At 38.2% G+C, this 122,405-nt stretch overlaps 1 protein-coding gene and 1 long non-coding RNA gene across 3 annotated transcripts; both read left to right on the top strand.

The window, feature by feature from the left end:
• Positions 1-41,883: 41,883 nt before the first annotated feature.
• On the top strand, positions 41,884-54,014 carry LOC121912402. Of its 2 annotated transcripts, XR_006100055.1 has the most exons (5): positions 41,884-41,923; positions 44,286-44,391; positions 51,602-51,730; positions 51,827-51,982; positions 53,334-54,014. It is a non-coding gene; the product is annotated as an uncharacterized LOC121912402 (long non-coding RNA). The 2 variants fall into 2 exon arrangements; XR_006100056.1 differs by lacking the exons at positions 41,884-41,923; positions 44,286-44,391 and adding an exon at positions 46,654-46,739.
• A 7,106-nt stretch (positions 54,015-61,120) lies between these two features.
• LOC121912494 (CMP-N-acetylneuraminate-beta-galactosamide-alpha-2,3-sialyltransferase 1-like) lies at positions 61,121-122,133 on the top strand. The gene is made up of 9 exons (XM_042434629.1): positions 61,121-61,411; positions 89,315-89,389; positions 89,614-89,676; positions 98,867-99,554; positions 102,672-102,865; positions 116,200-116,379; positions 118,436-118,481; positions 119,671-119,790; positions 120,018-122,133. Exons 4-9 carry the CDS (start codon positions 99,264-99,266, stop codon positions 120,189-120,191), a joined length of 1,005 nt encoding a protein of 334 aa, XP_042290563.1. The 5' UTR covers positions 61,121-61,411; positions 89,315-89,389; positions 89,614-89,676; positions 98,867-99,263; the 3' UTR covers positions 120,192-122,133.
• Positions 122,134-122,405: the final 272 nt, after the last annotated feature.

Here is a 122,405-nt window from a genome sequence, read left to right as displayed (position 1 = left end):
GTTTTGCAAGCCACCTTGCAGTGTGTCAATGTTGCTCTGTCAGTTTCTTGGTCCATCACTTTGGTCTAGACTGAAATGAATGCAGACATCCACGGTCTTTGTGAACTTTATAGCATTATAGCTTCACAAAGTGTGGCTGTACATTCTCCATTTTGTTTAAGCATTGCTGTGATCAGCAACTCAAGTTACAAGATTGTGTTAAAACATACCAACCATTCTTGATGCACATGATAATATCCCTAGTACTGTGCAGATGAACAACCTGAAACCTGAGGTGGGAAAACAATTGAAAGGTGCAGAAGGAAGAAATACTTTCAGAAAGTAGCCACTGACAAGTTGACCCAGAGGTAGACCTTCAGTAGCTACAATGGGTAATCCAGGGGGTTACTTTCTGTGTTTACTTTTGTTTGGACTCACAGATAGTTTCATAAGAACGCATAACCCATAGTCAAACTGGACATAATTGATAGACTAACCTGCTCACACAAGTTAAAAAAATCTATTTAGAGCTGTGTTAAAACAGAATGGTATGCAGTGTATATTGAATACATGTTTAATATTAATTGTGCCACGGTGATAAAGGCTGCTGCAGTTTTAAAAACAAAGGGAATAGATTGTTTATTTAAATTTTCATGATTTTATTTTTTTCTTTTGATCAACTAATCGATTAATCAACTAACTGCAGCTCTGAACAGATTTAACCTTTAATGGCCACAGGAATAAAAGATGTGCAGATTCAATAAAACACAGATAAAACAAAGCCATAAGAGAATTCCGCACATTAAAAGACTTCATCATTATGAAGAACGATTAACGCAGCTATACCTTTTTATTGACAGCATTAGTATTTGAAAAGTAGTACAGGAGGGGAGCATTAGACACTGCAGTGGTATGATTTGCAATGAGGGACCTGAAACATTTCCAGGGCCAGATGCAATAAACCTTGTGTGTTAGAAATTTGTCTAATTTAATATCAAGTTTAAAGTTTACGGATAGCCCATACCCCCAGAGACTGTGGCAGCCCCAGGCAAACGTGGGCAAAGCAGCTAACTACAGCTCAGTGGCATCAACAAACAAGCAGTTTTGAGGTTTTCTGTTCATTTTCTCTTTTTGGAAATAATCTTTTTTCATAAGATGGAAATGTGCTGAAAGGATTGTAATACACCATTTTATGTTGTTTTAAGCATTCAAACTCAATTCATTCAGAAAGATGGAAATTATATTTATGTGCTGTGTTTTTTTTCTCTATCAACAATGATGCAGTGGAAGAAATTAATTGACCGCTGAGAAACAGATTTTACTTGGGTCACTCAGCTTTAAGTGGGCAGCCCAACATAGGTCACTATTTGCATATAGGGCAGGGCACTGCAGCAAAACACTTTCCATGGAATCTGCTGTCATGGCCTGACTGCAGTGAATGAGTACAAGCCCTGGTCATGAATGACAATCTAAGCCTCTACCTGAATGAGAGGTAATGTAGATTCTTTGGTGAGGTGAATGATAAGGTAATTATTCACTACTGATGGATGGTGATGCAATCGCAACGACTGATGGAGTTGTCAGTGTGGTTTAGTGAATGCAGCCATTTGTCAGCCCACCACAGCAGAGCCCATTCTTCACAGACATACAATGACATCTTTTTATTATAAACAGGCTTTTCACAGTGTTTTACTGGGTTGAACATGCTGGCCAGGTTAACATCAGTATACTAACATTCTCACAGTGACAATGCTAATATGCTGATGTGCAGCAGGTAAAATATCCTACAGTACATTCACAAACCATTAGTTTAGCCTGTTAGCAAGTTAACATTTGCCAATTAGCTCTAAATACAAAGTGTAGCTGAAGCTGATAGGGAGGTATGGGATGATATGAAAAGTGCATGTTACGATCAAAATAATTGTGATTTATGATATTATCCCCATAATCATCAAAATATACTTAAAACTCTTAAAATGGTGCTAAAACATACTGAAATCACTTCACCTTACATTTTGTTAAGATAAAAAAAAAGCTTTTATTGCATTGTAGGACAAATATCTTTTTTTTTGTGAACATCCTTTTCAGTGAAAAACAAACAAAGACAGATTCGGATTCTCACCCACACCCAGCAGGTACAGTAATCACAATGAGAGACAGAAATGCATTAATGAAAATAATCTACCTATCAACCTGGTATCCAAGAATTCACATTTCCAGCCTTCAGCCATGATGACAAATGACTGGAAAGATGTGGGCTCCCCCTTGTGGCAAATCGCAATTCAGAATGAATCAGGAAATCAATAGGACTGTAAATTAGTGAGCTAGACAGCTTTTTCAAGTCACTCATAAGAGGATATTCATGCTCATATGAGGATAATCACGATTATCCCAATAACGGAAATTCACCGCAATTAGTGTTTTTATCCCAATATAAGATAAAAAAATCTTTTATCCTCCCATCCCTACTGACAGGAATGTCATTAGTTTTGCAGGTATTTGGTCATGAACCAAAGTATTTGGAAAGTCAATTTTTGACCTGATGATGGCACTAGAAGAAAAGTCAGGGGATCACCAAAGTCACCAAAGAATTTATCCTCTGAGGACCTTGAATGTCTAGCAAATTTCACTGCAATCCACCTCATACTTGTCAAGATATTTCTCTCAAAACCAAATATGTCAACCTCATGGAGGACATAGAGGAAAAGTCGAAGGGAAAGTTATTAGGATTCATCCTATGGGGTACTTGAATGTCCGTACACAATTGTATGGCAATCAATCCAATGGTTCTCAAGACATTTCACTCAATACTACAAATATCAACCTTGTGGTGGCGCTAGAAGAAACATCAAGAGAGCACCAAAGTCATTAGGAATACATCCAGTAGTTATTGAAATATTTCAGTGGTGGAACAGCTGTCCAACTGAGCAACCACCACTGTCATCCCTAGAGCCACACTGCTAGTATGGCTCAAAATTATTATGTACATTATTACACATGTTATATTTTCTCTAAACTGTGGGGGGAAAATTAAAAACTCAGATGCATCACACAGATGGAACCGAATAAAAGGACACAGTGAAGCCCATGATGTTGCTGCACATATGTCTGCCACTGCCATTCCTCTGAGAAGAGCTATGGAGGAGGACAAAGCTCTTGGAAAGTGGGCATGAATACCCAGTGGGGGGGTCTTCCCCTGTTGTGACATATAGTATACCTGTGTGAAAGCTTCACACAGCCAGTGGGCCAAGGGCTGTTTCATCAGAGACTCTCCCTGAGAATGTTCTTTGTAATGCACATCATGTGTTGTGCACTTCCATTGTAGGTCTATAGGCTACTGTCTGAATTTGCTTAGTGAAAAGCAAGTTTTTCTTTAATAATACACTGAGCAGAGGACACATTTTTTTATGCTAAAATCTTGGTTTCCCCTTTTTTTTCTAAGGTTACATTGTTCTGTTGTCTTACAGAATACATTTACGTAAAAATCATCTAACTGATATTTCTCATCTTTATTTGCATATTTGGTATTGTGGTAATCCAAAAGTAACAGAAAGTTACATTACTTTAATATTGTGATACTTGGATTAGGTTACTGACTTGTTTTTTAACAGGTAATTAATAATTGTATCGGAATACATTTTTAAAGCCTCCCAACCTGGACATGTAATGGGTGAGGTAAGCTTGTGTGCCTGCATGACTCAGCATCCTGGCAGAACTTGTTCCATTGTTTACAGGCACAGTACAGGTTCCAGTTTTTAATTATGGTAAAAGAAGAAGAGTTTTTTGGGGGGGGTTTTATCGCCAGGTGAGAGAATTTTTTTTTTTTTTTCAAACAGGACTAAAAGCATTCATGTTTTCTTCCAGGTGAGTTGTAATTTCTCCATGCACTCTAAATACAAGCTACATATATTGTGTGTTAGCAAATTATGTAATATTACTGTTGTCTCTTTCTTTTGGCTAGAAATATATTTTAATCAGTGCTACTTCACATTTCGGAAGCAAGAGTTTAAAGATTCAGAACAATGAAAATTGTGTTTTTCAATCTCATTGCATTTTTTAACAGATGGTATGTTGATGTAAAATAGCCCAAAATTTTAGATGAAAGCTTCATGTATTATGATACTAACTTGAAATCTTTTTTCAATAAACAGAAGGCCCTCGACATACTGAGAGTTTGCTGTGCTCAGAGAAGATGCACCAATACATTTATAACAATTCAAATGATTAATGATCAAATACATATGAAGCTGAAAAAACATTAACATTCCACAATAATCGTTTTTCAGACTGAATTAACAACGTTATACTAAGTCTGTACATTTGAAAATTATTTACAATGAAACAGTCTTAAAAAAAGCACATTTTCAGTGTCTCAATCTGAAAGCATCCAATAGCATCTTTATTGGTAGCATAAGACAACCTTCTTCTGGGTGAATCAGTTGTTAGAAAGCCTCATTTACAAAAGTACAGGCCATTTGGCAAACACTTGTGGCAAGATTCTGGTGTTGTTGCAGCAAACTCCTATTTTCACATGCAAATCAGTTTTGTGGCACATTTCTGGCAAACAGTTTCAATGTGTGATTACACAAGCATATCACACAAGCTTTTCAGTATATCATTCAGCAATATTCAACATTTAATTTTAATAAAACAAAATGCACAATTCATCAAACAAAGGTAAGAAACAAAACTAGGGATATTTAAGTGAGAATTGCAACATGGAAAACAGCAAAAAAAAAATGTAATGTACTATGGTTAATGCTCAAATGATTGGTAAAGTGGTATTATAAAACATACTTGCTTGATGTTTTACTTGCCATTAATTCTGGAGCAGTAAATAGACAATATATTAATGTATTAGTAATGTATTTGGGATATCTTAATCTTCTCTAAAATCAACTATGAGGATGGATGGTAACCACAGACCTTGTGGCAGAAACCACTGGGTGATGCATGTGTAAAAGCCAAACTGAGTAGAAACATTTTTTCTTTTAAATTAATGTATTGTATCAAAATTTACTTATATATTGGTGATAGGAGTCTTTTAAGTCTTCAGCTTACTGCCTGGCTGACATTACCAATATGGAAGCAACTTGTCATTAAACAGAGTTTTAATGAAGTGATATCTTGTCTACAGAGATTGCATGGAGTGAAATTAATCAGGGTGTGTAAATGTCTGATTATGTCCTCCGAAAATATAGGTACAACTCTGACACAATACTGAAAAGCTGGAAACTTGTCATGTCCTCATCTGATCAGGTTCAGGTACTTGGCCAACAATGGAACCTTCAGGTGTGCTTGAACATTTGAGTTGTGCACACATGATTCATTTAAATGAAAGGACTCCACTCCAATCAGTAATAATCTTAAATCATATATCATGGCAAACAAAGGGAAGGGTCTAAAAGTACAAAACAAAAGGGAAGGGGAGAATCCACTACTTAAAGTGAGAAGTATAATTATACTGTATTGAGAGAGTGAACTGAAATTGAGTCTTTTTAATGCACTGCACGTTGTACAATCATTACTGTGTTTCACATAAAAGTATTCATGAGGTGAGACTAACAACACACTCTTATTTTCTCTCTGAGCACTTTCATCTGCCAACAAAATCAAGTTCAGCTCACTGCTCCAATATGCTTGGATAGCTTGGGTCATGCTTTATAACACTGTACCTACACACAACTGATCAGGTTTACATTTCTCCCCAGCAGTGTGTAAGTCTCATTCTGCCCTCTGTGAAACAAGACAGAATCATTCAGAGTCATAGTTGCTGTTACTTAAGTATTTTATTCATTAATAAATAAACAAAGCTTATTAACCTTACATGGCCTCCTTCCTCACCAACATTGCTTATGCTGGGATCAGACTACACAATATTTTTGTCTTTCACAATGGTCACTGTGTCAGATTAGACAATCACAGTGCTGATTCAGTCATTCTTGCTGTGTCTTGGTTGGGAGACTGGCAAGACTACAAGTATTACCCCATTCGATCATCATTCACAACCTTGTGCGAGTTTATAGATCATCAGGGAGGAGGTTCAAGAAATTGTCAATCATAGCTACAGAGGCGCTAAGTGTGATGCTGGTGGTCTTGTGTTCCGAAAAGAAACAGAAAATAAAGAAAAAATGGTATGTATATATGGGCTGTCTATCCTTGACAGAGAACTTGAGATAACAAATGTATTAACATGTCAAGAACATTACATAAAGCTACCAGGTTCACTGTATGTAAACAGAGGGTCTCATGGAGGGAAAAAATGATTGGGTTTTGGGAATTGTATGCTCTGGTAAATGAAGATACAAAGATATGTTTTAATATCAGGTGGTTTCACAACATAAACACCGACACAGAACGTCAAAGCTATCCAGATGCTGTCCAGCCAAGCTGAGCTGCATTTAGTGTTTCAGGAGGTGGGGAGAGCAGTGGCTCATCTCTGCCTCCTCCACAGGCTGATTCAGGCCAGAAAACCTGCCGTCAGTTGTTAGTGGGCATTTTTTTAATTTCAGTTAATGGTCACAGATGACCACATTTAATAATCAAAAGTTGTTCTAGGATCAAGTGACTGAATGTGAGCACCCACCCATAGCCAAAATAACAATATAATTGCAATCTTATAAGGGTAGAAAATGTTATGGACCTTGAATTTCATCGTAAGTGGTTGATAGATTATTGTATTTAAGCAATGAATAACAGTGAAAATATTCTCCTTTCATTCATCATTATGGAAAAATTATACATGTCAACCAGAGAAATGGGGGCAGTCCTGCAACTGCATATGAAACATTGCATGTTGCCATTGTGAAAAATGGCTTTGGGCCCATTGCAAACACGACAGCCTACATGAAGTTTGGTAAGAGATGAGCAGACACATACACAATGCCCCTCTTTTCCTCTCACAAATTAGGTTGTGTAAACTCAGTTTCCTGTCTGTGCAGTATTAAAATGGCATCTTTATAAACTGATAAACTGTAGAATTTTATGATGGATAATGTGTCAGTGTTTACTCTGTCAGGGTTAAATGCCCCAACAAACTACAGACTCTTTGCTCTCACTTTGCTGTGTGATTTGACTGTATGATTTGGCTGGTAAATGTAGCCATTATCATTACAGATAAAACCTCAAATGTGCTGATTTGTCTTTTCTAGTTCTAATGGCCTGTGACAGTTATGTGGCTATATGTCAACCCCTTGTTATCACTCTGTGATGACTAAACAAAGCATTTGTGTGTTCGTGTTTTTTGCTTGGCTTATACCCCTTTATTTGGTGTTCATGAACACAATAACAATATCAAGATCAAGGTTATGTGGCTCACATAAAGATTTCCTGTGTTTATTGGTTAATTAGTAAAGTAGCTTGTTCTGTCTCTTTAGCAAGCATTGTTATCCCAGCTTTTAGTTATATTTTTTATTTTGGGCATGTTATTTTTATTGTCATGTCTGCCACATTTGTTCTGTTTAATTATCATCGTTGTGTTTGCTTTTTGATTTTTTGTACATGCAATTTGGCTCTGAGCAGTTATCACAAGCTGCCCGGAATTTTATGCTGATTGATTTTCTCCTTATTCCTCCAGTCCTCAGTCCATTTATATATGGATTCAAATGGACACAAATAAGAAACAGAATTATACAATTTATGTGTGTCAGATATCACGAAAATTTGAAAGGATTTGGCGTTCCACCAAACTAGAAGAATCTCGCTCAACCTGGCAAGATAGTCTTTAAACATATAGGAAGGCCCTCTGTAATGCCAGAGCCACCTATTACTCATCATTAATTGAGGAGAATAAAAATAGCTCTAGGTGTCTTTTCAGCACTTTGGCCAAGCTGACAAAGAGTCATAACTCTATTGATCCATGTTCCAATGGCTCTCGGTCGTAATGACTTCATGGGCTTCTTTAATGATAAAATTCTAACAATTAGAGACAAAATTCAACAGTCTCTGTCCTCAACAGGCACTGATTTATCCACAAACTCAAGAACCTTAGAAGCAGCCATGAAACCTGACATACATTTAGACAGTTTTTCTCCAATTTTCTTCAATCTGTCTCTTAGACCCCATCCCAGCTAGGCTGCTTAAGGATGTCTTACCCTTAATCAGCACTTCCTTACTAAATATGATCAATCTGTCTTTGGTAACAGGCTATGTGCCACAGTCCTTTAAAGTAGCTGTAATTAAACCTCTTCTTAAGAAGCCTACTCTCAATGCAGGCGTCTTAGCCAACTATAGACCCGTATCTAACCTTCCCTTTCTCTCTAAGATCCTTGAGCAGTCACCAATAAGTTGTGTGACTTTCTAGATAACAATAGTTTATTTGAAGATTTTCAGTCAGGATTTAGAGCGCATCATAGCACAGGGACAGCACTGGTGAAGGTCACAAATGACCTCCTGACTGGATCAGACAAAGGACTTCTCTCTGTACTTGTCTTGTTAAATCTTAGTGCCGCATTTGACACAATTGATCAACAAATCCTATTACAGAGACTAGAACATTTAATTGGCATTAAAGGAACTGCATTAAGCTGGTTTAAGTCCTATTTATCAGATCGATTTCAGTTTGTACATGTTAATGATGAATCCTCCATGAAAGCAAAAGTTAGACACGGAGTTCCACAAGATTCTGTTCTTGGACCAATACTATTCACTTTGTATATGCTTCCTTTAGGTAATATGATTCGGAAATACTCCATAAATTTTCATTGCTATGCAGATGATACCCAAATATATTCATCAATGAAGCCAGATGAAACTTATCAGTTAACTAGACTCCAAGCATGCCTTAAGGACCTAAACACCTTAAAAACACATTATCTAATGATTTAGCTAATCTAGATGGCATTACCCTGGCCTCCAGCACCACCGTAAGGAATTTGGGAGTTCTTCTTGATCAGGATATGTCTTTTAACTCCCACATAAAACAAATTTCAAGGACTGCCTTTTTTCACTTACGTAATATTGCAAAAATCAGGCACATCCTGTCTCAACAAGATGCAGAAAAAATAGTCCATGCATTTGTTAGTTCTAGGCTGGATTATTGCAACTCATTATTATCAGGCTGCCCTAACAAGTCTCTAAAGACTCTCCAGCTGGTCCAGAATGCAGCTGCATGTGTACTGACTAAAATTAGAAAAAGAGATGAAATTCCCCCCCATCTTAACTTCGCTGCATTGGCTTCCAGTAAAATCAAGAATTGAATTTAAAATCCTTCTCCTCACATACAAAGCCCTTAACGGTCAAGTACCATTATATCTTAAAGACCTCATAGTACCCTATTTCCCCACTAGAGCACTGCGCTCCCAAAATGCAGGCTTACTGGTGATTCCTACAGTCGCCAAAAGTAGAATGGGAGGCAGAGCCTTCAGCTATTAGGCTCCTCTCTTGTGGAACCATCTTCCAGATTCAGTCCAGGGGGCAGACACCCACTCTACATTTAAGAGTAGGCTTAAAACTTTCTTTTTTGATAAAGCCTATAGTTAGGGCCAACCAAGCTTGCCTTGAACCAGCCCTTAGTTATGCTGCTATAGGCCTAGACTGCCAGGGGACTTCCAATGATGCACTGAGCTCCTCTCTCCTCTTCTCCATCTGTATGTATTCTTTTACCATTAATGCATGTTACTAACTTGACTTCTTCTCCAGAGTTCTTTGTGCTTTCTCATCCGCAGGAAACCCCATGAACCATGCTCATGTGTTGACGTCCTTCTTCTGTCCTTCACCAGCTGTTCCTGCTGTTGTTGCTGTTTGTTGCTGCTAGTCATGTATCTATTGTTGTTGTTGTTGCTGTTGCTGTTCTGCCTCTCTGTGCATCATGAAATAAATGTTGAAAAGGTGAACAAATTTACTTCAATGCAGCACTTTGTAACAGAATCCAAAAATGGATGGTTTTGCATAATCATCATCAAATCAAATCTGTCTATGGGCTGAAACTCTCAAACATAGAGTACTTCTGGCCACAGTCCAGTGATGTTAATACAGATATTTGGCATCAGGTAAAATATCTGCTAATACAGAGCAATGCAACATTTTTTTCTCTCCTGTGTGATTCAGTGTTTTAACTATAATGTGTTTTAAAAGTTATTTCAATTGCAGCCAAATAATTACATGTATAAAAATTAAGTGATTAAGAGATGATGATGGGTGTTGAAATATGTTGTCTAAAATTAGTTGATGATAAGTCAACTCTCTTGGAGAGTTTAAAAAATAAAATAAAATAAATTTAAATAAAATCAGACCAACCATGCTTATCTAGCCTGACGAATTGTGGCCTTTTATCCTAAATATTAATTTATGTTGAAGTGTGGTTGCCATTACTCCATTAACAAATGGAGACTAGTTTTCGCTCCATTTAGGCATGCCTACATTCTTTTCTTTTTGACTTTACCCACATTTGATCACTTCAACATTTTACATTACAAACACCTCATAACTAACAGGGAAATGTCTATTTAAAAGATTTTGGTTGGAAACACAACCTTTCTCACAAAGCAGGAGTACTGAGTTAATTAAAGTTTTTCAAGGTTTTACCCAGTGCAGTTATCCAAACTCAGTAATCCTGCTCTGCAAGACAGGATCCATGTTTTGCCCTCACCACTGTTAGAACATATCTGTTATTACAGTAAATAGTCAACTACCATTTGTGGCAGCAGGTAGACACGATTTGTTTGAACACAGCTGTACAAAACAAGACGGCAACCTGTGCTTTTATTTGTAAAAAGCAGGCCAACTTTGGAGTACCTTCTTGTGTATGATTCACAGTCACTGCCAGTAATAACAGCAGACATGAGCAATGGGGTCCTATTCAATTATAATTTCTCAGTGAAAATGCAACTTTATGAGAACATTTCTTTTAATGTCCAAACAATTGTACTCCTAAACTGATAACAGAAATGGTGTCTTAAAGTAAATTTGAAGTACATGTTTCTCAATCATTTACAAAGGAAAATGTATGCATATGTACAGTATGTACAACATAAATTTTGTAAAAGGCTTAATATGTTAATATGTTCCGTTTTCTTTATAGAATCTCAGTGTTCAACAGAGACTCTCTAAATTATGGAAGAGGATTAGGGCCACATGTGAATAATTTATTTAAATTCTGAATTTAAAGTCAGAATTATGACTTTAAACTCAGCATAGTCTCCATTTCAGCTTGGAGCTCAGGATAGCTGTTGTAAGTTGATGACAGCTCCAAAGTTGGTCCTCAAGTAAGATCAACTCACTGCCATGCTACCCCTTCCAAGGGGTTAAACATGACTTTAATTTCTTTAAGGCAGATGACATCAGACCCTGTCACAAATCTCAACATCGTCTGGAGGCCTACTACTCCAATCCCCTTATGTATTGTGGAGTAGCTGGAGACCATGATCAACCTTTCATGTTGTTGGTTTAAGATCATCATACATCTTCTGCATATCCAGCAAACTCGGGAAGAACTTCCTGAGAGTTGGTCCTGCAACTGCTGCAATGTTATCCAATGCATATTTTGGTTGCTTATTTGCTTGTGGGCCACTTGGAGAAGCACAGCTTTCAAGTTCTCTTGTATTGGTGATGTTCTTACTCTCATGTGACCCATAAGATCAAGAAGCTCATCTTCATCATCACCGACAAGAGCCTCTTGAAAAGCAATAGACAAGAGATCATGTTCAGACTGACTAAGAAACATCAGGGAGTCGAACAGTAAATCAGGTGAGACAGAATGTTCACCAAATGTGATTGCTGCTGAAAATGGCCTCCGATGTATTACACAAAGATATAAGATCAATAAACTCAACAGCAGTAGAGACTAAAGCTGATATCTTGGTAGTACTTTGCTCATCATCTTTCATGGTGTATGTCTGCTGTTCACTGTCATGTGTTTTCTGTGTCAGCTGCTCATCATCTTCTGTTGTGTGTTTCTGTTGTCTGTGTTCTGTTGCTCATCTGACCTTGCTGCATCTATCTATCAGCTCTTTCCACCACTTCTGTGAACACGTCATCTCCATTGTTCAGATGCTCTGTGAACAACTAAAATATCATTAGCCCTAATTTATGTTTCTCATAGAGCTCTCCCACATTAACACCCTCATCTAAGTATGATTCCTGAAAGTCAACAATGTTGTGACTGAACTCTTCCCACTTTCCCTTTCACAGTTTCTCATTGGGGAAAAATAGCTTTTTAGCATGTCACAGAATCTCTGTGTTTGTGGTATTCCCTGAAATATCAAGAAATCTGGTTCCTCCACCACTGTGTTTTCTCACTTGTCTCACATGTATCCACCCTAATTCTATTTTTCTTGTCATCTTAAAGGCCCTTTTGTTATTTCTCAGATGCATCTTTGTTGGCTGCATAGAATACTCCTCCTCAAAGTCTTGATCTTTGTCTTTGTTGCTTTTTGTGCTGTTTTTCAAATAAGGACAGTCTTTTAGAATCATCTAATCCTCTTCTCTGTTTTTCGATACCGAAATGCCTTTTAGCAATCCTATCCACTAGATGCCACTAAATTCTACACACTGCACTTTTAAGTCTAAGAGAGGGCTCAGCTTAAAATATACTGCAACTATATTATATCCAAAACTACTTATTTCTGTGCTGAAATTGTGCTAAAATCCAGGACAACAAATTATAAATGCCCAATCCGGATGATAAAAGAATGGACTATATGAGTGAAAAGAACATTTGTAGCAGGCAATGCATGGCTATGATATAAACATCAGAAATTTATTTCTTCTGCTAAGCTTATATATAACAAGCTAATATAACAACAATATATATATAATTCTGTTCACTTCTTTGTTTATTTTAACTAGTGCAGTGCCCGTTCAAAATGTGCCTGTTCGGAACAGGCTGATTTCTTGATACCTAGAGAGAGTTGTGCCCATCCCCTAAACACCTCTCATGCAGACTATCAGCAGACGCTACAGTTTACCCGTGCTCCCCAAACACCTGTGATGCAGGCTATTGGTAGACACTACAATTTACTGATGTTCCCTGAACTCCTCACACGCAGGCTATCAGTAGACACTATTACCCATATTCCATAAACACCTCACATGCAGGCTATCAGTAGATCCTACAATTTACCAATGCTCCCAAAATGCCTCATATGCAAGATATCTGGGGACTACAATTTTTGAGTTGAGCTGAAGTTGATCAGATGAACTGTAGTGTCCATTCAAAATGTGCCTGAGACATCCTGCACTATGTCTTGAACATACATACAAAGTTCCCACATGTGAGGAACAGGAAAAGAGCTTAACTCTCTAAACTTTTTCAATTCATTCTCTATGGTAGTTCTTATCACTACGAATATAATCCCATCTCTGACCACAATGTGGGTTGCAATTGCAGAGTGGCACTGTCAGTGTTTCCCCTCATTGAATCCACATGCAGAAGAAGAAGCAGAAGCAACATTGTTTATGAGGTATTTTTATATATTGCTCGAGAACCGCTCATCCAAACAACTTCACCCATTGACATTGCACTTTCTCGTTTCCCCAGCAATCCAACTGCCAGGTATGAGGTAGATCAGATGAATGTTTCTCGAGATACACAAAAGACAAACACACATACATACATACAGACAGGCAGATATTCCTTGCTTTATATAGAGAGATGTCTTGCCATTGTTTTCACATGCAATCAGATGGGATTTATTGTCATTTCAACCCCTTTGTACTCCATATCTTCAAAGTGTAAACTAGACATGTGGGTTAAGAATATCAATGACAGAAATGTTTGCAATACTATAATATTCACCCCCCCGGTTTCACATGGGGTTTATTGGCTCACTGGAACATGTTGCTTCATTATTAATGCATCACTTAGACTTAATCAACAGGTTGTAATTAATTAAATCTTCTTGATAGTCTTTTCAGTTTACATCATGCCCAAACTGTTCTAGTTTTCTTCACTTGCTTTGCCTAATTTCTCTCAATGGAATGAAAAGGAGCTATAACAATTTAAAAGTCATTTAAAAAAATAAAAAATACTGTGTGCCTACATTAAAGGATATTTTGACAATTTTTCAAGTCTGTCTTAAAACAACAGTCAGGTGTCCATATGAACACTGAAAGAGGCTTTCCTCGCTTTGATCATTCCTCCTGTTCATACTGACTATTAAAAGCTCCCTTTCAAATGTGCTTTCAATGTAATTGAAAGGGCCAAAATCCATAGTGTGTCCACAGTCACTGTGTTCAGAAATGCATTTAAAAGTTGATCTGAAGCTTATATGAGGTTTCAGCAGTCTGAATTAATCATATCAAAAGGATATCTGCCACATTTACAATCTTTTTAGCATCAGATTCCCTCTTTGTGTTTCCTTGGACAGTGTTTCCCTGTTAAGCTGCAGTGGAAATATAGTGGAACAAAAAGAGGGACTTTAGTCTGTAGCCTTTTGACTGAGCTTCTAATTATTGTTGTCATTTCATGAATTATGTCCTCATGATAGCTGTGTTAGGATACTCCACCCCCTAACTGATCTTTGACTGTGAATTACCTTTGTCAAAGTGTGTCAAGGATATCTGGGGTTTCTAAGATACTGTTTTGTATTTTGGAGTTGTCCTCACAGTGTTCACGTGGCACACAGAAGTCATGTCATTCCCTGAGGAGCTGTGTAACTGGAAACTTGCCCAGGTTGTTTTCTAGCTTTCACATGAGATGCAATCTCCAGCCACCCCAACAAAAGAGCACAAGTATTGAAACTCAATAAATGACTAAATCCTTACATCAGCTACTGTTTGCTCCTCCTGGTTAGTGACGGTGAATCTAATCTTAATCGATCACAAACCCATTTGCAGTAAATGTGGTGGCTTTTTGCAGCAGTTAGTTTCTCGTGCTTTGTTATTTGTTGCTTTTTAAAAGCAACATAACCACATTTTCAACAAATTACCAGTTTCAGTGATCAGGTTTGTGACAATGAAACTTTCATATAATTCAGTAGCCTACTTGCTACTATAGAGGCTTAATCACACAGCATTCCCATAGGCATGAAGGAGAGTCCCATGTGTTCTCTTAAAGCTCTAACACCTGCTGTCCTCAGGATGATTAAAAAGAAAGCCATTATTTTTAATTATACTGGCATATATATAATCAACTGTTCAAAGACTCTTGTTTTACCTCTCTGGTATATTTACAATTTCTATTTAATAATGAGCCCACACTGTTTTGAATAATAATTTGTGTCTAATATATTCACTAACAAAGTACATTTATATCATTAAAATCCTTAAAATGACATCTACACCTTCTCTCTCATCAAAAAATCATGATTCTATGAATATGCAAATATGTTTCTTTTCAAGAGATGAACTGTTTGACACAAGATGCCTCTTACTTAGTGCATTCTCAGTGTGTGTGCACTGGAGGTTTCAAGTTCCACACATGTAAATTGCATACTGGACCACGATTGGCTCTAAACTAGTTGTGATGTCACAAATCATGCTCATACAGTAGATGCATGCTCACTGTCAGAGAAACAAAACAGAAAAATTCTCAGCTTTCAGCAGATGAATGTGAAAAACATGTTTTAGTGTCAAACTCTGCGCATCATTCTTCACAGTGAAGCTCAAACATCCAACTGAAGTAACAATAAGCAAAACACATTATTAACTGAAGGGGGACTTTAAGGTTAATCCAGCCTATATTTGCTACTCTGCTATTGTTTTAGTGAGCTTGACAATTTCAAAAGCAATTTTATAAATATCTACAGTATATTTGGAGGACCTTTTCTACAATAGTCTCTTTTCTTCCCATATAAATTCCATACAAAGACTTTAAAACTGCATTATTTTTTTTATTTTTTTTTTTTTGAGACAGTGAAACTTGAGACAGTGGAATAAGGTTATGTTATGTCGAATGTGTTGGAAATCAGTTGCCTAGTTATACACTCAATCGACACACAGCAATATTAACTGTCATTTACAATTTATAATTTACTAGCGACTAGCTAGCGACTTAGGGCCCTGTTGTGCCTTTCATTGGCAGAGCATGGCGAGCAAGAGGGAGCATAGACCTGAATGAGGGAGTTCAGGTAGTCAGGAGCTGTTTCAGTTGCTGTTTCAGTTGCTGTTTTGTATGCGAGTGTCAGAGTTTTCAATTTGATGCAGGCAGAAACTGGGAGCCAGTGGAGGGATATGAACAATGGACTGATATGTACTGTTTTGGGATGGTTGAAGACCAGCCATGCTGCCACCTATCACTTTATGCTTTTACTTTTACAACTCATCCAAATAGCACACATTCAAATAGCACACAGATATGAATTAGACATTTTGGGCATTTATGAACAAATATTTGTGATTGTGGCTGAGTAAACACTTACTGAGTCATTGAATTAAACTCTAGAGCTGTCATATTTTTGTTGTCTGAATGTATTCATCAGACATTCATACCAGGCACTCAAGGCAGAGGTTTGAACATTTCTTTGGTGAAATGATTAAAGTAGCACTTTACTGTGTGTTTTGCCCCTCAGCGTAACTCTGTTTAATTTTTTTTTAATATTCACACATATTCACACTTTTCCTCAAGCTGAGCGTGTGATCCAACAGATATTATTAGGCAATGTGATAGCAGCAGAAGGACCAGGCTCTTCCTCTGAGACACATCCATCAGTCATGGAGGGGGGAATCGCCTAAGTCCAGCAGGAGAACCAGCCGTGCACAATTAGTTCTGGCTCCAGCTCTGTCTACCTGATCTATGGCATCCATTTAGAACAGAGCCCAGCAAAGGCCCAGTCATTTCTTTCTGGCTTGCCAAGTGCATCAGAATGACTGCCTTATTATTTTTATAGTTGTATAGTGCATTTGGAAGTTCGGGAAAATTCCTCAATTAGAGGCCTCTGGTGACAATCAGGGTGCAATTAATCTTTCCAGTTCTAAATGTAATGTCGGATAAAATCAACTCTGAGATGCAGCTGACTAGCATGAGGGCAGAGGAGGTGAGTACACCTGAATGACAGAACTGGTTGAGCTGGATTGGCACTGTAATATTGTACAATACCAATGTGATGCGCAACAAATACTGTTCTTTTACCTCAATGATTACTATATTATAATCCCCACATGAATGACTTTGATGATCCCCTGACATTTCCTCTTGAGCCACAATGAGATTGAAATCTGTGGCTTTGAGTAAATTATCTCAACAACTATTGGATGGATTGCAATGAAATTTGGTAGACACATCATGTTCTGCTCAGGATAAATTGTAGCTTTTCATCTAAAATTTCAGTTTGTCCAAATCCCTGCAAAACTAAGCATCAGCTCCAGCTGTACCTTTAGTGCTAATTAGCAAATGTTATCATGATAACATGCTTACCTAAGATGGTGAACATGGTAAACAGTATACTTGCTAAACATCAGCATGTTCACATTGTCATTGTGCTGGCATTTCAATAAGAAGAGATCAGTTGGAAGTGTATGATATGTATTTATTGATGTCAGTGACAGAAAGATTTTTGGCGATTAGACTTTGGTGATGTGAAGCTTCTTCAAGCATAAGCCAATATGAAGATAGTAGATAGGACAGGATCCCGCCAGAGTCTAGATGCTAGTGATGGTGGAGCGGAGTCAGCAGGTGGTTGATGGAAACCTTTAGGACCCCCTGGATACCCTGGAGGTCATGGTGGTGATAGGGAGGAGGTGGGTTGTGCAATAGTAGGTCTGAAAGACAGAACACAGCAATATTTAAAGAACAGCATCTGGGGACTGATTGGCTTGAGGAACAGGGCCAGAAAGATCATTGGTCAGTTATGGTGACATCAAAATTGTGAATGAACGGATTTTGACAGCATGGAAAAACGGAAGTAACGGAGAGAAATAGAACAAAGGGAAATAGCAGACATCCACCCAAAGTGGAATAAAGGCAGAACAAGAGGGAAGAGATCTTCCCTCTTGAGCTTTCATCAAAGCTTCATTAGTATTTATCTCAAAGTATTAAAAAATTACACAATAAAGCCCACAGGCTTATTTCCATTGTGGTCTTCTAAGGAAGGACGGCGGTGGGGAGGTGCCAAGCCTGGCAAGATTGACAGGTGAACATACAATATCCACTTAATCACATAACAGAAATAATATAAACAGCCAACTCTGAGTTCATTTGTGCAAGGTCCCTATTCTGACAGACTATTTGTTAGCCATTTCTTCATCACCTGCTTAAAATTTCTCTCTGCTTTAATGAGTTTCAGTGCTACTGGAAATGTATTCCATTCAATTGCAGCTGTGTATAAAAAGGTATTTTTGCCCAGTGAAATTTGCCCTCTTGAATCTAAAAAGAGTAAATCTGTTGAGCTGCCTCTTGTTGCATAGTTGTGATTGTCTCTGAAGTGAAGCAGTTGGACAGATATTTGGGGACCTCATTATGAACAATTTTATGGGTAAATCCCATCTTGATTTGTATTAGTCTTTTTTCAACTGGAAGCCAATTAAGTTGTTGAAAATATGCTGAATCAAGATGTGTACAGGGAGGTAATTTTAACAGAACCCTAATTAACTTATTTTGGGTCATCTGGAGTTTATTTTTGATGAACTGTGGAGTACTGTTAAATCAGAAGGGTGCAGCATAGTCAAAGTGACATTAAGCCAATGCTCCAGCTAACATCTTTATCTATCCAGTAACCCAATTTTCTTTCCAAGAATTTAGTCTTTTGGCAGATGATTTTAGTAAGGGCTTTCAGAACCATGGCCTCCCCTGATAGATGATTATCTAATGTACATCCTAAATAGTTCAATGCTAAAATAACAGTTTCTCCTACCTTTACCTTCATCACTGGGGTCTTTCCTAGTTTCATTCTTGATCCAAATAGGATGGCCTCTGTGTCCCTAGGTGAAGAGACAGCTTGTTATCAGACAGCCAAGTCCCAACATTTTAAAACTCCTCACTCAAAGACTTTTCCACAGCTGCTAAATCTTTATGAGAGACGAGAATAGCTGAATCGTCTGCATAGAGAAAAAGGTCAGATGAATGGGCATTCTTCATGTCATTTATATATAATAAAAAAAGAGTGGCCCTAGGACACTCCCTTGAGAGACCCCACGACTGATAGTTTTAACTTTGGAAAATGTCCCAAAGACATCAACAATCTGTGTTCTTCCAGAAAGGTAAGAATTGACCCATTTTATGGCCAATTTGCTAAACCCTGTGGCCTTTAGCTTAAACAGCAGGATACCATGATCTAAAGTATCAGAGGCCTTTTGAAGGTCTGACATGACCATTCCACAGACATTTCCTGTATAAACCCCCTTTCGGTATCTCTGCTGCATTATATAGGAACCTGTCAGGTATATTATCTAAACCTGTTGCTTTATTGTAATTCAGTTCATTCAGCTTCTTAAGGACCGTATTCTCCATTACTCTGTTAAAAGAAAATGAGTCAGCTTGAAGCCCTTGTTGAGAATAAAAGCTTTGTACCTGCATTTCTCTATACAGACCTGAATGACAAGGGAGATCCTTTACCAGATTGTTTGTAAGTGATGAGTTCAAACAATCCGCCACTTCACTTTTAACTGATGTAACATTACCAGTAATATCCAGACTGCTGAGTTTGGTTTTTAGTTGTTTGCTATATCCTAACTCTTTTAGAGATTTCCACGGTTTGCATGAGTCATTTCTGTGTTCAATTACTTTTTCACTTTCACTATCTCCCTGTTCTTCATTTCTTAATCTCTTATCTTGCAAAAAAAAAACTGGACTCATCCCCGGTTTTCTTAAAAAGTGCAAAGCTTAAATTTCTTAACCTGATCATCTTTAAAATGTCATCCATTACCCAAGGCTCTGCTCTCTGTTTGATTCTGATAAACTTAATTGGAGCCATCATATCCACTTATTTTTAAAAAACTGATTTAAAATGTACCCAGGCTTTATCAAAATCATCACATTTCAATACAGTGGACCAATCTGCTTTGTTCATACTCTTAATGAGGGGAGCTTTGCTGTAGTTTTTCAGAGATCTTATTTTCACTGTATTGGCATTTAAAAACATTTTTCTGTTTCTCTCTAGTGGCATATATCAAAGAATGATCACTAAGACTATATTCCACCACTCCACTTTTGCTAATCCTGGTCCTATCTGACACCAAAATAAGGTCTATAGTAGTTTGAGTAGTAGATGTAACTCATGTGGGTTTCTTAATTAACTGATCAAACATTTTACAAAAATTTAAAAATGCTTTATAGATTGCAATGTTATTCTTGAGAATGTCCATGTTCAATTCCCCTGTAACCTCTGTCTTTGTAAAATTGTCACAATATGAACATGTGTCCTCAAGCAGTTCATAAAAGTTGCTCTGATTAGGAGGACGATAACATGTCCCCACTAAAATAGGCTTGTTTTTGGGTAAAATAATATCCAACCACATGGCCTCAACGAGCTCATTGTTTAAGTCTGTTCTGATGTTAAAATCAATGTCGGACCTCCTGTAAACACAAACACCTTCGCCTTTGCAGTTTCTACATCTCCTTATCACAGTGAAATGCTCAATTTCTATGTCAGAGTCGGTTATGGAATCATCAAGCCAAGTTTCAGTACAACATATGATTGCCACTTTACTCCTGTAAGAGTAAAGTGGATCTTGGGCAGGAGACTCCAAGTGTTCAGGTGCAGCAAGTGTAATCCCCTTGAATCAAACAGAAAGTCCAAGTTAATGGCATCCTTCTGAACTTCATTGTTGACAAGCTGGTTCTTAGATGAGCTTACAGTAGTGTCGACATCACTTCACTTACACTGGACCGGTACTCCTCTCCTCATCACAGCCAGAATTTCCACCGAGTGAAACCCAACTATCACACAGCCACACAGCTGGCACGAGCTTAGAGATGGGCCCCCTTCTGAGGGGCCTTATGAGGTCCCAGCATGAGGAGGTCATGTCCTCTCCACTACCATCGATCGAGATCCGTGAGACTGAGCCAGGGAGACCTTGCAACATCCCAAGAAACCAGTACTAAACCTGTGGTGATGACGTTAGTGTTTGCTCCTTGGCTCTCACTGGGGGGGGTTTGTTATTTGTTTGTCACTGTGGCGCAGGTGTTGCCAGGCATGTGAAATGAATGTATCGTAGATGATACTCTGACTGTGGCCAAAATGTTTACAAAAAGGATTTAAACCTTGCTGCTACATCATCGGAGCTACACCTTCCATGCCAATGTAGATATCTGAGAGGGAACTTGTTGGTTCCTTAATATAAAATAAAGTTGTTAAAAATGAACAGACAAACAAGTATTTAAAGTATTTAGCATGCCAATCTTGCCAGACACCATTTTGCCATGAATGATGTCATCTTGCCACAAGATGCTTTTGATGCATGTTGTGTATGTAAGGAGAGTAAGGTGCAAAAGAAAGTGTTTTCTGCTGCTGAACCTGGAATACTGGTTTATATGTGTTCAGCTCAACTACTTAGTAGCTATTACTGGCTGCTTCAATCATATTGGACTGGAGCTGATCTGAGTGATTATTATTATTATTTTTCCTGAGTTTAATGGCTCACAGCAGCTTTGAGGAGGAACCTGAGGGAATCAGAAAGGTTAATAGTAGCTTGAAAAATATCAAGTTGTTGCATTGCTGGTCTTAATTTTTGTTTCAGAGTGTGTGTAGTGTGATCCTTTAGTTCATACAGAAAATTACAGTTGGCTCGGGGCCTAAAAAGAGCCTTAATTTTGTTTTTTCTGGATCATCTACTACCCAATTTAACTGTGTGACACCTTTGTTCAAAAGCAATAACACCATACTTGGCAAAGGGTTCACGATACTCATTCAACTATCTGTGTATATATGTACCTAGTTTCACCTAATTCTAGGCTTAGTGGCATGGAGTCTTGATTATTATTCCATAAACAAGTGTAAAATGAGCTCAAATTAAGAGGTAATTGCAGTGCTGTTGAGCAATAACAAGATGCTAATGAAAATCCCAGGCTTATGATGTGACTGGGAGATTGCTTTTAAAATTGGGCTGCCTCACCAGTTTTGCTCTCTGTGGATGAAGGAATTAGACAGCCTGGGTATGGTTAAGGGAAGTCCTTGCTAATTACTCTCAAATCCCAGTGAAGTCCATTTGTGACAATAATTGCCCTGTGATTGCCTTTGTACCCTCTCATCTCACAACGCTGCTCATAATTTCTGTTTGAATTTCTTACAGACTGTGTTGTACTGCACTGATGGAGGTTTTGGGGATCTTGCTACATCAGTATTGTAATGGGCATATTAGTATGTTAGTCATTTGATAATAAATAAATTGATTGACAGTTGATACACAGTAGGTAGTGAAAATTAAAATTAACAATATAAACCAAGAGCCAAAAATGTATATAATGATGCTACTTTTATAGAAATAATCACATTCACAGTGCTTCCCTACCTACAAAGGTGGTAGACAGAGAAAATGGCTTCATTATATACAGTATATCTTCTTTATCTCCTGCACTCAAAGGTATTCTTACATTTTTAATGGCATCTTTCGATTTAATCTTAGCTCATGTGAAATCTAAACTTTTTTCATTATGTGAATGCTGTTGAATAGCAAAACTAATTTCTTTTGATTTCATGTGTCAATGTTATCATGATTTGATGTAGCAAGCACTTAATCCATAGCATATTGTAGTAGAATCAAGGTTCTAGTAGCTCATTACATCAGCTGACCCTGATTCATTGATTCAGACACAAGCAGAAAGTGAATATAAATTTACAATGACTGACTCAGAGCTCATTCGTTGGCCTGTCTTTGTCTTCAACTCAGAGCTGCAGGGAATTTCAACTCATAACAAAACAGTTTGTAGTCTAAAATTCAACTGAAATTCAACTGAAATGAATTATGGCATGCAGCCACCGGCTTTAATCAAACATTTATTCAAACCACACCTACTGTCAACCATCGCTCCTGCTGTGAGTCTCTCACAGATTGTCCTGTAAATGAGCCATCTGTCAGTCCAAATGACCTCAACTCCTGGTTCTCTTGCATCAGACAATGTGAACCCTAAACAGACTGTAAAAATAAGGCAACAACTGATTATTTTATTTCTTTGGTTTGGACCAAGGAAAGAAAATGTTCCCTCACATTGGTCAGTGATATAAAAGTAGATGTATTCTTTCGACACCTGATGATATAAGCCCAAGACTGTCTTTCCCAAAGAAACAAAATATCCTCTTCACCATTCAACGTGGACAAACATCCTTATCCAGAGTTTGGCTCCAAGCAGCTAAGTATCCATCATCCCCACTGAGTGGTGTTTTTGCCTGCTGAGTCAGTCTTTATCATTCTGTGTAGCGGTGCTTCTGGCTCAGAGATAAACTGATAAAGTGATGGGTTTAGGTCCTCCTGGTCTGCTGTCATAAACTGATAAATTGTAGCAAGAGTTTCTCGGCAATAGGTAAGGTTTTTCAAAACACAGTGTTTGAGGTGCAGTTATCTGATGTCATGCCACCACAATGTAAAACAATATAAATGCAACAAAGCTAACATATTTATGATCATCAAAATGCAAAAAAATCCGTTTTTTACCATTTTATGTTCATAAGTTTTGGTAAATGGTTTCCTATAAACATTTGAATCGTAGAATTCACTTACGTACATTTTCAAATGGTTTATGCTGAACTGTACTACAGCAAACATCATAAACTGTATGTATCAATATACAGCATGTTCATCTTTGGTTTGTGTATAAAATCATCAGCTTTGGATGAGATTTGAATTTCATTAATAGCATGGTGTTGTGTTGTAAATTGTTGTAAAACAACACAGTTTTGAAAAAAGACCTAATTATTAGGATAGACCATACTCTCACTGAGAACTAAATTACATGGAATTCTGGGCTGCAGTTTGTAAATCAAAAGATGCAAGAGACTTCTGATGCCAACGTGCCAAGATAATTATGAGTACTTCATGTAATGACTCAAATGACTCAAATGTGTAATTGAAGGATCCGAGCATCAATGTTCACTAAAAACAGCACTGGTTATCTATTTTCTAGGAACTTATAGGTGTGAGTCTCCTTGTTGTTTGTGATGTTTATGACAAAGTACCAAAATGAATGACATTCCCATCAGCTGTACTTTGTGTTTAGCGCTATTTAGCAAATGATAGCATGCTAACACGTTAAGCTAAGATGGTGAGCATGCCAAACATCAGCATGTTAGCAATATGATTGTGAGCATGTTAGCATGCTGACATTAGCATTTAGATCAAAGCACTGCTGTGCTTTAGTATAGCCTCACAAAGCTGCTAGTGTGGCTGTAGACTCTTAGCCTTATTATGAATATAATGAGGAAACATTCTCAATTAACGTATCTGCAATACATTCACCAAAATCATATTTTAAATATATTTTATATTTTATTTGTTTTCTTACAATATCTGCTCTCAAGGCAAGAAGACTTCAACAAAGGATCACTTCATATAATGACACAAATTCAGTTTCAAATTGGTACTGTTACCGATGCATCATCATCATCCCCTGTCAGTGTTACAACTGCCAAGAAACTGGACAATCAATAATAAAAGTGGCAGTTCCCTTTCTTATTTCCTAAAAAACATTGATGGCATAATTGGCATATCTAGTCTAGTTAATGTGGTCAATATTATTTGAAAATTCATGTGTTTTGGTGAAAATTTCAGTCAGTGAGTTCATACTTGGAGCTCATAATTTTGAATTATTGAGACAACACAATATCTTCTGTCACTCTATTCAGGCTACAGTAATTTGTTGAAACTATGTGTTAACACTAACTATCTATGTTATTTAATATTTCTGTTGGTTAAAGGGCTATTTTAACCTTTGATGGGTAGCCTAAGTGTATATCAGTAAACTGAGTGGGGTACTGTGCTGTTGCTCTGTTCTTTGAATAGGTAGAGTGAGTTGTTAACTGTATTATATTGGTACATTGAAAATATGGCATACGCTTGATTTTTTTCTTTTTGAAGGTGGAGAGAGCAGCATTGGTACCACAGTAGTAGTAGTAATGTCATCTCCCTCCTTAATGATATGTACATTTGGTTTTATTTGAGGTTCATAACACTACATTGTACTAATCAGTTGTTGGCTCATTAGTTTGTTATTCACATGCACTAAAAGTCACCAGAATGCAGGATATCAAGTCTTTGTAACTAAAATTTTCTTAGTGGAGGACCCGAGACCCCTCGCTTAAAAAGTGTCCTGACTGGGGCTATATTTCGCGCTTAATTTCCCGGCCTGAATGATTTTCCCAGTCCAGCCGTGAGGACAAGGATGAGAAACGTCTTGTGTGTGGGAAGACATTCAGCTCATCCTTGCCTGGGGAAGTGTGGGTGCAGTGTCTCTTTTGTCTGCACTGGTCCCACGAGGCATGTACTGAGGGCACAGAGCACTATATCTGTCACAACTGTGACAATGAATAAAAAAAGAGAATTTATCTTAGTAATCAGATATCTTAGTAATACAACAAATGAAATGTGTTAGTTATATTGTTAAATTTTCTTTAAAAGTTATACTGTTCATACTGTTGTTGTAAAATGATGAAACTGAAAATGAAATTTAATCACAGTTGTAACGCAAGTCAAAGTCAAATTATACCAAAGTCGTTCGACATTCATACAAAATAGTGCCTGAAAACACACATGAATCATTGATCACAACGAAAATTAGTTTCTGTCTCTAACAGTATCTTTTAAAATGACATTCATCTGAAAAGTGTTACTTTAATACCAGCTCTCCCCTATTCCAATGTTGAGAAAATACTCATTTTAATTCAACCATAACCAGTAATAAAAGAGGAAGGACATCTTTCTAGTCTCATTTTGCAGAATTAGAGGTAGAGACTTTAATTTCTCCCAAACCTTCCAGTTTGGTAAGTAAATCATAGTGCTTCTTTTTCCATGTGATACTCAAATTTGTACCAATAACACCTGTACCCATAAAATTTGACACTAAGCTCGCTTGTACGTGTTAATGCTTTGATTTAAATTATTTTAATTTGACAGAGTTTGATCTTTATTTCAACTCAGGCTGTTTTATTAATATAAATTGTTTGGTGTGTATGCAAATACTTTGTTTTGTATTCCTATCCGCACCCAAATACATCCTCTCTGACCTCTGATTACAGGTGCGTCTAAAAGTAACTTCACTTGAAAGTTGGCACTGCAATTTGGTTTGGAGTCAATGTAATCTTGGATGCCAATGAGTCAACAACCTGTATTAATGGTCAACAACATGTTGTACTGTATTTTCCCACAGGTAGGCTGTAGTACACAAGGTCATTTAGAAAAACAGTTAACTGCACACACAGTTTAATGGCTGTAATTATCCTTGGAGTTAGGTCTGTCACCTTCCACATTTGTGCATCTCAAGGGACTTTAATTTGTTTTGAGCTTTTGTTTGCCCTAATTTGGCTGACAAAACCAGTGAGACCAGTGAGAAAATGTATGTTACTTTTGGCCACATTTTAGTCACATTTTAGGTTTTAGTCTAGTTTTAGTCAACAAATATAGACATTTTAGTTTTGTTTTGTGAAATTTAAGTCTAATTTTTGTCATGTATGTTTAATTTTTATGTCTTCTATTCAAGGCTGGATTCACTCACTTAAATCTTTAAAGTTATATTTACTGTTTGGGTTTAGCTTGAGATGAGCTACTAAAATACTGGATAACCTTAAGGCATATTTCTTTAGCCAACATCTAGAGGAAGAGACGGATGACCACCAACAATAATCTTGTACTAAGTGGAAAGTAACCAAGTAAATTTACTCAAGTACTGTAATTAAGTACAAATTTGAGGTACTTGTATTTTACTTGAGTATTTCCATTTGATGCTACTTTATACTTCCACTCCACTACATTTCAGAGGGAAATATTGTACTTTCTGCTCCACTACATTTATTTGACAGCTTTAGTTACTTTTCAGATGAAGATTTGACACAATGGATAATATAACAAGCTTTTAAAAGCTTTTAAAATACAACACATTTAAAATACAACACATTGTTAAACGTTTCCAACATTTTTGGCTTTTGACATCTTACAAAAAGCATTGTGTAGTCAGGGTCACATTTCAGATGTCTCTGAGTTGTTAACAGCTCCACCAAATAGTGATTTTTCCCTCTAAACTTCTCATATGGTTTAATTTAAATAAATGCTAGAATGATCCAATATTTCACCAAAAAGATTAGATCTAAAAGATTAGAGAAAAAGTCCTAATAACTTTAACTTTGTTTTTTTTCTGTCCTCATCCCTTTGAAGGGACCCAACCCCTAGGTTGGGAACCACTGAACTAAATTATTTAACTGTATATAAAGTAGTGGAAACTAGCTCCACCTCCAGCAGCTACAAGAGTAACATGCTGCTCTAACACTGACGCTTCAGTATTAATAATCTAATGATGTCATATATAATAATATATCAGTCAGAGGGACCAAACCACTACTTTTACTGCAATACTTTAACTACATCAAGCTTCTAATACTTATACTTAAGTAGGATGCAGAGCTTTGTAGTATTTTTTATGTTGCTGTATTGGTACTTTTACTTCAGTAAATGATCTGGATACTTCTTCCACCACTGCTTGTACTCATTCCTACCACATGAAAGACAGCCAACTGAGCATATCATTATCCTTTGATAATACTATATAAATGTCAGTGTGCCCATTTTCATGGTTTGTCTCAACTGTTTTGGGAATTAGACAGGATGCGGCAGCATCTTGTCTAATTGCAGGACTCTAGATGAATTAAGTCCATAGATCTGTTCATTTCTTTCCTTTGCAAAAACTTAATGTTACCAAAATGTAAGGTGTGCATTTAAACTGCTAGTAAACTGCTACTAGTTCAATTAGTTCATCCATAGTTCATTATTATTTAGTTTCATTTGTATGTTCTCATTTTCAAAGATTACTTTTTATTTAGTTGTCAAATAATATTTTTACCCATGGTTTTGTTGATGTCATGTGACCACATCCTATGATTGGTATTCATTTATTTATAATCAGGAGGTTATCAATCACTTGTAAAAAAAAATCACTTGAACATGACCAATAAAAGAGCTAGTGTTGGATGTGCTTATTATCAGCAGAGCATAAATGTTTCTTCTTGTTAGGACTTATTGTATTAACCTGAACTATGCACAACGTATTGATGAGAAATTGAGGGGTAAACTTACTTATCATGGAATTTGCCCCACATTCACAGTGGTATGTATGCCTGAAATGAAGCCATGTGTTTGACAAGTCAAAATGTAGAGACTGCTATGACACTGCTAGAGGCATCAGTTAGAAGAAAAACATGAGTGTGTCACTTCTAGTCAGACTTATTACTCAGAAAAGATGTTCATTGCTTCATACAGTGCACTCCCCAGGAGTGAGATGTTTTCTACTTATGATGGGTTTTATAGGCTATTTGTAATAAATAGGTGCAACTTGTGAGTGTGTGTTGCACCAATAACTACAGGAGCTACACATCTAAACATGACCATGCTAGTAAATAAACCATAGGCTAATAAACATTAATGCCACGAATAGCCTGTATGTGGCTTGAATGTGAAAAAACTGTTACAGATGACAATGATTATACAGTAGTGGTGACTGTTTAAATTTAGAATTATTACCGTACAGCAGCACATAACTGACCTAATGTATTAACTGAGGTTTAGTGTGTGTGTGTGTGTGTGTGTGTGTGTGTGTGTGTGTGTGTGTGTGTGTGTGTGTGTGTTGTTGACCAGGAGACGATTGGTCTGGTGGCTGACTGTGCCAGAAGCTGACTTGCTCTTCTCCAACGACATCTGACCACCTTTGCTATGACTCACTGTGTGATTTGTAAGACTATGCCATGCTGATGGCTTTTGGAATTTGTACATTTTCATGCCAGTGTTGTTAATCCAGTTTAGCGCCTGTTTATTTTTAGGCTGGGAAGTTGTTGTTCCTTTTCTTTTCTTTTTTTTAGATTTCATTATGTTATATTTGTTACCTTCCTACTTCCATTTTTCCTACCCTGAGGCCAATTTTACTCCATTTTTTTCACCACATTGTGAACAAAAACATAAGTCGTTAGATTACACAACCTGTCATTTTGGCTGCTTGAGACTCGGGGAAGATGAGTTCATTTCATGTTGTGACTGAGCATAATAATCAGCATACACTGCTATGCTGGCAAAATGACCTTGAATGCTATCAATTTATGAAACAGGGTCTTTTTCTGCAGCAGGTATGGTATTACCTGTCCTGGCAGTGGGGGTGTCCTGGGAACCCCCACAGGTTCTTTTGATGAATGAAGTCTTTGTTCACTGAGTGTCGGTGCTCATGCGTGAAGGAACGTCTCTCTCTTCTCCTTGCTATTCAAGCAGGTGAAGAACGTGAGATAACCCTAATGCAACCTAACACTGTGTACATAAGGTTTTATTTTCCCTTCAGAGTTTTACAGATTTGTGCTTAATATATAAACATGTGGGTGATTGCATTCTTCCTACATTCTTCCTAACAAAAGTAGAGTTAATGTCTTTCCTTCCTTTCTTTACCCACAGTGGTGGATGTATGTGGGCAGGCTGACAATAGAAATATTGTACTGAAAAACAAGAAGGGTCATTTAAGTTCTATGTAAGAGTTATTGTGAATATAGTTTACAATAACAGTGACTTTTGTGAGGCATGGAAAATCACTGTATTTAAGATGGTTCTTTTAAATATAGAGCTATGAGTCAATTAACTAAACTTATGTCATTTTTAATAAAGCACGTCAACCATTTTACTATTTCAACATTAATACATCTGCATCCTTTTAATTTGAGTCTCTGTAACACAAGTGCTGGAACATTTGATGGCAGGCATTGCTTGTAGTGCCCCCAGGTGGTGTTTGCTACTCACAACATCAAGAAACCAATTGAATTTAATGACTCCTGCACCAGTACACAGCAATAATATGTTACAGACTCACAACATTACTCTCTCTACTGGGTAAATAGCGCCAGTTTAACTAGAACCCGCTGCTGATTTCTTGAAAAATGGAACAAAGTGATCACAAACAATGGATTGTTCCTGTCCCTTCTCTAGGGGTTGTTGAAAGGAATTTTGGGTAAATATACTTCATCATAACATGATCTGAAGATGGCATTTTCCTTTTTGTGAATTTACAATTGCATCTTTAATAATCTGTGGCTTGTCACTGATGAGCTTGGATGCACATGTTATGACATTTGACGGGGTATTTGCCTTCCAAATGTCAGCCAATCATGCAGTTTACTCTCTGGAACGGCTACGTGCACTTCAGCATCATTCGCCAAAGGAGACTTCAGGAGATGTTGAGAGCAGATTCTTTTATTCAGACTCTTACACAAGAGGCAGCGTGGTTACATGAACATTGATTTCTGGGTCTGTGGTTAACGCTCCAGACATACAGAGACACAAAATACAAGTGATAACACAAAAGGGCTCATAAAATGTGTCTTATTTATCCAGATAGGAGTGAAAACACGCCTTTATTGGCACAACATCATTATAGATTTTTCCAGACATTCAGATTTTCATGATTTTCTCTCATCTCCTTATTTTCCCTCATTTTCTCCACTCCTTTGAGCATGCTTTTGTAGCCATTATCATCATTGTGACATAGAAAAGTGGCCTCAAAATATTCACATTTACATACGACAACACATAATAAACTTCACTAATGGAAGTGAGAATATTCTGTTGTCGTCCATACTAAGCAGGGAGTGTTAATTTAGGCAAAGCTTGATGTCTAAATAAACAGGTGGCCTATCTGTGGCATATAAAGAGTTAAATTTCTAATTAAAGTAGTGTGAGGCGGCGTTGATAGTGGTGTCTGAGAATTACAAAGCGCTGGAACTTTTACTATCGCCATTTAAAGTGCAAGTCTCCGCTTAAACCCTGGATGTGTTTAATTAAATAGCAGTCAGGAACTCATCACACTAATGTTTAATTTTTTTTTTCTTCTTCTTTTGTAGTCAAGGTGATGACAAGCAGAAATGGAAAAAAAGACAAGAAAATTATTAGACAGGCTGCTTCTTCCTCCTTCCTGTTTTATTAAGAAACAATCAAGTGAACAATCAAGGGAACTTGTGATGTATGTAGGCGCAGTGAGTGCTTGCAGAGCTAATTTCATCTCTCTGACTGAACACTTGCCTAATTTAATATCATTTAACTGACAGTTGCTTGTAAGGATTATCATATTCATTAAAAAGTGAGACATTTTTATCTCTCCTCAACAGACTGTGGATACATTCGTGATGGACATCTATATGCAGTAGCAACTGATGCTTTTTGTGTGAAAGGCATTTACACCCAGTATTTGTCAGTTTATTTTTTATGTTGCATGTAAATTTCAGTGTTTTTCACTTATTATTTTGCCAAGAAAAATCCAGGGAGATCTGTCGAACTGCATGTAAGGCTGCATGTATATTTCTGGTGCTTTTTTATTGCTGACAATCCTGGATTAGCAACTTGGGGTCAGGATCAGCAAAGCGGGTAGCTGCCCCAGAGGGCAAGACCCTCAGGAGCCCAGGTTCACTGAGTGCCAATTGGTCTGTGGTAATTTGATTAATTGCAAAATTGTTTGGGACTATGCACCACTAAAGCACAGAATCAGCTGAAATGATAGGAGCCTTCAGATAGGTCCTTCGTTTCCAGGGAACAAAGTGCTGCGTTACTGTTCTGCACAGAAGTTGCAGGGAGGTGGTCAGGGTTGATGGTGGGCGTATGAAGTGAAAAGCTATTACACCGAACATCAGGGTTCACATAAATGTGTGGTTATGTTTATTTAGCCAAGACCTTGACCCCAACCTTAACCCAAAGTGTTGTGAGTGCCCAAACATAACCGTAAAAAGATGAATCATGCTTAAGTTGCTAGCAGATACTGTAGGAAAAGGAATAAAATACATTGTCAGTCAACATTTTGCAGATACTCTCAGGATCAACATTTTGCAACTTGACCGATATGTTCATTACAGCTGCAGGATGTGCATTTTTTTCTTCATTCTTTGGTTGATATATCTTTCTTAGCATATCTTAATATGGAGAGGTGTTGTCAAAGGCAATATAATAGTTTAAGAACAATTTCAAGGAGGGTTAGATATTATTCTTATATGGTGTCAAACTACTACACTGAAATCATGTTTTAAACGTGGTCAATGTCCAGTGCAACTATGAACATGGCAGTCTCATCAAGTAATTTACATTGGAAAGAACAATAACATAGACATCACATTCACCTCGGTCATATATACAGTATGTAAGGAAATGAAAATGGGTCAGCTTTGACTAATGCTGTTGTGTACTGTGTCATCTGTGCATTCATGTTCATATGAAGGTCACTGAGGCTGAAGAGGTAAAAGAGAGCCAAGATTTTAATAACTGTGCAGCAGCGGTAGCAGCAGCAGTGGCCACTTTTGTGCAGCAAGACACTCGATGCAAGGTCAGAGCCAGGAGTGGTGTGACCGTTACATCTATGGCTTTACAGAAACTGAATTAATTCAGAATTTTCAAGGGCTACTTTTAACTGTTTCTGTTTAGAAGTGCAGGTCCTGTGATTCAGACTGAGGTCACATTGACACAGATCAGCTATGTGTGTTTTGCTATAGGAGCACACATAAAAGTGGCCTGAATTAGAATGAAAAAATGTCAGATTCTGTATGTTCTGACTGCCAGGAAATTAAATGTACTACAGAAATGTATTTCTTTCCTCCTTTTAATGATCAATCAACATTTAATGGCAAATAAAAATGGACAATACTGAACACAGTGTTTGTTGTCAAGACATATTAAGTGAGATTGAAGGGAAATCGAACTCTTCGTCTCTAGACGAAAGAGCACACGGATGCAAACACGTGTTGTGCACAGTTACAGAGAGGAAGCAGCTCTTTGATCAGTCCGAGACCAGAAAGGAGGATGAGAAGAGAAGCAGGTGATACAGAACGAGAGAATTACTCATGCAAAAAACAAACTAAAATTCAAGCCATGTCTCTCTGCTGGAAATATTAAGTGACAGGAAGACCTTTACTTTCTCATTTAGCCAAACAGTTTTGACACATTGTTCCATGGTCCGTCACAAATGATCATTTCATTTGTGATGAGGCTGGCACGAGTCATAAATCAGTATTTATGAATGTGCCATGTAGCTGCAAGGAGACTGCAGTCAGGCCTTATGAATGTGTTAATCATCAGGTTATTAAGTGAGCAAGTTTAATTCCAGGCTCAAGGGACATTTAAAGCACTCTTGCTTCACTGTCGCGTATTATTTATAACTGTACTCTTAGAATTACATACCATCCACATTATATATCAAATGGTGTTTTAAGGGTGACTTTCCGCTTTAGCACTAGATCGTCATTTTTCATTCAGCTCACCACTGACATGACATGAACTTACTTGCTCCTAGAGGGTGGAATTCTTTCCCTGTGGTCAGCTGTTTTTCCCTTCTACATCTAGAGCAGTCAAATGAAAATCACTTTTTTGTTTTCTGGTGCTACTCATTTATTGAAGAAAACACTTCCTTATCTTGTTGATGTTTTTTTAACAAAGCTCATTAATAGCTGAAGGAAATAGCCAGTCATCTCTGTTACAAATTGTACTCCTCATGGCCAATTCTAATACAGTGAATTGTGAAATCCTCCAGACTGTGAAATGTTTAATTGAACATTTGCTCCTCTAGAGGTAAGTACTTTTTTTTTCAACAGAAAGCATTTGTCATGTCCATTATGAAAAATGTAACAGCTGCAAAGCATGTCATAGCATAAAACCATCAAACAGCCCCGGGATACTTACACATGATAATGAAAATAAATAGCTATACTCACTATAATAGCTACACTCAGTCCAATAGCGCTGCTTATATACTCGTATAATACTATATGCTCTGATGAAATGAAATCAGGAACATAAGAAGTTAGATTGTTTCAGAAACATTTTGGTGTTTTAGTCTATCAGTGTGTATACAAGAGCACACACACACACAGTATCCTCTGACCTCAAGGCATAAAAGATGTCAAGAAAAACATGAACAGAGCTAAAAAGCCAGCCTTCCCTACCAAGCATGAAAGGAAATGGTCAGTATTGGAATTAACAACCTTGTTCTTTCTTCAGATACTAACAGACTGCACCAGTCTGGAGTTCCCCTGGCCGTGCTCCATACCTCTACATACTCACACTATCTCTAAGGTCATAAATGTGTGGATGGGCCCGCATTCCTTAATTAGTGTCTCTCTCTCTTCCTCTCCTTTTTATTCACGAGTATCTGAATAGTCAGAAGTGCCTACTAAAATGGGTGAATATATGTATCTTGACTTGCCTAACCACTGTTAACCTTTATTGTGTTACAGAACCCTTTCGTTATTCTGAAAGGATAGGAAAATTCAGAATCTGCCTTAAATCCTGTTAATTTACAAGTTACCACATTGCCACCTAGTGACCATTTCAGAAACAACTTTCTAAGATGATATAAGTAACACCATATTATTGAATTGATTTATTTGATATTAACCACCATGTGTATTGTTTAGTTATGGTTTCATTGCTAGGATCATATAGACCTTAGATGTGTTCAGCTGCAACATAGTTTTAGCTACAGATTAGAAAATTAAGATTTATTCTATACTTATTTGGTTAATCAATATTATGCAATTTCTAAGTGTTTTCCCTCTGGTTTTCATATGTTAACATTGATGACAGAAATGAGTGAGTATCCAATTGCAGGCGCATAGCCTTCAAATATTCTCCCTAGATAGGGTAAGAATAAAATTATTTTCCCTTTTAGCTGAAGACCAGTTTTTCTCTTCACATAAAGAAATTAATTAATAATTGAGGCATTCCCTCCAGAAGAGCGCCAAGGATCTTCTTTCCTCCAAAACATGCCTATTAGACTATAAAAACTTTTACAACTCTATGTCTGGGCTTCTTCTGTTTTCTCTGGGCCTTGCCAGCTGTTATGGCCCATTCATTGCGTTTCATGCTTGTCTTTTTCGCTTTTACTGAAAGCTGAAAGCTCTATAAAGAAACGCTCAACTAAGATAAAAGACTGCAAAGATGCCTAAAGCCACAAGCCAAGTATCAGTTTAGCCATTGCACGCCGTTAGCCATTTGGATATCTATTTTTTTTGTAATCTCCTATTTTTATCATGTAGTTAAATTTTGTTTTTCTACTATTGCAAATTGTTTTTCACTTTAGGCACTTAATCCTCATTTCATGTCTTCAAGTCAAGTCAAGTCTTCAAGTCAAGAACCTTTTTATTGGTAAGAGCTCCATCATCATACTCTACAGACTGCAACTGAACGCATCAAAACCGAAAACACACTACCCTACTGTGTGTTTAATATGTGGTCTCAGCTAGTCTGAGCCTAAGTGTTGGGTTAACTCTCCTGAAGAGTCGTGCTTCACTAAACCTACAGCGGTTCTCATCTGGCTGTCACCTCGGCAACCTGAAGATCACCAAGTCTGCCTCGCCATGCTTGGCACTTGTTGGAAAGTTCACCTCGTCATCAGCCCTCCATCACTATGGAAACAGTAGGAACCTAACTATCTTTCATGTGTTCTGTCTGAGAGTTGATGCAAAGAGCTAGATCCTGAATAATCTTTTTTTTTATTGGCTTTAGTTTGATCTATTTGCCCCTGACTGTGCTTTAACTTGTTTTTGATTATCCTCAATTTCATTCATTAATTCTGTCAACAATAACTTGTTAGTTTTCATTGATTGATTGATTGATTCATTCATTCATTCATTCTATTTGTATGTATGTGTATATGTTCATTTGTTCCCTATTCATCCCTATCCCCTGGTAGTTCAATAAATATCTTGATTTATCTTGATTTAAGTCATGGTATTTGTGTATTTAGATAGATATTTAGACAGAGATCTCTGTATCCGAGTTCACAACTTTCAGATATAAGACTGATTGATTTGGTTTAATTATTTTTCTTCAATTAAAGAGTGGTGCCCCTATAATCTTATGAGTGCATACTATTCCAGGTGTAGTCATAATATTGCTACACCACGTTGGCTTTGGCTGGGTTTTTATAACCTTATATACCAGCCAAGTCCCCTCTGATAGATGATTAATGATCCACTGGCTTGCTTTGCCAGAATGGGGCCATCTACATAGTGACTTCATCACTTTAGACAGTGAAGGGCAAAGCCCAATAACATAGGTTGTAGTATCAATGAAATGGGATTTGCAACGGGAGGATTTGCTTGCCATCATATTGAATTTTTGTTAATACTCTCAGTGGACATGCATATGTGGAAAGCCAGCAACACTTATCTGGCCCATTTGAAAAGTCTTTTAGTGTAAAGAGACATTAAAGCTGCACCAATCAATATTTTTTTATTAGCAATTGATCAAATGACTATGTGTAATGTGAAAAGGGGTCACTCGTGGTGAAGAATCCACAGAGAATTACCACCCATTTCTGTGGTTCCTCTTAGCTCTAAAGAGCTTTTAAGCCTCCTTTATCTCATTGTTTTGGTTTTCCAGCCTTCAAACTCTGTTCTCATCAATCCTGTTTCCAGCCAAAGCATATCTTTTTCAGCAAAAAGCTTTGATAAACACACTGTACACTACCTGTTCAGGCAGCACCAAATGGAAAAGACAAAGTTAGCAACTAAGTGGTGAATAAAAGTTGAACATCTAGCAGTTAAAAAGTTATACATTTTCCTATCAGTAACAAAAAAGTTGCAGACCCATTGTGTCATTTATAGTTACATTTCTTGAGATGTGTTAGATACACTACCATATATCCAACAGAAATTTATCATAATCCTAAATTCCATGGGAACAACACAGCTGTCATTTCTGAACTGACTACCAGATACATGTTTTAGCCAACTCAGACAAAAAAAAAACATGAATGGGGGTCCTGCCACCATGCGCTGCATTCACTGATGCGAGAGAATCCATTAAAAATTGGCCCATGTTGTGCTAGTGCATGCTTTCTGGGCTCTCTGTCTTCTCTGTCTTCTGTTTCTCCTCTGTTTCTGCTGCTTAGTGAGTGCTTTCACCCAAAGTGGCTTTATACTATATTATAAGGTATATTTCTGGGAGAATCAGCGTGAAATGATATGAAATGACCTGTGTCCATTGTCTGCCTCGAAAATTGCTCAAGTAATTGGTTTTGTCTTCAAAAGGCCTTTGCCTTACTTCATCTTTATGTATTACGTGCAGCTGGCGGCTGATGCTTCCTGCCATTCCATTGTATTCTCAGGTGAGCGAATGAGTTATTAAGTCTGGTAAACATGTCCCACCTCCACCAAGATAAGGGGGGGATTTTAAAAATGATGGATAACAAAGGAGATTAAAAATAAACAAACCTTGGCGGGGGAGAATATAAAATTTGAGAGGTGGGTGGACTGCATGCTTAAGAATGTTTGTTTCATTTATGGAAATCGTTCAAGGCCTATTTGGTTCCTCTCAAATGGAAAAACGCCTCACTATCCGTTTCCTGCTGATCAAGCACTGATTATGCAATATCCTTGAATATCAGTGAATTCCAGGCAGTGATTTGAGACATGGATTACACCTACCGTGTCAGTCACAGAATCTGCTGTTACAGGTAGGACGTATGTCTCCTTGCAGCGCAGTGGGAAACAGCGTGGCATTGACTGCTTTGATCATGATGGCTGGTAAATAAATTATGCACATGCTACACATCAGTTATTCCTCTTGGCCCTCCAACCTGTTGTACTGAAGGTTTTTCAGGCACCAATGAAAAAAAAAAACACAGTAAACAATCTTGAGCTGCAGGATTTCACCAGCCAGGGGCCTTGCATGTCAGCTGTAACACAGTAGCAAGGACAGAAACCCATCTGCCAGAACCATCACAGCCCAACACTGCAAACTTCTTTCACTTGTCAATTGAAACTATTTTTCACTCCTGACATCTGTGTTGGCTTTCCATCTTGTCCGTAAATTGAATCTCAGATCCTCCTCCCCCTAGTTTTCTCTGTAAAAATGAAAGACACACATAGAATCCACAAACAAGACTGAACCCAGAGCACCAAAGGATGAATTTATGGTCCTGTGGTGCAGCAAATTGTATTTTTCCCTGTCCCAGCTTGAGGATATATTGCCTTTAATTAATAAACATGAAGCAAGTGACTTCATTCTGGCATCTGGAGACATTTTGCAAAAGGGTGCGCCATGAGTTTACTTCATGATTTCTAATTGTAGATATACACTCTAAATGCAGATAAACATATATGGATATATATATATATATATATATATATATATATATATATATATCCATACACCAAGGGAAAGAGAGAAATGAACAGATTGTGAATCTGATTTATTTTCAGACAGAGAAAACCAATATGAGCATGCAAGGGGACTGCCCATCTTAATATGTACTGTGAATTATACATTTCATTCACATCCACAAACACCATGCATTAAATTGGATATGCTGACAGTTCTCGTTGTCTGGCTCACCTGTGCCTCCAGTCATACATTTATTCCAGCACTGACACTGACTCACTGCAGAGTTAAAACTCAAAGACAGTTGCTGATACACCTTGGCACACTCCGTCTGTGAAACCCATTTCAGGAGCAAATAGAAAATTGAAAAAGTGCGGCCAAAGCTAAACATCGGATGGGACAGGATTAAGTTTCATATTGTTTCTCGAGTGTTTTGATAGCTAATGAGATTTCATCAAGTGGGGGGGGGGGGGGGGGGGGGGGGCTGTGGGGATGGAGATGGGCCACAGTAACCAAATGTCAACTCTGGGTGTTGAATTAGCGCTTTGACAAAGTGGAAGTGGGGACAGGGACAGCTGTGGTGCCTGAGGATGGAGCTGGGACTGATGGGAAGCACTGAGGCAGTTCACCGCTGCAACAGAAAAAGAGAAAAAAATAGTTGTCCCTCTTCACGGCTGTTCAAACCAGGGCGATGCAAATGACTTTATTACTACTGGGAATGTAATTCATACAATCAGCTGACTGGTGAACCGATGAAGATGCTATTTATAATAAGTGAGAATGACATAACAGTGCTGGATTGAGTTCTGTCTGTGCTACTGAGGTACAGAGTGTGGCCCTGGGCTGGAGTTTATGCTGTCATGTTATTTAAAATCACTTTTGTTTGCATGTTTGTAAATAGAGAACTGCATAAATGCTGAATTCGGTTTATCCTTGAATGAACAATGTGTATCTTGAGTTTTCATTGTGACTCACGAGGCTTTACATCGCTATGCAAGGAGCTTGGAGAAGGAATACCACCCACTTTCACATCTCTTTGAGACTGTCATCCTAAACCAAAGACTATTTTCTTACTGCCAGTCATGCAGGGATTGTACTTCAAGGTCTGCCAAGGTTGAAAGCGAAAGATGTAGCCCATATAAGAAGCCTTTCTCGCACTTCTTTCACTCTTGACATTATGTATAACCTTGCAATCTCCTTTAATTTCAATATTACAAATTGGCAGATCAGCGCTGCGCGCAGAAATCATGCAGCGTTGAATTTGTCACACACAAACGCACTTTGTGAAAAGGTCACCGGAGCAGTGTGTGATGTGCACAGATCTGGATCTTTATCGTAAGTGACAATGACATCAAGCTAAGTAATGAAATGGATGGAAGAGGCAGGGGGGGGGGGGGGAGTAGAGTGACTACTGTTTATGCCACGGCTGTGTGAAAGGACTGTGGTATGTAAGTTCTGTAAAGACTCTGCAACAAGCCCTGAAGCACTGCTTTCCCTTCCAGCAATACTGCTGCAGTCTCTCAGCACATCACACTGAGGATTGATTTTCATGTAAGAACAGACTTTAGAGCATAATTATTCTCACAAGCTTCAAATAGAAATAAACAATCAAGGCAAAAAATGTAGGTCGCACATGACAATCTTGCAAATGCAGATAATTAATTCATTATTGTGATGTAGAGGCTGCTTTTGCAGTTGTGTCTAAATGGATAATTAATCAGCAGCATTGAAGCACTGCAGGAAATTTCGACTAATGAGAAACAAAAGAATATATAAACAGTTTTGAATTCAAATGGTAGAAAAAGTGAGGCGGAAGAGAAAGGTGAACATGACGGATGAAGAGTGTGTAAATTTATTTTACCTCTCCGTGTGAGGAACTCTGGGTGCCACAATTTATTTGCAAGCCAGCGTCTTGCTTCATAGTCTTCTATCCAGTAAAAAGGAAGTCAAGTAGCGTGACAAGATTACACGGTTCGAGGGGAATTGCTTTTCACACTTGTGGACCTGAAGCTGAAATATGCAAGTATACAAAAATCCAAAATGCTAAAGCACAGAAAGCACATTCTTTCTCCAATCAGGACTGGCACTAAAATAAATATCCAACAGAGAGAAAAAGATGTATTGATTTTTCTTTGATATGCTAATGCTAAAACTATTTTTAGCCTGTCAGATCAATGTAATACTGAGAAAAATCAATGGCACTGAATTGTTTTCTCTCACAATATACACTTTATTGATCTGCTGGCTCATGTCTGAGATAAAAAAATTTGAATCTCTGTTTAGATCGCAGGCTTATGATCACTGGTAGCCACAGTGTTATAGTATGTCAAAGAGATCAAATAGTCACATTAAGGCATGAAGTTGTCCCTGTGTTGCGGTGTATAATAGAGGATGGATAAGCTCTTGTCTTTCCTCGTCTTGGTTCTTGTTTCACATGCTCAGTCCTGGTCCCCTGGCGACCGACGGGCAGGGATAAGATCCCGCTGTGGGAATACTCCCATAAACCCTTGCTGAGATCCCCTGCTTCTCCTTCATCCAATCTACTTCCCCCCCAACTACAGATGTGGGGAATTAAGAGATAAACAGAGTAGAAATAATCCAATTAACTCTAATGGGCATGCCCACGATGGAAGTATCCGAGGAGGAAGTGCATTGAATCCTCCCAAAGCCTGCTCTAATTACTGTAGCGATGTAGCAGTGTTTACAAAAAGACAAATCCAAGGTCAGTTACAAAAGTAAAGCATGCAAAATTTTATGAAGCAACAAAGCAGCTCTTAAAGGACCAGTGTGTAAGATTTAGGGGGATCTATTGGCAGAAATTTAATATAATATTCATAAATATGTTTTAATGAGTGTATAATCACCTGTAAATAAGAATCATTCTGTTTTCATTACCTTAGAATGAGCCCTTTATATCTACATAGGGAGCAGGTCCTTTTCTACGTCAGTGGAGGTTGGTCCATAGAGGAGGTTGCTCCTCCTCTATTTTTTGAGAGGCAAGAGGAAGATCAAAATATAAAAAAGAACATTTGGTTGAAATAAACCATTACCAAATCTCAGTATTATTTATTAAAATATATTTTCTCTCTTCTTTGGAAAAAATCCATTATGAAATTCTGGTTAAAATGCTTCAACAAGGACACTTGCAGGGCAGGAGGAGAAAGGGCAGCGTGCGTGAAGTGGTGGTGGGGGGCAGTGGGGGAGAGTGGAGGACTAGTGGGGGACAGAGGAGGACGGGCTCCTGCTGTCCTCTGCAGGGCGGGATCTCTTACATCAATGTAATGTACTTTTTTTCATGCTAATCTATGATTGGCCAAGATATGTAAAATGACGCTCCAAGGGAGGACGTCCTCCCTAACCAATCAACAACCAGAATGCAATATTGACATGGCATTGGTCCAATGATAGTTTCCAGATTTCATCTTCAATTCTCTCCACTGTAAGGCAGAGTAGCAGCAGTAGATAACAAGCAGTAGATAGCTGCTTGCATTAGCCAACGCAACAGTTAGCTTGTTGTAGCAGCCTGAAGGACTCTTTATACATCCATGGAAGGACTGTTAAGGACTGTTGTTAAGCTAACGGGAGAATGGATTTGGACTGTGCGGCGCAGCAGCGGCAGGACGCCACCGGGGAGGCTGGAGAGAGAAGCAACCAGAGAAACAACCAGGAATGTTAGCTTGTTTGTCATTGTTGCTAATGATATCAGACTGGTTAACCAACAGCCATTAAGTTCTGTTAACTAACAAACAAGATGACCAACAGCCACAAATGGATGTTATGACATGGATACTTCATCTCCATGAAGGACAGACAGACAACAGATAATGTGAGTCAGATACAGCTTCTCTCTCTCTCTGTCTCTTTGGTCGCTAGTTTCATCTCTGATGGTTAAATGTCTCTGTGGCTGTTGTGTGAATTTATCTCTTTAGCAAGAATGCAGCAGAGATCATATAATGTGCTGTAGGTAGTTTGCTTGTTGAAGTTACAGTGAGCTGTCTGGACTCACTCATTCATTTGGAATTGATCCAGTTTTTAACTGAGTGGTTGTTCAGTCACCTGTTCATGTTGAGTGATTAGTGAATGAGTATGCAGGAGGTCTGGCTGCTTGCTTGTGACAATTTCTTCATTGTTCGTGTTCAAGCTGAGCCGTACATTGAGTAATAAGCTTAAAGTAACTAGAATAACAAGTGTTAACATGTCAGTTTTGTAAACTATATTTTGTATGTCGTGCATATAGATAAGAGTGTGTAAGTCATGTATTTGATACATGCATTAATACTTTTTGTGAACCTAAACTTTTAGATCTGTGAATGTTTTTAGTGTTCAATCGTTCTAGTATTCAGTACTGATCTGTTCCTGTGTCAGATTATAAGCTTTGTGGTACTTTATATATTTCTGTATACTAAGAAAATACATAGGAAACATGTGTAAATCATGTGATATGTTGTCAATTTTTGATGAGAGCATAAATCTGTTGTCACAATAGAACAATACTATAAATATGAATTTCACTTTGTTGGTAAAATGACACATTCAGAACCACTCCACAGCTAAAATAAGCACTTCTTTGTTCAGAAACAATATGTATATGCTAAATGTCTTTAAAGAAGCAGCCTTTTCACCACTCAGTTTTTGTTTTTGAAAGCAAATTGTTTTATTGCCCCCCACCCCTCCGATTTCATCGGGTGGGGGACGGTGATATAGTATGATGCGATTTGTTGTAAGATTCTATGTTGGTTTTCCTCCTGTCCTCTCCAATTTTTTGAGTCACCAGCCACCACTGTATTATGTAGCCCGCCATGTTGCACTGCCATGTTTCTACAAAACCCCAAAAAAGGACAAACCAAACACTGGTTCCAGAGAGGGCCTTTTGCATTTTTCGCAATCTCTGTAGGTTCTCTTACATGCTTGGAAGAGGAGGGGGAGGGGGGGTATTCAGTTTGTTGCAATCTGCAACTTCACTGTTAGATGCCACTAAATCCTACACTCTGGTCCTTTAAGTGGGGCTCACTTGTGGTAAGGACATGCTGAAGTGGGTTTTTTTTTCTTTTGTTCACAGCATCTTGTTGTGTTGACTGTTGCGGTATTTTTGCACCGCTCAGAGATCAATTGTCAGTGGCCAGGGGCATCACATCCTACAGTTCTTCCTCAGTTGATTCCAGACTTCAGACAATCATTTTTGTATTGAAAGATTGACCTAAGTGACCTACTTACTAACTGGTCACAAAATATATACTGTTTTTCATTTTCAAAAAAGGCAAGTCATGTCTTAAAACAGCTGGGCACTGTAGTTTTTAGCAATAGGAGTGCATATGTTGGGGACTATTTTCAGTTGTGAATTACCACACCACTGGTGTACTTATGAGTATTTCAGGCAGCAGGACAGTGTTGGTTCTGAGTCAAAATGAACCCCAGCACCCATGTTCATGGTAAGATAGGAACATGTCAGTGCATGTTCATTGATGTGTTTTGAATAATTTTTGGACAACAATGGGGCTCTGTGGCACATGGATACACAGGTAATACATTTGGGGCTTTTCATGGGATTCGATGACAAGACAAATCATGTCACTAAACCCCACGTTGTCTAATGAAGATGTATCTCCACTATAGAATATTTCCGCAGTGAACTCCCCACATACTGAGGGAACCTGTGAACCTGTGTATCTCCCCTGCTGGTTTTTCAAATCTTGTTAGGTGGGAGGTGATCATGTTGACACACTGGTCCAAACACATTATGACCAGCAGCCATCAAGTAGCCCAATCTCTGCTGTAATGCTAGCAGGACAGCATGAGACACACAGAGTGATGCACGCATCATTAGCTTCAATGCAAAACTCATCCTGTAGTAAGGTAAGCAGAGACCAGGCAGATTCTCCTCACTGACTACTGCAACTGTTTCATATTTAAAAACATTTCTTCACATGGACACCTCAATCAGTTTAGTTCTTTCAGATGGCAAACTTCAAATGCTTCAACAGAGTATATCTATGAAAAAAATTCACACCAAAAGTACATTTCTGCAGTTTCAACATGTTTGACTGGAGGATTTTTGAAAAGCACAAAAATGTTGATGTGATGTTGCTTCATTGCAAAACAAAATGATGGCCATTATCTACTTATACCTCCAGTAATCCCAACATTAAGTCCTCATCTGAAAGACTATTTCTTGTTATGTTTGTGTTTAGGTGGAGGAGAAGAAGATCGAGCTGCTGTGTCAGGTGTTCAACATGAGAAATAACAACTAGTAGATGAAGCAGAAAAGGATTTCAGACATGACCATTCTGCTATCGGGTACAAACTCACAAAACACATTCATGACAACCACATGTTTCATTATGTGCTGAAAGAGCATTTCATTTATTTCATTCTTACATTTTCATCTAACCTTTATGAAGCGGTAACACTTCACATATAAGAAGGATGGTCATTGAGAATGGAACAGGTGGACCCAAATGAAGGACGCAGGAGCAGCAGGAACTGAAGAATAAGTCTTTATTCAGGATTTGTGCAGGTGAAGCAACACTGAACAAAAAAAACAGGCCAAGTCTGAGAGGCAGAAGGGCCGCTTAGATAAGTCCGTAAGACTGACCCAATGAAAAAACAAAGGAAACAGATAAAGGCCCCACAAGACGCAGAGGCCAAACTTGTGAACAGAACAGCCTCTCAAACCAGCACACAAGTCACAAAGCTGACCAAAGAGACAACAAAAGGTAAAAAAATAAGCATGGCTTAGCCGTCTACTGATGAGTCATACCCAGCACCTGCTCCCTGAAGGAGGGGCTGGCTGCTACATTCAGAAGGTAGAATCAGGAAAAGGTGGACCGAGATGACCATGTGGCTGCTGCACATATGGTATCGAGAGAAGCTCCCCACCACAAGGTCCATGAAGTAGCCACACCACGAGTTGAGTGGGCCTGAACTCGACATGGGACAGGCACACCCAAGAAGGCATATGCCCTCTAAATTGCGTCCACAACAGCCTAGGCTTTGACAAGGGTCTGCTAGACCCTGACTAGAGTTGAAACAAGCGAAGAGCTGATCAATCTTTCTGATGGCCTGCATACACTGGATGTACTCTGCTAAGGCCCAGACAGGGCACAGCAGGGGCTGGCACTGCTCAGCCTCCAGGCCTCTGTCAGAAGAGGACATAAACTGCAGCTTGACTGACTGGGACAGGTGGAAGTCAGACAGAACCTTAGGCAGAAATGCCAGGTTGAGGCGGAGGACTACCCCTGAACCCATCAGACAGGAACCTGCAGCAGTCGCTGTGAACCAACAGTGCGTGGAGTTCGCTGATTCTCCTGGCAGGGACTATAGCTTACAGAAACGCTGTCTTAAGGGACAGCCATTTCAGATCAGCAACCCCAAGGGGCTCAAAGGGGGGGATGCTGAAGTGCACCAAGTACTAAGTCCAAGTGTCATGGAGGGACTGAAGGTACAGTCCTGCAAACCATACAGTGGTGATTTTACATGTAAAAAACCCGTGGTTAATTTTACCAGCAGTTTGAATGATGACAGTATTCCGTGGTGGTGGGCTCCAAGGTGCTTTAATTCCAGTTTCTCCTCCAAATAAAGTATGAAATCCACTTTATTTTTTTCAAGTTAGCTGGCGTTAGCTAAGTAAGTCTCCCCTCTTTTTTGCCGACTGTAAATTCCAAGCTCGCGCTGTCGCCCCACTGCAGCATCATTTGAAATATTTCACAGTTGATTGGCTATCTGTCAGACAGCTAGCCAATCAACTGTGAAATATGAAATGACGCTTTAGTGGGGCTACGGGCTCTCTGCCCCACTTGTCATCAATTTCGTGTGATCTACATTGAATACACAAACACTCTGAGCATGCATATTCATATTTTCCCACATACAATACACATTGCATTGTGAGAGAGGGGCTAGCCACACATTCACGCCGGCCACCGTAAGGCCACTGCAGACACGAAACAGCAAAACGCAGTCTGAAGCAGCGAGGCAGGGAACAATTAAAAATGAACTAAAATCCTAACACAAATTGTATAATGCAATTTATGAAAATGCTATATTCATAGATAATAAATTATAGCAGATAAAAATTTGAAAACTGGTAATAACTTCATTTGTTTGCACAGTTCTGGTGACAGCAGATGGGGCACAGCAGGCCAACGAGGTGCTGCCTGCCATTTGTCCACAGGATAAGTCATTGTCCTCAGAGGAGAAGACAGTCTCTACATCCACATCCACTGAGTCTTCTCCCTCCTCCTCCAACACTGGAGTTCAGGGAGGAAAGGGGTTAGCGTGAGGCCAACCTCCTATCACAGGCCTACTCAAACACTCCCAATTTTCCCTTTGGCCATGCCATAAGAGGGGGGGCAACCCGCTTCACTCCAAATACAAGCTAAACTGATGAGCAGATGAGGTGCAGGTGGAGAGATGGGCAGGGCGGCTCAGGTGAGGGGAATGAGGTGATGAAACAGGAGAACAAGAAAGGAGCTGATTGACTGGGGAAAACACAGGGAGCAGGGCAGGGCTAATGAGGCTGATAGCAGGGCAGGTGTGGAGGGAAAAGCAGTACAGGAACACAGGAGGAAAAACACAGAGCAAACAGAAAACCAAAAACCCAGAAAACACAATCCTCTTCATCACTGAGACTGAATATAAGCTGAGTGAGTTCAGACTGAAGCGAAAACAGACTGCTTTAAAAGCCTGGGCTAAACAGCAAAATGAATAATGTCTTGTCATGATTAATGCAGTCTTTCTATGTTGAGAATAGACTAACATATATGGGCAACTCTAATAATATCATGCCAGATAGCCTTTTAAAGATTCAGTTCAAATCAGCCTTCTCCCACTCAATCCAGTCTAAACAAACAGGGAAAAAGTCTGAGGGTATATGGTGGACATTGAGCCAGAGTGTGACAATGATGGAACGTACTTCATTTTGACCAGCTCTCTCTAATGGCATTACAAGTGAAGGCATTTGAAGTATTGTAACATGAAAAATTCAACTTTGCAAATTCAGCAATTGGTCATTTCCCGAAACCACAAAATATGATCAGTGTTCAGTTTTTTTTTAAACAATCAATGCATTTTTCAATTTTTTTTTAATTTATTTACAATATCCTTGCATGGCGACTAAAGGATGGTTATAGCTGCACTAATCAATCATTTTATCCTAACAATGTATCAAATGACTGTGTGTAATGTAAAAGGGATCACTCATAGAGACAAACCCACAGAGAATTGTTGCCTCTGCAATTCCCTTCAGCTCTCTCTCTCTCTGTTAGTGTCTTTCAGCTCACTGTTTTGACTTAAGGCCTGCAACTTCACTCTTTACTTCAATCTCATAGCTCTCAACATAATGGAGAATCTAGCAGCTAAAGAGCTAGATATTTGTTCAGGAGTTGGTGGAGACCAAAACAAAGCTAAAAGAAGAGTGATAAATGGACTTACATTTAGAGACCAGAAACACGATTCCAAATGAATGCTAATGTTGGTTTGTTTTTGCTGGATGTGTAAGAAGCCAACTGTTTGCTAACACGTTTGCATATAAACTTTATATAGTGATTGCAATTAATCCTGTAGAAAACATAAATATCTGTACCAAATTTTAAGGCTATCCATTTGAAATTTGTTGAAATATTTCAGTCTGGACCAAAATGGTGGACTCACCAACCGACACTGGTCGAATGTGCTACCATTCTCCACCCTTCCCACCTCCACATCTTTCCACCTGTACCCTTGGTTCTGGAAATTAGCTAAGATGAAGATGTTACTCTCGAACAAAAAAATTCTAAAAAATTTTACCATTTAATTGGATACTTATTTTTGTATTTCTGATGTATTGATTGGGACATACCTTCAATTTCACCAAAAAAAAGGTTAAATGACACCTTTCATTTGTCATATTCTCAATCCCACCACGATCCTGATTGCTTTGGTTTTATGGTGTAAAACCATACAGACTCACCTTTATGCTTATTTGTGAGATGAAATCTTTAAGATATTAGTCAATCTAGGTTACTCTTTCTTCATCCTTTTTCCTGTCTTTAGTATACATGCAGTATGAAACAAAGTTGAAATTGGAGGGAATATTTCTTGATTTGTTCTACTCAACTAATATCTTCATTATTAGTGAATTCATTCCATTTCTTTGCACTTTTCATATTCTAAAGGCCTCTTGAGTATTGTTGTAAATTTAGTGTTGTGACTAGTCAGTGCGGGGGCTGTAAAGATAAAAAGACAAGCCAGAAAAGCCCTGGCGTATCATGATGAAATGAAAAAATTCTCAAGTGCACTGAGAGGATTGAAAGCTTTTTCTATGCAGGCTTGTCTTGTTCTGTGGAAGAAGTGCTAAATTAAATACTGAAAAGGAGTCCCCTTTAAAACCTTGGCTGTCGGGAAAAATTAAAGGCTGTTCTCTTAATGCCTCTCCCAAAAGAAAAAGGCTCTTCAAATTAAAAAGGACAGACACAAACATGGCAGCTGGGACAAAAAGGTGCCCGCAGTGTGTCAAATGTCAAATGAAATGCCAGAAAGAGTTCCTTAATTGATATGTAGGCTGTGCAACCTTTGTCTTAACACCCGTCGTCAGTCAGACACTGTAGCATAACCTACAGTATATTAATGGAGCCGCTGTGACAAAGATGACACCTATTTAATTCAAAGGAGCCATGTAAGAGTCAGCAAAGTGCGAGCTCCTTTGAATGTTAATAGTGTAGATACACACAGTGCTTTTAAAACCCGTCCTCAGGTCTCAGCGTGAGACACACACTCGCTCCCAGTGCAGGCCTCCCAAGTGTACATGTCAAACACACTTTGAAGTTCTTAGCAATCTGGCAAAAGAGTCTGTTAGTACCTCGGCAACACCGAGGAAAGGAAAACAGGCTGAGAGAAAAGAAAGAGAAAAAAAAGCCCAAGAGGGTATGGGAGGTTGTGAGGGCACCTACTCCCAGAATCCCCACAAAGTTGTTTTGATCCTCAGGTATGTGGGGGTGGGGGTGAGGGGTGTCCCAGTGGTTGTGTTTTGTTCTATGACTATAAGCTTCTTGCATACCACATTCTGTCCTCTTTCAAAATAACAGTTGGGTTAACTTCCATGAGACAGCTGTCATAAATGACAGTGTTCATTTGCTAAATCTTTGCTTTGGATATATTCCTTCATCTTTAAAGGGACAGATCACCCCAAAATCAAAAAAACATATTTTTCCTCTTACCTGTAGTGCTATTTATTCATCTAGATCGTTTTGGTGTGAGTTGCAGAGTTTTGGAGATATCGGCTGTAGAGATGTCTGCCTACTCTTGAATACAGTGATACTGGATGTCACCCAGCTTGTAATGCTCAAAGCGCCAAAAAAAAAAAAACATTTGAAAAACTCAACAGCAATGTCTTTTTCCAGAAATCATGTCTCAAGAAAATCTACAGACCTTGTTGTGAGCAGTTACATGTAGGAACTAACTTTCTACCAAACTGCTCCTGCCAACCATGAGTAGACAACCCAGTTTCCTCAAAATTACGTTCCCACACAACTAAACTGCATTCACAATTAGCCTACGTTTTGACGGAGTAGATGCACGCTTCCTTCTGCGCAGTGAGATAGTTGGCGGGTGTAGTTCGGTAGAAAAAAAATAGTATATATATATTTTTGATTTTGGGGTGAACTGTCCCTTTAAGGCCATGTTCTCTTCAAACTTGATCATATTCATGGAATTTCATTATTGTGTATTTCATTTCTAAGGTAAAACTTTAAAAAAAAAAAACTTTAAAAATATTTCAGCTAATGGACTAGATTTTTTTACTCTGTGATACAAATGTAACAATAAAGTCACCAAGCTATCAGTTTGCTCTGAATGCTCCTATGATGTGATATTTGTCTGGCTAGGAGCAGGGCCCAAAGACATAAGGGTGATGTCAGTCTGTCACACCAAAAGTCCATCTGTTGGTTCATGAATCCATAACTTTTTACCATACTGTAGTAATATATTTCCACAAATACTGGACTGATTGTCTTGAAATTTGTTGTGGATATTCATGGTGCCCAGAGTATGAATCCTAATGTTTTTGTTGATCCCCTGACTTTTACTTTTATGCCAAATAAAAGTAAAGTTTCCACATGTGCACAAAGAATACTGTCATAAAATAAACAGACTGATATGACACGAAACATTGCTACTGAATACATTAAACAATGCACCCATGGATGGTTGGTGGAGAGGAGGATATGGGGTATTATTGACAGGGGCTCAACTTTATTTTAAGACCAACTTTAAATTAGACAAAATTTAATTAACCAAAGGGTCCATAGGTTATAATCATATCACACAATCCTTGTCAGCTGATTGAGTTTCTACAGTTGTCATGGAATTGTACATGTGAATTTACATTTTTTTGATTTTTCCTCTATGCTGGCTTAAAAGTTTAAATTAATAGTTTATTTTCTACCTTAGATACAACTACTAATTGGATCTTGTGGTGAGCTAGTTTTGCTAGCTACTGTTTCCAAGGTTAAGCATGAACTTTGAATCTCAAAAACATTTCAGTTCTAAAAAAGCAACTTCATCCTGTAATTGAAAGTCACCCCGTCTGCAACTTCAAAACAGTCTTGACAAACAGAAACGGCTATTTAAAACCAGAGTTGTTGCAGTGATTCACATGTTTTCCACAACCTTGTTTATCACTCTCACATACCAAGGATACCTGTGTTGCATTTATTTGATACAGTGTGGTGGCTAAACAGCCAGCCAGGTGGTGTTAAAATGAAAATTGGAGGAAGCCTTTTTTTTTAAGAGTTGACATTTTTTTCATTTTGTTGATACTGGCATTTTCATACCCCTTGTTTTCTCCATACTGACCAACAACTTGACCAGGACACTGTCCAGACTCCAGTTTAAAGGTGCCCTGTGGAGTTTTCTTATGAAAGTTGTGTTCACATTCAGCATTTCTTACCAAGATGCATTTTGTGAATCCTTGAGGTCTAACAAACCTTTTAAATGAAGTTTCTTCATCATGAAACATTTGCAAAGCTGATTTTTAAAAATATTTTAAATTGTGCATTCATTGTCAAAATATTTAAGCTGGTTCAACTTTTAATAAAACTAAGTTTTCTTGCTACCTTAAAAATGTGAGTTAACTGAACTAAATTTGAAAGATTTATTTAAAATGAGTCATAAAAATGTAGAAATAACTAAGTTTACTTCAGGGATCAAGTTCAATAAACACTTGACTTCCAGTTACATTCTTAGTTCAATAAGCTACTATGCTTCCCATAGTATGAGACACAAAATACAAATAAAACAAATTACAAAGCAATTTAATGACGACTGGATTATGCTTTTATCGACTGGTTGACACTCAGGAGCTGACAGGAGGTTTTACACTCAGATTGGAGATTTGTGACTGAAATGCTTACAAATAGCTTTGGACAGAAATCTGTCTGTAATATGTGATAATTGATTTGTACCAAGAATCAATACAGTTGAATAGACACCTATTGATTAGGCTTTCTCATGTTTATTTTTCCAATTTCAGACTGGATCAGCATATTGAAGAACAATGATGACTAACTACCTGGCCTCAAAAGCATCAGAAAGCATAAGAAGTGTGCGTTGGTCATGTCCTCAAACATATTAACCAGACATATCATGCAGATCGTATCATGTAAGTCTTATTAAAGGCTAATAGATTTTATTGTGTTGTAGAATACTGTGACAGTAACCTGAGAACAGTAATTGTTTTTGTTTATTAATTCCTCAGAGAACAAGGAACACCAGTGCAATACAGTGCAGAGTACATTCACAAATTGCACATTGACCTAAACAAGAAACTGGTGATGTTTGGGGTGACCAATGTCCTTTCTGTTGATGGTTTCTCCAGCAAAAACAACCTGACCATATATCAAGAGGTTTACAGGTAACTTTCAGTGCTCTGAGCTCCATTGTAATATGGCAGCAGACATTGTTTTACTAATCAACTAATAATATATATATATATATATATATATATATAAATTGGCATAGAATGTAGCTGTAGCTTTACCACCCCTTATCTGGGAAAATCATTCAAAATTAATACAACTGCTGACAGTTAAACTGTGCTATACATAACTAAGTAATTAACTGATCAATCAAATCACTACATTACCTGATAGTGAATATCAGCTCTAACAATGCTTATGTAGTGACATAAATATGAATGAATTGTGTTGATAAATGATAAATGTTGATAAACCTGATGCAACAATAGATATAATAATACAAAGCCAAAACTAAGAAAGGAAATGGCTTATTATGCTTAATTACAGTGTGCAGTCTTTACAGTATTAATTGGGTCCTTCATCTTTCTGGTCACAGAAAATCAATTTATCCAGAGTGGTTACTATTAGGTCCAGATTAGTAATTGTGATCTGTTACTGAAATTAAAATGTAACATTTTTCATTTTTGTTTACCCTTTTAAAATGACAGAATCATACAGTAGAAAAGATGTAGCCGGAGGTAAACAACAGAGTAAACTACCCACTGAAAGGGGCTCTTATCCACCTTGTTGACCGCAAGGAACTTAACTTAGAAGACAACATGACACAATGTTGCCTGTCCACACTTACCTGTCAGGTAGCTCAAATTGGACTTGACTGGATGGTGCAGACCTGGAATGCACACAGCAGCCAAGGTCTGCATACCAGTTTTAAAATAATTTCCCTTAAGGCCCCCTAAAAACGTACCTCTATATGCATTGTCATTTTTTTAGTTGTGCCTATATCCTATATTCAGTTTCTCATTTTATCCCCTTTTTAACACAGGGTAGATGGAAATGATTAAATGCTCATATAGATGGCTCCAGATTTCAATTATTGTCTGAGTTAACAAGGCCAGGGTGTATATCATCATACTGTTGTCCTGATATGAGACTAAATATTACCTAGGATTATGGATGATGTATTGTGTTATCATGCTTCACATTATAGCTATTCTGGCTATTCTACATTTTATAAACTTGTTAGACTGTTCCAATAGTTTTGACCCTAAATGTTTGGTAATCACATTGACATTACTAGTGCCTCTTTATCAAAACCCTGATGTCATTATAACAGCAACAGACATTACCTAACATTTGGTAAAGATGTAGTGGGATCTGATTTGTCCATATTGCCCAGCCCAGGATTACACACTGCTTCAGGTACATTGATATGCATGATAATATGTAACTGATGTTACACAAACCGATGATTTGTTTTGATTTGCTTATTGCTTATGCTTTATTTAGGCAAGGGTATCACCAGTCAACTGGCTCTGGGTGGATGCTCAAAGAAACTGCCTGCAGATCCTCTGCCAGAGCCTGCAGAGGCTGCAGACTGCTATGACCGGGAGGTGGGGTCCTCTTTGACACGAGTGTCACTGTTTGGCAGAAACCCATTTTCCACAATGTAGCACCAAGCAGAAACTGAACAAGAATTTACACAGCACTATTTGGACATTTCTGACCTCTTTGGCAGTGCTGTGAACCAGGGCGTTTTCAAAATGGAATTAAAGACCTAAAAGAAATTGTAAGAAGACATTTGTAAAGACAAGTGCCTCAAGTGCAGGGACGAACAGCCTGTGTACACAGAGGTGGCTAGACTGTCTGCAGCACTGGCCTCTTTGCCCTGCCGTAAAGAGGACAGCAGTTCAGTTTAGTGTGTTCTATGTGTTCAAGTTCTATGTTCAGTGTTCTGTGTTGAACTAGAACTCCTCACCAAAAAAAATATCCCACATTTGTCAGGCACCAGATGAGCACGCATCACGCATTTGGATTTTTACATGGGCTCACACTTTGGTCTGTTTGGTCTGGTCTCAAGCGGTAATTTTCAACAGATTTCCCATTTACATGTCTTTTTTTAAACTTGTTTGATGCTCAGTGTTCTGTGTTTGATGTTCACTTTTGAATAAATTAAAAACACTGTTTGAATATGTGTGTCAATTGTATATTTAAATATGTGGCAAATGTACAGATTTTATTTTATACACATACCTAGATCTTATTTCTTTGCTGAATTTCAAAATCACATCACGTAAGGTATGGATGGATAGCAGCAGTAGGATGAATCTCTAACCAGTCTGCAGAATAACACTGAGTGTGTTTTGCCAGTTAACAAGTATCTCCATGTGATCACAGCTGATGGAGGATACAGTCCAGTGAGAGCTTGATTCTAACTGAGATGTCTCAAACAGATTTTACTGCACAACAGCTGATGCTTCATATGATGCTCGCTGTCTCTGTAGATTATTCACTGCATAAACGCCTATCTATAGATGCCTGGTTTTTTTGTGTTGTTTTGTTTTGTTTTTGTTTACCTGTCAACATATCCACTTTTCTATTTATTTCTTGAGACATTGGGTGTACAAACCAAGCAGCAACCTCCGGGGCTGAAAAATGAAGCCAATGCAGAAGTGCCAAAAACTACAGCTCCTCAAATGGCAACTTGAGGCTGGCTTCAAAAGCGAGTTGATCCCCATAGAGCCACATATTAAAATGCCCAACTTTACAGCAGAGATAAACATGTTTACAGCCTGGTGCAAAAGTTGTACAACTGTATGGGGGGTGAATTTTTCATAACTCACCTGTTTAAATTTTATTAAGCCATAAAGTTATACATAATTAGGGATGTGTCTGCTTTGAGTGACAGGTCGCTAGCCAATAGGTGGCTTGTTTCAGCAACCATGCTTCATTTGGCCCATCTCAGCTCCACCTCTTTGACCATTTTGGATTAGCCGGGAGTCAGGCGAAGTCAGGTACTGCCAAGATAGCGACGGCCGGAGATGCCCACTTTGAGCCTCAAAACTGCTCTTCAGAAACCAATGGGTGACATCACATCACATATTTTTTTTCAGTCTATGGTACAAACATTGATGACGAGGTTCACACAATGTGACACCTGCTGGTCATTTTTTGTAACTGCTTTTGGCCTTCTTGCTATTGGTTCTATGCCATTGATCTGAGGAAAACTTACTGATATGCTTTCATTTTCAAAATAGACATAATGCATTATGGTCACTCAGCTGCACATAAACAAGCAATACAACAAAATGCTGTTGCTTATACACCAACAGAACATTTGATATGAAAAACATTTTTATTGTTATTGTAGGTCATGAAACGAAATTATGTGCAGCACCTGTCAGTAAGAGAATAATAATAAATTATTATTCAACTATGATCATCAATTATTAAAGGCTGAAGGGCATCATAGCTGTATGGTCTGTGATCATAACATAGCCTTGTCTGTCTGTCTGTCTGTCTGTGACATTACACTGTCTACAGACAAAGAGCTAGAACCTTTATTTTGAAGAGTACAGTGAAAACATAATTGATAGAGCACACTAGCTAATCAGAAGCAAGGGTGCACTGAAAATGAAAACGACACAGTGAGTGATAAATTTGTTTTGTCAGTAAGACAAACAAGAAATTGAGCCGAAATTGTGTTTTTTGTTTTTTGCCCAAAATTTTAAAAAACGACCTGTTTCTAGTTTCTGCCTATGTCAGTTATTCCAAAAAAACAAACAGTTAAAACATGCCTTGGTCAAAGACACACATTTCCATAATGTATGTTTTCTTTAAACTACAAAAAATATGGGTCTCTGGATGGTTTTAACTCTCAAACAGCGCATGCTGGGAAGTCTGCTAATATGCTAATCGTGTTTCTTTAAGACCTTCATCGGAGGAGGTAAGTGAACTCTCAGCAGCTCATTCATTCTGCTCATCAGTTCAATTTAAAAGACTTCAGTGCAGAAAAATTCAAGTTTATATGTTCTGCAAACAGTGAGAAGACCTCCCGCCCACTGTCTCGCTTACTGCTGAAATATTTATTAAATAACAGCATTTCAGTCTGTCTCACCTTCATCAGGTATACGGGCAGAATCACAACATTTCCATATACAGTATATACATAGGAGCTGCCTCAATCAAATCAGAGGACTACAGAAATTAGTTTGACTGATGAGCACTCGAACTAAGACAAGAATAAAATTACTGGTATATCATAAATCTTACAATTTTATCAAATATATTGCAGCAAAAACCATATTAAACCCAGTCTGTCAAAAAACAAAACAAAAGGAAAGATAAATTAAGGACAAAAGTGCCAATTTATCAAAAATCTTGCAATATTATCAAACAATGTAGGATAGATTTTTGATAAATTGGCACTTCAGCACCACCATCACACAATATAAGTGATAATATATCAGATTACCATGGAATATTCTGAGCATGTTCCCAACAAGATAAACCTTTTTAATTTTAATGTGATATTAGTCTTTCGTCAAGGACAAGCATCACGTTTTTATCCCACTACAAGGAATGCACATGTAAGGCACTACGGTCCATCAGCAGGGCTTTTTCACTTTAAATCTTGTTCCATTTCAACATTGCTTTCAAACAAGTCTCTGCAAAATGTCCATGATCCTTGTTCTCCATTGTAATAAACAACACTACATGATCAATTTGGACTCAGAGTGGCTCAGGCATGGCAAGTGTCACACTATGGCAATAACCCAGCTGACGCCCCCGCTGTGATCCAATACTGAGGCACTTTCACAGATCGACAACAAACGGCTTAAGGAACAAAAACTACTCCAGGATGAAAAACAAGGGCATCGCTTAGTCAGTTTTCACAAGACGAAGCAAAGACACCACTGCTGTTTTCTATTAACTATACTGGCTGCATTTTGGTCATCACCCTCACTGCTCTTAGTACTTTTGATTATGATTTTTCCATCAACAAGACCAGTACACAGATTCTGACACTCTCCACAGAGACCCTGTTTCTCATCTCTGCTCAGAAGCTCTCCAACTATTTTTACTGACTGTGAACACTTACTACTTTTGATTATATCCCAGTACTCAATGTCCTCATCTCAAGCCTGCCCAATCAACCACTTACACACACACACTGCCCCTGCGAGCATAATATAATTGGACAAAGATTTGAAATAACGGTGTCTCCCAGTGGAGAGATAGTTTTTCTCCTGGCAGCGGTGAATTGATAATCCGCTCTGTAAAATACTCCTGGGGTCTTCACTCTCATGTGGAGCTGCTACTGAATTGGTAGAGGCAGCATTCAGGGCCGCAACACTCAGTTCTCCATATCTCACATCGTCTAATCCTAATTGCCCATGGCTGCAGAGCTACAAACCAGCAACATGCCAATAATGCAATTAATTACATGACACCAGCTTTAATTTATTTGTTACACTATCCACAAATCTTGAGTATTTTGGTGCTGCGAGGCTGACAAACCAAACTCTGAAAGTTTTGCTTGATAAGAGTTTTTATCACCCCGGCTCACTGATGTAATGTTGCATTGTCATGACAACAAAGCTTACTGAGAAAGGTCTGCTGTGTGGTTTTCACTCCTTAGAGACCATTTTTATCATCCCAGCTTGAAGAGTGATCATTTTATTTCACTGTACTGGAAGACACAAGGAACTTGAGCATAACTTTTTGAGAGGAAGCAATAAATATGAATGCAATACCCTACAGTAGAATGTACACTGTTGGAGAAGTTGATGAGAAAAGAGGATGAGTGGGAGGAGGTGAGAGACCCATCCTTGGAGGAGAGCCAAAAAAGCATTGTGGTCCATTTTTCCACAGGTGTAATTGGGTGTGCATCTGGAAAACAGCGAGAAAGAGAGCAACCCTTTACCCTAAATAACAAAGAGTACACAACCTCAGAGTCGACAGCCATTCATGATGGAGGGTCTGTTGAAGAAGAACGAAAGTGAGGGGGCATCCCCACCAGAGAGTGGCGCAACAAACTAGTAATCCTTTTGCATTGTGAGATGAGATACTGTAGTTAGCCAAGTGACCTTGGCTCTATGTGAGAAGGATATTGCCAGAGGGCTGTACGCCTCATGCTGGGAGATGTTGCTATTTGGCGCGCAGATACTGCAGCTGAAGCCCAGCATGCATCGCACTCTGTGTAAAAAAAACAACAAAAAACAACACATTCTTGTGAGAGTTTTTTATTCTTGTGTTCCACATTGTATACAGTATAGAAACGTGTTTCCTATATTAATGCTATTTCAGTGGAAATGATCATTTTCCATCTGTTGTCATTCTCTTACTGTGAAAACATACTATATATATCCCCCCATTCTAAGCATCTTCAAACCCACATGAGCCAAAATCTCAGCCCCAGATACTGAAATTAATTAACTTATGCTTCATTTAACCTGCCAAACTCTGTACCAACTGCAGACACTGGAAAAGACTTACAATATAGAATTAATTGAATACCTGCAAGTATTCTTAATATATATCCACCTTTCCTTACGATTGGTAACACAGGGTTTTGGTACACTGAACGCATTGCAATACCAATGTATTGCGGAGTTGAAATATTACTGTGCCTTGGGACACTGTGGTCCATGTTAGTGGCTTGAGGGAAGAGTAAAAGTACAGTCTTGGCTTTTAATCTATGATGTCTAATGGCAAAATAAAACGATGAAAATGCTGACTGTAAGCTGTACTGTTTCTCTGGCAAACACGCTCACTAATTCATAACTGATAGGCGTAATAAAAAAATAAAACTGTCATTTGAAGGTGCAAATCCTGACAAAGTTTGAGACCACAAAATCTATCTTCCATTCATTGTTAATTGAACATCTCCAGGCTAGTATTTGCAGAGAATTGTTAATGTTCACAGTATTGATTGGCCTGTGCCGGGCCTTCAGAGTAACATCAGCAGTGCTGCAGAAAGTGCACAAATCCAATCTTGCCCCCTTTTTGTAATTACGAGCTGACATTATCCCCTACATTAAAATTTCATGACCTGGGGACAAAGGCATGCCACTGAAAAATAAATCAGTGCAGACTGTCAATAGAAGAATTAACCAGTTAATCTAAATTCAAAAAACTCTGGGAAAAATAACCTTCAAAGCAACTTTGCCATACACATCAAGTGTTGATTGGCAGTTTGTTAAATCCCCTCACCTGAACAGCGGTTGTCCAGTCATAGCTTAGCAATTATAACTAGGCACGCCGGGATTTCTCCTCATGCTGAAGTGGTGTTGGACTGTAGTAAAAGCAACATGGATTAAACATTGCATTTGCTCTCAAGTAAACTGCAGTTGTTAGCACAGGGCCGCCAACTTTCAGCAAACAGCTGGAGTAAGATTCAGATACTTTGTTATGGTGTAAGCCTATGTCAAGCAAATGTCAAGAGCCAACACCCATGCTATGAAATGTTGCAGCTTTCATGTGAGTTTTATTTTTCCAAGTTTTGAGATTATTCACTCACCTCCTTTATATTGGACAATGATTTGGGAAAGAGATGTTGCTGCTGATTTTTTGAAATGCAAAGACAGATATCTCAACACCAGGACAAATAGATCCCAATCCCAATCCCAGTGTAGACCACTGGAGGTAATTGAGAAAATATGTTTTTGTTTGTTTGTTTTTAATTTGGGAAGCCACAGTGAGTGCTTTTAACATTTTTTAATTTAGTATTGTGTCCCAGCACCTACACTTGGTGCAAAGCACCATGGCAACCGATACCACTGTTTCCACTACCATCACCACAGATGTTGCCAAAAGCAAGAAAAGACCAGATTTTGCAGAGCATCATTCTATATCTAGCAGCTTTTCTATTGCCCTGCTCCCAGTATATTGTCTGCACCTCCGCACACACTCCATTCCCACCTCCCCACTGCACACACACTTTGCCAGCAGCCATCATTCCACCCTGTATGTTCAGCTGGCCTGTCAAGTCCCCATCCAGCCAAGTGCCCACCCATCTGTTGAGCAGCATGCAAATCTCAACCAGAGAGGAAATGTTTTATCAAATTCAGAACTTATCTGCATGCACACGGTGGCTTTCAGGGGCCTCTGGGGTCTGGGGCTCCAGGGCATGCTGCAGAAATGTAGGCACAGACATCTCCTTTTAATTCAAAGTTACACCGACATAAAATGCAGTCTCGGCCTTGGTTAAGCAAACCACACTTCATTTTAATGTACTGCTATTTCCATCTAAGTACTGTATGCTTTTTATGGTAATTGATTTAAATTACTAACTGGGGTTAATCCATTTTGTTCCTTAGTGCACTCACAGAACACAAAAATATCTTAAGCTGCAGCTTTGTTTGTTTTTTGAAGGAACTGTATCTCATATTTCTTTAAAGAAAAATTGGCCAGTCGACTTCAATCACACAGACTGATGCTTTGAAAGGACAGAGGAATTGTTTTTTTCTTCACACTCAGAAATCACCGTGTAAGCAGCAAAACTGTCTCAAACTCTTTCAGGTGTCTCCTAGCATTAAAATGCCATTTCAAGTTGATTTTTTGGATTCATAACATCTTAAATCAGACCCTTGTTGATGATGCTGAGGATTATTTATTAAACCGTATTTAAAGTTGATTTTTTGTGGTCTAGGGGAGTAAACAATCATCTTGCCAAAGGCATAAATGTGACTAACAGGTCTCAGCAGGCCTGAGGCTATTATTACTGAGTGAACTTTAGCTTGGGTGCCTTCACCCTGCATACACTCACTGCAGTTAAGCTGTCAGTCACCTCTGTTATCCTATTAGTCTGCTGTAGTTGTTGCAGTTATGGAAACTAGCTGTAGTGATCCTCTAAGTAAATTTAGAAAGGAAGCCTGCAAGTGAAGGCATTTTACGGATCAAACAGCTTCTAAACTTTTATCATAAAACCTTTATGGATATTATAGGAATATTACTGTAGAATATTAGATATTTTATCAATCAAAGCTTGTAATAAAAGTCACTAATTCCCAGATTGTGTTTAATAATATAAGAGCATTGTAGTTACAGTTAAGGAAGAGAGATATTAAAAATGGCTCATAAATGGAGATGAATTCTTTATTGCTGTATAAGAGCTTATTGTTCATTCCTGCAGCAATAAGCTGGAGGCTAACAGCAGGACCTGGTCACGCATGCCAAAAAATCCTGATGTGTGTGTGTGTGTGTGTGTGTGTGTGTGTGTGTGTGCGCGCGTGTGTGTGAGGATGCTGAGGGGCGTAGCAGTGTATGTGCCCCTCATGGTCAGCGCTCAGGAATTAAAATGCATGCCTCTCATTGCCCGGGAGCGAGTAACGGTACGCGTCAAACAGTTCCCATCCGCCGCCTTCGCAGAAAAACGCATGGATGTGCTTGTTTCAGGAGGGGAAACCTCCTCTCGGTGTTTTCATATCCACACAGGCAGCGATGTGAGGTTGCCAGTTTGGAGCTTGTTTTCCCCTTAAACTGGACCCTTCAAGCTGTGACTGGGCCGATTTCCTCGCTGTTGGTTTCTCCGCGGAGCCGCTGCCACACCGCACGGAGAACAACTGCACTCCACTCGACTTAAAGTGAGTATCGAAACAATGCTTTTAACCCTATACACTGCTTTAGTATCACCTTATGTTCTAATAATAGCTTTTAATCTCAGTGCCTTAAACTGAGTAGCGCACATACAGGCTTAAAGTATTAAAGTGCTACTGACCAGGTGTTGCACTGTAACTTTCTTCTGCAAAAATGTACTTAATTACTAATTTTAATGAATAGATTCTATCTGGCATAATACGATGACAATAGAAATACACAGCAGGCTTTTCTTGTCTCAGAAATTGTTTTTTTTATGTTTACATCACCCCTGCAGTTTTATAAGAATAGTTCTTAGTGCTTTTAATTGATTGCATAATTCACATCCCTGCTCTCAAAGTCTAAAATAACCATGTTTGTGCATCGATCTCTTAATTTTGCACTCAGCCACCTGCTAATACTGTAATGTCAGGCAGTGCCATGTTGAGAAAAAGCAACTCCTCTTCTTTTTGAGGGCTGGTTTTGATTTCTAGGCTTTAGATTCTTCGGTGGGGGCTGCTGGCTCATGCACTGCTCCACTGTCTGACTCCCAAAAAAGGCTGTATATATGAGCCACTGTGTTTCAGTGCTGGACCATGCTTTGACAACTGTTGAATGTACAGCAGATGTGCAGAAAAAGGATACTGTGCTGTTTTTCTCTGGTGTCCTGGAAGCAGCCTCATTAAGTAAAACAATTTCCTCTGACAGGAATCCTTTCAATTTGTTGTAAACATTAATCACTGTGTGTTTCATTGTCGGTGTAATATCCCCGTGTGAGTAAACTCCAGCTTTATGGGTTATGAGTTTTGAAATGATCCCCCTCTGTTGTGTATTTTCCATGAGATGTCACCTCATTTACTAATGAAGGTGTCTGCGGCACGCTGGTTAATTTTCCACTGAAACCTCTCCTCACCATTATAAATAATAAGCAAGTAGAATACATTAGCTCAGCCGGTTCCTCATCACGTCTCCAATCAGATTGGATGTCATGACCTTGGGGGACTGTGCTGCAGTATTGAGAGGGGAGGCAGGCAGAGATGGAGATGGGGTGCTTTGGTGGCATCCATTATCAAGGAACCCAATTACATCTGGTACAATGGTAGTTGCCATAAGCAATTGCCATTTGTTACACCATATAATAAGGAGCTATTTTGAGAGGAATGTCATAATGTGCATTTTAGTGCAGGCTCTCTCATCTGTATATACATTGTAATTTAAAAGATCTACGTGATTCTTCTGAACGGACGTCCTTTGTGGGCTCCTCTTAACAATAGAGCATGGTAGAAGCAATGAGTCACTGTGAATCATGGCAAGGAAAAGTCTGACGAAACTGCAGTCGCTGGTGTGCTGCTGTTTCCACTTCAAAGCACGCCACGCTGAACGCCTGCGAACAGAAATCCATGAGGGCACCTAACATCATTCAAAGTTTGTGCAAGTTTCTGTAAAGATTCAGCTTCCAGTGTTAAGATCTTCCCTGCGAGGTATTTCCTCCTCCTGTCTTTAGCTACTCTGGCGTGGGGGCTGAGTTAAGTCAGCGCAGGCTTTACTGTAATCAGTTATTCAGCTCGGGCGTTCAGACTCCCAGTCCCAGACAGAGGAATCCCCGTGGTTCACCACAGACCCAATCAGACCCTTTAAGTACATGGCTCTCCAACAAGGTCTGGGACCAAGACTGCAACGGCAAAATTGTTTCCAGTCCCTCGGGTGGTGGTCTGCATGTGTCTGCAGAATGTAGAAGTATATTTCACTAATAGTTTGTGTCTTTTGTTCAGGCCTCTCTGCTCTGTCTTTTTCCTTCATACTATTCCCCTTGGACTTCTCCCTGCCTTTTTGATTTGCCCTCTGTTTCCACTTAACAGTCCTGGCTTTTTTCCAAGAAACACCTCAGCACCATTCTTTTTTTTTTTTTTTTTTTTCAAGCATGAGCAGACTTTTTATACTCTGGACACACATGGAGAATTCATGGCATTTACTGTATGTGTATGTATGTGTGTGAGCATTTATGAAATGACTTTATCTTTGCTACATTTTTGCCACTTGGGAGGTTATCGCAGATGATTACAAAATGACAATTTAAACACGACTGCCTTCGCAACAGAGAAGAAGACGTCTTGTGATTGCTGTCGTAATCTTTCCCCAGCTCAATCAGAGACGCAGAGACTTCATATCACTCCTGCAATTAGGCTCGTCAAATTACTGCATGTCTTTTATCTGTGACTGCTTGTTTGATAATGCTTATTGGCAGGTGCCTTTGGAGAAGCAGAGGAAGGGAATCCACAGCTGGTGCATTTCAAGGGGGATAGATGCATTATGTAAAACCATACTGTTCTGTGCAGCAGATGTTTCCTCCTTCTGATGGCTAGCTCAGCTACATAACCATACATCTCCATATCGCATCCTCAGGAGTTTCTCTTTTCTCCATTTTAATGGACAGATGCGCTGTCCTTGACTTTCATCATTTTTGTTGTCAACCTGAACCATTCTCTGCAAATTGTCCCCTCACTGTCCTAATCGTTTTCTGTTGCAATCAATTAGGCTGAGTGTACATCACTCTTTCACTGCAGTTTGCGTAAGTGTCCTCATCAATGTAAAGCCTTTTCTGTACCTTTTATTCTCCTTATAGTCATGTTGACAGGCCTTGAACATCTACGACCTTGTCAGGAAAAATGCCTTCATTACTTACATAGAGACTTGCTTATACAAGATGTATGCTATACATAGCATTCACTCTGCAAGGATTAATGTTACTCTCTGCATGTTTTTTGTAGTTGCTTCGTTTGTCTTCAGTAGGATATTATTTTGCAGCTGAAAAGGAAAAAAAAGATTTTGTCAGTGAGCTTGACATGCGTCCTTTCTGTGGGTTTATTTGAAGGAAAGGCTAATTGTTATGCCTCAGAGGTCCATTGTTAATTAGAAGTTATCTCGGGCAGCTCTCACATGGTCACTGCTCTAATTGGCAGTCAAAGCTGTGTACCACCTGGCCTAGCCTTTAACTCACCAGGTGCTCCCAGCAAAACCGTCAGCCCTGGCATTATGTGGGTATGGCCTCTTAAAACCAAACAGACAGCGAGAGAGGAAGAGGGAGAGAGAGGTACGAAAGGAGAGGAAAAGACAGTGAAGTGTGCGCAACATGCCGGCCAACTTTGCTAAAATGGCGGAGCTGCAAAACAGCAGTAAAAGGTTATTTCATGCTATGTAGTTAAACAAGACTTTTGAAGCCAGCAGGAAAAAAGGTTCAGAGAAATTAGTGTAATCTTTTGATGCACACATCATCATACATCACACCTCTTTGTTTCAGATTTCTAATACCGCAGGGGCTGTGAGGTGGCAGCACATCAACACTCTGCACAGCCTGTGCAGGTTTGTTTACCTGTGTTTTGTGGGAGAAAAAAAAAGTTAAGCCCATGAATATGAACAATAGCTGGCATTGGAAAGGCTTTAAGTGTTTGTCTAGGCATCTGGCCATACATGGGAAAGACAGGATGATGGCACAATCACGAAATTAAGTCAATTTTACCGTTCACGGAGAAAGATGAATGTCAAAATTGATTCAAGCAAAATATTTTCACCGTTAAACAGAATCCACATTAAGTGTTTTATTCAGCGTAGTTAAAACATTAAGCTGGAGACAATCGAGAAAAGGCAGTGATTTAATCAAAAGATAGTGAAACTGCTTTTCACAATGAATTGGAAATTCACACTGTGTATCCTGAATAGCTTGAGAATCTTTTACATGTACATGATTGAGAGTTATGTTGTTTTTGTTTCTGCTATGGGAGATAATTCACCCATGACTCTCATAAATCCTGACTAATTGGTCCAGGACCTTGGGAATCATAATGTTTTGTCCATTCAAAAGGCCAGACAGGTGTGCCCTGTGTATAACACAATCAAACCGCTGATAAAATGTGCCTTGTGACACTGTGCCTCATAAACAAAAAACCTTTGTCTTTTCACACCCCAAAGTCAATGGGGTTATTTTGTCTTGCCGCTCCAGCATCTAAAGTTCACACTAATTCCCCAATGTGTCATCCCTTTGTTCTCTGATCACAATGGGAATTCGAAATGTAAAGCAGATCTAGACAATGTTCTATATCTTGATGGGTAGAGCAGAGAGAAGTGCGCTAAACATGCTTTGTAACTGTGTTGTGCTAGCAGCCTTAGGCAGAATATGTTAACATTGTACAGCTGAGCAGAGGATGATCTGGATCCGTGTGATTTGTTGGTGTTGCCATTTTGTTTTTTTTTCTTCCACTGTTGTGTTTAGGACTAGAGGTGTGGCAGCATTTTCTGATTTCAGCCTATACATACTATATGCACAGTATATGTATACAATACTTTCCCGAAGAGACAAAGAATCCTTTCCAACATATATAGTTTGTGTTTGATCAGCAATTCAGCAGCAGCAACAATAAGTAATTACTAAGCTGCAAATAACAATTAAAAAATACATAGACTAATAGACAGGCTACAAAGAATAACAGAAATCATTGCCTTATACATACTAATCATAATAAACAAGCGTATCACTGCTATAATTACTGACAGTAGAATCATTACTTCCCCTAATGCTCCACTGCTACCATTGTTAATAACAGTTCATTAATTAAACATACTATGGAAAATAGCAGCTCTGTTCTGTGAGAAGGACTTCTCCTTGACTGGACCCACAGAATTACAGAGTGTAGTTTAATTTTGCTCTGGAGGTCATTCCAGGAATAATGAGCAGGGGAAATGTAAATACTCCTCTTTGCTTAACTGCTGGAGCACTTAGAATACCTGAGACGAGCCAGTTTTGAGATTTAGCCACATAATGAGCTACTTATATAAATACAAGCAAGAAGTAAAATGGTGTGAAAAAGAGGCTTCCATGCTATGTCAAAAAAAAATTATTAATGTATGTGATACATCTAAAGTTTTCAGCTGTTTTCAACTCTTTCAGCATTTTTTAGAAGTAGTCTTGGGGAAACATGCAAAAAGACACTTACTGGTTAAAGAGTTAGTTCACTGTTTCGGGAAATACCATTTGCTTTCAAGAGTGAGATGAGAGGATCCATAGCAGTCTTGTGTTTAGCCTAGCCTAGTAAGTAAACTTAACTTACTTACTTACTTTACTTACTTTAGTAAGTGAATTTTATTCATAAAGTGTCTTTCAAAACCAGAGTTACAAGGTGCTGGACAATGCAAACAATTGAGAAAAAAAAGAAAGTGAAAAACAGGAAATATCAATATAAAAACAATGAAAACCATAAAACTACACAGATGGTAAACACACAAGTCAGATATAATAACAATAAAATCAATAAAAGCTACACAAGGGCAATCACACATTACGGGACACAATGCTTATGAAACAGGTGAGTTTTTAACAGCTTCCTAAAATCTTCTTAAATCGACTGATGAGTGTTTTTTATAACTAGGGGAAGACAGTTCCAGAGGGTGGGGGCCACAACTGCAAAAGCATGATCACCTTTGGTTTTAAGCCTAGATTTCGGGACAGCCAGAAGGCATTGGACCTCAGTGATCTAACTATGGCCAGGGGGCACAATAATTCAGAAATATAAAATGAGGCCAGCCCATGTAGTGCTTTATAGGTAATTAAAAGAATTTTGAAATCAATTCTACATTCTTTGTGTAACCAATGGAGATTGGCCAACACTGGTGTGATGTGTGACCTACATCGTGTATTAGCTAACAGTCTGGTGGCCACATTTTGGACTGACTGGAGCCGAGACATAGAAGAGCAACTCAGGGTTGTGAACAGTGAGTTACAATAATCAAGACAGGAGGAGACAAAAACAGTGATTTTTTCCAGGTCTTGAAAGGATAGTATAGCTTTGATTTTCGCAATGTTTCTTAGTTGGAAGAAACAGGATTGGACCACTTTCTTTATGTGCCACTCAAAGTTCATGTCTTGGTCAAAGAAAACTCCTAGGTTTTTTGAGGCTCGCTTAACATTTGCTGCTAAAGGACCAATACACTGCTATATTTTCTCAGAAATGCTCTCAGGGCCTATAATAAGGACTTCTGTTTTGTCAGGGTTATCTGACATCCAGTCCGTGATAGCTGTTAGGCAGTCTTGCAAAAGTGAAGAGATCGCTAAGGTCATTTGAATTGAAAGAAAAGTCTAGCTATGTATCATCCACGTAGCAGTGATAATAAATACACTTAAATCAAATAATTAGGAAATCAAGGGGTAGCATGTACAGGGAGAAAAGAATAGGACCAAGGACTGACCCTTGGGGTACACCACACCTCAGCTGAGCAGACGAGGAGACGTAATGATCAACAGAAAAACTCCTGTCTGACAAATAGGAATCAAACCAGTCAAGGGCAGTCCTCCCATTGCTGAAGCCTACTAAGGAGAATAGAGTGGTCACCAGTGTCAAAAGCTGCACTTAGGTCAAGCAGCAACAGAACTGAACATTCCCAAGCATCAGCGTGCATTAAAATATAATTTGAAACCCTAAACAGAGCAGTTTCAGTACTGTGCCCCACATGAAAACCAGACTGGAATTTATCAAAGATGTCATTGCTGTCCAGGGCCTGTAAAGTTGTTTACATACTACTTTTCAAGATCTTCGAAATAAAATGAAGTTTGGAAGTAGTTCTGTAGTTACTGGGAAGCAATGGGTCAAGGCTTGGCTTTTTTAAGAGTGGCTGAATAATCGCAAGCTTACAATAATCATGCACACAGCCAGAGCTAAGGAAACTATTTATAATAGAGAGCAAGTATGGTCCTACGGAACTAAAAACATCTTTAAAAAGAGAAGTTGTAACAAGAGAGCTGAAGGAGGGGTGCATTTGAGAGACAATGGTTTTGAGTTCTTCCAATGATATTGGGCTAAACTAGCTCAATAAAGAAACACGGGTCAGACAGTCTACTCCAGGGGAATGGGAAGGCAATATTTTAGACCTTATATCAGTGACCTTGTCCACAAAAAATGATAAAAGCATTTCAGTCATTATTTGAAAAGACCAGTACCGGTACCGGTAATCAAATTAGAAAAATTAGCAACTCTCGCCTCTTTCACTTTCTTATTAAAAGATAAAAGTAATTCCTTCAAGTGAATAAAATGAAGCTTAACATAGACTGGCAGCTAGTCTGGCTCTGTTCAAAGTGAAAAAATACCAACACCTCTAAAGCTGGCTACTAAATTAACATGTATCTTTTTTAACCTGTACTAATCAGAATTGTAAAAACAAAATATTGTGGTTTTAGAGAGTGGTACATGTTGGAACATGTTAAACTGAACAGCAACTTGACTTTAGTCTTGTCGTTCTAGTCTCATCTTGTTGTAGTCTTGTTGTCACAGTGAGGTTGCTACGTTTGGTACCATTGTGCCTGTACACAGACCAAAATCAAAAATTTTAGTTTAACATGGAAAAGACATAGTCTTAATTAGTGCACTTTATAGGGGTTGCTAAGTGTATTTTTTTACTTCAAATTGAGCCCGGCCAGCTGTTTGCCCCTGCCTCCCTGATTCAAACTCTCCTTAAATCTGCATGAACTGATTTTTTGGGCTACTTGGGGGCAGCAGAAACAAGCTGTAAACACATCATTGACATATTATCACAATATGAATTTGATATGGCAAATGTGGTAGCAAACAGCACCTCCAGAGAAACATTAGCATTCATTTGGAGTTGTGTTTCTGGTGACTTGGCAACTGTAAGTCAAATTTTCACTTTTCTTTTGGGTCTGTTTTGTCTCTTTACCAACTGTCTCTTGTTTGATGTTGGCCTGGTAGCATATGGTGGTTTTTTAAAGTGATTATTATTTATTATTAATATGAAAATATTGATTATAGCCACTGTAATGCACAGACATTAAATTTATATGAATTTTCTCATTTCACTCTGACAGAAATTAAATAATATAAGTGCATTTACCAAAATGTTGAACTGTTCCAAAAAGCTATACCTCTGCATATATCTTATATACACATTCACAATGAGGCAGTTGTTTTCATTAATTTCATTAATTAATTTTCATTAATAATTGCTCCAAACTACTTAGTTCCTATTACTGTATAACTTTTATTGAACCGTGTTTGTGTTCACAGTCTAATAGGGTATTCTGCTAAGACTTCCAGAGAAAGTCAAAATGGGCAAAGGTCTTCATCAGAGTACCGCACACATGCTACTTGGCTTCTGTAATGGTTACGAATAATTACTGTCTTCAGTAATTCTGTAATCAGTATTGGAAGTACATCTGGCTGGCTTCTTTGCGGATATACCATGGATATCAGAAGTCTACAGACTCTTTCTAATTTTCTAGTTGTTATTGCCTTGAAGGCTGAAATGAAAACCTATTAAATCAAACTTGATTTTTTCATTTTCATTTGGATAGGCTGAAGTACCGAGCAAAAGGTAAAAATGAGAAACAGCTAATTTCTGACACTGTATTAAAACTGGAAAATGAAAGCTCTTTGCTTATGTAATGGTGAACACCCAGCACTTTTGGTTTTGATAACAACTGTGAACTTCTTGGATAGGTTTCTACCATCTGAGTACATCTGAATCACCGATTTTCCCCCCATTCCTCTCTTCAGACTGAATGAGTTCCCTGCACACTCCTTGCATCAATCCACAGTTTGTACAAATGTAAAAGCACACAATAAAGATCTTCTTTTTGTCTCGGCCGTTCTTTGGTTGATTTGGCCATGTGCTTTCAGTTTGCTGTCAAGTTGAAAGATGGAATTCTTCTTTTACTTGAGCATTGTGTCTATTTCTAGAGGGCAGCTGATTCCATCCCCCTCCACACCCCACCAAAAAGAAGAGTATTTTTGGATTTTTGAATGGAGTAATATTTGGAGCAATTCATCTTCCCCTCTATCCTGACCAGAGTCCCTGTTCAGCCTTGTAGCATGATGCAGCACCAGCACCTGAAGAAAGATACCAGTGTCATTTACAGTTATAAATAGTTTATTGGTGGCAGGCGTTTACGTTCCCCCCTATCAATTTGCAACGCATGCTGTATGTAAAAACATTTTTAGATACAAAACTCTTCATATTTATTAGTAAGTCATTTATGTATGCATGTAATCATTCATTCATTTCAGTGGCCAATTTTTCTGCATAAAAATAGCCAAGTTAGCTAACATGAAATTCGACTTTTCTCTGTGAGTACCTCAACAAGCAACTGTATTATTTTATCTGATTCTATTCATGTAGAAAGTTTGTGATTACACTTGGTCCAAAACATATCTTGTTTAATATCACGTAGACCACAAATAATATGGTATAGATCAAAATTGCAAAAACAATTTTAGATATTTTCCAACAAGCCCTAATATCTGCAGCTGTTCTGAATTTGTGCAGACATTTTTATTATTGGCACTAACTTAAAAAAAACATGGTTTTAGTGTTTAACATTGGCCCCTGTAGGTTCATTGGTGAGTGGCACCATTGGCTCCTCATCAAGTCTTTCAAATTTAAGACCAAAAAGGTAAAACTCCAGTTTCGTCCAATGCTGATGCCTTTCCACATCATTTTGAGACACTGAGTGCATCTTCTTGCATAATTAAGATGAACTGGATGTTATTTTTAGGGAAAGTGGTGTCTGTCTTGCCTGACCGCACAGCCCAGAAACCTTGCAAACATGCAAATGAGCTGTTATATCCATGGAGTGGGAAGCCTCCAGCATACGTACTGCAGTTGTTAATATTGCCGCTGGCCTCTTTGCTTCCCTGATGAGCTTCTTTCTGCAGTCATTCATCTCAGAGGAACCTCCTGATCTTGCAGAGATCCTGCTGCTGTATTACCTCCAGTCTGTGATTACAATTTCAATTGTGTTTCAGGGTGTGTTAACTGACTTGGAAATCTTCTTATTTCCCGCGCTTAATCTCAGCCTTTTAAATAATTGCATATTTAAAATGTTTGAAGTCCTAGATTTAATTAAGACATATAGGATCAAGGGTAGTTTTATATAACAGCCCACCAACTCCAGTGTAATTTTGGTGTATTTGAAGGATATATCATAAAATACTTAAAGGTACTTGTATCCCCTCCTACTCTTGCATTACATTCTTCTTTAATGTGAAGTAACAACCTCAAAAAATGTAGATAGAAAGAAAGAAGAAGAGTAGTAAATCATGAAACTCATGTACTTCAACTCTAGAGTGAACGTATTAGACTTTTCCTGTTTTATAAATATATTTCATCATATTTCATTAAGAAGGCTCAGGGTTTTCTGACTCACATTTAATTTGTTGATGCTGTTACTGCAAACTCAACAATCCTCTATGTTTATCAGTTGTTTTGAATTAAGGATGCTGTATATTTCCACAGTTTTCCTCTAATTATTTCAATAAAAGTAAAAGCAACAATAAATAATTAGTGAGTGTAAATAATATTTCTATTAAAAAGAGAAACTCAGAGCAGCAGAACGGCAAATAAACATGACATGACTCTGTTGTTGAACTGAGGAAATTAGGGCAGTGGAATTATACATTATGCTAAATTTACTAACAACTCTCAATGGTTTTTACAAGGCCTTCCTCCTGAAAAGCCATTATTTGAATAATTTGCTTTTATTTGAGAATTTAGGTTGTCCACAGAAAATACACCTTAATTACAAACTGGGTGTGAAACAATATTAGTTTACCCTGGCAAAGTAATATTATGTAGTTGCCACCTGTAGTTGAAGTAGCTATTTAAAAAAATACAGTGCATTTTATTTCTTTACATCCCTCTTAAAAATTACCATCTTATTCCATGACCTCTTTATCTTCTTTCCTTGTATCTACATATTTTTACTGGTACCAGTATGTATTTTTTCACTGCTCCATACAGTACGTATAATAAAATTTGAATTTATGGTGAAGACAAATTGGTTTGATGTATGCTTGAAAAGGTCTGACACTGTTAATACATTCTTTGTTTTTCCTGAAACAAATTAGTATGAGAAATTCTGATTTATATTAAACTGCATTTCATTGTTTTAACATTGGGGTATAAACACACAGATTTCCATGTAGGTGATACACAGGCAAGATGTCAACATGTGGACAATACTGGGGGACGTCCAGTTTTCATTGTTCAAACTTACATCCAGTGAGGGAAGGGTTGAATTTGCAGCTGGCGGTGTTACTGCCCCTTTGATTCACTGTGGTGCTGGACTCACCCACTGAGCCGCACAGCGTGACAGACTTCATCTCATTTCTTACAAATGGAAGCACAAACTAATGCCGGTGTGGCTTTCAAACTGTGTAGTTTTCATTTTCGCTGATCAAACAGCTAAATTTGTCTGTGAAGCTCGTGTCACAGATGTTGCTATCAAAGCCGAGCTGTAGAGAAAGAATACAGAGTGAAAGAAATGAAACGGACAGATCCTCACCTCCAGTTAATCAAATGACCCGAGTCCTTAGAAAAGAAAAAAACTTGCTCCACTGTTGCACCCAATAAAGATGGGAATCACACCTATAACTTTCTCATCATTCAAGTAAACATACACAATCTCTTTGTCAGATTAGGCCTTGCCATTTCATAGGGGCTAGTAATCAGCTTAAAGGATAATACCACCATTATTGAGTTTTTCCTTATCTCCAGTGGCAAGTGATCTCCTGTATCCAACCCCGACCATTTCACTTTGCTATCTGCACATTTGAATTAACTTATTTTATTGCTTTCTTTGCCTCCTGAGTGCATCAAAAGACTTTGCGGAGACTTAATATTTTGTAGTTATCCAACAGAGTGAATGTGATGGAAGTAAACAAAATGAAAATCACCAGTCAGTCGAGCTTTTCCCGACTGAGCAGCGCTGATACTTTCACCTCCTCCTCATGAAAGATGTTTTCCCATTTAAACATGACCTGAGGGTGAGTTACCATTTCATGGTGTATAATAATAACTGTGACAGTTATTTTATTGACACTGATGTACGCTTGATGTATGGGGGTTGACTGAATTAAAAGAATGCCATTAATTTATCTTATTACTCTATAGTTAGGTAGATGTGTCAAAAATGTTACACATTTGCCTTGCATATATTGATTGTGGGGAAATAAAAGCCTCCAATGCACATGTGCTTATCTGTCAGTACCTTCTGCTCTTTAACGCCTGAAGAAGTCCACTTATTGTAATCTTAATCATCAAAACTCGGTGTACAGTACATTGTCAGCTAGATTTAAAGATGCTACGTTTCATAGCTTTGTCTAGTTTAAAATGCATTGTAGTGCAATTAAAAACATACATATCAAGCACTTCTAATCAGTGTAATTGACAGAGAGAGGTCAGATGCTGAGGGAAGAAGCCAGAGCGAAATACCATTCATCTACATTCAACCTCTTCCTCTTTGAATTCAGAGGAACTTAAAACCGACTCATACTAATTGACTCGTTTAACTTTTACTTCAAAAGAACGTAATTGCTTCTACATTTGCTCACTAATACAGCCCGTATACCCAATGAAAAGTGTTTACATCCATCAGAATCTCTCAAATATTCCTGTCAACGCTGCCCTCGGTGCAACAGAGAGACACACTACTGTTTTGATCCCATATTATCAAGCATGATCACAAATATTGTAGCATGATCAAAGCCTGTGAAAGCCTGTCTGTTGCCCATGACTACTTATTGATCAGTACTATGGGATGTGCATGGCTGCACATTGGAGTGGTTTGAAGTGTTGTCGGTGGACGCATAAAATGAAGCTATGCTGGTGGCAGGGATGTGCTGTAAACTCAAGTGAACACAGTGTCGTATCTGCAGGATCCAGTTTAATCACCATTCTAAGCTGATTCATGACAGTGTACACCATTGCGATTAATATTTTAGGTGGACAAGATCCCTGACAAGGGCCAAAAACACAGAGGAGGCACACATTTTATATGAGACCGCAAATGCGTCACTGTGAAACAGCTTGGGAATTAAAACCCATACCAAAAAAACTGTAGACTATAGATTTAAAACATATTTCTGATGCCTTTTGGAGCCGTATTAAAAGTTAATATGAGTGGAAAGGTAAGCAGAAAGGCAAACTATTCTTCAAACAACTGGAGAGCAGCCTCAGAGGGTTCTTGTTGGAACCTTCGCAGCCCCCCCAAAAAGCCTTTGAAGCGCCCTAAAAGCACCCTACTTATTTAGAGTACACTGAGGGATACATTTACTCAGAATATATGAGCTCCAGGAAGGTACGGCATGCCAAACAGAGATTGCTGACAGAAAATGGGAAAATACATTTCCTGCTAAATATTAAAACTGTCTTCTCCAGAGGATAAGACCTGCATTCGAGCCGATATTTTGTTGCTGAAAGAAATCCCCATAAATTCCCCTTTTCAGCTCAAAGGTAGATTATCTAAGATTTATGTAAAATAGCACCCCCTGCAGGCACAGCAAAATGTGACGAATCAAAATCAAAACAAAGACGACCTCCCACTGTGCTCTACATTTATCTAGAGGACCGGATGGAGGAGGTGAAGTAAATACACCCCAAAGTTTTCAGCTGAGAAGCTTTCATACTGAACATAGACAAAGTTACCAGTACAGGAAAGAGACTCAAACTTTAGTGCAAATATTATCCAACTGCTATGTTTAGCTGTCTATGAGATGTTAACATCTGTATCATACCTGTAAATCCTTTGAGTTTATTGTCATTTACATCTTCACTCATAACAAACTTCCCTGCTGATATCTTGAAAGAGGCTCAAAACTTCATGTTCTGTCTTGTTCCATTACGTAGTGATTCAAATTACGACACAAAATAATGTACAGAGTAAAGTAAGTAGTGCTAAGACTCACAGATGGTACAAAACAACGGCTAACAATGTCAGCCACCATCTGGTTAACTGCTTGTGTGGCCGTTGGAGCTAAAGTGATATTACAAACTATTTTAGTTCCTGCCCACATTTTGTGCCAATCAAATTTGTAGTACTGACATCGTCAGCTGATTATTTCAACGGCGTACAATTCTTCACCAATTAGTTGTTAGTTAAAATAACAAACTAACTGCCTCACTAAACCTGTGGTCAGGTAGTATTCACAGGAGTATTGGTCACTTTATGGGGCTGAACCAAAGCCTAATAAAGCTGCCATGTGTAGTACAGTATGTGCACTGTACTGGATAGGTACTTGAAGTCGACACATAACATACAGAATGCATAGAGAGTAGGAAGAACAGGGGGTCATTGGGAGCCTACAGCTCATATTTGCTCCGGAGCTCTCTAATGGGTTAATACAGCCCTAGTTGTTCAATTGTTGCTAATGATGTCATAGTGAATATGAGAGATATTGTTCATGTTCAAGTTCAGAGTATATATTTTTATGTTATCATCAAAACTATAAGCCCAGCACAGAAATAGAACTGCGACCGCATGTTCCCCAGGCCAATCTTAATGCAGCTGCTACAGCTGAATTTCAGTTGATCCAAGGTGTATGGTGAGGACAACATGTTCATCGAATATGGTGCACAAGAAGGTAATTATCCAGAGGGATTAGAGCAGAGTTAATACTCTGGAAATGTGCTTATTTGTCTGTGTGATAGGGCTGTTGGACCAGTAGACATAGTTGAAAAAAGCAGTAAATCACACAGACAGGTGATTTATTTATTTATGCATTTGCTTGCTTGTTTTCTTTGTTTATTGGCATTTACATTGGTTATCATATTTGGATTAAACAGAGCAGCAATATGAAATGTTGCTGCCTGCCTATTTACAAATGTTATTTGGTATTGATTAATGGATTTTGATTTTTACACTTAGCCATTCACAGTGTCAAGCTTCTGAGGTATATCATTATTTTTCTACTGAAAATGCAATTTTCATTTATTATTAACACAGTTTAAATATCTCTGTAATCCATTAGATGTCGTCATTTACTCCATCAGTTTTGTCAGCTTTAATCAACACGCTATACATAATAGCTGGAAGGGGGATTTTTAAAGCAGAAATTAACAGAGTAATAATACAATTTTGTAATTTTCTGAGAATAAAAAATACACAGTATCATCATAAAGCCCTGTCTGTACTGAGCACTTGGAAATTTTTAAGGACAAGAAAAGAAAATCCAGGAGATTTAAGTGAAGGAGACATTTAAATATTACTTAGTCAAAACCAAGTAACACGAACATAGCCGTGGTTCATCATGAATAATTTTGTTAGCCAAAGTAATGGGACATTTGTGTAATAAGAAAGAGGAGTCTGTAGGACAGAAATGGGTAAAAAGCACACTGGTCTTCAACGCATGCAACATTTAGATGTCTGCCCTTTTAGGTATCAGCTCTGTCTCCCCCTGTCCTGATCCCCCATTTTATGAGAGACATGTCTGCCAAAAAAGAGCTCCAGAGAAATCAAAGGGAGGAAAATGTATCCTGTAACCTCCACTTACAGTCCCATAGCTCACCCATAAAAAGTGTTCTGTTTGCACATTTTCTTGTGCTACAGAATGAAATACATTTATTTGACTATACGGTTGACATTTATGCAAAGTACTCCATCTGAGGATTCAAGAAATGTACAGTGAAAGGAGAAAAGTGTAGGCAGAAATATTTGTCCACTCTACACAGGCTTAGTAGCTTGCTGGCAAATCACTTTATATCACTTCCTGGTGATTCTTCATCTTGATAAGATGTTGAGTTGATAAAAAGTTATTTTTTTGAGATTTGCTTTGTAACACCAGCTCTCTTATATTTGGGAATTTTGTGTGTTCTGTTTTCATTTAAGTGGAAATAGACAACTTTTTTGCTTTAACTTATCATCATGAAGTAAATGTTGATTGCACAGTGTAATGGCTATAGAATAATGACACCATCGGCATTTAGATCAGTTCCCTATAAGCCTTGCTTTCACTAAGCAATTCTGTCTGCCAGTGGGTACGATCTCCTGGGAAAATGAAGGCTTGATTTACGGCACAAAGGAGATGCGTTAACCATTGTATAACCAAAAGAGGAAGAGGATAGCACTTTTGTTTTCACACATAGCTATCGGTAGCTATTTCTCATAAAAATTTGTTAAGTGGCCAACTTCTTTCTATCGTCTTATTGCTGTATGATAAATGTGGAATATCGCACAGGCAAATCTGATGACACACTACTTATATCTGTGTATGCTTCATTTTAGTTGCATTGAGTATACTACCTGAATAAACTTGTCTTTTGATTTCTAGAGGGCTTTCTTCTTGTTAGCTACGCTAGCTAACGGGACAAAAGCCCTCTAGAAATCAGTTAGCTAAGCGACCAGCCCTACAGCCATAGAATACTGGATCAGTATCCAGTCAGGCTGGCTGTCAGGCTGATCTATTTGTTCATATGAAAATCAATGGACAGAAAATATGTTATTACCGTCTCCGTTGCACAGTTTCTTTCATTTTGTAAAAACATAAACATGCTACAAACCCAGTTTGCTTTTCCCAACAAATACTTAAGAATTTCTATCTGCTTTCATGTCTCCATTATAGACTAAATTAATGAATAAACTCATGCTTTTGCTCTTGTTTTCTTCTAATATCACTCCCCCCTCTACTGCGACACCAATCCCTTCTGTAGTTATTTGTTTGTGCAAAGCAATAACAAAACTATGTTACTACTATGTTATTACTATGCAATGCATATCATTACAATAGCTTTTACCTGTTCCCAAGTTCATTATAAAATTACAATTTACATCCTCAGTGAACATGCTTCTATCTTCTCTCTTATTTCCAAAATGGTTTTGATTATTTCTTGATGGAGCTAGGTTCTGAGGAAAGTGATCTCGTTATCTTTGCGACAGCAGCACAAACAATAATACCACTTGGAAACACGAGGGGGGTAAAGTTGAAAAGTTGTCTGTTTCCACTTTCAGTAGTGTGAAATATCATTGTCACTTATCAATGACAAAACTAAAACCATTGTTAAAAGGTTGAGGTTTAATAGCATTTTATCATATCTGAATCAAGAATTAGATCCACTTATCCAATATGAATCCTTGCAAGTCCCTTATCAAATCCACTTAGTTTCAGCTATTAACATTTTTAAGAAACTTAAAGTGAATATAATCAATATTTTTTACACTAACAATGTATGACATGACAGTGTGTAATATCAGAGGTGTTGTTCATAGTGATGAATTTATAGAGAATCAGTGACTCTGCAGCTCCCCTTGGCTATACAGAGCATTATAGTGAGTTTCTGCTCATTGTTTAGCTGTTCATCTGCAACTTTACTGTTTTGGTTCACTCTCAGTGCTCTCATGTCATCGTATTTGGCTGCAGCGTAAGATGTTAAACATACCTTAACCATTAGAGGGAAACTTCATGGCAGCCCAAGACTGCTCTGCAACCCGTGATATCAAACAGATGAAGTGTGTGTGAATCAGCCAAATGTAATTTCTAATCCATTGACTTGGTTTTCAAATTGGTTCATGTAATTGATCTAAAGGTCTGAACGGATGGACATAAACATGCTCTTTTTGTATTACTTAGTTTTTTCTTTTTCTTTATTTCTTTCAGTAATTGTTTTGCACTTTTAGAAATTAAGTACATGTGGGCCCTTATATAATCAAAAACTAAGAAATCTAATTGTGATAATAATGGAATGCTTACTCTAATTAAGATAATCAGATAAAGACGTCTAAATGATTATATTGCAGTCAGAGTTTTTCCTTTATCTGGTTAACATTGATTATTTGAGAGTATGTCAATCCACTCAGTGATTATAGAGCAGTGGGTCATTTCTCTTGGTCCATCCCAGACCCCTCAGGAGACCCTCCCTGGACCCCCTTCAGTTTCCCTTCCAGGCTCATCCCCTGGTGGATGATGCCATTGCCCAGCTGTTCTGCAGTTCTTTCTCCCATTATGGCTGTGCAAGGATCATTTCTTTTGTAACAGCATACTGCTGCCATGTCGGGGGATAAGCTGTGGGCGATGCAGGTGGATGCCCTAGTGGTGTCCTGGATTACAGACTGTCTTGCCAACTGTCTTGCGATTCCAGGGGCCACCTCAAGGCAGCATACTGTTATCTCTCATTTGTTGTTTTCATGTCGTCCCACCTTAAAGAAAGATTCGCTAACAGGGTGTAACATTGATGAGAATGAAGATTACTTTTAAATTAGTCATCAAGGCAGTAAGATGTCCAACAAAGTTTAAAACAGTCCAGTAGACTGGTTATTAAATGGCTGACTGGCTTCTTAAAGTCTGCTGTCAGGTGGGATTCCTCTGCATTTATTCCTGTGGAGACACCACACCTCTTAATGAATGAAATTATTTAGCTGACATTACACTTTTTATAATATTTCCTCATGGAGCTGGGGACCTTTGTTACATGTCATCTCCCGTTATCTCTCTACTGTCTGAATCTCTAATAAAGGCATAAAAAAATGATGATGATAATAATATTTCCTTACATATAGCTTTCCTGTGATTAATATGTTTGCAGCTCCAAATGTTTCTTCTCTTCAGCTAATATTCCAAATTCAGCAGCCCAAACAAATGTATTTTGCACTCTTGCTCTTGGATTTTTAAAAGCCCAGCATCAGGTGTTATGTAGCTGCACTTTATGCAAATGAGATGAACTGCAGCTGGGCTCATTTACATCTGTAGTCTAAGTAAATACCCTGCTAAATTGGAAAATTGTGGTGGCACAAAATTTTGTGCCGGTGATGGTAATTTGTGGCAGGCTTAGTAGATATCCCCCATGGTTTGAGTTTAGGAGCTAGCAGACTAAGGATGCTGCTGCAGCTCAGAATCAGCATGTACCGCACCAATACAAACTCAAAGCAGCCCCAGTGAATGGCCCTGCATTATTCATTCTTTTTTCAGATACATGAATCTTGTACCTTTTTCTTCCCTATCCCGGAAAATTGATTTATTTCTTACAAAATTAGATATAAAGCTAAATGTTTAGGCATAGAAATACAATCACATTTCAACATAGATTTCATGTGAGCTGATACTATCTCATTTCAAAGGTCCAGAGTTAAAATTAATTAATTAGTCTGAGAATAATATTCTAAAAATACATCCAGTGGTAGCAAAATTGCCTCCTAAATGCAAAAATAACAGCCTTTAGTTATCCTGCTCATTATTGAGCATGATTGGTTTTTAACTCACATGTATTATTTATGTGTTTGTTTTAATTGTGTTTATTTATGTCTAATGTTTTATCTTGTATGCTATCCACAGTTTCTGTGGCTGCAACTTCCATGGTAGTTCACACTCTGCGAAGCACATTGAGCTTCCATCTGGAATGAAATGTGCTATATAAATAAAGTTTTGCTTGCTTGTTTGATTGATCTCTTGGTTGCACACTTTTCCAAATTGCATACTGTTACATATTGATTAAAGTAGTACACACATGACATTAGGTGTAACACTGAATTGAATGCTCTAAAAGTACTTACGCTGTAACTTTGAGGATTTTCAGAGATGCCAGAATTCTCCAGGCAGAATCACTTTTTATTGTGTCCATTTGAGTCCATCTTTGATGTGTCAGTGGTTTGAGTTTGAGCAACAACTACCTGGAGAGGCTTTATAAATCTCATAAGTGTAAGCACAAAATGGTTTCAGGTTATAGTGAGAAAGTGTAGGGCTGTGTTGGAGAAACATCTTGTATTTTGCATTTCTCATCACTCAAGGTTATTCAGATGCATCCTGCGTGTACCTGTGCAAGTAGGATTAAAATACCAATTTATATTAGTAGGCATAAATAAGGATTACAATTTGTTAGGATTTAGATATATAAATTATTAGCATTCAAAGAAAAACCAAGCTCAGCACTTGCTGAATCTTTACTGTATCTGTGATTCACTACTTAGTTAAAAAGTTGTGTTAACATGCTACTATGTTACTTTTCAGAGTTTACTCCATGTTTAATTTATACACTCCTCTACTCTGTGAAATCTCACAAGTTATTACATCAAGTCTCCTTTTATCATTAACTCAGTTTAATCAGATCAGTTTGTCAGGTCAGAGTTCTCACATTCAGAATTCAATTTCTTTTTTCTTACTTCCCAGCATGCATGATTAAAATCCCCAGAAATCCATCTTTTTTTATTTAAAAAAGTGGAGGCAGAAATGGGGGCAGTCTTCTCTCCGATCAGAATTAAAACAAAGTAAACAGTGATGAAGATGTCTCTTTGTACATGAGACGAATTTGTCAGGTATCATATCAGTCAGCACTGTTCCTGGTTAGAATGTGGCTGCTAGCATTATATCAAAAGTATTTCTTGAAATTTAGAGCTTTTCTTTAAGGATATGAAAAGTATTTTTAGGAAATGTGTTTCCCCATAGCACACAATGGCCATATGTCTGTGGTGGTTTGATATTATCATTGTCCAATACTAACAGCTAGAGAACAACAATCTGACATTGTTGGCTTCTGACAATCTCTCTATTCCATAAATGTTTCAGGCACTTGTACAGAAGGGGATAAGATGTAACATTATTACTGTGATTTGTACTGAGTGATGAAGGTCAATAAAGCTCAATACTGGAAGTTAATGCTCTTGACTAACTGATTTTTATCACTGGCTGACTCCAACAAATTCCACCACTTACTGTCCCCAGAACCATGCTGGGACTAAAGCAAACTAGCCATTGGTGGATTTCTGAGACAGCCAGAAGGCTCAGAGTCCATCCAACAGTCCAAATGGCGGTCCAGGCTCGGACGACTTGGGGGGTTCACATTATTAACAACCTGCAGCGGTCCGATAACACTGTGGAAATAGATTAAACGGGGCAGAGCTGGCTGTTCCTCCTGAGGAGGTTCAGGTTATTTAATGCAGCCTGTCTTAATCCCACACACTGTAACTGAAAAGGCTGCCAAAAAAGTCCATCTGTTCTCTGCATATAGGCTTCTCGGAAGTGTAAAGTTCTGAAACTTTTCAAAAGTTCTGGGGTCCTTTGATGTAGCAGATGACAGTATAGAAAGAGCATGAAAAGAGCTTTTTAAATGATGTAAGTGTTTAAATGTGTTTCATCCACCACAATGAAGTAACAATCACTTGGAAGCAAATACTCATATAGTCAGTACATTAACCGTTGTATGTTCTTTATCAATTTCTCTTGGGGACAAGTGTGATTTATAACACCGATAGAAAATATCTCCTCCTACACAAGCCTCTACACTGTCTCCCCCATCCCTCCCTCCTCTGTTACTGGCACACACAATATGTCACATTTTCATGACAGACACGAGGAAGATAGTTAACAGCCGAGACTCAACCGAAAGTTCCAGAGAACAGCACACAAAGTGCTGAAAAATAGTGCTGTTTTTGTAATTGCATTTTTGGCTCAAGAGCTTTTTAGTGGTGTCGCAAGTCCATAAGTAATAGCAAGTCATTCATTTAGTTGCAGCTCACTATATGTGAAGACCACCATGAATTTAGAGTACAGGTACTGGTAATTTAATCTATTCTTCCTCTTCCCCCTCAACTTTTATATGTGGCCAGCATTTATTTGCTTGAACACACCAGCTTTATTATGATAAATAGTACCTTTGGCAGTTGCTAATTACAGGGGGTCTCAGACCTCTTAATCAACACAGATAACTCAGATTTCTGGGGGGTCTCAAAAATTAAGCTCTTGAAATGATGAAAAGTAAAGGAGTAGCAAAGAGATGCTACTGACAGTCAACAGGCCGCTGATGTATAGCTGCTAGCATGGATACTTGTGCCGCTGGTTATAGTTGTGCAAACTATAAATATGGGCTAATTACTATATTAAACTCTGCAACTCTGCTTCTCCTCTGCATAAATAAATAAGTCCAATAAACATCAACAAGTCCATATGCAAAATATCAGTTTTTATTTATCCAACAGAGAAAATGAAAGTCCTTAAACAAACACATAAAAAGTAGCTTTGAGGTTTACTAATTGGCAGCTATAATCTAAATTATTTCACCAGTGTTTTTTTACTGTTTATCTTTATCTTATTTTTATCATTTTCTAATTTATTTAGGGTCTCTTAGGGTCAGAGGATGTTGTATTTGCCATACAGTCTGTAAAGCCCCCTGAGGCAAATTTGTGATTTGTGATATTGGGCTATACAAATAAAATTGACTTGACTTGAATACCATAGCATCATGTTTTTCCATGTACTTTCCCAGCAGCAGTTCTGCGCCTATTTAATTACACGTCTCTACAGAATTAATGTAAAGCTGATTACGGGTAACGGATCAGTACTGGCAATGATGTGCGGATTTGCAAACTGGACTTGTGACAAGGTGGGAGATAAAAAAGGTCTTCACATTTTAAACATTTAAGTCTGTATAAAGCAATAATAAATATGTGCTCTGTCAAACCACAGAAAAGTGTGTTATTGACCACCCAGCCAAATTTGAATGATTAAAAAAGTCGCCAAGCATATAAAATTAGGTTTCAAAATCGTGAAAAATCAAGCAGTTTTCTCTTCTCTTGAACGCTGGGGGTGTGTCCACTGAATGTGCTGAAACCACACCCAGTCATGGGAAAGATGCAGCCTCTCTCAAGTGTCAACTGTCAATCAAATACCACCACTACAACCTCCGTCTAGCAGTTTTATAAGACTTACACAGCTATACATGTTTGAACCACCCGAACGAGAATCCAAATCTGAGCCAGAGAACACTGTCTCCCCGAAATACAACCTTGTTCCTCTCAGTCTGAAACAGAATGGTAATTTTTTTCTCCCATTTATGAAAGTTAGCAATATTTAACGTTAGCCAAATAAAGTTAAGCTATCGATAAATAACATAGAACAAAACATATTTTGTCACTATAGTCACAGATCAACCTATCAGCCATCATGTTTTTAGTTTTCTTGCATATTACCAAATACATAGTTTTGTTTCATTCAACTACACATACTTCCAGGTCTTCTCACTGCTTTATGTGTGGATTGTTGAATGTCATCATTGCAACACACAAGCTGAGCAACAGAATATGCTCTAAACTGTTCAGATAATGTATGAATACACAACCAGAGTACTAGATCTTTCACTCCCTGTAACCATGGGCCACTGGCGATGAAGGAAAGAACTGTGTAAGTTAAACAATAAAATATTTTTTATTGATTTGGAATGTGTAGAAATTTCATTTGTGTTGATCAAATGGCATGCCTGTCTTTCAAAAACTGGTAGCACTGTATATGCAACCATATTGTTTAGGTTGATTAATGTATACATGAATCCTTGTAAAAATAAACTATGGGAGGGTTCACTTTGTTATACTATCTTGAGGATCAATGTGCACTGAATCCAATATAATTTGCTTTTAATATATAGGCAAGCAAAATATAATGATGTTACACTAATAATAAACTAGCTCTGTGCTAATAATAACCAGCTTGCATTCATGTGGTTCTGCAAAGTAGAACAGCACTCTGGAATATGATCTGGCAATGGAATATGATCTTTTAATAAAAGCAGGAGGGAAACAGGTAGAAACTGACGTGTTTCAACACTAAACCATCATCAGCGTTTGTTACACTTCTGTTAAACTAACAGCCTAAAAGCGCCCAGATGCCTCCTCATAATCAATAAACACATTTGCTAAAGCGCAAAGCTGTACATACATAAGGTGGTGTAAAAGATCCACAAGTAAATATATTTCAACAATAGATACAATACAATAGCCTATAAATACAGACCAATAACTGAGGCATCTGAGTGTGTTGGTCTCCTCTTCTACCTATTATTTGGACAGTGCTTTAACAGACACTCAAAGCACATAACAAGTACTGCCTGGCTAACCAGTTTACCAGAGATAGATAGATAGATAGATAGATAGATAGATAGATAGATAGATAGATAGATAGATAGAAATGTATGATTTGACATTTTTTGTCAATGGCACAAGCTATCACTGGATCATTAGTCATTCAGAAAATTTAGCTTTATGGTCGTGGACATTCACTGAGAAAGAAAAATGCTGCCCATGTCCTGGTCCATCTATTCAGACAAAATGATTTGTGGCAGACTGCATGTTGATGAATCAAACTGTCATCTTCTGGAGTCTCGTTCTGTAAGACAAGACCAAAATGGAGAGGAAAAGTAAGACATATAAAATGATCACATGACATTTTTTTGTGATTTTGTCAATACAGGCCTACAGATGCTTTGTTTCCTGGTGCTGGGGACACCTGGGAAAGCACAACCAGGTTATCATACCTTCTTGTATTGTGCTCCATATTCATCAGGAGTACCCTGATAAAGATGGGGAATACACAGGATTTAAACCTCCCATTTAAATGAAAAAAATATATTTATATTGTAATGTTCTGGACATTTGTTATGTCATGTTATATGTTTGTTATATCTAATAAATTTCATAAAAGTCTTGGACAGCTGTCAATCAGTTTTTGATTGATGATATTTGATTGATGTATTACTTTTTTAAAATGGAGGCTGGTGGGGCTCCAGTGCAGGGATGGGCTGAGGCAGGAGGTAAGAAAAAACAGAGGCAGGCAGATATGCTGGAGGAAGACACTGACAACTGCACATGAGGAAAACACTGGTGTCAAATCTGAACTACCATAGAGAAAGAAAACAAGACAGGAACAAGGAACAGAGATATTAAGCTATCGTCATGACCACTGTCACACATCTCCTGTCTTTTCTCAACAGAAAATTATGCATCTGTGTAGTGTTCATTTTTGTAACAATTAACTGCACCGCTCACTTTGTGAAATACACAAGGGAACAACACAACAGTAATGTAAATATTACCCAAATAACAAAAATTTGAGTAAGGGCCGGGCCACAATGGTACAGTAGAGATGGTGACTTACATGTTGACAGAAAGCAGCTGATTACAACAAAAGAGGCTTGCAATAAAGATATTGCACTCTAGCTTACAAAAAAACAAAATACTTGTGTCATCGCCATCATCATCCTTCCTGGCCTGCATCTTGAACTTCCTGCCAAGGCTACTCTTTTTTGGTGGAGTTCCATTTTCTTCTCAAACATCTTCACCCGTGCAGTTCTCAGTGTGATGCAGTATGGTATTCTGTGAAGCATATGCAATCAATACAGACAGTATTACACTGTAGACAAATATTGTTTTACAGGGTGAAGGAGTGTATTTTTCAATTTCTCATGTTCATAGCGAATTAACATTACATAGAATTCTCACATCAGAATATAAATGCATCAAATCAAATAATGTTGAGGAACAGATATTAAGCAAAGTTAACTTATTGTCCACTGGTGGTGTAGTCCAATTCAGACATGCTGGGGAGATAGGTGGAGTCATCAGGATCAGCATAGCTGGAATTTGTTTCAGATTCCTGAAAAGAGGGAAACTCCAACAGAGGACGCTTTGTTGGTGGGCTATCAGGTGGAACAGTTTTCCACTTATGTGAAGTTGAAGAACTGACTGGAAGAAGCTGAAATGTGGTGTTACCCACAGCAACACTCCTAGTGGCTACCGTAGCTTGAGAACCTGGAAAATATATATGCAAATGAGGATAGTAATAAGAGTTTTTATTTTTAGTATTTATATGTGTAAGAGACATGAAGCTATGTAAATAGAGCAGACTTATTAACATTTTTGCCGTACATCAACTATAAAATTTGAAAGATTTTGTACACCACCCATGACATTCTCTTGTCTAAAATTTAACAATAACCTGTGTAATTTACTGCCTGTGTTCAATGACTAATGAATAGGTTTTAGGTTCTTACCACAACAATAATATCAGTATATGGTGCATTCCATGAGTGTGACAAGAGTGTTGGACTGGGTGATATGGACAAAATCAGATATCACAATATTTTTGAACAAATACCAATATTTTTGATATTGCAACAATATTGTAGGGATGACTATTGTTGCTTTCACAAAATATTTATACAATGAGATTTTTGATAAATAATCAAAAGTAATGTGGATACAATGACGAATTGGCTAAAGGAAAATTATAGAACAGCTCTCCTGCAGGGGAGTCAGAAAATTCTACAACACCGGCAGTGCAGAGAAGGTGCGCCAAAAAAAGAGAAAGGTTTTCCTGGCTGATGCTGTTATCTGATGTGTGTTAACGTATTTATTTAAGTATCTGTGAGACTCATGCAATTGACACTTTTCACATGTTCTCACGCCACATGTCCATTTTCTGAAAAACAAATTCATAACTGATAAGTTCACGGCGCAAAAAGAGGACAATGACAGCACACGGACAGACAAGACAGAGCAGCAGTGAGTTATTCAGATCATCAGGGGGAAAGCCAGAAATATACACAAACCTATTATATTGTAATATATTCCCACGCATGCTGCTCAGAGTAATCCCAGACAGCGGCTCTTCTGGCAGTAGCACAGTGTTTCTCCCTCTCCTCTCACGCCGTGCACACGCAGGCAGAAGAGAGAGTGAGTTACTATGTTCGCGGGGACACTCTGTGTCTCTGTCACTCTGAAACTTTCTCACGATTCCCAATAATAGATTTTTAGGTTAGTTGTTAGGCCATTTCATTAATCCAAATTGTTTCTACTTTGTGGCAATTGTTAGACTTTGAAGATGGCCTTGTGAGAATTGAGAATAGCAATCCTCAGGTTTAACATTGTTTAACCTTAATCCTACCGACTGGGGTATCCACAGACCCCAGAGGTATATTTTTTGTCATATCTCACAAGTGCCTTATTCTATCATTCTAATTTTTCATGATTTTGTCAATCAGTTTGTTCCTAATGACTTAATATCATTGTTTTCTGTTTCTGTTTTAATTAGTGCTTTTTAAAAATACCAATATATCGGTGTCCTGGGGGACCCCAGTCAAAAGCACTCAATTCCACCTATACAGTTTTAATAGGCCTAGATGGAACTATTTATTGAGTTCATGTTTGCCATGGGTCCTAATTTAAAGTATCACACACTATCAGGGGGATAGGGGCACTCTGTCAGTCATTTTGAAGGCTTTGTGGAAAGATTTTACTTGGCATAAAGGCTGCAATTTGTATTAAAGAAAAGTATATATTTTCATCTTACACAATATACAATCCAGATCATATTGTGATGTGTTGTACGGCTATTTCATTTATATAAATTGTTTGTCCTTGTTTGACCTTGAACATGGCCTAGTGGCCTCCAACCTACTACCATTTTAGGCTACATAACGTTTTTATAAATATATCTTCAAATAAGGAATAGCCCTTCCACTATAATCATTTCCTGTCCTGATCTACCCAGTTATATACTGTTCCTGATGCCTTCCTGGTTTTCATAGCACCCTCAATCTAACTAATCTAGACTAGTGCAGGTGGCTGTTTCTTGACTTAAAACAAGAGGTTAGGTGGTGTAGATGCAGGAAATTTGTTTTAAATTACAATTTCTTGTCTGGGGGAGGACACCCAGACCCCCCCACCAATTATGTATCTTTCCATGTTTGCTCCCCCATTTTAAAACATAACGAGGTGCCCATGGTGAGGAGCATATATCTTTCTTATCCTATGTTTTGAAGAAAAATATGTGTAATCAAAAATGCTACCCAGTAAACAGAAATTAGCAAAAAGAAAAAGAGGTCGAGTGGTTCAATTGACCATGATTTTCGTTTTAGTATGAACAAAAATAAGTACTACTGCAGTCCCACCCCCCCCCACCGGAACAAATCTCACTCCAAGCTCAAGTCAAAACTTCGGCAGCCCAGGGCAGAAACATCAAAGAGGAGTGAGCAGGGAGCAGGTGCTTTGTCATGCTTACATGCCATGTACTGTGAACTAACTAAATGAACAAAATGTTTTTGTTAACCTCGGGGTTTCAGTCCTGCTGCAGGTTTGACCATTTCCAAGGCTTAACTAGTCAGAGTCTGCTCAAACATTTAGAGAACTTTACGCTAAATTTCAGTGAAGTGTATAAAAAAATCAACTTCAACTGTAAATGGGTAAAATAAACATGTAAATTTGATAATTTTCCTCTAGACTACTCATCAATTCTTTTTTGCATTTTAGCCTATAAGGCATATAATTGATAGCCAGTCCAGCAATAAAAATGATTTTTAAATACTTACTCTACAATCTAAACAAACAGGTGAACATGGCTCTGAACAAGAAAGGGAAAGGATGAAGGAGGAGGGAGCAGGAACCAGCACAGATCCGGTTAGAGGTGTGTGCGCTATTGAATGTTATTGTGTGACTGTGAAGTAAATTAGAGCACAATATTTCATTCATATGATCAGGTTGAATTACTTCATTCAAGTTATGTAAGATTAATGACGCATAATACACCACATATGTATTTGCCTATGTCAATTTAATGAATACAACAGTATTTGATGCTCATGTCAGACAGTCCAAATGATGTCTGTTTAATATATTTCTAACAAACAGATTAACCTGAGTCAGACAGGGAAAGTTTTGAGGAAGTCTTTGCAGGGACCTTTATGGAGACAGGTATGTGTGATGACCAGCCAGTGCCACTGAACAATAGAGTTTAAAAGTAACTGAAGTATAGATAGGTTTTGTGCTCTTATGTGGTCTTACTGGTTGAATACAACTAATTACTGGTCATCTGGAAAATTCAGTTGTAGAATCAGAAAGGTAGAGGTTTGAAACAAACGTGTCTCAGTTCTGTATCAAAGAGCTGTATCTGTATCAAACTGGGGCTGCTTGACAGCAAAATTCCCGGGCTGCTTTTTGTTGCCAGTCCGCCCCTGTTATCATTTCTATGCAAAGGTTCCTTACATGGTTTTTATACTGAGGGTTGTTGATGAATCCTGTTGGTACAAAACCATAAGAAGCAGCAAACCAAATCGATGAGCTAAAAGTGGCTGAGAGCTGCACAGAAGTGCAGAGTGGATTGTTGATTGTCAGAGTTCAGCAGTTATCAGCAACCCATTCACATTACATGATTTAATATTAATATGACAGCATAGATTTTGAAAGAGCTTTAAATATCACAGCTTAGATGTGTTGCTCACTTATGGAACCATTCTTCACTGTGGAGATGCTAGTAGGTTAGGAGAGGAGATTGGGATCATCAGGAGCAGGGAGTCTTTGTTCCAGAAGAGAGCACAGGCTATAAACTCAGCTATGACAGCCAGAAGTGTCAGCATTCAGAGAAATAATCATCCAGTCATTCTTATTGATCATCAGCTATATCAATTCCCTGCAGATGTATGATGGTCACTGGGCTGACTGACTCTGTAAATGTCAGTAGAGGGTTAGAGTTAGCTTATTTTCAGTGCTTATACAACAAAAACAGGCAGTTTGCGCATTGGAAAAAAAATCCATGTGTTATTTTCTCATCTGTCATCCTTTAAAGTTTGGTGAATCTTAGGCAACTAAAACAGTTTGATTAAGGTTTACAGAAATATTGTGGTCATGGTTAAAGGAAGTCATAATTAAGTGTTGGTGTTGGAGACGTGATGTGAGTCGGAGTCAAACACTTTGTACCATCCACCCAGGGCAGCACACCACTTACTGCTGTGCTATGGTGCTGAACATAAACATAGGTTCTTTTAAGTTTGAACAAGCAACCAATGCTGTCGTTCTCTGGAGAGGACAGCGTGCGTTTCATGTTTTTCTTGACAGAAGTGGATTTTTTTTTCCCAAATGCAGAAGTGGATTTGGAACAAGATCAGAGACAGACTGAACTTCTCAGTGGATCTGACTGACACGCTGATAGAGAAATCATTCAAAAAAAGCAAAGAAAAATCAGTCCTGTTGATGTACCATAGTGACAGATCTGCCATCCCGCCTGATGTCTAAAAATTGTCAGAAATGAAACAAAGAAAGCATCATTGTGCCATGCAGTTGAATAGGACGACTTGCACTTGGAAACGGTTGTGTTTGAAACGTGCCTCCTACTGTACATGTGTGCCAAATCTCTGAAATCCTCAGAAGATTCTTCCACATTGTAAGCTATTGTGTTGCCATGTGTAGTCATTTTCCACTAAACATGCTGCCCTGGCCTCTGATCTCCTTTTGTGGCTCACATTTTCATAAATGCATGAAGAAAATATATCCCTCTGATATAACCCCGCTGTAAAAAACCTTCCATGATCAAAAACACAGAACATAAAGAAATCATCAGCATCATGGTAGACATATTTATGCCGGTAAACATGCAAATGGACTCATATATTTCATTTGAGGCCTCCTACACCTTCCTCAGTGCTCATGATTAATGGGACAGACATTGCCTTTTGGATGGAGAACTTCCTATACAAAACACATTAATACTGAGTTCTGTTTTACATTCTCTTCCTGGCTGCATCTTGCTATCAGTGGAAGTGCAGGGAAAACATTTATCTGCATGCAAAATGCCCTCATCAAAAAAGAGAGATAAAAACATAGGAAACGAGAAAAAACTCCCCAGCATCATGGAAACACATATTTCGTGTTGACAAACGTGCAAATGGAATACCCATCTCATTTCATTGGAGGCATCCCACGTCTTACGCTTTGTTAATGATTAATGGGACAGACGTCTCATTTTGGACAGGGAACGTGCTTGACAAGACACATCAATAATCAGAGCTGCTTTACATTCTGTCCACCTTGCTATCAGTCGAAGTGCAGAAAAAAAACCTTTGACTGCATGCAAAATCGTTGGAGATTTTCCATTTGAGAGTAAACATCAAAACCAATTTTCAGGGAAGGCAGAGGCTGCAGCTACCTTTACCTGAGTTTGGTTTTACTACATCGGCGGCTATTCCAATCTGAAAATCATCAGATGGGCTGATACTAGGCTGTGAAGAGCGACTGGTTTATACAAATGGTGCCCCTGTATCTAGTATATTATAGCCCCTTTCACACATGCAGTCTACCCCTGAAATGTTCAGGAACATTTCCTTCATGGGGTCATGTGTGAATGGGAGCAGGGATCAATATTCAGGGAAATCTGTACTGCCAATTTCCATCCACACCTAGTAACATTTCAGGGGAAACGCTGGTATGGCTGTGTTGTTAATGAAAGCAGTAACATTGCAGGGGCAAGCACGTAAAGGGTTACATCCATCTGACAAAAGATGCTTTCACATGGAGCGAGCAAACCAATCACAAGACTATGCTGATGACGTATTTGAATCCATGACTTGTTTATGATTGTCTTGCCGATACTTTAGCAGGTGATTTGTTTCGCAAACTTGTTGAATATTAAATACATTACAAGAACATTGGCACCAGACAAAAACAGCTCCTCAAGCGCCATGTTCCTGATAATAATGAGAGAGGTCTTACACGTACTTAGCCGTACGTAGCCTTGCCCCATCTTCTTCTTTTGTTGAGTTTTATGGCTGTGAGCATCCATAAGTGTTGCAAGACCACCATCTGCTGGACTGTCCCTTGTCCCTTTGTTTGTGCCTTTCTCTTGAATGTACAGCATAGAGCTTTTTTGTCCTGGAGTCATCTTTTGATTCAGCAGATTTCTTATCATATAAAAGAATCGTTTGACATTTGGAAAATACACTTATTTACTGTCCATTAAATATGAAGCTACAACCAGAAGATGGTTAGCTTAGCTGGAAAACTGGAAACAGCTAGCTCTCCCCCCAGCTCTCTCCAAAGGTTAAAAGGAATCTGCCCACTAGCTCCTCTAAAGCTCAATAATCAACATGTTACACATTTTTTGTTCAATTCATACAAAACCAAAGCATAAAAGTTGTAGTTTTCATAGAGGGTAATGTTGAACAGAACCTGGGTTAGGGTTAGCTGTTTCCCCCTACTTCCAGTCTTTGTGTTAAACTAAGCTAGCTGTCTCCTGGCTGATGCTTCATATTTAACAGACAAATATGAGACTGGTATCAATCTTCACATATAGCCTAACTCTCAGCAAAAAAAGCAAAATAAGAGTATTTCCCAAAATGTCAAACTGTCTTTCGAACATTCTTCACAGAAGATCCCAAACATACTGTAGAATCATCCAGCTGTGAATGTATTTATCGTTCAAGCATTGCCCAAACTGATATGATTAAAGTCTTACAGTGATATAATTGATGGCAGTTTCACTTTAAGGGATTTAATGATGCTTCTTTCCTCTGCAGCTTGGGTGAAAAGCTACCTTAACAGCATCCATTAAACATTTAATAATGGGTCAGCATATATAATAGCCTAGATATTAGTACAAAGTTTTAAACCACACTGGCCGTTGGGTCAGACATTACAGACTCATGCTGTGTACTTAAACATTGTTCAAAACTTGCAGAACTTCATTTGAAATTCTTGTGGAAATGTCAACATTTCCAAAGATACCAAACATGTCAAGAATTTTGAAGAAATGTAAACGAGATGCACAAGACATCTAGAATATTTTTACTTGATGGAAAGGTGAAGCTGTATAAAAAACATTTTTGAATATTATATCACACAGTGTAAGCATCATATAGCTTCAATGAAAAGCTGAAACAAGGTGATACAGGATATATATGGCACTGTCAGACAGTGTGGAATGAGGTGATATTTCAGAAATTAAAGCTATCTAAGGGGGGAAAGGAGAAAACTGCAGGTTAAGGGGTTTAAAGTGGTAAGCCTGAGGTGAGGGAATGGCTCAGAATCATAGTGTGAAGGTTCATCTCAGACTGCAGTGCTCTGTGCTTGTATTCAGTGACACCAGACTGAAGTGAATAAGGCAGCTTCAGTGGGAGTTAACACACCGGGGAAACTTTATTGCCCCAGGCAGCTGCAGGTACATGGATGGGTGTGAAGGACGTGACGAATAACACCCTGCAGTAATCAGTGGAAATGCAATGAGAGGATGTCTGAGTGCATAATACAATTTTGCAATAATAAATTTAGAGATATAATCAGCTGCTGAGCCAAGACAAAGGTCCATTAGAGTTAAGTTAATAACAGTAAAACTAACAGCAACAAGGGCATAAAAGATGAAGATGATGTATACGGAAAGATCAGTGATGAATATTTGTTGCCATGAGGCAATGTGCCCTTTGCTGCAATAATCCACACAAACCAAATCCACAAAGGAACAAGCACACACCAAGCATTTCTAACATTATACAGTCATAAGATGCTTCATTTCATCACAATCCACATATCCTATATACTATGTCTAACACATGGACGTACAGCAGTCAAATGATGTGGCAAGCCCTCAAGCGGACCATCCTTTAATTTTGAAAATGTCACAGAGCAGTAGTTGGGTTCACTATGTTTCTGCAAAATCTAGTTAACAAATGCTGCACAGACAAACACATCCAAAATGAGCATGAAAGGCAAACCGAAATAAAAGCCAAAATGTCAACCTCTGAGTTTTTTCTCAAGCCAAAGATAGACTTTAGTTAGAGGTTGTTGACTGCTGTGATTAGCACACTGTTTGATATATTTACTTAGTGTTTGGCACATCGTTACCTTGATCATTTTTTAAAATTTAAGGGATAAGACTGGTCTTTTTATATATTGTTATATATTACTGTCATCATATCCCACGAAAAGATCAAAACCAACAAAACATTAGTCTGTCTCCCAGTACTTTCCGACTTCCCAAGCCTTTCTGTGGCTGTTAGTCCCAAATCCATTTATTCCTACTGAAGATTTTTATCCTTAAAAACAGCCTTACAAATATATAGTTTCATTGTTAAGAAAGCTTAAGTAATTACCTAAAACAACAGGGTATTGTAATATTTAGCAAATATTACTCAAACAGGAGTAAACAGTGCATTTGTTGAGGACTATTTTAAGATGTGGATTAATACACATCTGGTGCACTAGTGAGGATTTAGCAGCAGGATGGTGTATTTGGGATTGACTCAAAATAAACTACAGTGCCCACGTTCATTGTGTTGAAGGAACGTGTCACCCAGTGAAACTGTGTGGCTCATTGATGTGTTTTTAATAGATTTTGGACAACAATGGAACAGAGGATTTGACCACACAATACTTGCAAGTAGGATCGATTCATTGTTGATTTAGGTCTTTTAATGGGATTTACTGACAGTAAGAAAAATTTAGAAAATCACCAGCCTTATCCTGTAATATTGATTAAAACAACAGCAAATGGTCACCATGGATTGTCATTGTTTTTGATTATCAGGTGAAGTTTGATGACCTGTGTGAGGATGCTGGTCACATACACAAATCAGGATGTGTAAACAGCAAGAGCAAGCATAATAAATTCTATATACCAGTTTTTAAAAATGTATAAATAACTCATTGTTGTTGGGCACAAATCTCTCACCTTCAAAATGTCAGGAGCTAGATAAACCACCATGCATCTCTTATGTTATCCACTTGATTTTGAAAGGATTTCATAAAACCAGGGGTCACATAATGTTTCCATCCCGCTGAGAAGCATAAATCCTGAGTTAAATATAAAGAAGAAATCCAAAAGGTCGAAGTCACATGTTTTGTTTTTGTTTACTATAAAACTGTTTTCACAATGTAAAGAGCACAAAAGGTCAAAAGGTGATGGTGTGTTTTTTCATACTATCCACTTTCACTTTAATTAACTAGATCTGACCCAGTATTATGTTCATATCCGTGAACTGACATCAGAACCATTTCTCCATTTAATTTAATTTCGTGGGAAGACCTTGGCCACACCGTGCAATCTCTCAATGTCCCTTGAAACCTCTTTATATGCTTAAAAACATAACCATGCCTCCCTTTTTATTAAAATAAAGTACTGCCTGAAAGTCAATATCTGTGAAAATAAAACACTCCCCACCAAAGCCAGAGACTAGAGCATGAAGACTCATAGATGTGTTGCCATCAAAAGTAAAATCTGGAGCTTTTTCATTTTTTATTCTCTGAGTGATATTATTAGTTATGGGGGAGAAATTTCACAGAAAATCCCTCTGGATTTCTTCTCTGTTGCTTTTAACATCTCTTCTTATTCATCCCGTCTGGTGCAGTTTCAGATATTGAATGTTGATGATAGCAGAGATTTGGGTTTTCTTATTTCTAGCTTTAGCATAATATTGTTCATATTATGAAATTGAGTTGTTAAGCTAGTTTAGTTTTACATTAGGGCTCTTCAAAGCCGCTTTAAGAAATAGAATATGTAACATTTCTTTCTTTATCTAGTTGTTAATGTGATAGCTTTTGGCCATTCAGATATCTATGTGTCCGTTACATATTGTAAATGTTTCTTGGGCTTTATTCAGAAATGACAGGACATTTAGAGAAAGAGCCACAATGCTTGTACAATGTTTGGTCCCTGAAAACTTCTACATAGTTCAGTCCTCTCTGTTCTGCTGTTATTACACATATGTTACTGCCCCTTTACCCGCTCATGGACATGCCTCCTCCGTTGAAATGTGACTTTTACCCTGTGATGGTCAAGGGTGTATGGGAGATGCTGTTCATTAAATGCCACTAAAAACACACACACAACATTCAATTGTTTCAAGGAAGGATTTTTAGTTAGACTTGTACTGTGTTGGGCATGTTACAGAAATGTTTCAAGGCCAGAAAGATTGCTGTCTTGACTTTTACATAAAAATGAAAAAAAACAACATTTATATGTAAAAAAAAAATGTATTTATACATGACACTTACATGTTAAACTACCATCACATTTATGCAACAAGATCAGTGTCTGAAAGGGGCTGAAATGTCGAGGTAAACTGAGGGTTAACTTCTACTCAAGCAAGTACCCTTTCAGTTCAGCTGAGATACCTTTCTTCCAAGACTGTAATACATGGGAGTCATCAAAACTGCAGAATTTTGATTTCTTAAATTGCTCACACGTAGCAGAGGTAAGCCAGGAAGAAAAACAATTCCCACAGAACAGAATCTGAAAACACCTCACTGTAACTACATCTTGCAAAGTTGATGATTTCTCACAACTCAAGATTAGGGTGAAAATCACAGCTCGCACACTTTCTTCCCCCCTGCTGCTCTGCTTGCCACCCCCCCCCCCCCCCCCCCCCCCCCCCCCACCCCCCCCCCCCCCCCCCCACCCACCCGCCACTCTCCACCCCTCTCTCTCTCTCTCTCTTTCTCTCTCCACGTCTCCCTCCCCTCTGAAGTGTGAACAGACGCTTTGCTGTCTCAGCTTGGCGAACTTTGATCAGTGCAGGGTTGCCAGCCTTCAGTCAGACAAGGTCAGGGGAACGAGTTGATGGCCGGTGTGTTGTCAAAAGGGGGGAGTCGCCACCTGTTTTAGAATATATTCTGCGTGCTCTCTCGACTATCAGGATTCTTAATGGCAGGGGGCTTCAAACTGAGTGGAGTCAACAGCCTCCTTTTAGAGAAGTCAGCCTGTTCATTGAAGTACCTATTAGAAGTGTCCCCAGGTATCCTTGTCAAACTTGCTGCCTTAGACAATAACCAACCTTGGGCTCTATGCAAATCCACAGTCCACTGTGAGTTACGGAGCTCCAAACAGCAGACGGGATCACTTATAAGCCTTCCTGTGCATTGGCCTGTGTCAGTGCTGCTTATAAATGGCTGTACAGTTTGTTTTTCTGCTCTGATAGCGAGAATGAAATCAACAGGCAAGCTGTGTCACTGCGCAGTCTTTCTCAGACAGTCTTAAACCCAATCCTCTTTGCTTCCCTCCAGGGTGGAATTTGAATGACCTGATCAATTTCTAATCAGGAAAGACCCGCAGCCTTTCTCTCTTCGTAATGGACTTTCCCACAAATCTTCTATATGGACGGCTCACTCAGAGATTGTTAAGAGCAAAGGGCAGGTAGTGTGTTTCTGGGGTTCATTTTTCAGATACATTTCTTACCCTGTGTGGTGATGATAGCACTGTATCTCCAGTGTGGATCTGCTGTTAGCTAAATATAGAAGTATTTGTGGAATCCTGAATACAGCTGCACGTCAGAATGAAACTCGGGCCCTGTTTAAAGGCAGAGGTGGCCTTTTCATGTTGAAAATGAAACCCCAGGAGGTCTGTCTGCTTTGTCAGTCATGAAAAGCCGGGGTCTGAAAAAAACATTCCCCTACTCTATTTTATTCTGGGAATTTTGTCACCAGCATGTGACTAACTGTATAAGCTCTATAGTAGGCTGAACATGGTTCATACAAAGGTATATAGCCTGGTGGAACAGCTCTTTTAAAAATCTAGTTTGGATATAAAGTGGCGGAAAGAACATCACAGAACTGTTTGTCTGATAAACACTTTCTAAATTTGACTTTGTGAATGTATCACAGGATCAATGACTCAATTAGGTGTTTTCCCAGTTCGTCAATGATTTGTGCATTTGGACTTTCATTTTATCTCAGTTAACAGAAGCCGATTTCAGCTATTGACATACTCTTAACAGTGGGATAGGATGGTGATTAAGGCCAGTGTCTATTTGTTCCAGGAGAACTGTAATTTCCACAATCAATTGAGTCATTTTTTGGTATTTGATGGTCTTTTTAAGAGCTGAGAGAAATGCAACACAACCTGTGCAATTTGGCAGTACCACTGAAAAACATAGCAAAAAAACAAAACATGGTAAATTAAATAGTCCCTACAGTCATGCACAGAAAATTGTGGTGTGATGTTGCAGACACAGACAGACAGTTTCATCCTGGAACTATTAGTACTGTGAAATTACAAGAACATTGAGCAGTGCTAAATTTACACTTCCTTGTACTCAGAGTTAAAGTACCAGAGGTTCATAGGCTGTTTTTCCCTAAACTTTCCAAGTATATGTGTCACAAAAATGTCCTTTTGTTTGGCTTTTAGGTGGATCATTAAAGAATGGATGACACATCAGTCACTGACCTCACAGAGTCAACATCTAAGCCGTCAGTAAACTGACTGAATCTGATTAACCTGGAGCCATCAAGCTGACAGAACCACACAGTGGATTTACCCTCCTTTGGTCTAGAAGGCAGTGAATCCACAACAAAATCACATCAATGGATTTTAAGGACATTCATAAACCTAATATTGTGTTGTCTGAAAAATAAGAACAACAGGGTATACTCATTCAACTGCAGTGATATATTTGAGCCATTTGCACCATGCTGCAACAGGGTTGCTTTTTTCCCACACCTTCAGCTCTCTAGATTTATCATGATGCTATTTTTGTCCGTTGCACTTCCAAAGTTCCCAGCCAACTGAGTCTGACTGTGACGACATGTCTCTACCCAAGCGGAGGAAATTCAGGACTTTTGCTCTGTTGTTTTGTGTCATTACATTTACGACGTTCCTGTTCAGCTACACTTTCCGGGACCCATCACTCTACTTCTTCAAGCAAGCTTTCCACTTGTCGGACAACTTTTTCTCCAAAGGGTTATGTGCCTGTCGACAGTGCATGACGGAGCTGGAGGATGACCCCTGGTTCGCTGAGCGCTTCAATCAGTCCATCCACCCTCTGATGACCAGGGAGAACAGCGTCCTCTCTGATGAAACCTTTAAATGGTGGCAGGTAATATTCAGGGGATGTGTTTAGGGGGGATTTGCAATGCTATACTACAGAGGATTGAAAAAAACAAACATGCACATTCAGCTGAGAGCAGATGAGATGCTGGAAAGAAAGATGATGAATAAAGAACAGAGATCACACACTGCTGTAATGCTCCCAAGAAGTGTTTGTTTTTGCCACATTGATTGTTTCAAATCCAAGGGATCTTCAGCAGGATCAAGTTGTTAAGCAAACTCCCACGCACAATTTGTTCACATTTAACATGCTGGATATGGAAATTGTTGTTTTCTCCCACCATCTCTCCCAAAATCTATAGCTGAAAAGAGAGATATATACCATTACAACTTGAATATGTATAGGTGATGCTATAACCTTTTACTCACTTAAAATCACTCTTCAAGCTGTTCCCATCGTTCCTCTAGAAATAAAGCAAATGTGGTGCAAACATTATGCAAACATGACACTTCTGTCCACGAATATGTGCTTTGGCTACAGTTATTCAACATAGTTTTACTTCCAGTTCCAATATCAGATGGCCCTCACCCAACTGCAGACACTCATTAAAGGATAAATCCACCCTTCAATACTCTCACACTGTTGGAAAACATTAATGAATGATGAACAATACATGAAGTGTTCTACCTTCACCATCTGTTTATCATGGCCATAGAAAATACTGATTGGCTGACAGGTATATCAGGTCAAACATATCTCTGCTCAGTAGCTTAGTTGCCTTTCTAAATCACTCTTATAGGAATAGTTTGATATTTTAGGAAATTAGGTTGTTTGCTTTCTTGCTAAGAGTTAGAGGGTTAGGGTTAACATCAGTACCAGTTTTCATGAGTATATGGTAAATATGGAGCTACATCTGGCAGACAATTATAATAGCTTATTATCTTAGTTAAAATACACTGACCAGCATCTCTAAAGCTGATAAATTACATTTTATTTGTTTAATCCACACACAAATTGAAATGTACAATAAAAATGGCAAGTAGTGGTTTTACAGGAAGTTTTACAGGAAGACTTCCTGAATTCTCCACATGTTGCCTTATAACCTCATAGTGACAATAAAACCACAGGATTGTACAGATTAAACAAACATGATATAAAGTGTTAATTGTTGGTAATAGTTCTGCTGGTGGACATGCTATATTTTACCTTTGGACCTTTGCTACCTGTCTTAATACTAAGCTCAGCTAATCACCTGCTGACTCTACCTTCATACTCTAGCATATTTCCCAACATGCTGGACAGGTTTTGGTACACTAAGCCACAGTGCCCTGATTATGTTATCAGAGTTACCTCAGTTTGGCCTTGAGACTGCAAATTTTTAACACAAAGCCTGTGTGACAAACCAGGGACATGAGTTTGAAATTCAGGGAGGGTTTAACAAAAGACACTATTGAGTTGCATCATGGGAAGTGTAGTTTTTGGAGCTTAACCCATCTTAGGGACAAACTTAGAATATTTAGGCCTCTGAAGCTTTGATTTTGACCATTCTTTTTTAATTTGTTTATTACAAGTCCCCCAATTTAATTGAAGTACAATACTAAATTGCTGGACTACCACTTTAATGATTGAACAATATGTGAATGGTCATTCTAACATTGCTTAGACTGTAATAACTGTAAATTCTTCTACCTTTCCGATTACAACTATAACTAATATATTAATGCATTTTCAGTCTTTACTTTGCAAGTTACAGAAGGAAAAAGAATGAATATCCAGTACCAAGCTAACTTTACTCTAGTTTTCACTTCTACACCACTACCTGACACTGCAGTCAGTGGAGAAGTGTTATCTCTCCTACGATGGATTTTGTCACCTGTATAATCACTGAGTGTCGGTGTTAAATGGCTGCTCCAGGAAGAAACTCTTAGATCCTAAGTGACTGACACAAAAACCTAAAATTCACTTTTGGTGTTGCTAAAACATTTTCTCATATCAAACTGTAATTGAGCTCCACTGGAAATATCTTAATGGATGTTATGCCACCTACATTTGGCCAGTCATCCACAGGGATCATAAAATAGACCAAATAAAAAAATGAACCCCAAATCACTAGATGGAATAGCTGTTAAAGTGTTTTATGGATGATTTCTTCTTTAAATGCACTTTCTTGTCATTTACAATTCATGTCAGCTATATTGCTAGTTTTGTACCAGACTTAATTTAATTCTATCAAGTCAATATATAATGTACTTTCTGTACAGTATATATCAGAGTAGCTATCTAAATTAGAAAAGCCTATTCACAAAACTGATGTCACACAATTATCCTACCTTTGTCTGGAAGACATCCAGTGCCTTAGGTATTCCCACATTCACTTCACACCATGTCCAATTAGAGGCAAGAATAGAAAAATTACTGCAAGGTTGCCTCCTGTCACCACTCATTTCAGGAAATGCTTCTCACAGGGAGCTTGATGAGGCAAGTGTCACATATTAACGGTAGCCATTCAGATGGTTCAGCAAGGTAAGGGCATGACCTCCAGGTGTACTCAGGCTCTTTCTTTCAATGAGATGTCAAAGCTTACATGTTACATGACTAAATGTCATTTGTGTAAAGGAGAGCTTCTAATTAGATAACAAATATGTCTAATATATGTTGTACAATGTTACAAAAGCTGATACTATAATAGTCTTATGATTTAAAGCTCTATTTCCATATGTACTATCTTATCGCCCATTAATATCAACCATTTCAATGGCAAATGAAACTGAAAAATGTTAAATGGTTTCCACAAAATTGTATTGGCATGGTGGAAAAGCCTCCAAATGAATATTTAGACCACAAGGCTCTAAAATTCTCCATTAAATCTGATGTAAAATTGTTTCAGAATATTCTGTATCCATACTTTCCAGCTTCCACAGCACAATATGTAACAGCATACAGTGCACACACATTCTAGCATTTATTTGCTGTCTCTCTGAGTTCAAAGCCACCAGAAGAAGGCCAGGCCAAAAGAGCCCCCGCAGACGGAGCTAAGCCGCCCCTGAGGTTATTTCAAAAATGTGCTCGGTGTCTTGAGCTCCGCTGCCCTTGTTCAATCACTTCTACTTAAAATGGCCCTGGAGCCGTGGCTCTCTCTGAGGCCTGTCTCTGCTGTGTCACCAGTGGTTGCAGTCAGAGAGGCAGCCAGCCAACTTCAGTGAAGTGGTGGAGGAGCTGTTCCAAGTCATCCCTGATGAGGTGCTTTTCATGGACGCCAGCCCAGAACGCTGCAGGACCTGCTCCGTCGTGGGGAACTCTGGGAACCTGAAGGGGTCTCAGTACGGCAGCATCATCGACTCCAGTGATTTCATCATAAGGTTAGCACTTCAATCTGTAGTATGAATTTGAAAATAACATATTCACACATTTTGGAGGATCATTTAAAGGATCATTTCAGTTATTTTTGGCTTTGGCCCAAATCTCTATTGGTTACAAAGAGATTGTACCGGATTGTATAGGATTGGTCAGACAATCAAAGGACTGTAAACAAGCCAACAGTTAAGACAGATTATCTAAACCATAGGTGTAGATTTGGGTTTGGACGTTAGAGATGTGTCCCTTCCGATGTCAAGGTACTGCTGCATTGTTCCTACCAATATTTTTAACAATTTCAGACAAATTTGTCATTTTAACTCCTTGTGGGGTTAACCAGTAAGGTTTATGCAGAGTTGCCAGGTTTTTCTGTTTTCTAAGGGAGAAATTTGAATAAAGAGTGAAAGAGTGAGATATAGGGAGTATCTGACCAAATTATCTGGCAACCCTCAAGTTATACCGCACATTTTCAGCTAGCTGCTGCACCAGCCCGTCCTCACAAGGAAAACGACAGTATAGGTCTGAAATTCAGGCAAAAACGACGACTATAGTTACGTTTAGGCCATCTAGCAGCCATAGTAATTATGACCCAGGGAAGTGACTCAGTTCAGATGACATCAATATAAGGTGACTTGATAAGATCATTTTGCCTTATTAGGAGGAAGTGGATTGAGTGGATGGCTAGATAGTTGGCTGATTTCAACAACAATCTCACAAGATTTCAGAACAAGACTTCTCCTTGAGCGAGACTTGGTTAGACACAATAACAAACAGACCGGATCAGGTGAAAGGCTGTCAGTGGCAAAAACAAGCACTTTTAGTGGACATACATTGACGGGCACTATTCTCCCATCAGACTACATTGCAGCCCGTTTAGCAGCTGCCAGCTGAAGCGCTCTCGCTCAATACTGGACTAATTTCAAAAACTGTTGTCCCCATTAGTCACTTAGACACAAAAAGATTGGAAAATAGGGTCCAGGTTGAAAAATGTCAAAGTTTCCCTTTAACCACTACTCCACCTGGATGCCTGAGATATTGAGCTTTATCTGGACTGGAAGATTGGTTTTCATTTCATTTGCTTTTTTATTTTTTATTTTTATATAATTACTTTATTTGACAGGGACAGTGCATATTAATAACATTTCTGAAATGCCTATGATAGTAATGCTGAGATACCTTCAGAGCCTATGATAAGCAGGAGCAGCTCTTACACTAAGCATAGTAATGACAAATAAGACAACAAACAACACAAAAACAGCTCACTGTTCTTGTGTTCAGGAGTTTGATTTCTAATGAACCAGGCTCTTAATGTTGTGGAGAATGAATGGTAGTTGGCACAGTTTCTTATGTGTTGCGGTAAGTTGTTCCAATCCTGAGAGGCTCTGACAGAAAAAGATTGGCCAAAACTACTTTGTCTTCTAGGAGTAAGACAGTCTCCTCTAGTTGTTGCTCTACTAGCTTGGCTTGTTTTAAATGTAATGTAAGTACAGAGTGGTGAAGGAGGTATATTGTGTAATACCTTGAAAACGAGACACAGTGTGTTGTATTTAACCATGTTTTCCCACCTTAGTATGTTGTGCTTTTTCAAAATATTGCAATGATGGCATCTTTGTGGCTTGGTGGTTAACTCATAAGTTTTAGTTAGTAGTTTCACTACCTGTAGCACTGATCAGAGCTGAAACAAACATTTCACTAAACCACCTGCATCATATCCATCTTATTATATGTATACAACAAGGTTTTTTCTTATTTCAAATCAATTAATTCTGTGCTCGCTGTGTAGTGTTCCCGTCTCTCTCACACATTTATTTTGCTGGATCCCAGCCTGCAGCTCAGAGGTGCGGTAGGAGATTTCACCTCACACACCCGTGTTCTGCACAAGATAAACGTTTGAGGAAATCATCTTAACAAAGCAGCAGATTAAGACAATTGTGTTTGAGTATTCAAATGTTTATCGTTTTTTATTGTTTATAGCCTCAGGGCGGCAGGAAACAAGAGGGGAGTTTGTTGCTCCCTGTAATCTGTCACACCAATTGCAGCTCTGCAGAGAATGAATAAGAAAAGATGGAAAACAAGACAAGAAGATTTTCTCTGAGGGATGTGGGAGTGCTTTCAGCTGCATAACTGTTGGCTTTATGATAAAATTAAGCTAATTTGGACGTCAAAGGGTAAACAAACAGTCTTGCTCAGACCAGTCATAGATTTGACTCTTGGTTGTCTTGTTGTTTTGTTAAGACTGTATAAATACTGATCATGAGCTATAGGCTGTATATATGGAATATGCAAATTCCTAAAGAGCGGAGTAGTATTCCCTTGAATCTATCTTACAGCATACTGTAACAATTTTGAATAATGTTACAGACTGTTATCACATCATCCACTACAAATACACTACAGGAAATACAAATTCAATCAGAATCCTGAGATTGTTTCTGCACAAAAATGACTGCCTTAAGGAGGCAGTGGGATGTTGTAAATCGTTGTAGAAGATATTTATCGTGAGCAACAGCAGAAAACCCTCATCTTTAAACTCAATGTTTCAAACCAATATCAGCTCAGAAACATTGTGGGAACACAGTCCAGTTACTGTAAGCAGAGCACAGACTGAAAACCAATGCCTTTCAAATATCCACAATGCAATTCACCCAGATCCTCTAAAGCCTCCTTTATAGACTATTATGAATATTGAACAGCATTGGCCTATCGGCTAAAGCCTCTTGTTTGCTCAGCAGATTGCAGTGGTAAAATAGATTTGAGTCATAAAAAGAGCCTTTGCATCTGCCTTTGACAGACAAAAGTAAGCTTTGTGGCTTTACTATAATGAAATTTTATAAAGGATATGTTATTTGAAGTACAAATAAGTCATCACAAATATTAAAATTAGATTTAAATTATGTGTTTTGTTCTTCTAAGGCCAATACACATACAATCTCTAAAAGCACATTTTAGGGAAACTTAAATGTACATCATACCCATTTCCAGTTTGTATTTGATCACAGAAAAAAAGTACATTTTAGACATAAAGTCTATACTTTTATCTAGTAAAGTACAGCTAACTTCATGGAGCTGAAGAGACAGAGGTAGTGGAATCACACTTCATCTCTCCTGTAACACAGACACACAGTGGAGATAAGGAAGAAGAATTTTGACCAAAAAACAAACAAAACTGGTCTGGTAGACTCATCTCAAATAATGATCAATTAATCGTAATGGAAAGTTTAACATAACAGTGAGGGACATAACAAAACATTTAACTGTATTATGTATTATAAATATAGCATAGCATAGCATGAATAATACAGTGGAAACAAATGTCACTCAGTTGTATAACTGTGGAAATGAGAAGAAAAAAACTGCAAAGAGAAAATGATACATGAGTGACTGTGCTTCAAACACACTTGTCCTTGTCATAAAGCATGGTAATATTCTCTGTCAGTTGGGACAAAACAGCTGGGACAAACTATGAAAACATGGTAAGCTAACGTGACATTATCAGTGTTATATGTGGATGTAATGCTTAAGTTAATTTCACTCAGCTATCTTTTGTGTTGCTATGGGAAGGAATGAGTGCAAGACTAATGCAGGTTGTCAACCATCTAAATTGCATAAATGTGACTGCCGTTTTAGCTGCTTGCCTCAAGTTAAACCCAAACAGTGAATAGTATTTTAGCAAACAAAGTTGCTGTGGTAATACTAGGTTAGCAAGAATGACAGAGTTTGGGAATGACAACTGTACTTACTGAAAATTACTTACTGAAGAATTATTGATGAAGACTAGACTGAAATGTGTAACTTAATTTTGGCTAAAACTAACAATAATCAACGGACTTAAATGTTACTATAACTAATATACATTTTCATTAAATGACTAAACTTGAATCAAAATCTGGTTTCAAAATGAACACTGGAAACAGTAGTTTGAGCTTGTGGAATAAAGGTGGAGATGTTTCCGCGGGGGCTGAGACAATGACTGACCTAACCAATTTTCTGGGTGAAAGGAGAACTGTGTTAAGATTGATGGAAAATGAGCTTCATGATGATGTGGCTGACACGGAGATCTTATCAAGAGAGTAACCAAAGCCCCGCTTAAATATCCAAAAGCAAATTTCACGCAGCATTCTTCGATGGCTCTTAATTTATCACAGCGCAGCTTTTTCAGCCTGCTGTGACATGTTGCCTCTGTATAAAGCCACATTACTGCACTTATCTTCTTTGCCAGCCCCATGCTGTGACAGCAGCATGGCATTGTCTACCAATTCAATTATCGAATGACAGGGACAGCACCAAGACAAGAGTTATTACTTAGCTATTAGCGGAATAGATCCCTGCAGTAGCATGCTATGGAAATATGCTATTTTCTTTTTGTTTATTCTGGCTGGAGCATCACATTTGGATTCATGCTTGGTTGGAAGCCATGGTACAGAGCCAAAAGGTCACCCTAGCTACACAAGAACAAGCGCTGTAACAATAAGGTGTGGAATACATATTTTACAAAACGTGGGCATCGTGCTTGAGGGTAACACTCCTGAATACATTTTTATGAAATGTTGGTCTGTCCAAATCCAGACAAATAAGGATTCTTTTTTTTTCATGTGCTCATATCTCTTTTGGACACAGAATATCTGGTCATATGCAATCATATTCTCTCAGTACAGCTATATGCACTGTGGGCACACCAGCTTTTTTATTGGAAAAGAAGTAGGCTTCTTGGATGTGTGATTGTCTCATCATTCATATTTACTCTGCTGAATTGGGGATCAGTCAAGCTTATATTCTACACGATGATGTAAGCCCTTGCAAATAACTTCATTAAGATGGATCTTGAAGCCAGCAGATGTAATAGGTAGGCACATCACATTTGTGACTTAAAATCCCTGTTTGAAATTGGCTTTAAACAGGGATTTTTCACACAGCTTTCTAGCTTTCACTGTAGTCTGAGATTGCCTCACAACTAGTTATGACATTCTTTAAACCTGTTTACAAAAATCAGAAAATGAACTTTCTCCTTTCTCTGTGAGAGTGTTTTTACCATAATGATATATTCCTGGGGGTTCAACAATGACCAGAATGTTCCTTACAAATAACTTTTACCATCAACAATCTCTGATTAAGGACAGATAATCTGCACTTTTGCTATAATTAGTGCCCTAAAGCTTCAACTGAACTATTGAACGCTTGTTTTTGCATTATTACTATTCATATTGCTTTACGGGAATAGTGCTTTCAGAGATCCATCATTACTAAAATTTCTAATTAAAACTTCATTTTCATGTGTGCCCAATCAATTATGTCAGTTATGTTAGTTACCCATGACAAGTGTGCATAAATCAAGTGTATTTGCTAAACCAGAATTGCAGTTTCTTCAGTAGCTTGTTGCACACACTGAATGATCTCAGATTCTTGAGGAGGGCCTTTTCGAAAGAGGGCATTGATGTTATGACGTGATGTGACCAGTTCAGTTTATTTTTAATTTGAACCTCAAGGTTATCAGAGGAGTCCGCCATCTCTCCTTCCTCTGCCTGAATGATATCTAGGGCGGAGGGTTTCCTGCTCCTGCAGAAGACAACCACCAATTAATCACCCACCATTTTTTTGAAACAAAATGATCAATTTGTGACAAAGCTATCAGGCCTCTGTACTACTCTTGGTTGTTTTGGTCAAAGCATCCGCCAATTGATTAGTCATCAGAGAACTTTTGCAGCTGACAACTCCCAAATTTGAACTGGAAGTCAGAGCAAAGAGAAAGGGTGCTAATTAATACAAGTTCCTTTGGTTGCTCCAATGCTGCTCATTATTACATCCAAGACACTGCTGTCAAACTGGACATAATGGGGGGCAGCTGAGGTAGTGACGTCAAATATGATCAATATGAGAGACAAACGTAGCCAGACATAGCTGTCATCCAAATCAACAAACTCTCCATAAGAATGTGTGGATGTACCAGTAAAAATGATTTCCTGCCAGTGTTGAACATAATATGTGAATTATTTTTCAGAATTATTAATAAATGGCTGCTTTGCTTGCTTCTAAAAAGCAACCATTAAAGGATTTTTTTTTTTTTTTTTTTTTTGATGCAGCTACTCTGTTACAAGCGTGTCCAACCAACATATTATCTAAACCATTTATGGAAGATGAATTCAAAGTTGAGTGCACCCAAAATGTCAGGCAATCATGAGCACTTAACGAATGCAGTTCACACTATGGAGGATAACTCGTACGTGCTCCCTTAACAAGTCTGAGCGCTCGTTAGGTGTTCCCACATTGTGCAGGATGAGAGCTCCTTTAACGAGCTGCTCGGGGTAAGGCATGGTGGCAGCTGCGCATCTGTCAGTCAGTTAATCGGTCAGTGAAGGACATTCATCATTGTTGGCAATCTTACTTGGCAGTCTAGCAAAAGGCAAAATTTATCTATGGATGAACTTGCATACTACATGTTTTTACTTTTAACTTTTTACTGGATACCTCTATTAGTATCTTTATTAGTGTCTGCCTTTATTAGTTCAAGATGAATAGCAACATCCTACTATTTACCTACAAAGCACAAACATACAGTATATCAAACAACTTTTCGAACGTAATTACCCAGTTTCTTGGGTCTACAGACCTGGGCCACTGGTATTTCATCAACCAACACTTAGGAAAAGGGTGGATGATGTCAGCTGTGGTTCCAGGAGAACTCCAAGTTTTCCACAGAATAGCTAACAGGCAAAGTGCCATGCTGTTCTCAAAACAACCTAGAGTATCACATGAGTGAAAGTATAGTATTCGTCCAGTTAATTACAAAGCCTCAAGCTTTAAATCACACCTGACACTCTGTGCCTTCATCTCATCTGTAGCCTCATTCTGGCATTCACTCTACCTAATAAAAATGTACACAGTGTTCATTCCTCATCATGACCATTAGTCAGCTGGAACCACATAAGCATTTTTGAAAACTCAACACACTTTGAACCTTACAAAGTTGAGTAGAAGTAACAGCAACGAGCTAGTGAGCATGTGAAGAAATGAGACAGTACTGAAATACCACTGACCTTTAAAGTGTTAGTTGGCCATTACATGCTGCGTGATCTGACTGCACCTTGAGGCACAGGGCTATGTTATAGAATACTATGGTTCTTGCCTTTGAGCATTTTTAACATAAATGAATAATAATTAGACAAATGATGTCCTACAGTCTGCTGGTAGGCAAACAGCCATGACATTAAAGATGCCATTAATCATTTATCAGCATCACAGTAACACTTTTCTCACTTTTCAAGAGGCAGACAAACTAAATGTTTGGCCCAAATCCATTCTGATCTCTGTAATGTTTTAATGTCAAAACTAAATAATGCTTTGACTGTATATATGAATACATAAGCAGTTGTAATGTAGCTCTCATCAATTATTTGGCCAACATTTACATACAGACAAAATCTTTAATCATGTACCCATTAATCAATAGCCTGATAATCAGACTGAATGTGAAACAGTGTTCATGTTAGCAGATTTCTGTATGTGTTCGTTTTGCTCTAACCAATCAGTGGCAAGTGACCTATCCACCCTTCTGACGTCATTTTGAGTTAACATGGAAGCTGTAGTAGCAGATGCTAGGATAAGTTACGTTTCATTACGTTTTAAGAGTTGTTATTTATGTAAGTCGACTGCCAACAGCCTTTTTATTGATATAGCTAGGTGGCTAGCAAGCTGTGTTGAAAGATTACATCGGCATTCGTAATCCTGCCCACAAAGCTTTGATTGGTAAAGTGTTTCTCTGGTGGAAACAGCTTTCAGTGGGCGCAATACCAGAACTATATAAACTGCTGAACAAATAAGAGATGTGAGGTCACTAACTGATGATATACAACCTACAACAAAGGGTTCATAAGACAAAAGTGACTCTTTTGTCTTGTTGTTAGAACACAAACAGAAGTTGGCAAGTTCACAGAAGTTCTCCAAAACTTCCCCAAATGGCTAAATGCTCAAAGAACAAAATCTCTTGAAGAAATTAGCAACTTTAAAATTTCTCCTTTACATAATTTGATATTATCTGTGAATTAACAACAAGTTGTGACATGTTGACTCCCTATGACTGCCACCTACTGTTTGATTTTGCTGCGGTCACTAATGCTGAGGCGAGATGCCACTTTAATAGATCAAGCCTTGCATAGACATTACAACAGCAAACTATAACCCACACTGGCAGGTGTGCTGCAATATCAGACCCACACTGGCCAGTTACACAAGACTGACATTAAACTGAGTGATGATGCATTGATGTGAAATCTTCTAAACAATTAAAATATCTGCCTCTGTGATGTTTCCTTAATGAAGTCCTTGATGTTTTCGGTGCAGTCCGTCTGATCTGATGTCTCGGTAGTATTCACCCACTGAAGTCGAAGTTTGTTTTTTTCACTCATGTTTGCGGATAAATGTGATGACTCAAAAATCAGCAAAATTCTAATGTTAATCACTGCTGGCAACCTTTGTACATTTCACCCTGCCTTGTACAGTATATTTTAACCTTTGAGAGTCACTTAAAGGTGCCGTGTGTAAGATTTAGTGGCATCTAGCTGAATGGACTTGGTAGAAATGGAATGTAATATTCATAAGTATGTTTTCATTAGTGTATAATCACCTGAAAATAAGAATAGTTGTGCTTTCATTAGCTTAGAATGAGCCCTTTATATCTACATACAAGGCGGGTCCTCTTCCCTGGAGCCCGACATGTTGCACCGCCGTGTTTCTACAGTAGCCCAGAACGGACAAACCAAACACTGGCTCTAGAGAGGACCTTATACATTTGACCTCCAAGCGTAGGTTCTCCTACACGTTTGGAAGGGGAAGGCCAGGGGGTTGGAGGGGGGTATTCAGTTGGTTGCAATCTGCAACCTCACCGCTACATGCCACTAAATCCTATGCACTGGTCCTCTAAGTTGAGTGAAGTTGATTGATGCTCAAAGTACCAGCACTTAACACCAGTCAGGTCCAAATAGTCCTGCTATAAATCACTGGTCAAGATTTCTGTCATCAGTAAAAAAGACCTTCAATCTGAGTTTCATTCCTTCACTGCGAGTGAGTCATCTGTCCTGGTTTCATGCTTTCTCTGGAGAAAGGGTTTTGCAGACCTGTTCCTCTCTCGCTCTGAGCGTTTTGATTCCCTAAATCTATTAGTACTGTGAGCCACAGACATGTTAATCCTAATTGTTCCATTTAAATATTTAAGATTTAAGAGATTCTTCATCTCACATTGCTCTATGTATTCTGTGTTTTCTGAGTATTTGTGTATTCCAGGTACAGGGCCTGGGTTTCCTGTGCGTGAGCAAACCATCTTGTTGGTGAGATGGGCTTTTGAAAGGCTCAGTACATCTGCTTCAGTTTGTTTCAAGTCCATCTGGTACAAATTTCCAGTGCCAGGGGGAGTTAGAGCAGAAGTTGAATATTGATTAGACCAATCTGAAATATTCACCTCCTTAGAGCAGTTGACACCACACGCCCCCACAAGATTAAGTGGACGAGCAGCCCGCTGAATCCACTTAATAACGTAAGTTAACTTCTTGAGTGCCCTTACAGAATTGCATTATCATAGGATTGACCCTGCAGCAAGTTAACCACAACATGCATACAATCTTCAACAGATCTCAAGGGGAACTTTCCAGTAACATGAAAAGTTGGTAAACGATTAAATGCCCCTTCTGTTATATATGATGGATGACAATTTTGTGCTCTTTAAAGTCCCCCTGTGCTCAAAAATATGTTTTTCTTTTTGTTCTTACAGTTGGATGTTTGAGCTTCACTGTGCAGATTCATTAATGTGCAGAGTTTGTCACTAGAAGCCTGTTTTCACATTCATCTGCTGAAAGAGGAAATTTTGTCTGTGTTCATTGAAAATCTTATTTTAAGGGGTGGGCTTATGAGCAGGATTTGTGACTCACAACTAGTTTGGAGCCAATCGTGGTCCAGTATGCAGCTTACACGAGATCTGTCTACCAGTTAAACTTCTGAAATGAAATTCACATTGTGATATAATCACAATATACCACCTCCAGTAGTGAGAGTGCTTTTATAAAACAGTGACCAAATATTACAAGATATAGAAAAGTTATATATATATATATATATATATATATAGAAATTATATACACAATCCAATAAAAAACTGTTTTATTAAATATTACATTATAAGAGTCATTAACAAGAAAGTAGGTCCCAGCTGCCTGCGGTTGCTATGCAATGTTAGTAAACTGCTAAACTAACTTTCAAGCCAGTCAGGGGTCTAACCAGAGTTTACTTACTCACATTAATTTGAATGTTCCCATTAATTGTACACCCATGGGAAAAATGTCCAACGTCACTGGGGTCACATTGCAAAGTGTTTGCAATAGCGTTAGGCCAACTCATTTTGTTAGGATATGCATTGCTTAGTGCGGCGAGGATACTGCTCCACTTTCTCCGGACACCTTCAATCGCCAGTCGTTCTGGAGAGAGCTCTCACATTTGTGCCTGTTTACAGATATTATCTCTCTTGCTTCAAGGCCCACATCTGAAAGTATTTGCACCATGGTGCTGCAGAGACAGTGGTTGGTGGAGCTCTGCATCATCCCTGCTTGCTTACAGAATGTGGTCAACATTTTAACGGTAGCTGCAGAGTGATAATTTACAATAGAACTATAAAAGGACTTCAAACATCATAGCTGTAGTATACACTCATTATAGCACAGCTCTTAATCAATCAGATTGCAAGATTTTAACTACCCATTTTATAAATCCTCATATTCATAGATTCTGGAATTTTTAATGAGGGAAGAGTAGATGCCGTTTATAGGATTTTAATGGGGTAATCATACTTTTTTTATATTGAGTATTTTTATATATCTTAATACATGTCTGGAGGGGATCTTTAACAATAGTAAAGTGCTTTGCCTTTAGCAACTGTTATGCAAGAAGTTAAATGGGAAATACCTTTGTAGTAATTTTGATCTTAGCCCTTTGCTGTAGTTGAGGAAGTGAGCAATAGGAAAATATGTAGAAGAAGAAGAGAATGCAAAGTCTGTTGTAATAGAAGAGAGAATTAAGAGCGAAAGAAAACATTATCAACATGTACTACTAACACAAAGTAATGTGTTGTTACAGTAGAATATTTTTGAATCTGCTGCAGCTGTGATGAATTAGTAACATAATACTGTCAGATATGTGACATGGTGTTCCTCAGCTCTTGCTGCCATGCATTTTCATCTGCTATGGGCAGCAGGGATCCATTTGCTGAGCGATTCTTAAATCCCACATGTTGTAGCTGCATAACAGGAGGAACCCACCAATGTAGCCCTGTCAAAAACTGCACTTTTCCACTGAGACATTGCACCATAAAACCTCTTACCAATTTTTCTGTTCTTCCATATATTGCACTTTTAGCTCAGTCACAGTCATGAGCCTGGTTTGGTTTAGATGTGCCAGCTGAGCGCTGCAGTGTGTTGCAGCTGACCATGTTCTCAAAGCCCTAACAGTCCATTCAGAGTTTTATGTGTTCGACACATCATTATTTTATGAAGTGCAGGTTGCTTCCTCCAAAATGCTACAACTAATGATGCATTATCATAATCAGTGTTGTGTCAATAATAACCACAGTCGCATCTGGTGTGGCAGCTTTGTTACTGGTGATGCTCCTCTCCTTTCCTCTGGGACTGACTGGCTTTGCCACCATTTCACAGCTGCAGTACTGCTTTAGTTAACTGGTGCACTAAAGACAGCTGTGCATCATGACTCTATGTCCCTCCTGTTTTCATGAGCTGATTTAATATACTCTTTTTAATTTAGCTCATTTTCAACCTTTCAACACATTGATGTATCTGCTTCTATTAGGCGCTGAATTAGATCCTTTTGACTTGAGCACAAAATGTTGAAAGAGAAAGTTGTGAAGGCCAAATATGCATTACTTAACAATGGAAAATGAATTGTGTACAGCTTTGAAGCTGCCATAGTCACTATTTTTATATGAATAATGGGTCAAATTACCATGTGTATGTCTAACGTATCAGTTGTTGTGACAAACCCAAACCGAAAATGATCACCCAACTCTGATTTTTTCTGCTGTTTTTCTATGGGGCATTCAGTGTTTCAACTATTTTTTTTCTGTTTTCTGGCACACAACTTAACTGTTTTTGTGCAGTCTTATTGCTGTCATCAGCGTCATCCTCAGACACAGCAGGCAGCTGTTTTCAGCAAAAAAGCCTACTGTATACTACTTTCCCAAAACCAAATAGAAGACAGACAAATTAGCAGCTAACTTATGAAGCTTGTAGTAGTTAAAGAGCCACATATTTCTCTCAGGAGTTGACGCAGAGCAAAACAGCAAATGTTTGCTAACACGTTTGCCATATCAACTTAAACGTGTCGTGTGGCCAAAAAAATATTTAATGTAGGTTTAATTAGCACTTGTTGTCAAATTGAAAATTTTCCCCATTTCCCCAAAACCATATATATCTATTGATGTTCCATTTACCTTTGACTTTATTTGCCGAAGAATGTCTTTTAGGTGGGGAGTCATTCCCAAATTTTACCCAGGAGGCCACATCTTATATGTAAAGTTGCAACATGAAATAGCTACTGCAAGCTTAGACACAGAATATTTCTTGCAGGTCATTTTGAATTCTGACAGGCTCAGGCTGAAAATGTCAGTTTGCTATATAGCTGTCATCACAGAGTCAGTAATGAGGAAGATGATATTGCTCAGACCTCAGCACCCAAACAGGTGATGCTAGTCACATGTGGGGTCAGTTTCATGATTTTTCTTCTCTATCATATCCCTCCACTGACCCAAACCAACTGCCACTGTCAAACTATGTTCCCACCAATTACTGCTCCAGCTTGAGTGAGTATTGTTGGACATAATAATAGGGATGCTTCGCCTAGCTTGCCAAGCGGTAATTGTTGTGCTGTAAATGGACATTGGATTGTTCTGAATTGCTGTTTGGATGTCCAAAACATGGTGAAGTGGGACAAATTGTGCTTTTTATTTTCCTTTCTTCTTTTATATATTTCCTTTTTATTTTTATTTTATTTTATCTTTTTCTCAAAATAATGATCAAGGCTGGTTTTCGTATGGCACTGTGCCCTTAGGTTTGGCTGACTTTGGGGCTTAGTGAAAACTAAACACATGGTCCATTACTATAACCCCTTTGTAGATTATGGAGATTAGTACACCAAATGTTCCCCATCTTTCAAACATGTGGGTGAAATAAACCTCAATTTGAGCTGTCCTGGAAAAATATAAAGATGGCATAGTAACAAGAAGATCAAAGATCAATCATTATGTAAGAAAAATAATCCTGAAATGAAAAACACTGCTTCTTTGTCGTTGCAGAATGAACCAAGCTCCCACCACTGGTTTTGAGGGGGATGTGGGTGCCAGAACAACTCATCATGTCATGTATCCAGAAAGTGCTATAGACCTGGACAACACCACCAGTCTGGTGCTTATCCCTTTTAAGACTCTGGACCTTCAATGGCTCATTAGTGCTCTGACCACGGGCACCATTAAACAGTAAGTGTACTTATCAAATGCTAAAGCTGCTTTTATCAATATTTCTATATTAAGAATGCATCAAATGACTGTGTGTAATGTTGAAGGTGTCAAGGTCTCAACGCTCACATCAACATCATTTTCAGCTGCAACAAGATGTCAAATGAATAAATGTGTTAGCTGGTGAATATAGTGAAGAATTTTGTGGCTAAAGATACAGATATTTTCCTCAGCAAGAGACAGATATTTTCCTCAGCAAGTAGTGGAGACCAAAACAGAGCTAAAAGGAGAGTGAATATTGGACTTAAAGTCATCGGGTGACCAAAAAAAAAAAACTTCAAATGAATGCTAATGTTGCTCCCTGTCTGCTGGATGTGTAAAAAAAGGCAACTGTTTGCTGACACTTTAGCCATATCATCATTTATGAGGCGATAATATGTCAGTGTTGTGTTTACAACCTTCTGCATTGCCCCCAAAAGCGCCCCCCCTCAAAAAAAATCAATGAATGCAAGTTATAAATAGAGACATAAATGTGCTTTTATTCTCATCTGAAAATGTGAGGCACAGAGATGCATCATTTAATATTCCATTTTTCAATGAAATCGGAGTTCAGTGTTAATTCCCAGAATCATTAACACTCTTCAAATACCAGACTGTCATAACAATCACATTCACTCTATATCCCTATTTGTCAGATTGCCGTAACAAGGATAATTGCTCAATTTTAATCTTCCACTAAATTTCACCTTCAGCCAATGACCTGTAATCATTAGCTTGATTACTGGACATCCAGATGACAAAATGATGCCCCTGCCAGTTAACGCCACTGCCAATAACTCAAACACGCCAACATGTTAGATGGTAGAAGGACGAGTAAATCCAAACAAATGTTTGCTATAAATGTGTAGATGTCTTCCTACTTTGCCAAAGCAATCATTCTGCATCATTAAATTTCACTTTACTGGCAGTAATGTCAGCATTGGCCCAGCAGCCATTTGATTTTAAAAGGGTGTTGTGAATTATTTTTGCTGCATTTTCTAGTCTTGTTAAATAAAATTGGGCACTGCTGAAGGACAGAACTATGTAAGATGGCACAGGACTGGATGTGTTTGATCCACATTCACATTCTTCACTTTGAATAACAGTCCTAAAATTAAGTATTTGCCTATGCTAAAATGTCAAGCTTGTGTGTGTTAAACATTAGGGTTTATGGTGTAGCACATCAGACGAATGACAAGTCATTTTCATATCCTTTCACTACAAAATGCAGAAGACCTATTTGGACTGTTATACTGTACAGCCGACAATTCCAAATGGTATTAAACCAGTCTGTATAATCTTTGAATTTTAATGAGACACATTGCTGCAGAGGCAATAGCCTTGATAAACCTTACTTTAATTGGAAACATTTGTCCGGATTGTATCTTACCATGTAATCATTACTTTTCATTTCAGCCAACCCTTTACATTTTAAAGGCTGCACAGGCGTGGTGTAGAATTTGCACGGACTGTAAATTTACATTTTGTCAGTACAATATGATTGTTTTCTTTTAGCTCCTCTATTCATGAAAATGTCACACATGCAAGTTTTTCATGTCAAGCTGCTTATATCTAACTCTTCCTGCAGTCACTTTTCATAAGCAAACTGAATGTGGCACCTCGTGGGTATTGCACACCTTTTTTTCAAACAGCCTCTCTCATTTATATGTTTTAGCTTTGCAGTTTTTCCACCACTCTGGGATGGCAAACAACTCAACATCGCTCACTTTCACATGGTGAATGATAAAAATTGCAGACAGTGAGCATATGTTCCTGTGATAACTGCAAAATCTTCCCATGGTATTAAATCAGATTTTCTCACACAGCTGTAATATTCCTGACACTGGGCATTTATTTTTAGATGTGTCATCACTCAAATTAGATAGAAATCATGTAATATGCTTATTCTGCAATTGTGGATTTGATTACAACCAATTGGAGACAGCCAGAATTGTGTCCAGCAAAAACATGATTTAAGGCTGTTTTCAAGGCAATGAAAGCACAAATTTTAAGCCGCTGGTATTTTCTTGTATTACAGCACGTATATACCAGTTATATCCAGGATAAAGGCAAATAAAGATAAGGTAAGTAAAGGTCATAATCCTTTATTTTTTTATTTCTTTGTCATTAAACATGGCTTAGCATTTGCTTGAGCATGATATATTTACTTTTTAAAATATCAAAGGTAAGTTTTGGATGAAAACTTAAAGGTACCCTGTGGAATGTTTGACTAGTAGTAGCACTATGGAGCAACGTTTTGAAGACTGGGTCCCAATTTTATTTTAATCTCATCCACAAGGACATACTTGCAAGAACAGAGTGGTGATGCGATAAAATATTCCACTGATCAACAGGTGGCGATAAAGTGCCAAGAAACACAGGGGAGATGAAGAATTTTTTTTTAAAAATCAGATTTGCAAATGTTTTATGAGGAATGAAAGACATTTGTTAGGCTTGAAAGATACATGTCTTATGGTAAGAAAATTATATTGTAAACAGATTTTTTTTTTTTGATAAGAAGAAAACACCACATGGTACCTTTAAGATATTCTATATATACACTACATGGCCAAAAATATGTGGACACCCAAAAACAAGTATAGGTACCCATATGTGATTGTTGAACATGTCATTACCAAACAATGGGCATTAATCAGGTTGCTACAACAGCCTCCACTAGTCTTGGGTTTTTCCTCAGATTTTGGAACCTGGCTGCAGGGATTTGCTCCCATTAAAGGTAGAGTCAGTGATTCTAAAACACACTTTTTGTCAAATTCAGCAAATATCTTCTCATGGTCCACTAGCTGTCCGTTGTGTGTGTGTGCTGAAAAAAAGTCCAGTGTCCATACACAGCACTGGCTCTGTAAATGTCAAGTTCTTTCATACCAAATTGGGAAAACCAGTTTTTATGAACCTGGTGTCGTGCAATTGAAAAAGTTGGAAACACACGATTGTCTAATGATGTCCAATCACTGTAAGCTGCAGCATTAAGAACCTCCTTAATTCGAACTAAGGGCCCTAGCCCAAACCATGAAGGACAGCCCCAGACCTAAAGTACAAAGAAGTATGTGGATAGCAGTGTGCACAAGCTTTTAGTCATACAGTGTATAAAGCTTATATTGAACATTCTGTCACCATGACATTGTTTCTTTTTCAATACAGAGTTATTTATGTAGCTGTAAAGTTTTATAAGAAATGCAGAGCACAGAGCTGAATTATTATACTGTCTCAGTAAATTACAAAGGAGTAGAAATACCTATGACTCTTTTGCAGGTGTTGATTTACAATCCAACATTTTTTAAGTATGTCTACGAGTCTTGGCTTGAAAGTCATGGGCGATATCCTTCAACCGGCTTCCTCAGCTTGCTGCTCGCTGTCCACATATGTGATGAGGTAAGTTGAACCACCACATTGAGTACATATGTGACCTTGACAAACTAGAGCTGCTCAAAGAAATGTGTAGTGGAATATTTTTAGAAGGACAACTTGCCTGATGAGTCTTAACATTTTATCACATTTTTAGAAGTTATTGCTTTTTTTAAAAATAACAATGTATTTTGTGAAATAAAAAAAAACTCATAATATGTGGATGTGAACTGGCTTTTGTTCCTTTGCTCTAGGTCAATGTGTTTGGATTTGGTGCAGACCAGTATGGAAACTGGCATCACTACTGGGAGGAGAACCATTTGGCTGGAGCTTTCCGACACACAGGAGTCCATGATGGAGATTATGAGTATAATGTCACCCTGCTGCTGGCAGACAAGCACAAAATCCGAATGTTTAAAGGCAGATGATACCAAGCCCATATGTGCATTTGGATGACCACCAAATGAACCTCAGCAGCCTTGTAATATTTATTTTTATGTCGCCTCATACCGTTTTTGTCATGATTTCCAAAGACATTTTCCTATGAACTCTTCTGGTCTTTCCAGTTTGATGATCTTCTTTACTTCTCTTATTGACAAAGCAGTAAAGCTTTTGTCTCCAAAACTGTGTGCCCAGTCATGATCCCACTTCAGGATAGACCAGCAGCAGGACAAAAGGGACACTGTCACTTGTTATCTCTAATCCCAACTCAAACATGTCAAACGAGAGTGAACAGACAAGAAGACAAGAGAAGTTGTCTTTTAAACAAGCATGCTATATGTCATTGATAGCCTACATCATTTAAGTGCTATAGTATGTTTGTGTTCTTTGTGTTTGTTTTTCAGTACAATGGGAAACATTGTGGCTACCTAAAGCTTTGTTTGCTAATGGTCCCAGACACAAACCAGACTCTGCTGTAAATATCACTTCAACTCAGTATAAATTTTTATCATTTCATGTTAGAATATTGCTACTGATGTGATGGTGGAGGTGTTTTACATCATAATAGCAGTTATGAGAGGGAATCGGCTCCCATCATATTGGCTGCTTCTAACAAAAATCTCATAAACTACCGACACTACAGAGTTACTTGCATTTTGCTTGCCTGATTGCAGCTGTTAAATATAGTTCACCAAGGCCAAAACACACTCTAAAATCAAGCCCAAATCAGCCCCAAATTACATATTTTAATAGCCCCTTCACCCCCCATTTTAAAATGTCAATCTGATACTAAGTTATTCACTGATTTCTTCAATTATGTTTCCAGTAAAATGTAAAAGTGGTGTTTAATAGCCATCTCCACACTGCCAGAAATAAAATTCTAGTTGTGAAATACTGAATCCTTTATTTGTTGATTTAAGTTGACCTAAAAGTAGTCAAGTTTAACTGCATTGAGTTTAAAAATACTGAAATTTTTCCAAAAAACCACACCTTGTGTAATTTTTTTAAACTGTAGAATGCAAACCCCCTCCAGTTTGCTGAAATCCACAAATTCTCAACAGTAGTTACTTCCCTGATTACCCATGACGTGATAGCTCAGTGTTACTTTGCAGTAGAACATGCAAGTAGCTGCAACTATGAGTACAATGCAACAAAGTACAGAAGGTGCCAAAGCTGTGCCAAAAATGACATCAAAACTGTTTAAGAAATCTAGGATTACACACCTTAAATGTTTTTGGGTTGAATTTTAGAGTGTCTGTTGGTCTTAAAGGACTCTACTGGATACCAGGAGTAAGAGTAGCACTATGGTGAAGCAATCAATGAGATTTTCTTCACTCAGTATGGTAAAAAAAATTGATAGAAAGGTTTTAAATGGAGTTATGCTTGAGTTGTAACACAAATGCCAAGTACTTGTCGACAGTCATTCATCATGAAAAAGTGATAATATAGCAGCCTATAAGTATAACAGTATAATACAGCCTATACAGGGGTGCCTTATCATTCAAATCAATGATGTACTGTACATTTTTGATGTACATTGTGACACATTTTTGATGACAAGTGGGTGCTAAGTGCCTTTGATGAATTTTTTTTAAGAATTAATTTTACCACTAAATTTTACTGTATTATAATTATTATCACTCAATTTGTAATTAACCTTTACAAGCTTATGTTATTGTTTTGTTAACAGTGTAAATGTTAAAGAATCATATGCATGATACATGTAGCCATTTTAAGTATTTGTCAGTAGGATTCTTTGATGTATATGCCACAGAACAAAATGTTAGGTATATACACGTGTGGTAGGTATATCAACACGTTTTGATAAGACACGTATGTTTTGTTCAGGCTTGAAATTATTAGCTGCACTTGCTGAGCTTGTTGTATATGTGTGAATACCGAATGCTTCAAGAAACCCAGAAGCCCTTCTGCCCTCGCATTATCATTTTCACCGACAAATCTCTGATCTGAAATGTTATTTCAGATTCGTCAGGAGTTGAGCTTGGTGATGCTTATCTAATAGGCTATGATTTGCTCCATGTGCCTTGAAACATAATGGGACATTTGCCCGTCCAGTGTCTTTTTGATCTTTTTTCTTCTCCATGTGAGAGCAGACTGATAAGAAGAGAGCCAGCGAACCAGTGCGAGTATTTGTTCAATTCAAATTTCTCTTGTCACCTTGTGTGCATGCTGTTGCCACA

This window comes from Thunnus maccoyii, chromosome 15 (assembly GCF_910596095.1).
Source record: "Thunnus maccoyii chromosome 15, fThuMac1.1, whole genome shotgun sequence".
NCBI lineage: Eukaryota > Metazoa > Chordata > Actinopteri > Scombriformes > Scombridae > Thunnus > Thunnus maccoyii.
Note: the sequence above shows the minus strand (reverse complement) of the source record. Positions and strands in the feature narration are given on the sequence as shown.

What these genes read in the sequence shown, in the direction of transcription:
- LOC121912494 (XM_042434629.1), top strand. Translation starts at nt 99,264, where the DNA reads ATGTCTCTACCCAAGCGGAGGAAATTCAGGACTTTTGCTCTGTTGTTT. An exon ending in AAACCTTTAAATGGTGGCAG is followed by an intron (nt 99,555 to 102,671) that starts GTAATATTCAGG and finishes CTGTGTCACCAG; the next exon opens with TGGTTGCAGTCAGAGAGGCA. An exon ending in TAAAGGCAAATAAAGATAAG is followed by an intron (nt 118,482 to 119,670) that starts GTAAGTAAAGGT and finishes ACTCTTTTGCAG; the next exon opens with GTGTTGATTTACAATCCAAC.